Below are 121,896 nucleotides of genomic sequence, written 5' to 3' on the forward strand. Positions count from 1 at the left end.
TGCCCGTAGGTGTGAGTGTGTGCGTGTGTGGTCGTCTGTCTTTGTGTGTCAGCCCTGCGATTGACTGGCGACCAGTCCAGGGTGTACCCCGCCTCTCGCCCATAGTCAGCTGGGATAGGCTCCAGCTCCCCTGTGACTCTGACGGATTAAGAAAATGAATGAATGAATGAATGGTGATGCCTGGTAGCTAAATAGTTACAGAGGGCCACACATAATTGTAACATCCCTGGTTCATTTCAGTCTGAATTGAAGGTCACAACACCCAATATGCAAGATATGTTATTTACACACACTTGGTGATGCTGACAATAAAACCACCAATGACATATAGTAATTGTAGCAACCCTGTCATTATTTCTATAGCGAACAAGTCACTGCAGTTCCCATACTGAGGCAGAGTGCTGTCTCATCACTTATCTAACAGTGTAACTCTCAAAGCATGGAGACAGCAGGTAGTTACAGAGGGTTGAGAGAACAGGCCTTAATAAACCCACTGGCTTTACTTTTGTGAGGAGATGTAAGTGGTTGCTGTGACAGCATGGTGTCACAAGGTGAAGAAATTTCTTGGGAGTGTTGGATGAAAAGCACCAAACCTGGTATTTACCCTTGTCTCAACAAAGTTTCTTCATCCTTATCATTCATCATTCAGCGTCTTTGAGCACCCGGAAAAGCGCTATACAAATTCAATGTATTATTATTATTATTATTATTATTATTATTATTATTATTATTATTATTATTATTATCCTTGTTGTAATGAGTGGCTGGAGAGAGCTGTGAGAATGTATCACCTGAATGTACTGGATTTTACCTGAGCTGTAAGGAAATGACCGGCGAAAGAAGAAGTGGAAAGACCCTGCAGCTCTGTGCATTATGGTACTTATCAGATGCTCTATGATTTGTAGTGGAGCAGCACATGGGGAACACAGCCCTCATGCTGAATATCACCTTACTGTAAACTACATGATAAATGCACAGCAGAGCAGAGGGGAGGGGGCGGGGGCACCACTTTATTCAGAACAGGTGGCCATGCGTGCTAAGACCGAAATGACAAGCATCTGGAGTAGTGTGCTCACGCCAACACGCACACATACACACACACACGCACACACACACACACACACTTTCTCCTGAAATCTCAAGTTTGACGTTATTGTCAGTAAGCCTTTTTCTGTCTTATAAGATGCTGTTTCTTTTTGTCCATCCAGCAGATATGGAATGAAGTCTCACTGTGCTATATAGTCTGAGCAAAGTAATTTTCCCCTTCACTCTCATTGAGTTAAAGCTGTCTGTAAACAAGCAGTAAGTGCTAATATAACATTAATCCAACTCTGACTTGTCATTAAGATCTGATCTGAGTACTTCTGTCTTCAGCTTGTACAATTTATACTGTGCAGTGCAAGTGTTTTAAGCAGCGTCTGATCAACCAGTTTATTCTGCAGCATAACAATGAGCCCAAACAAACAGGTTCTTAGAGTATTAAAGAACTACCCTCAGCCACAAGAAGAACAAGGAGTCCTGCAACAGATGGTGTGACCCACCACAGAGCCCTGATCTCAACATCAGGATCAGTCTGGGTTTACATGAAGAGACAGAAGACACTGAGACAGCCTAAATCCACAGAACTGTGGCAAGTTCTCCAAGATGCTTGGAACAACTTACCTGCCAAGTACCTTGAAGAACTGTGTGTAAGAGTGCTGAGGGGAACCGGTGCTGTTTTAAAGGCAAAGGCTGGGTTGATGGGTCAAAGGATTATAAGGTGTAGTTTGTAACATAGTGGAAGATGTTTCAGCTAAACAACCAGATCAGATCATTTTCCTGGGAGCTCATTATGGCAATGAAAATAATGAATGTAGAAACATATTTTAAATCAGACAAGGTTGCTGAGTTAATAGGATACTCTACTAAAAACCTGGCAAAAGCAAAAGCAGCACTCATTTAGCACAGGCACATCTCTCAGCAGTCTGTCCTTAGACAAATAAAAATGGTCAACTAAGGCCAGAGTACTGCAAGATTTTTGTGCTTTTGGAACGCAGCTATCCTCCTCTGAAACAATTTGTGTTCACCAAAGCTTACCTCTCAAGGGGCTAGCCAAAGCCTCTCTGTGGTGTCTTCCTTGGGACATTTGCATTTATCTTTTTGGTCTTATATTTTTTGTGTGGTAAGGTGTGCTCATATAAGCCGTTGATCGAGTGACTGACATCCCCTACAGTGAGCCCAGCTGCCATGCTCCCATGTTGCAGTCACCTATGGTTGTTGGAGATCTGAGAGCTCTTATCTCTTGCAGCTAGAGCATGACACTACAGGCTAAGGGCACAGATTCATGCCAAGTCGCTTTCTCTATTCCCACCTCTCCGAGCCTGTATGAGTGTGTGTGTGTGTTTATAAAGTTCAGATCGAATGAGTGGCATGCCTGTCTCGCACGAAGGACCTCTGAGTGCCAGTTTCACGCTAAAGCCCATTCCAACGTCAATCCACTCTGTCAGTCAATTTGCTTAATGGACCTCCACACCTTTCATGTTGAGCTGTTTGTCTGGCTCTTGCCCAGCCAGCTCTGTTCTTCCATGGCCCAGAGAAACAGACAGTCAGCAGAAAAAGCACACATATAAACAGCAGAGGAGGAAAAGCTCTGAGAATAGTTTGCATGATGAGAGTCTACCTTTACCATTTTTGTCATCATATGGCATTTGTATTTGCAATTATATTATGCACCAGATACTGAAAATCAACCTCTGGTCACATCAATGGGCCATTTCACACCGCATGAATTCATACCAATATTGTGTTATTCCTCCATAGCAGGAATAAGTGAATACGTACATAGACAAGCAGAGACAAATAAACCATCAGCTTTGTGAATGCATGTCCAAAGCCTTGATATCCGGCTGCCGTCCTGAGCATCCAATCGGGTCTCTGATCCAGGCTGAAGTCGGGCCAAGAGTAATTCTCCGTGGCTGCTCTGAAGGAGCCAGGCCGTGACTAACATGAACCACCGTCACCATCGCTGAGCTGCCAGCCAGGAAATAAATACAGCTGGAGAGGACTGTGGACCAACACGCCTTTCAGTTATGCTTGGTCCCAGGTGAACCTGCACAGAAAAGAAATCTTGTAGAGAAACACACACACACACTTGGCTGGCTTTTACAAAAGGTGACAAGACCTCAAGATTCTGTCACTCAGCAACTGTATGTTCACATAATTATAAAAAAAAAATCTATGTTAGTAAAGGAGACATGAGAGCTGATGATTTACTACTCCGTGCTGACCAAACCGAGCTGCAAGAGTATCATTCAAAGAAAGCAAAGACTGTTGTCAGGTACTCTGATGTTCCAAATTTCCCACATCTCTTTGCTGTAAACCTGATTTAAAGCAGAAATTATGTAAAAAAGTTTTTCCAAAGACACAACTGGATTGATTTAGTTGTCATTCTGTATAATGTCTCCTGTCTTCTTCCATTTTTACCTGAAAGCCTGCATTTTAAACAGGAGGGTATCGTTCAAAGACGTGGCCTTTTAGCAGTCATGGAAAGCCTAGCAAAGGAACGTTATTGAGTTCCACAATGGGAAACGTAGAATCCAGCATTTTTAACTACAAATCAGGATATCTCAGCCTCTATTGATCACATTTAGTCATGTTTCCATCCAAATTTACCACAGATTTCCAGAAAATCAGCAAAAGAAAATCCTAATTAATACATGTTTTCTTCTTTACTGTAATGCAAATCATGGGAGCTTGGCCAACTGAGATAAGCAGTTGGTGGCAGTAATTCTTCATTTGGCCATCATTTGTGCCATTAAACCTTTGCAGAAGAAGAGGACGTAACAAGATGATGTAATTAAAAGAGCACCATTTAAAACCTCAAGCTAATTAAATCAATGTAAAAAATGGCTTCCTTCCAAAAGAGCACATCAAAGTTGATAACCCCATTGAATTTCTTCCTGCCCATCATGAGAAAAAGTAAGAATGATTATATAATTAATGGATATTTATAAAACCAACAACATGTGTAAAAGTTAAGGACAGATGTTAACGTTCTACAGGACATTTACAATATATAATCTATGGCAGCATTTGTTGCCAAGTTGGGAACAAGCTCCTCTGATCCACGGCCCATTTGAGCTGCTTGGTGGAACCGTGCTGCCCAGGCCTGTGTAACTGTAGTGGTGTGACCCATGTCCCACTCTCTGTGGGCAGAGCAGAGGCATTCCAGCAGCTGTCACGCTCCCATCCTTAAGTAAACCCTGCTGGCGTAATCATCCGAGGGAAGCAGCCAGAGGAGTTGCTAAAACACTGGAATCACGCACTCACTTAACAGTGCCCGCATTGAACAAGGCTCAGCGAGCGAGGAGGCCCAGAGCAGATCTGCAACACCTGCAACACCTGCCCTGTTTAATGCATCGTTCACATCATGAGGGAGAGACGGCAGATATGAGATTCCAGCTTCAAGACGTTGTTCATGTCAGACTTAGGCCAAAAAATATCTTTGAACTCAGTTCTCTGGTTGTAATTATAGCAAGCTGGGTGTGGTGCTGGGACCAGACCTCTCTGATTTTACATATTTTGAAATAACCTACTGTATATGTAGAAGGAAATCTGCTGTTTAGGACAGGACGTTATACGTTATACATTTAAAATAGCACCAACAAAAGGGAGAGTTTGCCACACATATATGGTGACTCGTAATTATAAGACAACAAATGCAAACTGGGATCTCTCTTGGTCTACTCTGGGTCTCCTACCTGTTGGACATGCCTCCAATGGAAGGTGTCCAGGAGGCATCGTAGACTGAGCTGTCACTTCAAGAGAGAAATGCAGTACTGCACAGTATGCAGACACATTCACATGCTGTATGTGTGCACAATGAGCTGAAATGTGTAAATCCCTGACTTTTACTATGAGTTAGAGAAAAAAAACCCATGCATAGCAGATACTGCTGATATACTGTGAGCAGTTAAGATGCCAATAGAAATGATGTTATCTGGAGGCACAGTGAATACACACACTTCATTTGGCTGCTAGACAGCGGTGGGTTGTCAAGAAAAGGGCAGAAAGGGCCACTGAAGTATCTGCCCATGTTATTTACCACAGCAGGACTGCTGTGTTATCCTCGTTCCATACAGTCTTGTCTAACTCACACTTTCTCCCTCTCTCTCCACTGCACACACAGACATATACACACACACACACACAGAGCAGAGCTTGTAAGCGTCCTCCTCAATTAGGTGTGTTTAACTTCAACAGTGCGCCAGCGTCGGCTAAGCCACAGCTCCCCCGAGACCAAGCCGCCAATCTCACTGAGTCAACACATGTATACATACAGTACCCTGACTGAGACAGACACACACACACACAATCTCACACACATTTTGCTGACAACTGTAATTGGTCTGCTTGGTAGTTGCTTCTTCAGCCAGACAGCGCCCCCTCTGGAGGCCTCGCTGTACATACACAGTGCTGATACACAGCCCATGTCATCAGCCTCACCTGTCTGAGCTGTGTTTATGTGATGAATTAGTATGACTGTGTGTGTGTGTGCAGGTGGCTACACTACACTCATTCATACAAAGACACCTGGTTGTCTTGGAGAGCATGTTTCTTTGTGTGTATGTGTATGTGTGTGTGAGTATGTGTTTTGACAGCTGGGTGTAAGCAGGCAGCACGCTGTCCTCAGACGTCCCACAGAAACCATAACCCTTTGACCTGGCACCTAAGTTGCCACCACACGCGACCAGCTGCACACTGCATCTCAACTCAGCTGCAGCTACATTAACTCAATACCAGACTCACGTCCTGGCAAATATATGACACACAGTTAACAAGTAAACATGAGCTGGATTCAAGGAGTGTGGTATTACTTAACACAGCAGCAGTGCAGGAGTGGCCTGCTGGGGTCGTATGATAGATTTCTATGTTCTCATCATGTAAATGACTTTGAGAAGTCTCTAAAAGTGAACGCTGACACTCTGATGCTGTGAGGAAAATCTGCGGATCCCATACATTACTGCTTTAGAAGGTGTGGCATGTGGATGTTGGTGTGTGAGTGTTATGGGTATTCTGCTGATTGTGTTCAATTCTGACTGGCATGTCATCACCTGTGACAGCTGAGTGGCCAACAATTATCTTATCCTCTGGTTGGAGACAGCAGAAAATTCAAAATATCAGAACATCACAGTAACAATGTGAACCCAATGTGAAATACTAAGATACATGAATATCATCAAGATACTACAGAATAGAAACTGGAAGGAGCTACAGGTTTCAAAAGTATTTATTGCAACAATAAATTAGCATTTGAAAGTGAGTTCCACAGCATAGGAGCAATAATGACTATAATCGTGAAACAACTGGTTTTTGGCCACTTGGGGACAGTTAAAACAGGTTGTTAACACAACATTCACATATCATCACCTTTTAAGTTTGTATGGTGAGCTTATTTACACATCCAGCAGTTTTGGAGAAATCATTTGGAGTTGTATTTTGGGCAATTTGCGAATTTAAGATTCACTGTCCTTTAGTTCTATTTTTGCTCACTAACAACTCCTGAGGGAATTATCAGGCTCTTTAGCTGCTAAATGCTCCACTATGTTCACCGGCTAGGCTGCTGTGTCTGCCTACTGTTTGGTAGGCAGACACAGCAGCCTTTTCTCTGTAAACAGCTGCTGAGAGTTTGGGGCCAGATCTCTAAATGAGCTGAAACTCAATATGAATTCCCATAAACCCAAGAGGAGCCGCAGATGCAAGTGATAATTCTCTGTTGGTTCATCACTTCAAGGCTTCAGTGTTGATTTTGATGCTAAGCACCAAAGTTTGAGCTGTTTTTTTTTTTTTTTGATTGTCCATTTTAATTTGCACAGTACTTCACTTCATGACCAAATACTAGCAAAACTAATGACAGACTGTTCATCCTCAGCTGTGCTCTGTAATTAATCTATATTTAGTGCCAGTTGTTACCATGCTAACATGCAAAACCAACAACAAATTAACTGCTCTTAAAAATCTTGAAAGGGTATAATTCTATTAGTAACTGCTATAGAAGATATTCGTTTTATTTTAGAGCATATGATTAAACCCCAGGAATAGGTTTGAATAGGTATGTTTGTTTGTTTGTTTGTTTGTTTGTTTTCCAGAAAGACTGATAAAGGAAACACTTGACAAATGTTTGATTGGAGTTACACAGGGTAATGGAAAAGAGCAGCTCAGTACTCATTTTAGCTCTCCTACAGTAAAGATGCTGGCAGAGTCAGAGCTATAGAAAGTTCAGAAAAACTATCTTGTTGCAGTCAGGAACAAAACAGTGTGTCATAGTTGCAGATTTAATCCAACATTGACATTTAATCCAACATTAAATCAATTTAAGCTGCAAAATGTACAAACAGCTCTTACTTTTGTAGCCCTGCACGCCCAAAAGAATTGATTCTATTGTGCAGTTTTAAAGGACCTAAAATAATCAGAACATTTTTGAAGATTTATGAGTTGACTAGTGGGTCAGTATGACTGTGTTACTCTCATAAAGCCAGGCAGTTTTGTCTACAGGATCACTGAATAAACTGTACAGAGGGCATTCTGTTCTGTACTGGATATTAGTCTTTTTTTCACACAGTTGATTTTTTTTTTTTACATGATTCATATTAATGTCAAATTGTGAACGTTCCTACATACCTGGCCTGAAATAGTGATGATTTTTTTTTTTTTTTTGCCAACAGTTTATTTTTTCAGGTTTTAATGTTGCATAAGGGTTTCCCATTTTTTTCCAAAGAAAAGAGTGACTGTTCGTAATAATTCAACATCTTTCAGTAACGTTTTGACCACAGGGCTGCAGTGTGCCTGGACCCTGTTGGGAAACACTCTGCTCTGGAGAATGCTCACTGAATCAAGTGTGTGTTCACAGTCCTGTTGTGTGTGAGAAAGACCACAGGGTTTAAACCCATGTACAGTAGTTTTTATAACTCCTGGAGGGCACAGCCAGATCTGTCTGTGTGTGTGTTTACACGTGTCGTACTGCATGTACGTCTGCATGTGCATGTATCTGTGTATGCGTCTGCCAGGTCCTAAGAATGTATGTATTGTTTATCACATTCTTGGTGTGTGTAGGGAAACAGACAGAGAAACCTAAACCTAACAGGGCTGTACACTCACTGCTCTCCACAGCCCGTCCACAGGCTGTCCCAGACAGAAAATTGGGAGGGTTGGGGTCCAAATTACACTTGGTGAGAGAAGAGAACGCTGCGTTTGTTTCCTGCACTGTGTGTTCACCGTGTGTACAGTGGCGGGAGTGTGTGTTGTGGAGTGTAATGGCTGTGTGGCATATGTTTTTCTCTGGCTTGGCCCACTGTGGGCGAGAGCAGCCTCACTGTGACAGGCTCTTTAAGGGGTATTATCGATTCTATCTAAACCAAATGGTGTCAGTGTTCGGTAGAATATAAACACAAGAAACACTAGCACTGTGTGTGTCTGTGTGTAAAGTCCACAATGCTCTCCATCTTCCCCCTGGGAGAAATGTGTGGAATATGGGTTAAATATAATACAAACCTATGTAATGTAATGCTCGGTCATGACTGGCTAAGGACAATAACATTTGCGTCTACAGTTCTGGTAGTTGTTGTTTTTATCAGACACTTTTATCCAGAGAAACTGCAGAGAGCAGCTGTAAGAAACCCTGACCCCTCTATGTTCTCTTTAAACAATGAAAGGTACAAATGGGGATAATGGCACACACCTTAGTACTGTGTCTCCTTACACTCAGTTGTACATGCAAAAAGTGACAAAAACTACTTCAGAGTTTGAGGAAGTACTTTAAGCCCTGACTATTTCTCACCTCATCATACCTGCATACCATGCTGTGGGAACTGAGTGTGTGTTTGTCAGGCCCCTCAGTTCCACTGTTGGAGAGGTGTAGAGGAAGGGAGTGACAGATACTTGATGTGACAAGCAAGTCAGTTGAAGCATCTACAGTATGGTTGATGGCTACAGTAAAGAAACGAACCCAACCTAACTAATAATCAGTCTAAATGAACACAAAATGTTCATCATGCACTTTTGCACACCTACAGCATAAATTTGTCTGTACCACACTTTAGCTCCTGCACAGTATGTTTAATCAGTAAACTGATAATGGCACTGATTATTATAATTATTATTATTTTGTTTTTTATTATTGCTGTTGTTGTGTGAGAAGAGTGTGTAACTTTGTGCTGGAGTGGAAGCACAGTTTTTAATAATGCAAATGAGGATGCAACACAGCGATTTCCTGCTGAACTCTTCTCCACCAGCAAACATCCCTTTCTTCACAGCCTGTAAGTTTCATTTGTTGGATCAAAATGTTCTCCTCTGCACCCTGACTTTGATGACGCTGCTGCGACTTGTAGCAATGATTATGACTTTCTGTCCTGCTACATAAATATCTATGTATAAAATAACTTGTAATCATCTCTGGCACTGTAAGAATTGAGTAAATATGCAAATTTTCAAATGGTGTGCAGAAAGTAACAGAAAAAAGAAATAATTGTGCTGCAATAAAAGGTTCGTCATAATTTTCTGTAAAAAAAAGTACAGTCGTCTCAGAGAATGAGGAGAGTAGGAGGAGAGTAAGGTTATACTTATGGGGGGGTGAAAATGGGTAAAATACATTGTACATTTTTGGTGTACATTTTCAAATTCACCACATATTCAGCTTGGTTAGACGTGTGTACAATGGGAGGGGGTGTGTGTCCACGCTCTGCAAAAGTAAACACAGTGGTGTGTTCGACCGATCGCTGCCGTTTAGAGGCTCTACTAAGTGGCACCTGGCCACTGCCAAAACAAACAAAACTCTGTGTGTGTGTGTGTGTGTGTCTGTGTGTGATGCACGTGTGTCTGTGTGCACACATGTGGGCGAGTGTGTTGCTGCTAAGTGCCACTGTGTGTCAGCCAAAACAAACAGGCTTAATGAGAAGCAGCTCCTGGGACAGAGAGAGGGATGGAGGAGACGGGGCCAGGCCAAACACACTGACCCCGCTGTCTCTCTCATATGGACTTAAAGGATACACTGTTCCCGTCTGTCCTCCTCCTATAGCACGACCATCACCTTCATCAGCCTCACCCCTCTCTCTCTCCTCCGCACTCCTTCCTGTCCCCGACTCTCACCCTTCTATTCACCGCTGAGGTGTGAGGGCGTAGGGGGTGAGAGGAGGAGGGTGTGTGTGTGCGTGTGTGTGTTGGGTGGGTACATTTGTAACTGTGTGTGGGAAACACAGGGCAGCTCTGCTGAACGAGGTCGTCTGCAGATGCACAGCCACAGTGTGTCACATCCTTTTTCATACTCATATTTCACATTTAAGGGTTAACAAAATACAGTTGTTGCACAAAATAAACATCTGTCATTCTTTGTTGATGGGGGATGATAGGGTTGTTGATCACTGTACTGTATTCCAAGGTAAGGTGGAGACCTTGTGATGTTGGAACTCCCTGGTTTCCATAGAGGTTTCGCCGGGGAAAAGTGCAACGATAGCTTCGGTTTGAAGTGCAAACTAATTAGCAGATCTTCATTCACAAATCCAGGTAAACAGTAGAACTATGCTGCTCATGTATTTAACTGCATCTGATGTTTATTTGGACAAATATGCAAATTTGCTGGATTGTATATGAAATTTAGCCTATTAATAAATAGGATTGACATACATTTTCTTAACAGAAATTTCATTGGTAAAAATATGACATAAAATTGTAGATGTGAGCTGAACATCTAATTTCCTGTTGACAAAGTTATTAAAGCCAAATGTTTAACTGAATATACAGTCCCCACAAAGTGAGTTCTAGTTTCATCAACGGACCAATTTAAAAGTTAAACAATGTTTCTGTGTGTGTTTGTGTAGATGTGTGTGTATATGTGTTTGTGTTTGTGTATGTGTGTGTGTACAGGCTGAGTCTGTTTTGTTATGTGAGAGACTGGAAGAGGAGACAGGAGATTAAGGTCTAAAGTCCCTCAGTCTCCAGGAATATCCTGATGCTGAGATGGGACTGGGTAGGAGTCTGTCGCTCAACACAGATGTTCTGGGATTTGGTAGATGTTAGGACGTCCCCTCTATGTTTGCAAGGAGACATTGTTATCTCTGTGAAGGTGGAGGTGGATCACTCAAAGTACCAAACAGACAGATTCTGAACCTACTTTTATTTGACCGTGTTGTTTTTTTTTGTTTGTTTGTTTGTTGCAGGGCTCACACAACTAATGCATCAATAACAACCTCTTAATCATCATTATCAGAGAAACTCTTGACGCCAAAGTGAAAGTAATAAAACGTTATCTGCAGTTGTTCATATGGTTTACCACAATCATTTTGTTCAGCTTGTTCATATAAACCAAATATATTTCTGATCAGGTCAAACACTTTTCAAATAAACGTAATTATAGTGCTAAAAAAGTGTGAGTATATGCAAAAATGACTTGACATTTCACCAGAGCTGTAGGGGCTTAGAGCTGAAAGACGTAGACATGGTTGCCTTTTAAATCACAAAATTTGCTGCTGTTAGAACTGCCTTACCTGAGAGTTTATTGCCTAAACTGGAAATTTTCTGGAAAGTTTTGAAAATACTGTGAACTGACTTGAGACTGTTGTGACAGACTCGTGATTTAACTTTGACTCGGCCTCAAGAACTTGAGACTTGAGTTTCCCTCTGACAGACTTGAGACTTGGCTTGACTTGGCTTCAGGGACTGTAGAGACTTAACTTGATCTTAAACTTAAGAACTGTGCTTGGACTGGGACTCAAGGACTTCAGACATTACTTGGACTTTCTCCAAATCTGTCCATTTAATACAGGTTTTCTCTGAAGATCAGCAAACTCTCTTTACCCAACCAGTGAAAACCTTTCAATTTCATTGTCTCCTTCTCTTCCATCTCCTCACCATACAGCTCAGCAGATACTGTTGAGGAGCCCTTGAGCAGGGCACTCGTCTCTTTGCTATTCTTTGGTGTTCCTGGCAGCTACCTGTAGCTGTATAAATGTGAAGCAGAGTGGTATTAAGAAGGCATAAAATCTGAAAACCTTTCCTGGCCTCAAAACAGGAACCTCAAACACATCCTGACACCCAGGCTTCAGAGCGTGTATGTCGGTGTGTGTGTGTGTATGTGTATGTGTGTGTGTGTATGTGCTGCATCACTCACACTGACCCCTGCTTGTCAGGTCATATCCTGTCCATATCTCTTTTTTTTTTTTCGCTGGTTGCTGCTAGCTGTTTGCTTTGGCGGCTGCAGGTCTATTGGGGTTCAGGTGTGAAGAACGCAACAGAGTGTGTTCGCATGTTTGTGTCTGAGTGTGTGTGCATGCTTGAAAACCTTTGTGTATGCATGTACAGTAAGCATATGTTTGGAGATGCGTGTGTGTGTCCAGTTATTTTGGGCACAGTCGCCTTGGTCGTTTATTTTTAGTCCTGAAAGACTTTGTGTGTATGAATATGTACATGTCTATGGGGATTTGTACACACCATGCTTACGTGTGTGCGCGTGCTGTGTATGTGTGTGTGTGTTTTTTGGCAGTGGACTGGCAAGCAGGATTAGGAGGTTGTGGTGAGTTTGTGTGTTCAGGGCCACTGGTGTGAAAGAGCAGTCAGAGCTGTGCTTCCCCCTGGAGAGAGAGTTTAATTTAGAAGAACAAGGCTCCTAACACACACTTGTGCCGCTGCCGTCTCCTTGGCCCGTCTCTCCACACCTCATCCCTCCCCTCTCCAGCTCTCTCTGCCACTCTATAAAACTTTAACCATCTCTCCATCTTCTCTTCCCTTACTTCTTAACCTTTTCATCTCTTTTCCTCCTTCCTCTCCAACACTCTCCAAAACAACTCTGACTCACTGTACAATCCAGCATCAGATGGTGGTGTTTCCACTGACGGGTCCAAACCTCTCAGCTTCTTTCTCAGCTATTATCATGTTTTTAGATATGGAGCTCGCTGTGAGTTTGGTTGAAACTTGTGTGTTGATCCAAATACAAAGAATAATAATGGTTAATTATAATCAGGATCTTATTTTTGTGCTTCATCATTTCTCTCCGTAGTCACAATATCACCTTCACTCTCAAGTTAACTGCTGAGATTGAAGAACATCACAAAAAGGTTTTAAAGATTTAAAAGGTTTAACAGGTACATTAGACAGGTTTTAAACAAACCCAGTACAGTAAAATTATCACTGATATTCACTTATAACCCTGCTATACTGCTGGCTTGTTTGTAACCTGTACGATCGTCTGATCTGTTTCTTCCCCTGTTTGACTTTGTCGTTGCGATGTCGCAACAACAAACTTCAGAGTCTTACAGCTGTTATACAGGGTGTAAATTTAATTTAATCATGACTCAGATCTGGGTTTCAGTTATTATCATGTAAAGTTTTCTGACAAAGTAGTAGTTTTGCTTCTGTGGGTTTTGTTGTTGCTCTTCTCACTGGTTTGAAATATTCAAGGCTTATTTGAAAAAAACAAAAACAATCACAAACAGTTCTGTTTTTGAGCCTTAAACACAAACTCAAAATCTCTCTTAAGATAACTAAGAAAGTTTTGTTCACAACTTTAACATTGTTTATTAAGTCTTGAATATTTCATGTTATGGAGAATTAATCCACTGGGCCTTCAGACCCACAGATGACGCAAAGATATTAGCGTGTAATTAGTGTGTAACATGACACATTTTGCACACATTATATCCTGGATGTAGGTAACAATGTTACTTATCCTTTAATTATAAGAAAATACAACTTTACCATTTCTCATGTGGAATACCAGTCTCTAATCCTCCACACACTTCCAGTGATTATCACTGACATATATCCCAGAGCTTAACTGTCCCTGCTGTTGAATGAATATCAACGAACCAACTCTCATAAAAGCTAATTGTTCTGAAATAAAAGCATCACATATAAAGTCAGAGGTAGCTCTTTCCAAGCTCTTTAACATCATCTGCATGACACTAGAAGCATCACAGCAGGTTCATTAAGGTGCCACGTAGTTGCTCTTTGCACCAGTGTTGGGTCTCTGTACAGTTTAGACCTGCTCTATATGAAAAGTGCCCTGAGATAACTTCTGTTATTATTTGATGCCATATAAATGAAATTGACTTGACTTGCGCCACCTTTTTCACCACCAGTCATTACTGTGGATGTTTGTGCTCTGCTCTTCCCAGAAATCACTCGTCAATCAGACAGCGTGGTCAGCACTATGACGTCTTTCACCTTGGATTTTCTGTGGGTGGCACGCTTTTTCTGACAGCTGATGACTTGCTAACTGCGCAGTTTGTTTACAGTTTAATTCAAATAAACTAAAGCTGAATGACACATCACGCCTTAAAGACCCCCCGATTTTCCCAACTCTGAGGTTTAATGACAGCTAATTTAAAAGATTTCATCAGCTATCCCGAGTCAAAATAACTTCTGTGTTACATTCGCTACTGACACAGTGTTTTTAACCAAACACAGATATGTGAGTTGAGGGATCACGTTTAATTCTTTATATAAGTGTGTTTTTCCTTTATGCTGCTGTGCATATGGAGCAGCAGGTCTGGCTGTTGTCTGCTGTGTTCAGCAGCAGTTGTTCTTGGCAGGATATTATTCCAAGGGAGAGCGCTCTCCTGTAGTTGGAGGATAAATCCAGGTAAACCGTTGGTATGCCGTGCGATAAATCTCTGTGGCGTAGCGCTGCCAGAGGGCACACATGCACACAGCCAGAGCTCACAGTTCACAACAACACCGGAGACTACCAGTGCTATCAGGTAGTTTGGTCTGAGAGGACGATTTCCTCACTTCATATGTGAGAGTGTTTAGTTATTCTGTCCCTTCATAATGACTGTTTTTGTTTCTGAGGTGATAAATGTGCTTTGGACCACCCTTCAGCTGTTGTCAGGCTCACTCCTCACCTAGCTGATTTATGCAATGAAGAGGTGCCCTGAAGGGAGTCAGTGTAGTATGTGTGTGTGTGTGTATGGTCTGAGTAATGCTTAGCAGTTATCTGTTCTAAATCAAAAGTGAAAATACAGGGAAAACACTTAGAAAACAGTTTGATTGTCTAAAAAAAAATTTATTTATTTTTTTACCTCATAAGCAGGTGTCAGGGGTCAGGTTTAGTTACCTAAGAGTTCAACAGGTTTCTGAATGCTCCTTCACAGTCAGATACACACATCAGATAAACGGTGGGTGCCACATGCCCAAAACATCTGTGTTAATGCAAACTCACTTACTTTAATGTATAATGGAATAAGTGGACTGTTGGACAAGGGTGACATCTTGTGGGTAGACGTGATTGGAGGTGAACTGTTAAGTAGAGGTGACTGTGGTAGCAGTTCTGAAGCTGGTCAACTAGGCATTACAGTTATCCAAATGTAGTGAAATATCATTTTCAGCATCCTCTGCCTGAGGAAAGTGACCTGGATACCTGCATGAATATTTAGGTGGAAGACAGAAGGAAATGACTGACAACATTTACTGATGAACGAGCACTATTTTCCCTGCTAGTGAGTTTTGCCCAGTTCTGCTCCATGTCAGACCACAAAGTTTGCTGTCAACAGTTTTCATTTGGAAGTGTTTTCTACAAAAAGTGAGGTAAACCAACGGTAGCTTTTGGTATAAACTGAGATGAGTGGACGGTGAACATCCCCCTTTAACTTTTAAAATATTCCATTCACTATTTGATCGAAATTAACTCATTAACGCAAACTCTATCACTCTGTCAAACATGCTGGTTATTCCTAATGTAAAATGCATGAGTGCACAGAAAGCATGTTAGTACTTAGGTGTAATTATTAATTAATAATATATAATATAATTACTAATAATGTTTGTGGTCAGTGCAGAACATCTTTTACTAGATGGTCAAACATGGCAATATAAGTGTACTAGAATATCTAGAAACTTAAATCTTATTGAGCCTGGAGAGCCATTAAATAATAATAATGAATGTTTTCAAGCACTGCCTGAAGTGTAAAGAGCTTGAGATAAGATAAGATTAGCTACTTAAGTAAATCAGAAATTAGAATTAGTGCAATGGTGAAAGTGATGTGGAGATAAAATACAACGTCTTATTATTAATTCAGTCTATTTCTATATCATTCTGATGGCAACAGAAAGGGTGAATTAGTCAGAGGTTAATTCTCCTAACCACCTGCGAACACTAGGTGGCGGCAATGTGCAGTTGTTATTTAAACGCCTTTAATGGCAGAAGAAGAAACAAACGGAACCGGAACACTTGCACAAACGATTCACTATTCCACTCGGAATTGTTTACTGGTGACACATTGGGAACAGCTGTTCTAATCAGCGAGTAGCTAGCTACGAGCCAACTGACCGGTTACCTTAAAGTTAATCTAATTATATATCACTGTTTGCCACCTTTTATATTTTTCCGGGTAGGTTCTGTTTTTATCTGGACTCAGATGTTACTGTTGATGCAATGTTTCTCTAGAACAAGTTATGATAACTGGCTAACAGTAGCTAGCAAATATGTGGGTCTCTTGACTGACGTTTAACTTAGCAATGATTCATCCTGGACGTTTAGCAGTTGAATTAGATCTTTTGTACCTGGACGAAGTTATCCTAGAAAATACTGTTTACATGCGTTATTGCTGTTAAACATTTGATGCCACTAACGTTACTTTCAGGGTTCTTAGTGAGGGCAGCACGCTAGCTTAAAGGTAAGCAGTCAATGAGAAAAACACTACTTAACTAAATGTGACCACGGTACAAGACTGTAGACTTCTAATGAGCTGTCACGAGTCTGCACGATACTCGTCTCCCATTCAACATCGCCTGCTTTAATTGTTCAGATGTTGTAATTCCTGTGTGTGCATCTCTTAACCCTCTCAGGCAGACTGAGGACTGTCACTATGGAGCCCGCCTGCCGTAAAGACAAGCCAAAGCTGAACTCTACCCCGACCAGAGGCGACAGAGCCAAGCAGAAATCTGCACAGCAAGAGCTCAAACAGAGACAGAGAGCAGAGGTGACACAGTTCATCACCGCTACACTACTACTCCAATAATCTCTAGGAGGCAGTTATTTTAGTGGTGTGCCAGCTGTATTATGATTCATATTGCTTACTGTGTCTGCTTTCCTGCCTTGTTTATTTACAGATTTATGCTTTGAACAAGGTGATGACAGAGTTGGAGCAGCAGCAGTTCGAGGCCTTTTGTAAACAGATGCAGTCACAGGGAGAGTAAGAGTCCTGCCTGCTCCAACTTCCTCTATCATCTGGACCAGGACCTTTGACCGTCCAAAACACCACGTACACACACTGTTACACACACACTTTACACAGATATTTGGGTAGATGATTTGTGGTGCTGTTGTACTTCCCATGTAGACGTTAAAATATACAAATTGTTTTCTAATGTGAATCGGACAGTCTTACGTTTCACTGACTCGAGTTCCTGGCTCAAATGAACAGAAAGCAGGTCACTGACATTTCTGTCCCTTGAATATCAGCCTATTCTGTTTTTTCAGTAGTGTCACATGTACATGTTTCAAGTTGCCCAGGTCAAATGCACAGACTAACTTCACCACTGTGTTGATAACTGAATAACGGGCCTTTTAGAAGCACACTGCTGCCAGGCAGCCTCCCTCTGTAGAGCCAATCAATGATGATTTTGGCAACACAGTTTTACATATATAATCTTAATATCTAAGTTACCTAAGTAATTTGCTTCACACAAAACATAAAAGGCTGTTTTTTTTTTTTTTTGCATTTTGATGCTTACACTCATCTAATACTACAAACCACAAACGTCAGAATTGCAACATGTCATCATAATTTCTGCTTTCATAAAACAGCTACCTGTCACATACTCTCCCAAGAATAGCAATTTGAGGCGTCATGGGTAACTAAGGTTTTACTCTGAGGTGGGAGTGTTTGCAATCCCAGGTTCACTTTAAGTGTTATTCCTAGAAATGATTCTATGATGCTTGAGAAATATAACCAATATGTTTGACTTGATAGATGCTCGACTCTCTGCACCAGCAGTGTTACTCTACATCTCATGCACTCATTTGGCTTCTTTATGACTCCACACACAAGTAAACTTTCAGTGTGTGGAAAGGTGTAATCAATCAATCTGCTCTCATGTCAAAAATACATCATAAGCTTTTTGCAGGAGCAAGTTTCATGTAGAAAAATTCAGTGTGCATCAGTCTTTATCCATTACAACCACATGTGGTGAACGGTGAGTGAAAAGTTTTCATTCTGTTACCTTTGAGGCTACAGTTTGTAATTATAATGCATTTTAGCTAAATCACATTTTTGTCGGCTCTTGACCTAAACGATGCAGTGGTAGACTGTTTAACAGTGGCCATTGATAAAGACAAATATTACATTAACCTGACAAAATACTGGTCCTGGTACATAGCTAATGTTGATAGACTGCAGTTCATAGCCACTGATTCTGTGAACTAATGGTAGAGCAAAGGCTAATTCAGTGATTCTTAAACATTGCTTAATGTAGCTTTAATCTAAACTGTGTCCTTAATATGTCAGTGTTAATGGTGCTCGCTTTGAACACTATCAGTGTCAGTGACATGCAATGCCAACTGGCCTCTATATCAATTTTTACTGCATTTTATTGTCACAGGCACAAGTTTGCAATCTAACTTCTGTTTATGGCTGATGGCAGCAGAATGTTTATATTGTTAAACACAGTATGTCAGCCTCTTTCTTGAGTTATACAATTTTGATTTAATGAAAATAAAAATGAGTTTTTTAATTTGTAGTGTCTGTGTGTTATATGGATACTGAAGTAAAACAGATGAGGTTATATTCCTAACTGTACCTCTTTGTATGTCTTGGGCCCTGTTAATCAAGTGTGGCTTAACTAATCAGGCTAACAAGCTCAAATTAGGCATAATTGTCATTCAGCAAATTTGCATCTTTGAACACAGTCTGGGGTTTAATTTGTTAATCCTGCATGAAGTTATCTTGAATAACAGAGATTTGAGAGTTGCAGTCATGATCAGCCTTCATATGACGAGTACAGACCATGTGATTATTGTTTGACATAGGCTTGTAGGGTAGTTTAATTAACTCTTTCATATAATAAAATATATTATGTGAATTACGCCAACAGATTGCAGATGTTTCTTAATAACCAGTGTTTTTTTTTTTTTTTAAATCATCATGTCTCAACAATTTGTATCTGACAATGGGTTCATATGTGGACCTTTAGCCTAAAGTCTCTATCACAGGGGTCTTCAACGTTTTTCAGGCCAAGAACCCCGAAAAAAACCCCCTACCCCCTATATTTTATAAAATTGTGTTTTATATTAAACTGAGCCTAGTGCCATGTATAAACATCCCTTGTTATTGTGCATTCAGTACTAAGCTATTCAAACAATACACAGGTTCATTTATGAATGTTTTTATTTTAAACGTGCAAGGTACAGTGAGTAGGGTGGCTGTGACACTGCCATTTATAAACATAGGTATCTCCTTTTCAAATAATATTGCTGCGTGCGTCTTTGTGTCTGGTATCTTAGTTAGCTGCAGGGCTGAATAGGCTCTAGGCCAATTGCGTTGTGCCAAATGATCGGCACAGCAGCGAAAGGGGCTGGTCCTCCTCTTAGTGTGCAGGAGGCTTGGACGGACAGGTCTAGTTTCATACAGTGAGTGAACCGGTTCCCAGTTTGAGAGAGCTCCTGTGTGTCGCTAAATGTGTGCATTTCTTACTGAAAGATAACATCTTCTGCCTCCATTTATGCATTCGCTAATATGTTCAATTCATGTTAACGTTATATATATATATATATATATATATATATATATATATATATATATATATATATATATATATATATATATATATATATTCCATGTCTAATAAACCAAACATTTCACGACCCCCCACAGTACCTCCGCGGACGGCTTTGATCATTCGATGACGTCACGAATTAACAACGGCGCTGAAGCAATAAAGCACGGTCATTCGATGATGTCATGATGAGGTTGTACAGGAGCTGATAAATTCAGCACTGCAGTCTGGACACCGCCAGAAGGACACCGCCTACAATACCGAACACCAAAGAGGAGAAGCAGGACATCGCCAGCGGGACACGGCCCACAACACGACCAAAGAGGAGCATCAGGACAAACCGCCTACAACACCGAAAACCCCAGGACCAGCGAGCAGAACATCGCTGCTTGCTGACCCCAGGATCATCTGGACCAGGACAAAAGAGGAACAGCAGGACACTGCCAGCAGGACATTGCCCACAACACGAGCAAAGAGGAGCAGCAGGACACCACAGACCCCAGGACCAAAAAGGAGCAGCAGGCGCAGTAAAATAAGCATTTGTATTTGTGTTTTGTTTATAATGTATCTGACATTTATGTTTCTTTTTCCAGAGAAAAGGCTCATGGGAAATAGGACACCGCCTTAAACACCAAAGACCCCAGGACCAGCGAGCAGCAGGACACCGCCAGAAGGAAATTGCCCACAACTCAACCAAAGAGGGGCAGCATGACACTGCCAGCATGACACCGCAGACCCCAGGACCAAAGAGGCTCATTGGAAATAGGACACCGCCTACAACAACGAAGGCTCCAGGACCAGCGAGCAGCAGGACACCGCCTACAACACCGAAGACTAGGTGGTGTCCTGGTCCTTGTAGGCGGTGTCCTGGCCCAGATGATCCTGGGGTCAGTGAGCAGCTGGGGTCAGCGTGTATCTGGACACACCGACTACAACACCGAAAAGGATCAGCGAGCAGCAGAACACCACGACACGACCAAAGGGGAGCGGCGGAAAACCGCAGATCCCAAGACCAGAGGAGCAGCAGGCACAGTAAAATAAGTATTTGTATTATATTTATGACATATCTGACATTTATGTTTCTTTTTCCAGAGAAAAAGCTCATGGGAAATAGGACACCGCCTACAACGCCAAAGGCCCCAGGACCAGCGAGCAGCAGGACACCGCAGACCCCAGGACCAAAGGGGCTCATGGGAAATCCTGGTTATTGTAGGCAGTGTCCTGGTCCAGATGATCCTGGGGTCAGCGGACAAAAGAGGAGCAGCAGGAAACTGCAGCAGGAAACTGCCAGGAGGACACAGCCCACAACACGAGCAAAGAGGAGCAGCAGTACACCGCAGACCCCAGGACCAAAGAGGAGCAGCAGGCAAAGTAAAATAAGTATTTTATTTATATTGTATTTATAATGTATTTTATTTATGACATATCAGACATTCATGTTTCTTTTTCCAAAGAAAAGGCTCATGGGAAATAGGACACGACATTTCCTACAACACCAAAGGCCCCAGGACCAGCGAGCAGCAGGAAACCGCAGACCCCAGGGGACCCCAGGGGTCTTTGAGGTCTTCAACGCCTGCAACACTGAAAACCCACCGAAGACCAAAGAGGAGCAGCAGAACACTGCCAACAGGACACTGCCCACAACACAACCAAAGAGGAGCAGCAGGAAACCGCCAGCAGGACACGGCAGACCCCAGGACCAAAGAGGCTCATGGGAAATAGGATACTGCTGCTCCTCTTTGGTTGTGTTATGAGCAGTGTCCTGCTGGTGGTGTCCTTGTAGGCAGTGTCCTGGTCCTTGTAGGCAGTGTCCCGGTCCAGACAGGGGGCCCTGGGGCCTTCAGTGTTGTAGGCGGTGTCCTATTTCCCATGAGCCTCTTTGGTCCTGGGGTCTGCAGTGTCCTGCTGGCAGTGTCCTGCTGCGCCTCTTTGGTTGTGTTCTGGACAGTGTTGTGCTGCTCCTCTTTGGTTGTGTTGTGGGCTGTGTCCTGCTGGCAGTGTCCTGCTGCTCCTCTTTTGTCCTGGTCCAGTTGATCCTGGGGTCTGCGAGCAGCGGTGTTCTGCTACTCACTGATCTTTTTCGGTGTTGTAGGCGGTGTGTCCAGCTACACGCTGACCCCAGCTGCTCGCTGACCCCAGGATAATCTGGACCAGGATACCGCCTACAAGGACCAGAACACCACCTAGTTTTCGGTGTTGTAGGCGGTGTCCTATTTCCCATGAGCCTCTTTGGTCTTGGGTATGCGGTTTCCTGCTGGCAGTGTCCTGCTGCTCCTCTTTGGTTGTGTTGTGGGCTGTGTCCTGCTGGCAGCGTCCTGCTGCTCCTCTTTTGTCCTGGTCCAGATGATTCTGGGGTCAGCGAGCAGTGATGTTCTGCTGCTCACTGATCCTTTTTGGTGTTGTAGGAGGTGTGTCCAGCTACACACTGAACCCAGCTGCTCGCTGACCCCAGGATCATCTGGACCATGACACCGCCTACAAGGACCAAGACACCACCCAGTCTTCGGTGTTGTAGGCGGTGTCCTATTTCCTATGAGCCTCTTTGGTCCTGTGTTCTGCAGTGTCCTGCTGGCGGTGTCCTGCTGCTCCTCCTTGGTTGTGTTCTGGGCAGTGTCCTGCTGCTCCTCTTTGGTTGTGTTGTGGGCTGTGTCCTGCTGGCAGTGTCCTGCTGCTCCTCTTTTGTCCTGGTCCAGATGATCCTGGGGTCAGCAAACATTGGTGTTCTGCTGCTCGCTGATCCTTTTCGGTGTTGTAGGCGGTGTGTCCAGGTACACGCTGACCCCAGGTGCTCGCTGACCCCAGGATCATCTGGATCAGGACACTGCTTACAAGGACCAGGACACCACCTAGTCCTCGGTGTTGTAGGCGGTGTCCTATTTCCCGTGAGCCTATTTAGTCCTGGGGTCTGCGGTGTCCTTCTGGCGGTGTCCTGCTGCTCCTCTTTGTTTGAGTTGTGGGCAGTGTCCTGCTGCTCCTCTTTTGTTGTTTTGTGGACTTTATCCTGCTGGCTGTGTCCTGTTGCTCCTCTTTTGTCCTGGTCCAGATGATCCTGGGGTCAGCGAGCAGTGTTGTTCTGCTGCTCGCTGATCCTTTTTGGTGTTGTAGGCGGTGTGTCCAGCTACACGCTGACCCCAGCTGCTCGTTGACCCCAAAATCATCTGGAACAGAACACCACCTACAAGGACCAGGACACCACTTAGTCTTCGGTGTTCTTGGCGGTGTCCTATTTCCCATGAGCCTCTTTAGTCCTGGGTTCTGCGGTGTCCTGCTGCTCCTCTTTGGTTGTGTTGTGGGCTGTGTCCTTCTGCTCCTCTTTGGTCGTGTTGTGGACTGTGTCCTGCTGGCAGTGTCCTGCTGCTCCTCTTTTGTCCTTGTCCAGATGATACTGGGGTCAACGAGCAGCGGTGCTCTGCTGCTCACTGATTCTTTTCGGTGTTGTAGGCGGTGTGTCCAGCTACACGCTGACCCCAGCTGCTCGCTGACCATAGGATCATCTGGACCAGGACAGGTGTTCTATTTCCCATGAGCCTCTTTGGTCCTGGGGTCTGCGGTGTCCTTCTGGTAGTGTCCTGCTGGTCCTCTTTGGTTGTGTTGTGGGCAGTGTCCTCCTGTTCCTCTTTGGTTGTGTTGTGTGAAGACTGGGTGGTGTCCTGGTCCTTGTGGGCAGTGTCCTGGTCCAGATGATCCTGAGGTCAGTGATCATCTGGACCAGGACAAAAGAGGAGCAGCAGGACACTGCCAGCAGGACACAGCCCACAACATGACCAAAGGTGGCAGGACACTGCAGACCCCAGGACCAAAGAGGAGCAGCAGAGAAAAGGCTGATGGGAAATAAGACACCGCTTACAACACCAAAAGAACCCAGGACCAGCTAGCACCACCTACAGCTGCTCGCTGTCATATCTAACATTTATGTTTCTTTTTCCAGAGAAAAGGCTCATGGGAAATAGGGCACCTCCTACAACACCAAAGGCCCCAGGACCAGCGAGCAGCAGGACACCGCAGAGCCCAGGGGATCCCAGGGGTCTTTGGGGTCTGCAGCAGGACACCGTCCACAACACAACCAAAGAGGAAGCAGCAGGACACTGCCAGCAGGACACTGCCCACAACACAACCAAAGAGGAGCAGCAGGACACCGCAGACCCCAGGACCAAAGAGGCTCATGGGAAATCTTGGTCCTTGTAGGCGGTATCCTGGTCCAGATGATCCTGGGGTCAGCGAGCAGCTGGGGTCAGCGAGTAGCTGGACACACCGCCTTCAACAACGAAAACCCCAGGAGGTGGTGTCCTGGTCCTTGTAGGCAGTGTCCTGGTCCAAATGATCCTGGGGTAAGCGAGTAGCTGGACACACCGCCTACAACACCGAAAAGGATCAGAGAGGACCAAAGAGGAGCAGCAGGTACAATAAAATAAGTATTTGTATTTGTATTTTATTTATGACATATCTAACATTTATGTTTCATTTTCCAGAGAAAAGGCTCATGCTGGTAGGACACACCGCAGGACACCGCCAGCAGCGGTGTCCTGCTGGCAGTGTCCTACTGCTCCTCTTTTGTCCTGGTCCAGATGATCCTGGGGTCAGCGAACAGTGGTTTTCTGCTGCTCACTGATCCTGGGGTTTTGTGTTTTGTAGGCGGTGTGTCCAGCTACTCGCTGACCCCAGGATCATCTGGACCAGGACACTGCCTACAAGGACCAGGACACCACCTAGTCTTCAGTGTCCTGCTAGCGGGACACAGCCCACAACACAACCAAAAAGGAGCAGCAGGACACCACCAGCAGGACACCGCAGACCCCAGGACCAAAGAGGTTCATGGGAAATAGGACACCGCCTACAACACAGAAGGCCCCAGGACCAGGACTGCTGCTCTTCTTTAGTCGTGTTGTGGGCGGCTGCAGCTGGGGTCAGCGTGTAGCTGGACACACTGCCTACAACGCCGAAAACCCCAGGACCAGCGAGCAGCAGAAGACCGCTGTTCACTGACCCCAGGATCATCTGGACCAGGACAAAAGAGGAGCAGCAGGACACACTGCCAGCAGGACACAGCCCACAACACGAGCAAAGAGAAGTGGCAGGACACCGCAGACCCCAGGACCAAAGAGGAGCAGCAGGCGCAGTAAAATAAGTATTTGTATTTGTATTTTATTTATGACATAACTGACATTTATGTTTCTTTTTTCAGAGAAAAGGCTCATGGGTAATAGGACACCGCCTATAACACCAAAGGCCCCAGGACCAGCGAGCAGAAGGACACCGCAGACCTGAGTGGACCCCAGGGGTCTTTGGGGTCTGCAGTAGGACACCACTAGCAGGACACCGTCCACAACACAATCAAAGAGGAAGCAGCAGGACACCACTAGCAAGACACCGCAGACCCCAGGACCAAAGAGGCTCATGGGAAATCCTGGTCTTTGTAGGCGGTGTCCTGGTCCAGATGATCCTGGGGTCAGCGAGTAGCTGGGGTCAGCGAGTAGCTGGACACACAGCTTACAACACCGAAAACCACAGGACCAGCGAGCAGCCGGAGACCGCTGTTCGCTTTATGTGGTGTCCTTGTCCTTGTAGGCAGTGTCTTGGTCCAGATGATCCTGGAGTCAGCTATTAGCTCGACACACTGCCTACAACACCGAAAAGGATCAGCGAGCAGCAGAGCACCCCTTAGGACCAAAGAGGAGCAGCAGGCGCAGTAAAATAAGTATTTGTATTTTATTTATGACATATCTGACATTTATGTTTCATTTTCCAGAGAAAAGGCTCATGGGAAATACGACACCGCCTACAACAGCAAAGGCCCCAGGATCAGCGAGCAGCAGGACACCCCAGGGGTCTTTGGGGTCTGCAGCAGGACACTGCCAGCAGGACACTGTCCACAACACAACCAAAGAGGAGCAGCAGTGCACCGCTAGCATTACACTGCCCACAACACAACCAAAGAGGAGAAGCAGGACACCGCTAGCAGGACACCGCAGACCCCAGGATCAAAGAGGCTCATGGGAAATCCTGGTCCTTGTAGGCAGTGTCCTGGTCCAGATGATCCTGGGGTCAGCGACCAGCTGGACACACCGCCTACAACACCGAAAACTCCAGGACCAGCGAGCAGCAGAACACACCTACTCGCTGTAGGTGGTGTCCTAGTCCTTGTAGGCAGTTTCCTCGTCCAGATGATCCTGGGGTTAGCGAGGAGCTGGGGTCAGTGTGTAGCTGGACACACCGCCTACAACACCGAAAACCCCAGGACCAGCGAGCAGCAGAAGACCACTGTTTGCTGACCCCAGGATCATCTGGACCATGGCAAAAGAGGAGCAGCAGGACACTGCCAGCAGGACACAGCTCACAACATGACCAAAGAGGAGCGGCAGGACACCGCAGACCCCAGGACCAAAGAGGAGCAGCAGGCGCAGTAAAATAAGTATTTGTATTTTATGTATGACATAGCTGACATTTATGTTGCTTTTTCCAGAGAAAAGGCTCATGGGTAATAGGACATCGCCTACAACACCAAAGGCCCCAGGACCAGCGAGCAGCAGGACACCGCAGACTCGAGGGGACCCCAGGGGTCTTTGGGGTCTGCAGCAGGACACCACCAGCAGGACACTGCCCACAACACAACCAAAGAGGAGCATCAGGACACCGCAGACCCCAGGATCAAAGAGGCTCATGGGAAATCCTGGTCCTTGTAGACAGTGTCCTGGTCCAGATGATCCTGGGGTCAGCGAGCAGCTGGGGTCAGCGTGTAGCTGGACACACCGCCTACAACACCGAAAACCACAGGACCAGCGAGCAGCAGGAGACCGCTGTTCGCTGACCCCAGGATCATCTGGACCAGAACAAAAGAGGAGCAGCAGGCGCAGTAAAATAAGTATTTGTATTTGTATTTTATTTATGACATATCTGACATTTATGTTTCTTTTTCCAGAGAAAAGGCTCATGGGAAATAGGACACCGCCTACAACACCAAAGGCCCCAGGACCAGCGAGCAGCAGGACACCGCAGACCCCAAGGAACCCCAGGGGTCTTTGGGGTCTACGGCAGGACACCGCCAGCAGGACACTGCCCACAACACAACCAAAGAGGAGCAGCAAGACACCGCCAGCAGGACACCGCAGACCCCAGGATCAAAGAGGCCCATGGGAAATCCTGGTCCTTGTAGGCAGTGTCCTGGTCCAGATGATCCTGGGTTCAGTGACCAGCTGGACACACCGCCTACAACACCAAAAAAAACCAGGACCAGCGAGCAGCAGAACACAGCTGCTCGCTGTAGGTGGTGTCCTAGTCCTTGTAGGCAGTGTCCTGGTCCAGATGATCCTGGGGTCAGCAAGTAGCTGGACACACCCCCTACAACACCGAAAACCCCAGGACCAGCTAGCAGCAGAAGACCACTGTTTTCTTTGTCATTCCCACAATTTTCTTCCTCCGAAGCCCAATAACTTATCAAGTACATAGAGTCACTTATAGAGGTTGAGAGGTGGTAGTGGAGGTAGTGGTTATAGTGAACCATAAAGTGAGCGAGCTGAATGTTCTAAAGCAGGGGTCTTCAACCTTTTTCAGGCCAAGGACCCCAAATAGAGAGATCGAGCAGGGACCCCTTACCCCCCTATATTTTATAAAATTAGGTAGAGGGTCAGCCTGTGGGGAGTAGCAGTGTTGGTAGACTTTTAATGTTTAAACCCTTGCAGTGTTAGAAGTGTCTTCTAGTGGGCACCAGGTGAGCAAATAGTGTCAGTATAAGCAGGTTGCGATAGAATCTCCCCACAGTGAGTACTCTACCCTTGTTTTAAACTTTTATTGTTGTATTCAGTTGGTACTATTTAGGTTATTCAAATATTGTAGAATAAAGGCTATCATTTGTATTTACCTGAGTGCTTTCGTTCTTTCAGGCCTGTTAGTTCTCAATATTTCCCATCTTAATTATAATTATTTAAATAAATTTATTATTTGTTTGAATGCATGTCTGCCGCTCATCCTTATTGAACTTTTCAGTTATTTTTTGTCACCACTCAGTAAGTTATATTACTTTGAGGTTTATGATTTTAACTCCTCAGACCTCTCTACACTCTGAGTTGGGTCACATTAGTATTTTACACTAATTACAAAACAATCCCTGTTTGAACGGCTTGACAGAAAAAAGCAAATGTAACTTTATGGCTTCAAAGTTAGGGGTTAACTTAATCACAGACGTGTTCTGTTATGAAGAGAGGCATTCCCAACACCAAACCCCATTCAAAAATACTGAGGAATGAAGTATTGACATTAGCGTTGTTTTGTTTATTCACAGAGGAAGAGACACCTAATACTTTTACCAGTGAACAGCACCCATTAAAGAATAGATTTACATTTTTTTCTGTTTGTCTGTTTCACATTATTTTATAATTGTTTTCATTCAGTTTTCACTAGTTTGACTATAAGTATAGTTTGACTATACTCCTTATTACTGGAGTCAGAATGGATAATAGATCATACATTAGGTTTATGAGTGCATCACAACAATGTATATGTTTATTATTGACATTGCATTTGCATTTTAAAGTAGGAATCCTTATTAAATAATGCTGGTAAAGCAAACAACAGTACAGTATTTGAAAATAAGGCAAATACAACTTCCTTTTCTTTCAAAAAAAACCAACTTTAATTTACTGGTTTTGGATAGAGATGCACTTCTTCCAGTTGTTTTTGGTTAATTGATTAACTGTTACTGTGACAACTAATAATTTCCCTGTCAAAATCATGTGTTGAAATTGCTTGTTTTATCTGACCGACAGTCCAAAACACAAAAATATTTAGTTTACAATCAAATATAACAAAAACACAGCAAATCCTCACACTTGAAAAGCTTTAACCAGCAGATGTTCTGAATCTTTGCTTGAAAAATAAAACAAATGATCAGTTATCAAAATACCTGTAGATTAATTTTATGTTGGTTAAATCAAACAAGCAAATTTAATACATCAGTTTAAGCTGTGAGACATTTTTTCAACAAAGCAGATAAATGAGAAAACAAATAGCAACAGGTCTTTCAATGTACATATACACATGTGAAGACAAATATAAACATGTCTTTTAATTATGTTCCAACTCATACAGCTTGGAGAACCAGCTGGACCTCAGTGAGACAAAGAACTGGTCTAGATAACAGCCTGTATTGCAGGTCATATAAACTACAGACCTTTAACTCAGCACCTGATTATTCTCTCTTACAGCCAGAGGCAGTTCAAACACTGTACATGAGAGTGCTGCATCTCCTGTATCGCTTCAGACCTGAGTGTCACTCTATGGTAAGTGCTGCGTTTGACTGGAGAAAAAAAAACTACCAGTTTGCATCCAGGCATGTTTACCACTATGATAAGGAACTGTTCTCTTCAAGTTTGTCTGGTATCATCATGTCTCTTTCAACACATTACATAATGTAATGGTAAATGTCACTGAGCCTCATACACTTCCATCTTATCCTTGCTTTTAGTTGAGAGGTTGATTTGCTTTTTGTTTTCCAACAGGTTCCACTTCTGGAGAACATTCAGTATCCAGTATATCATGAGGGGGTCCTTTGATAATGGTTCTGCTGTTCCTTTGAAGAAAAACAGAAGACTCTGACTGTTCTCAGTGCCATCATGAGCTTTCTTCACTTCAGGAAGCAGAGGATGGACATGATCTTGGAGAAACAGGCCAAATTTGTAAGTTATATCGGTCAACACAGGCCAGATTATAGCCTACTGCAACTACCATGTCAGTTACCACAGACTTGTTTTACTTACTGCTGATAAGTTAGGAACCATCCATCCTGGTGTGTGTCACATCTTTAACGGGGAATTTCTCTCTTGTCAGAGGGTGGACATGGACAGGCTGCGGGCTTACACCAGAGACCACATCTAAGTCTTAAATGTACAAAAAGTTCATCCTTTCACATCAAAAAAAGAAAAGTTAGATTTACAAGCAATAAAAATTCAAAACCAAACCCACCACAAAGTCCTGCTTTTTCCAACACAGCCAGGTGAGACTGGATGTGAGTCAGAGTCCTTTCATAGTTTGCCAGCCGCCATAGAAACAGAAAAACAACAAACAGGAAGGTGACTGCAACAAGCTGGGAGATAAGGAAGAGCCATCGCTCACCAGAGTGTTGAACGTTACATGTTTTGCAATGATAAAAAAAATACAATCTCTCCTGACACAAAAAGCTGAAAGAAACAGCTTTGCAATGTGGTATGAGGAATGCAACAAAGATACACACAGTGTGTCTCAGTGAGTAACACTGAATGTGAACACAACTACTGTGTACAAGAAAACTTCACAGGGCTCCTTTAATTTCAGATCGTTCACGTTGGGATCTCACAGCTCATTTTTCCTGTTAATCAGTAACTTCTGGTTTATTTCTGATCAAATCAAACTGAATTTTACTTTGGAAAAATGGGTTGTTTGGTTTCACTGACAGGAATCTCAGTGATCACTAAAAACTCTAAAGTGTTCACCTGTGCTGAACTCTTTAGAATATAATAGGGCTTTAGGAGGGTCCACCCACCCAAACCCAAACCCTCTGACAATGTTCCATCCAAACTGATTCTTCCTACTCTTCATATTCCCATGTTCACTGCACTGTTCTTCACTCTTGCATCATTTATTCATCTTTTCTGTACTTATCAACTAGTTGAAAGATTTCCCAGGGACCTGACAGCTAAATGAATGTGTGTTCCACTGGTTTCAGGCTCCAGAGCTCAGGAGATGTGAACGTTTGCCTTGTAAATCACTCACATAAATGAAAGTTGTGAGAGTCACAAACGAACACAATCAGACCAACTGTGCACTCCTGACCTCTAGTGGCTGGACTCAGTGGAACATGCTCTCATGTAACTCACCTTCTAATACATCTTTTAACTTCCTCATCACTTAATACATTTACCTTAGAATCTGAGACATTCATTTCAAGGAAAATGGAAAATTTATCAAACCAATAAAATTCCTCAGCTGCACGGCCGCTCAAACGTTTTACAACACCCCCAATTTTCCTGTTTTAAGACAAATTTAAGATCAAGCCCAGTGAATAACCTTAAATGGTGCAAAGATAAGTGGTAAAGTGCCCGAGATGCAAAAAAATAAAATAAGTTTAGCTCACAAAAAATGAAAAATCACAAAAAAATATTACTGACATAATACTACCTACTTAATACTGACATATGAACTGTGGGAAGAACATGTTGGGATGGAATATTGTCTGTAGACCCTCCTAAAGCCCTTTACTTCTGTCAGGGACGTTGTGCCAATTTGTTCTCAATAGACAGAATTATTCAAATTAGAAATATTTTCTATGGTTTCAATACTGAGCTAAATATTTTTGTATGTTCTAAATTTACTAAATTTTATTTTTCACATTGGGGAAGAAGTTTTTACATTTTAATTTTCTGTTTGTTTGACTTGTTGAGTCAGATCTAATTAAGAGAAGGAGGATAAACATCACTTACTAGTAATATTATTATATTATTACTTTTAGATGTATTAAATAAATTTACCTAAGAAAGCATTAAATTATGCAGACACATCTACTATCTACATACTAAGATCCAATACGTTTTTTTTGTCTTTCTTTTTTTTTTAAGGAAATTTAAGAAGAAAATGAAAGTTTGAATGAAGGAGTTGGAAAAAGAGTCAGTGTAAATACTTACCATTACTTTTTGGTTTTTTAAAGGTTTTAAAGAAAGTGTTATTAAATATTAAAATATTAATTAATATTAATAGTGTGTGTGTGTGTGTGTGTGTGTGTGTGTGTGTGTGTGTGTGTGTGTGTGTGTGTGTGTGTGTGTGTGTGTGTGTGTGTGTGGGAGCCTCACAGATCTTCTCCTCCTAAAGTGTTCACCTGTGCTGAACTCTTTAGAATATAATAGGGCTTTAGGAGGGTCCACCCACCCAAACCCAAACCCTCTGACAATGTTCCATCCAAACTGATTCTTCCTACTCTTCATATTCCCATGTTCACTGCACTGTTCTTCACTCTTGCAACATTTATTCATCTTTTCTGTACTTATCAACTAGTTGAAAGATTTCCCAGGGACCTGACAGCTAAATGAATGTGTGTTCCACTGGTTTCAGGCTCAAGAGCTCAGGAGATGTGAACGTTTGCCTTGTAAATCACTCACATAAATGAAAGTTGTGAGACTCACAAACGAACACAATCAGACCAACTGTGCACTCCTGACCTCTAGTGGCTGGACTCAGTGGAACATGCTCTCATGTAACTCACCTTCTAATACATCTTTTATCTTCCTCATCACTTAATACATTTACCTTAGAATCTGAGACATTCATTTCAAGGAAAATGGGAAATTTATCAAACCAATAAAATTCTTCAGCTACACGGCCGCTCAAATGTTTTACAACACCCCCAATTTTCCTGTTTTAAGACAAATTTAAGATCAAGCCCAGTGAATAACCTTAAATGGAGCAAAGATACGTGGTAAAGTGCCCGAGATGCAAAAAAATAAAATAAGTTTAGCTCACAAAAAATGAAAAATCACAAAAAAATATTACTGACATAATACTACCTACTTAATACTGACATATGAACTGTGGGAAGAACATGTTGGGATGGAATATTGTCTGTAGACCCTCCTAAAGCCCTTTACTTCTGTCAGGGACGTTGTGCCAATTTGTTCTCAATAGACAGAATTATTCAAATTAGAAATATTTTCTATGGTTGTATGTTCTAAATTTACTAAAATTTATTTTTCACATTGGGGAAGAACTTTTAATATTATTATATTATTACTTTTAGATATATTAAATAAATTTACCGAATAAAGCATTAAATTATGCAGACACATCTACTATCTACGTGCCAATTTGTTCTTAATAGACAGAATTATTCAATTTAGAAATATTTTCTATGGTTTCAATACTGAGCTAAATATTTTTGTATGTTCTAAATTTACTGAAATGTATTTTTTTTGTCTTTTTTTTTAAGGAAATTTAAGAAGAAAATGAAAGTTTGAATGAAGGAGTTGGAAAAAGAGTCAGTGTAAATACTTACCATTACTTTTTAGTTTTTTAAAGGTTTTAAAGAAAGTGATATTCAATATTAATAAGACTTAAAACTTATCTGTGTGTGTGTGTGTGTGTGTGTGTGTGTGTGTGTGTGTGTGTGTGTGTGTGTGTGTGTGTGTGTGTGTGTGTGTGTGTGTGTGTGTGTGTGTGTGTGAGCTCTGGCCTGTTTCTTGCAGGAGCCTCACATCTCCGGGTTGTATGGAGAGTCAGTCATCCACGCCATGAACATCTCCACAACTGCATTAAAAGCAGAGGGAGGGAGACCACCGGGCTGGGGGCTGGGCAAGAGGGGCACAGGCTCCGGGAGGGGCTGGATCATTTTACAGAGACAGAGACAGGAGGATAGGAAGGTCAGACTGGATCAGCTACACCCTTTACACTGCTGCAGTGGACTGGGACAAATGTCTTTGCTGACCACTGAGCTAGGATCAAATGCTTCTGACCAACACAAAGACAGGAGGCAGCTGAAGACCAACATTCATCTATACATTTGGACGACTCACCTCCGGCTGGACACTGTCCGGTATGGCCTGTGGAGCAGAGGTGGGGGGCAGGGGGCGGGGGCTCTCACGGACTCTCCTCTCTGGAGGCTCGCCGAGGGCTCTGGAGCTGCTGTCCTGCTCCCTACGTCTCTTCCTGCTGACCTGTTAGACAGATGGACAGAGGGACAAAGTCAAGGATCAGCTCAAACTGCTTCACTTCAAGTCCTCTCAGACTGCTGCAGTCTGTGCTTCTGGACTCGGTTTACCACCTCAGCCAAACAATGACCTGCTACAGCCCACTCCACAAAGTCCCCACTCACAGCAACAACGAAGGAAATCACACACGAAACACTGCAGCACACACCTCCGCTCCACACTCCCACCATCACCAGTTCTCATCAACATACTGCCACTCCCACTGCTCTCTGAACAGCAGCCACACATCAAACTTACTGATCGCTGAGTGTAAAGTACCGACCCAGGCCCAACCGAACGCACGCTCAGAACCACAATTCAGGATCATCTGGGCAGCGCATGAAGACCTGCAGGAGGACAAACAATCAGAGGCTCAGCTGTCTGCAGTACACTGAAGACAGCTGTGGGATGTGGGCACTTCCACACACACACTTCAGTCTTCAGGGCTGGAGACTTCCTGGGAGCAGCTGTTGGACTCTCCCAGGATGGGACACGGAGACAATCTGCCTCCCACCCTGTCTCCAGCACAGGCTGCTTCATACTTACATCTAATCCTTTATCACATGACAAAGGCCTACACATCAGCTGAGCATCACCTGGGGGGATGGAGGTGGGAGGCATAGCCACACCGCTACTGTTTACACTCTAATGTCTCCACTGACTCTTTTCAGACTCAACGCAAACTCACACACACAAGATGTTCTCAACAGTTTCAGTGTCGACACACACAAACATGACTCCACAGTTTTCTATCACATCTCACATATCAACATTTTATCATATGTAGCCGCTGGAATCACTGAGCTTCATGACAATTACAACTCATTTTAAAACATTAGTTATTAAAGCACTAAAGAGAATATTAGAAATCAGATCAAATCAGCACGAGCTCCTAACAAATCTAACAGGATACACATTCTGACCCCGACAGCCAAACAAAGGAGTCTTACCCTGCTGGGGCCGCTGCTCATCTGGGTCCTGGAGGGCTCTCTGCAGTAGCTGTGGTCACCGAGGTGAGAAGGCAGATCAGACATCTGGAAGCATTAACACAGAGGTTAGGATGGAGCTCTGCTGAACTCTACACAGCTATATTTGACTCAACACTCAGTCAGCTCACTGATGTTTCCCTTCATTAGAAAAACTTTTCTACTCTGTGTGGAAATGTCACTTTCTTTTCTCTTTCCTTTGTCATTTATCTATTTATTTATTTATTAATTGCTCTAACATCACGTTCAAACTAGACACTACACAAACAACAACACAAACAGTCATCATTTATACACTGACAAATCAAATAATTAATGTGGAAACGACTGGATGTTTAAAAGCAGCAGTTTGCTGAAGGTGGAAGATGAAGGCAAACCTGTTCACACTGAATCTGTTTGCTTTAAAATATTCAAATCAACCTGAACATTTCACATTTAGTATGTTACTGTACAAACTGGACTCTGCATTAAAGTCAGTCTCTGAGGCTACAGAACGTTCGACGCCTCGACTAAATTCAGTCGAGGCGTCGAATATAAACAGCTTGAACACAGTGGTTTCTATCAGATTGAACTCCTTATATTCTCACTTTTTCTGTGATGAAGCTGGGAGTCAGATGAACTGAAGTCAGCCTGCGTCTTTGTTTCGGGGGTCACTTGCTGGGTTTTGCTCAAATCGTCGAGTGTAACTTTCTCGTCCAAAGTCTCAGACTGAAATGGAGGATTCGGAACCAGGTTTTTAAATATATATACGTTCCTTAGCAACCGGCTTCATACGTCAGCACCAGCTACCTGATTCTACCTGGACCCGTTTAATTTATTTGATCGAAATCTGATCTATTTTCTGACACGGTGGAAAATATGTCGCTATTATTCGCCCCATCAGTCTTTGAGTAACTTTATTAAGTTGTAGTTTGGGCCCAGTTCATGTTCACACATACTTTTCTGATTATCGGCCTTTTAGTTTATTTTGTGTGAATTTAAAGAAGAAACAGGCTGAGAAAACACCGAAATATGTGTTTATGTAGAATAAAAGATTTTGCAATTATTCCCTCCAAAGTTCCTTCAGTAAGATGAATATATTGCATTAATATTTCAACACATATATTAGTAATTTATTGACCCAATGTATAGACTTTATTTTCCATATTCTCTATAAGCCAGTCCATTGATTCGTTTTAGGTCAGTTGAAGCTTAGATACGTTGCTGGAGCAGAACCTGACACATGAATGTGGTTAATATGATTAAAGTCAGTCAACAAATTATTATGATTTAAACGTTTTAACTCAGTTTTCTATGTTTCATTTCTATAGAAAATGTTTGGTTTGGGTCACTTGTTGTTTATTGTTTATTGACTTTAAACACACCTACCAACTACAATAATGCCTTTTCCAGTAGCAGCGAATGGGATAAACTCAAATGGGGAAAATGACATATCCAAAGCGTTTAGGAAAAATGATTAGAACAACAACTAATGCTGTAGTTGAACTAATGACAGATTTTGCCTTTAACAATAAGTAACGGACATTTAATTAAGTCCAAATCACAGACATTACCAAGAATTAAAGTTTTATGAATGTAAAACCACCACTCTCTCTGCCTGGCTCTGTCTCCACATCTCTGTTAGTGTCCTGAAGTCCTCAGTTCTCCATCCAAAAGTTTCAGCATCCTGAATTTAGCTCTACAGTTGGTATGACTGAGCCTCATGTGATTAAACTGTGAACACTAGATGGCGCCAGACTGCCCCAGTACAGAGTACCCGTTTGAGATAAGGCCAGCTGAATGTAAGATCTAAAAACCTGACTGTACAGTTACAAACTCCTACTAAACACATCAGTATATGCAGCATATTTATCTTTAAGATGTTTTTTTTTTTATGTTTTTTTAATTGACATTTTAAATTCATCCACTCACCCTGATGCCTGCCTGACATAACATGGATTTCTTTCCTTTCTTTTCCAGGTAACAGGTGGACTAACTCACTGAACTTCACTTATTTCTTCTATAAATGTAAGTATTTTACTCAGTGTTTGAATCATGATAACAACTAACTGTGCTTTAAAGGAATCAAACAGATTTAATAACAGATAATGTTTCATGTTAATTGTGACGGCACATGAACACAGCCTCTGTGTGGAACAAACAGGATGTGAAAATCCAAATATATTTAGCATTAAAACTAAGTGAGTTGCTGAAGCTTGGTTGTTCAATATTCAGTAGGCTGTGTGGTCAGCCATGTTTCTAAATGAAATCTGTTCCAGTCCCTTTCTTCTGCTTTCCCAGTGACTGATAAGTGGCTTCTTTGCTCAGTGACTGTTACTCACTTTATACCTGAGATGCTCTGATGGTAACTTTCAAAGCAGAACTCAAAAAAGCAAACATTTATCACAGATATCAACGATATCAACAGTTGGGGACTTTCTAAAAAAAAAAAAAAAGCAGGTGCACACAGGAAAAGTAGAAAATGTCAAATAATTTGTTAGACTGAGGAGCACAAGTCTTGTGGGTGATGGGAAAATCATATGCAAGGTGAAAACCTCTTTCTGAGTGGACAGTGAGTGAGGAATGCTCTCCAGGATGTTGGCAGACATGTTTCCTTGTCAACATTCAAGAGAAGACTTGATGAGCATAAGCTCAGAGGATTCAGCACAACATGCAAACCCCTGGTAAAGCTCAGAAACAGAAAGGCCAGGCTGCAGTTCACAGACACAGAGAGAAAGCAGCTCTGAACAGAGTTGTGTGGACGGATGAAAGAAAAATCAGCCTCTATCAAAATGATGGAAAGAGGAAAGTGTGGAGAAAGAAAGGAAGAGCTCATGATCCAAAGCCACCAGCTCCTCTGTCAAACATGGTGGTGCTTCTGTTATGGCTTGGACATGTATGGCTGCCAGTGGGACTGGGACACTGTGAATGCAGAGGTCTACAGGAGCATTCTGTGCTCAGATTCAGCCAAATGCATCAAAGCTCACTGGATTATTTCATCACTCAGCAGGACAATGATCCTAAACATAAAGCCAAAGAAAGCAAAGAGCTTTTCAAGGTGAAGAGCTGGAACATCCTCGACTGGCTGAGTCAGTCATCTGATCTCAGTCTGACTGAGCAGTTCCCCATCCAAAGTAAAGCTGAGATTTGGTTCTTTTATGTATGATGTTTGATGTGAACATTAACTGAAGTTCCTGACCTGTGTCTATATGATGTTGTGCATTTTACTGCTTCCATGTGATTGGCTGATTGGATAATGGCATGTATAAGCAGGTGTACAGGTGTTCCTAATAAAGTGCTCGGTGAGATTAATTACTTCCCACCACTGCCATCAGGAGAACCATATAATTGGTAAAAACTGTAAGTATCCCCCAGCTAACATCTGCACAAACCACAACCACACACCACAGTAATCTGTGCTAACAGTAACAGTCGAATGATCTGGAAATCAAAGGTTAACACACTCACTTCATTAAATCTTCACATGAAAGTTCAGCGTGACAAAACAGACAGTACCATAGACATCAATTTCATCATTTTAATTCCCATTCCAATGATAAACCACTTGATTTGGTTACGACGCCCCATCCACAAAACAAGTCATTTAGTTTAGTCCCAGCATAAGTCAGTGTGCAGAGGTAGTAGTTAACAGATTGTGATTAATGACTGTGTTGCAAACAGTTACTTTAAGGTTAGTAAAGCCAAGCAGCCACCATGAGACAGATGATTAATGAATGCAGTTTTCACAGCAGCAGCTGTATGTTTCCACAGCATTAACAGCTAAATGCAGGATATACTGCACAGCCGCTTCAGGATGTTTTCTTTCTGCACACTTTGTGTTTAAGATTCAGTTTTAAATTGACAAAATATCCATTTTTCACCATCAGTCTTTATTAAAAATTAAAAACTGAAATCTCCCATTCAAAAGTATTCAGACCTTTGATTCAGTACTTTGTTGAAGCAGCATTTACAGCTTTGAGTTCTTGGATTTGGACAGTTTATCCCAGTCTTCCTGACAGACCCTCTCAAGCTTTATCTGATTGGATGGGGGGTGTCTGTGAGCTGCCATCTTCAGGTCTCTGCACATATGTTGTATGGGGTTTAAGTCTGGGTTTTGGTTGGGCCACTCAGTCAGAGACAGTTAGAGACTTGTCCTGAAGCCACTCAGGACAAGTCTCTAACTTGGCTTTGGATGCTTGTCATGCTGTAGGGTGAACTGTTGTCTTAGTCTCAGGGTCAAGCACCTCTTTGTATCTGACAAGTCTCCCTGTCCCTGCCACTGAGAAGCCCCCCACACAGCATGATGCTGCTGCCACCAGGTCACTGTGCTCTTGGAAACACTCAAAGCTTAACCACAAAAGTTCCTTTGACTTCATGGTTTGGTTTTTGTCCTTACATGCAGAGTGAATTGTAGGGACTTATATCTACAGGTGTTGTCCAGTCAATTCAGTTTTCCACAGGTGGACTCCGGTCGAGTTGTAGACATATCTCAAGGATAATTAAGGTAAACAGGATGCACCTGGCCCTAGTTTGGAGTGTCACAGTAAAGGGTCTGAATACTTTTGTAAATGAGAGATTTCAGTTTTTGATTTTTGGTGAATTAAATAAAAAAAAAAGTTTAAAGACATATTTTCATTTTGCTGTTATTGATTATTGATTGTTGACTGATGGGCAAAAATGGGAATTTCGTTCATTTAAAATGAAACCTGCAAAACAATGAAGTGTGCAACAAGTGAAGGAGTGTGAACACTTTCTGAAGCCACTCTAAGGAGGTGTAAGCTACAGTAGAGCTACAGTAGATGCATAAGGTAAAGCTGGTCCTCCTGAAACCTTGAACCCTACTCTGTCAGTCTGGTGCCCTTATATTACACTCGTTCTCTGTCCCAACCCAAACCCCCCACCATCCTCCTTTACATACTTCCTCAGTATTTCTTTCTGCTTTGTTCCCTTCTCCTCTCACTCTTTTTTTTTTCCTCCCGATCAGACATCAACAGTAACAGAGCTCCCAGTGACCCGCACTCCAAACCAACCATCCCAGAACTTGGTGTCTTGTCCGCCGTGTTCAAAGGAGATGAAACGCATTCCTGGACCGTACCCAGAAAACGTGTGGCTGACCTGGAGTTCATACAGAGAGAGAAAACCACTGTGATCTGTACAGTCGGGGGAGTGTGTGGACCCTGCAGGGTGTCCTCACATGTCTGAATGTACAGAGCACTCTCCTGTCTGTGTACCTGTTTCCATGAGCAGTCGTCACAGTCGGGGTCAAGAGTCACCAGATCAGGTTTGAACTCCTCTATAACCTCGTGATTCTCATCCAGCAGACACACGGTCATTTGGTAAGTGCAGCCACAGTCTGTCCTCCCACAGTACCTGCAGGATGAGCCACACATTAACCGGTCACTCTCAACACTTACAGAAGGCATCTACATGCATGTCAGTCCACCTCTGTCTCACCAGTCTTCCACTGTGACGGCAGGCTGAGTGTCCAGCTGTTCACCGGAGTAACCCTCCGCTAACAGGTCGATCACCTGCCTCTTCAGACACAGCCTAGGACACACATTTTCCCACACACTGTGAGGATTTTGCATTGGACTGATGAAAACTGTCAACTCACTCTGACATGACATGAAAATGACAAGCCACATAAACACATATATACATATATAGGCTACATAAACCATATTAAATATAAATTATATTGAACAGAAGAGAAATTATGTAATATACAGGGATATGTAACATTCAAAAGATGGATGATATGGATTTGCTGTTTGTTTTTAGCATTTAGATTTTAGTTGCATGACTGCACATGAAGTGGTAAGTACTCACTCAAATGAGGTTGCAAAGTACTTGGTCACTCCATCATTGCAGAAGTCATGGCCACAGTCTCCTGGCATTTCCTCCACCTTCCACTGGCTCCCGCCATTCTCCGTCAGCTCCCAGAATTCCAGCTGCTCTGGGAGGGAAATGCACAATCTCAAGCATCTCAAGTATTCCCAAAAATCTCAAAAGATTTGTGTAGGAATGAGCACAGATTTAGTTCTGTGTTCAGGAAGTGTAGCAAGAAAAGAGCTGAAAAGTAAGTTTTAGACCATTAAAAAAAACTCTGTGCACTTCATTACATCTTACCTTCCCCACTGGGATTCTTCAGCAGGTTTCTGGCCATGATTGCAGCTTATACAGAGAAGGCAGGACCTGTGCAGGCAAAACAGGAAAGAGGATCAATATGTCTCTCAGCTGCAGTTTCTATCAGCCTGTATCAACAATGACAGGCACAGTGTTGGGTCCAGTGGGGTTGAAGAGGTTAAAAATAAAAACAGGCCATATGAGGGAGGACCCTGAGTCTCAACCCAGGCCGGGTCACCTCCGCAGATTCCAAACCCAAACACTATAATACCCTGTCTGCTGACTCACAGCACAGCAGATGGGGCAAAAGCCTCCCTCTGTCCATCCTGAATAGACGGTATCACAGAGGATCAACCAGTCATCAGACAGACATCAGCCCACAGGAAAACACAGGAAAAACCTGGGGTAGCACATTGCCATAGAAACAGTGGTGTGTAGTGTACATAGTTATAAACCAGGTCAGAGGGCCTAAAAACATTGTCTAATTTATGTGTTGTCATCAGTTTTGTGTCTAATGTTCACGTTCTTCAGGGTCAGTCATAACACGAGCAATAATTATTATTTTAGAAAGTAGAAATAGCAGTTTTGAATAAAGGAATACTCTATCTGAGACATAGAAAACAGATTTGTGTGTTAAACGCTGATCAGATGCATATTCGTTCAGCATTTTACTGCTCGCTAAGGCTCCAAACACAAACAGCTGAGTCATCTGGCTCTGCAGACTCTTACGCCAGAGGCACAAAAGATGCAGTACATGCTCTACTGTAAATCACACACTCAGCTCTGTCTAAACACATATGACAGCAGAATGTGCTACTCACAGCCAGGGGAAAGCAAGTGCAGTCTTCTGTTTTCTCTGACTCTTTCTCGGACCGACACTTGGGCTCCTCTCTGCAGGATGGCACCCTCGTTACAGAGGCTTTTATAGCCATGCAGAGCATGCACACATGCGCACACACACACACACACATGCTCACACAGTAAAAGAGAGTGGGAGGGAGGGAGAGAGAGAGGAGGAGAGACAAAAAACACCCGATCTGCAGGTTGGGAGGGAGCATCCAACCAGCGGAACTCAGCAGAACGACACATGCACATGCTCAGCACAAATGTAGGTTACAGGAAACACATCAATACCAACAGTGAGAAAACATTCAGTACTCTACTTAATAAAAGGTCAGAGTTTATTCTGCACACACTAACAAAACACATGTTAACAAACTCTGTTACAAAAGAAACAGCACAGGGAGCAGCAAAATTTCTAGAGGTTTATACATATATAGATACACTGTATATACAGATGAATCTGTTATACAACTATACTGAGGGGAACTGCAGAGTCAGGTTATATTTTCCTGTAGGTTCATTACATTCAATTCTTTCCACATCACATATGGTCATCTGATCAATGATTAATTTCCAGATATTGATCAGAGCAGCTTTAAGATCCACTCAGTAAGTACTTTGGTCTTTTTTTCTTGTCTATTTGCAGATCCAGGTGAGGTAAAAACAGGTAAATGAGCAGCACATCTGCAATTCACACTCGTTGAATTTGCTGCAGCTTAACTTGTGATTTTGCAAATGTTTTGGATTGGTGTTGCTAGTGTTTATTTGCAAAGGAAGTTGTGGATAGTGTGAGGGCGGCCGAGAAGTACCAAACGATGAGTTATGGCAGACTGGAGCTATCCAAATATTTGACAAAAGACAAGAGTCTTGTTCAAACATTTTACAGTAAATGAAAAGATGACTATCTGGCCAACCAGGAAGAAAAAAACAAGACAAAAAGAAAAAACAACAACTCACTTCTCAAAAATTAAGAAAGCAACACGCAAATAATATCAAATAACATATTATCAAATAGAAAGCCACTCGAACTTACTTTAAAGTACAGCTCATTTCCCCAAAAGGAGAGAAAACACCCCTCCCACTCTACCACACTTGGTCTCTTCCCTCAGGAACCCCCCTATTTAACCAAATGGATCACTCCAGATCAAGTTTGGTTGATCCTGGTTCCTGGAGGAAGAAGTGCACCAAAGGAGACAGGTGAACACAATTTAATCAAGAAGTCAAATAAACAACTACAATGTCTCTTCCTTCTTTCAACCCCCCTCTCCAAATGTGCATATTAAACACATCACTATCAGCAGTTACACACTTGGACAATAAACATTTTGATAACATCTGCATGAGAAGGAGGCCGCTGAAGCATGCATGTGTGTAGTGCATGTGCCTTACTTTAGGACAAAAAGTCTCTCTGTAAGGAGTGGCTTCAAGAAATGTGTTAAGAAATGGCAGGAAATTGTTGGTTCAGTCTTTTACATGTATCTCCAAATATGTTACTTTTGATCGACATAGTGAGCAGCTGTGTACAGCTTTTGATGTGAATTTTTAAAATGTTGGGTTTTGACATTAAATACACCAACTCAGATCACTTACATTTTACAAGACAGTTTTGAAATTTTATTTCCAGCTTCTCCTGTGCCTTCCTCTTTCTGACATTATTCTTTGGTTCCCGCTGTCAGGGTTGGCGTTGGTGGAGTCTAAGATCAGACTCCTGGTGAGAATTATGGATGGAAATGTGTGAGTGTCACTGGCTCATGTTAATCTACAGCCCTTCCCTGGACCCAGGAAGGCCAACAACAAGTGAGGATGTGATTACATGGTTCTATTTGAACTCATTCCTGTTTGTTGTTCTTCTGCTGAATGTACTCTTTTGCAGTGAGAAAGTATTAAAGTTTGCTTCTTATTTTGGTAGTTAGATGTTGTACAACTCACTGGCCTGTATTTCTGTCTGTTTCAGAGAGAAGGTGTGCACAGTGTGACTGATTGGATTTGTCTTTAACGCACTCCAAAACCAAAGCCTGCAGCAAGCCATCAAATCTCACACCACCTGACCGCATGAGCCAACCAGGCCCAAAGAAAAATGGCCTCAGTCTGAGATCATCCAAGAGGAGAAAGGTTGACAAGGTTTGCCAAACAGTTTCCTGCTTTTTTAATGATAAAATCTACTAGTGTCTGGTGTGAAAATGTCTTAAATGTTAGTGTTTCATTTTAAAGGTACAGTTCACCCTTATGTGAATCAGGCTTATTTGCTATCTTGCTGAGCGTTAGACAAAAAGACCACAGCCAAAAAATGTCTCTTTATTATATATTTGTTTAATATGCACAAAAAAATAAGTTGACAAATGACAAGTTGTGGTTTTACAGTGGGTCTTTTATGTGTTGGACTGTTTCTTGGCCTGAGTAGATGCCTGGCAACTACACAGTGACAACAAGACTTCAGGAAGTTACTTTGCTCAGCCAAGAAATAGTCTGGCACATAATCCCAGTAGAAGCCCAGTGTAACAGTTTTAGACTTTCTGATTGTTTATTTATAACTCTTTGTGGGGATAACCTTTGGACACAGCCAGACTAGCTGTTTCCTCCTGTGTCCAGTCTTTATGTTTGCTGTAGCTTCATATTTAACACACAGATGTAAGACTGATATTAATCTTATTATGTAACTCTGCGCAAATAAGCACATTTTCCCAAAACTAATCCTTCATTATGCCTTGTACCTGTGTTAAGAGGCCTCATTATCACTGTTCAGCAGCGTCATCTAAGAAGTCAAACCTGATGTGGGACACATGCAGCACACATCTTGAGATGCATAGAAGCTGTGTCATGGGGTAGACTCAGAGCTGGATTTATGTCATAGCTTTTTTACCACAAGAGGGCAGTGAAGCTTTCTGTCCTCAAACCTTGGTTCATATTACTTATCTTTACTTTCAGTAATCTCTGTAAAGGGAGGAAAATAAGGATTTTGAATGCTTGCATTTGTCACCTTAATGTGCAGAGTTGGAGACAAGATAACAGTGGTGAGGTTCTGATTAGTCATTTTGTGATGTTTTAATGGGGATGATCATTCATGCACTTTAAAAATGTGTGTTTTGTTTTTTCTGCTGTTGATGCTGATAAATTTCTTGTTCTCAGAACATAATGCATTTGTAACTTGACCTCTGTGAGCTCTTTGCAGAGAGATACTTTTGAGTCATCTGCTCTCTTTGATTGACTGTGGTTAATGGTAATTGCTCTGGTGCCTTTCTGAATGGAGAGTACAGTACTAAGTATGCTTAAGATGTGAGTACCACAAAAATCAAACTCAATCAGACGCCATTAGACTAAGTAACTGCCCTATACTGTGCTCATGGTAAGATGGATCTCATGCATCAGTGTGTCTGTAGTATGGTTTTGCATCATTCAGTCGCCCATAACAGGGGGAAAATGGAAATTTCTTCATAAAACAGTTTCATTTGAAATAAATTTCCACCCTCATTGTTGGTTTTGCGATTTTTTTTTTTTGTCTTCACTAAACATAACTTGTCTAACATTCAGTAATCCCACAACCCAGAGCAGTGAACAGGATTCCCCCGTTAATTGTATGACTTGACGTGCAAAAACTTATGTTACATGTTACTGCTGTTTGCATCCCAATCTGGTCAAACTAAGATGTAGTTTGTAATAACGTGTATGTTGTTGCTAAGGAACAGTATTTCCTGTGCCCTCACTCGGAGGTCTCTTTGTGAATATTATTACATATCCCCATCCCTTGCAGACCATATTTATTGCTGTTCACTCCTCAATTTGGGAGGGATGTATATGCTCACTGTGGGTTTGTCTAATTAATCATGGACAACATTAGGAGTTCATTCAGTGGTGTATCCACCGGAGGTCCAGTCTAGGGGCTCCCTTGTAGTTGTGGCCCCTCTTACTCCCACCCTGTGCGCTCTATGTGGGGCAGAGGCTCAGGGCATGGCCCCCTGTCTTTCTGTTGAGCCTCCGTCTGCTGACAGTGAGTTTATATGATGTGTCACTGTGATTGAGAGAGGTTCTTGTCCCAGCTGATCTCAGATTTGCAGTTGGCACTGCAGGGATAATAGGAGGCGTTATGGGACTTGTAGTTTTTTTTTCTTTTCTCTGTACTCATCTCAAATATGATGTGTGGCATCACAACTAGTTTTAAAGCCAGTCATGGTCAAATATGTACTTTACACAAGTGTGATGTGAAAACTTGAAATCTTTGATATCTCTGATAGCACCTGAAGGCATCAGAAGACAGACACTGTATAGCAGTAGCATATAGTCTATGAGCGGTAGTAGCATGTACCACCTGCAGGGGGAAGTCAAGGGCCACTGAATGACTTTGGCTGAGTGAAGGGATGTAGTCTCCAAACCTAAGATAAGAAAATGTGCTCATGTTAATGTGTTGGTTCCACTCTAATGTCTGATACCTGCCATTTGTAATTCCTCAAACATTTTTTAATTTTTTATTTTTTTTTTACACACTGTGAAAAACCAGCAAAGTTTCTGGAGAAATCTGGATTCTAAAGTTTTTCTCTCGTGGTAGCTTGATCTTTGTGATTAGTTTTTCTTTTAAATAACGGCTCTGGTCTATTGCCCACAACGGCAATCTGTGTTTTCTCACAGCTAGTACATCCATCAGCATTTTGGATGGGTATACAAAATTAGGTTTTATTTTGGGCAACACCACCAACAGTTCATAACACAATGAATACATTACATACATTGCAACACACAAAAAAAAAACACCTCCCAATATGGGAGAGGAATAATTCAAGTTAAACATCGCAGTTTCACCAGGATTGTCCTGCAGACAGTACAGTACAACATTCAACAATCAATAGGAAAACACTGTGCCATAAATAACAAGTGTATAGATCGTACAAAAGCAGGAATTTCAAAAGATATTAAACATTGGGATTGCAAACGTGGCTTACAATACACTTTTTAGGAATAAAGGAATACTGTAGCATTAGTGCCTTTGTTGGAGGTGCAGTTGTTTTCCTGTATTGCGTACTGTCCGAGGAGCATTTTGCAAAGAAATATTTTTCCACAGGGCTGAGCTTCTAAGGATGAAGTCCATGTTGTTCCTTTTTCTGCAGAAGGTCCATAAATCTTGCTCTGATTGTATGTCCGAAAGAGCAGTGCATATTCAGCTATGTGACACTTGTAGTCTTTCCTGCTTTGGCATTTTAGTGCAGCACCAGATATTTTGTGTTCCAGTGATACAGCACCCATAATCGTCCCTTCATAAATGGGTCGCCTGCTTATCGTGAGCAAATTTTGTTCTGTGTTTGGGAATGTAACGATAATTCCAGTTCTTTGGAACAGCTGCAAGGGAGGCGCCGTCTTGGATCTAGGCTTCAGAGGACGCCTGGGGTTTGAGCTTGGCCTTCTCCATAGTTGTACCGTACGGATCTGACCTTTTAAAGAAGCCCATCTGAAAGAAAACAGGGAGAGAGGAAGATCAGACACAGATAAATCTGATAAAGTATTGACTTTAAAGGGGGGAATATCTGTATTAAATGAGGATCATGAAGATTTCTCTACAGTTTGCTGTTTTGCCAAAGTTGAGAATTTAGAAAAAAAGTCATTTCCGGAGTTGACCCATCAGAGCACAGCTGGGTTATGATATAAAAAGCTGATTTCAGTTGTTCATGCTCTGTGTATCTGTATGTCAAAGTGCAAATGAATGGACACACTACATGTACATGGTAGTTAACTATTTTGTGTTACTGATACCAACACATGCTGCAGTTTGTTTTATTTTATTTGTTAGGAATTGCTTTGGAGCCAGCAAAATGACAGATACCTTCAAACACTACGTGGCCAACTTAGCAAATAGCTTCTGGTTAACTGTGACCAGCTAAATAAAGAGTAGGATGGCAGCTCTGTACCCAACCTATTAGTCATCTAGCAACTATAGAGGGACCTCAAAATAACACTGGAAATGTTCACTTAATATTTTATCATAATTTACTAAAAAAAGGAAGAAGAAAGTTAACTTCAAACATCTTTAATCCTCAAACAGACACATGGATTAATAATGAGATAATGAGCCCCTGCACGACATTACATACAGGCCCTTGGCCCTGTGCCTAATGGGCCTGTTCACCATGCCTGATCATTTTACTGAACATATGTATGGGTATAAAATAACAAGAATGGTCAGTGAGACCAAATAGTTGTCAAAAACTTTTGACATTTTATTTTGGTCCCTATAGTAACATCAGCTGACCCACATTTAAACTAAATTGTGGTGAGCTAATACAACTTTAACATATGCCAGTCAGTCTGAAACCGTGGTAACAGTGTCAGCAGGGTTATTCATTAGATCATTACCTTGTACAGTAGATATATGAGCAGGGAGAGTAACAGCAGCCCTGCTAGAACAGCCAGGATGATGATCCACACGGGAACAGAGAACAGATTGTCCGGCTTGTTCCACATCACAGATATCACCACCTGAACAAAAGGAAACCACAGCATTCAAATAAGCCTCCACAGATTTCTACCACATTATGGCATTATGTGACATTCACGTATAAATAAGACGAAGTTTACATGGTTGTGAAATTGTAAAATCCCATAAAAGAATCAGATGAGGTTACCTTTTTGGATCCCGACGGCTTGAATTTGGGAGGAATAGAGTAAGGCATCCTGTCCACTTTGTACTGAGCAGAACACTCCAGAACATACTGTTTATGGGCCCTCTGTTGGAAAAACAGGCGTTTTAATGAGGCAGCTGGTAGCTGACATTCTGTAGCAGTATTGGGTATTTTTTGGGTTTATCCCACAAAGTTGCAACTAAATACTGATCCTCCAGATTCTAAAGTTATTATATGCTTTGGTATATTCTCTATAGAATAAGCATGTAGTGTGAAGTTGGGACACACACATCAATAACTGTTGCTCGATGACCTCCAACAGAGGGCAGTATAAGAACAGAGATTGTCTGACATAATGATGGCTCTCTCATCCAGTCTACACCTTACTGTTGACCAGTGTTTCCTGTACTAACAGTGTACAGTACCAGTCAAAAGTTTGGACACACCTTCTCATTCAGTAGTTTCAGTCGAAGTAGCCACTTTTTGCTTTGATGACAGCTTTGGACACTGTTGGAATTCTCTCAAGTGGTTTTCAGTTTTGACTGGTACTGTACATCTGACCTGTGGTCTCACCTCGATGAAGGTCTCAGCCCAGAGTCTGGAGCGTACCGTCAGGATAACACTGGCTCCTCTCTCCAGGAGCCCAACGTTACACTGCAGCTTCCAACACTCCACTGTAGAGCAGGTCTGTGGAGGGACAGAGCCAAACACAGTTAATGTAGCATTCAACACTCTCTCTTTTCGTCAGTGATTGGATTGGCTGATATTCGCCTCAAAGTCTCACAACAAAATGATTAGTTCCAGCTTCTCCTGCAGGAATAACAGACACATGAAAGAATTATTCCCATACAATTGAACCCTTTAATGGTCTTTTCAGCTGCGTGGTGGGTATTTGGGACTGGGGTTTTCAGAGTCAGACCTTTCCAAAGTCAGCAGCAGAAAAATCCTGTGTAGCAGGTGTCACTTTTGTGAGGGTGTTTTCATAACTGATGACATTTCTTTGAATTTGTTTATTTTCAGGGGGCTGACTGAACTGAAAGATGTAAATTAACAGAGCGGAGGTGGAGGTGGGAAGACGATCCATTGCCCAAAAACACTGTGACGCTGTGCTGATGTCCCACCACAGATACAAGCAGGTCGGATCTCTTTCTACAAACAATTTTTATTTGGTCATTTTCCCATTTCAGCTCTAACATGGTTATGCCAAATGTTTTATTTCTCATGATTTACACATTGCTCTTATCAATAGTAAGTGACATGTCTAAAAATGTCTGTTCTTTGACTTTAAAGTATTAGAGAAAATACTGCAGATTGTTGTGTTTGTCTGATCTGACCTAAGAAGTCCAGAGGGAGGCAAGGCTGTGACAGTAGACAATTTATTGTCAGCATCAATGTGAAATCACTCTACGGGCCTATTTAAAGGGCAAATCCATCCTGGATCTTCATTACAATAATACATTTTACAGAGAGAAAACCCCGTGTAGTGTATTTTGCATTCAGAAATACCTGCATCTGTTTTAACTTTCACTTGATAAAGGTTTTTGCACCTGTGTTCTAAACATCAGGCGCCCTCTGGCACAAAGGAAGTCATCACTTTCATCAGACTAGACAGAGGCAAAACTGTACATTCACATGAACTGGAACTGTCCTTGGTTCAGTAGTAAGTTCCAGTTCATGTGCTGTTCTCCACCCCTTCCAGAAATCCCCAGTTAGTTTGGGCAGCACTGAGACATCTATTCATAGGATCCTCTGTTAATGGTGTGGGTGGTGCTCATTTTGTTATCTCTTCAGCCATGGTGGATGTCACTAGCCTGGTTTCATCATTTTGTATCACGTCATTCATTCTGCTTAAAATGCCAAACAAATCAGACATGTGGGCATTAATTTAAAGATCTGAAACCAAAAGATATCACTCCATTAATATATTCAGTGGTTTCAGAGAAACAAATCTATATAACATGTTTTGGAAGGTTTGTTTTGTCTGTAGTAGACTTCGGGCTTTCCGGCAGAATCTGTCAGAGGTCTATCAGCTTACTGTAGATGTCTCCTTAGGTTGATACTGATTTATAACTCATTTCACTACTTAATTAATCATTCAGCCCTCAAACAGTGGAGGACGGATGTTTGGAAACATCTTTATGTGGTTGGATTCTCTAATTTAAAGATGGTTCATCTGAATGCCATAAGAGATGAGCTGTCAGTGGCATTACAGTCAGTGACGCAGGCCACACCAAAGCAACCCCGTAAATCACAAACCTAATTAACTGCATCTCAGAAACAATTATGGCAAGCAGCAGGAGATGTTGACCAGAGCTCATTATATCTATTCCCATTTCCTCTGCTGAAAGAAATAATCTCATTATAATTTAAATCTTTTTCAGAGGGCAGAACAACCTGGTTGGACTATTTTAGTTTAAATGCACAACATAAGTGCACAAAGCCACTCAGCAGAGCCACACACACAGTCGCATAAAAAACCCAGTGGCACTGAACACTCAACACAAGAGCCAGTGACTTTAGGAGCCTCTGTTGTGGTGTGTTTGGACTGAAAAGCTCTGCAGACTCACGTCATCATGATTCCCTCCACACGCTGAGTCAAGGAGGAAAGAGAAAGAGAAAAACAAACACCTCCTGGGGTTTTTATGAGATACATGGAGTCAACTGATCTATCCTGATGAAGAACAAATGTTCTCAGGAGGTTAGGAGAGAAAAGGCTGATCCACCCAGAAGTAGTTATTTTGGGTCTTTACACTGCTAAAGTGCATAGGTTTGCCATCAGATGAGAAAACCAATATAAAAACATGGCAGCTGATGAGCTGATGAGTTGCTGGAGAGGTTACACCACCGTCATCCATCAACACTTTGCAGCTTTTCCAGCAGCTTTAGCTACTTTCCATTGAAAATTTCATGCTTTGACAAAAAGCAGTCCAGCCATGTGAGCAGAGAATGCTGTAGGAGTGCAATGCTAAATCAGTGAAACTGATTTTGTCTTTGTAGTCCATAGAGATGTAGTTTGTATATTTGTGTCCATCCATACACAAGGCGCAGCGTTAAAACAGTATAAAGATAAACTTCTTTAAAACTGTATGTTCTATCTATTCCACAGTTTCTCACCAGGTTTCCTTGTTCAGCCAGAGGATCTCTGTACACCTCCCTCCTCTGCACGTGGTGCTCAGTGTTGGATTTCAGTGACGTGGGACCCTCTGGTGCTGGAGGCTGGAGCTGCATACACAGAGACATTAACAGAGTCATTAACAAAAACAATCTAATGTTCAGGGACAAGAATAGAACAAGGTTAGTCACCATTTGCGTGTGTGTGTGTGTCTGGGTGTGGGTGTGGGTGTGGGTTTGAGTGTGTGTCCTCACCTTGAGTTTCAGTGCATTAAAGGTTGTTTTGGAGGAGCAGCTGAGCGGCCCCTCACTGACCACCTCCACAGGGTAGAGCAGCTCGTGGCCGTGAGCCCTCAGAGGACATCTCACCTCTAACGTTGACTGGCTGATCACACTGGGACCATTATTCACCAGCTGAAAGTGAGAGAGAGAGTTTGAACTAAGATACTGTTTCTGCTTAAACCTGCTTAAGAAACACAAAGGACCTTTAGGGGTTAAATCAATAGATAGCCGGGGTTGCGAGCTTGGTTTATTGCTCAGCATCAAAGTGTAGAGTATGAAATGGTCTTTGCTAGAGATAAAGTCTATCTAATCATCTCTGTTTAGCTCCACATGTATTGTGTTTCTCAACACTGACATTTGGCTCCTACTCTCTACTTACTGTATATGACTGCGATGAGTAAAATAAAGAGCTGTTACAGCAGAGATAGCTCTGTTGACCTTTGCATATGGCAAAGAAAACATGAAAGATAACCTGTTGATGTAACTATTTGATCCATAATAAATCTAGCAAAGGCCTAAATGAAATATAGATATGGAGTGAGAGAAATAAAAAAGGCCCTTCCCTGTTCTCCAAGAAAAAATTGGACTACCTTTCTTTAAGCAAAAATAAAAATTACACTATACTCCCCCCTTTCTGACACTCCCTCTCACATTGATAATTAAGTACAGTGTTTTAATAATTGTGGAAATTTTACACAACCTTTCCATAAAAAAAACAACAAACAGACGTGGAAGAACAGTAAGAATTGTACAAATACATAAATTCTCAATGCATGTAGGTTTTGTAAGAAATTACAGCTCACCTCATAGACCTGCTGAAGCTCAGGGCCAACGTCCTGCTCTTCCCTCAGACTCTGACTTACAGTCCAGTTGGGGGCAGGAAAGACGACTTTGTCTGGCCGAGAAACGCTGCAGCAGACACAAACACAGAGTTTAGCAGTGAGCAGAATTACAGTGATAAGAATGATTATATAACAGTAATGTAATGATGTAGTGTGGAGTCTGCAATGAAGCCTCACCCCTGAAGAATCACATCGGCCATCGCAGCCACCTCCACCTCACACAGCACCACCTCACTCTCAGAGTTGTTTACATTTTTACTACAGAAGACGCAACAGAAAGACATAACCTTAGATGTTTCAGAAACATTTGACCATTTTCTGATGTAAGGGTTTAAGACTACAGTCCAAAATTTAAGAGTTCAGTAATTCTGGATTTCATTTTAACAGATTTTAACAGAACATGACTAATATTGATCCCTAAAATGGCAAACGCTAATTTAATACTTGTCAACTTGCAGTCTGAAACTGAACATAAAAGCATTTAAAAAACAAAAGTTAAAAGAAATTCTAGCTGTGACCTACCTTCGTATTTGGAGCTCAAACTGAACAGTGTTGTGAGTATCCTTCAGTCTGGGCACAGTGAACCGGAGGCCGGCCCACAGCTAGGAAGTGACCCACAGAAAATGTAAACAATTAATCCCAGAAACATGAAAAATTCATAATAAAAAAATAGAATACTTTTCTGCTTTCTGTCCACACTTTTCAGCAGATCTAAAAAATTTATATATTTATATATATTATATACTTATATTTATATAAGTCCATCTGATTCTTTTGCTGATGATGAAAAGTTGACAAACTGTTTTTATTCTTTAAGGTGCCAGGGACAAATTATTTTTTTTCCACAAAAAAAAAAGATAGTGAATAGTCATAAACAGAACCTGGACTCTTATTCCAGGCTTAGTTATTCCCCTGCTTTTGGAAATGGGAGATTCATTTTTACATAAAAGTTTGACTGATGTTTTGTATGTTTAATCAGATCAATATGAAAATATTTTGAGTTTGCTTATGTATGAATCACACTATGCAAGAACAATTTAACTTGACTTATTTGTACTGAGACACAAAACCTGAGAAAGGCCAAAAGAAACATGTGGGCTTTGTTGGCTCTTACACTGGTACCAGGCTTCATGGGGTTTCCCAGATCACACACGAGATAGCGAGTCTGGTTTTCTGCCTCATAGCTGCATGTCAGCTGAGTCAAACTCTGGAAAGGACACAAAAACATCAAATACTGTCAACTCTTTACCTCTGATATTAACATTACTACATACAATAACACATTACGTAAAACATTTTGCCCATCTTTTTTAACAAGACATCTCGATAAGATGGTGGACTAACAACTTTTATAACAAGGATCAAAATGTGTTTTCTGCCACAACAGTGCTTCTCCTCTGCTCAGATCCCCGTTTTCCACATCAGTTAATGTACAGCACTGCAATAAAATGCTACTTTACTGGGAAACCAAACAAAAATAAATTAATAAGCAAACATGCTGTACATTGTTATGAAAGCCAGAGAATAATGATATTTCAGTAATTAGGAAATAATAATAGTAATAATAATAATTGCCGGTATTCACACATACAACAAAAAGCCATAGCTAAGGGTATAGTTACAGAGACAGTTGTCCTCCTCACCACATTGTTGCGTGCTATCCCACTGTAGTCGGCCTCTGGGGGAAGTACCACGTAGAGCTCAGCCTCGTATGCCCCTCCCTCTCCTTCATTCCTTGCATTGAAGGTCAGACTCAAGGAGTTTTCATCGCCCAGGTAAACCTCTGTTCTGTCACTGGACAAGGAGAAGCACAACGTCATCACCTTGGCTTGGCTATGAAACTTACAGACAGCACTGTCCTACACTGTCCTAAACCCACATTCATAGATTTTATTTATTTATTTTTTGCCACTTGGGGACAGTATGTTGATGAATGTATTTCACCTGGTTAAGCTGAGTAATTACACATTTGGCAGATGTATTTTCCAGCAATGCCTGAGAGAAATATTTGACTCTTTAGCTGCTAAATGCTCTACTATGTTACTGTACTGTACCATGCTTGTCACTAACTTTATCTGTCGCCCCAGAGGTTTTCAGAGCTGTATTGCTGAAAACAAGTGCCTGCTGCAGCTGGAAACAAACACCGATGGGAGCAACGAAATTAAAAGCAGAAAAACTGCAGACCTTACAGCCATTCATTGTTCCAGAGGATCAGCCCTACTGAGTTTGGTGATACCTTTTCCTCTATGGCAACCATGAGATTGGCATTTGTGGTTTTCAACAAAATGTCTGAAGATCTATTGGATGGATTGGAATGAAATCCAGTACAGACCATCATGCCCCCTTCAGGATGAACTGTAAAAATTTTTCATCTGGTGCCATCATCAAGTCAAATTTCCAACATGTCTAATGTTTTACGACCAATAGCAGCAAAACTAATGACGTTCCCATTAGCCTCACATGTACTTTGAGTAGCACCATTTAGCAAATGGAAGCTTGCTAACAGTGTCTTTTCTCTTTTTTTTAAAAAAGTGGTATTTCCCATGACATTTTTTATTGTTGGTAATGAAAAATCCATTTACCTATGGCAATCAAATTGGCAAAAAACAGCAGCTTCCATTTACAACTTCTATATGCTGGCACAGTTTAATACGTGCTATCTCTATTGCTGCATCAATTTTAAGTGAGTTGGTGCAGAGAATGAGCCAAAATGCCCAAGAAGCAATTGCAAAACATGATGAAAAGCAGGGACGTGAAGTTTTCCAGACAATGCATCTCTGTATTAGATAGTCCCCAAAGGCCATTTTCTCCTGCATATCTGCCCATGACTGACCTGAGTAATGACCCAAATCTGATCACTGTGATTTGTCTCAGGAAACCAACCCCCACCTTGTTCTGAGTGTTTACAGTGACGCCCCTGTGTGCAAACACACTTTCAGTGTAGTGATAAATCGTCTTGACACCCGCCAGTTCCAGCCCTCCCCCAATATCTACCCTTCGTGGCTGTAAATTCATGTTTCTATAGAGCAGGAAGGGGAGAAAGGAGTCTGGTTGAGGGTCAAAATCAGGGTTCTTCTTTCATTCCCTGTTTCCTCCTTCCCTCCCCCTCTCTTCAGAGGTTCTGGACACAGTGACCCCACGCTAGGTAAGACAACCGCCAGATGATTTTAATTAGGCTCGGGCAAGTTTAGCAACTGCAGAGGAAGCAACACTGATAACTTAACACCAACACTGAGCAGATGCTGAGAACGGACAGAAGTCTGCAGCGTATAGTTGAGATGTTAAACTACAGGAAAATATAACAGTGAATCATAAAGCTCATGAAAGTGTAATTGAAGCCAGAGGACAAAACCGAAACACCAGTGACAGACCACTGGGCTGTGAATGTTAAACATCCACTGTTTGTGAATTCTTGGCGAGCAAGAGAAAAATGCTGCGTCTTATAGTATGTCAGTGAAAGGAAAATCTGTTTAGTGAAAGTGCTGAATCATTTGGTCCTGTGGCAACTACAAATGCAGCTCTCTGAGTTTTCATGGGAAACTTTTCGCACTGAGTGTATTTCTGCAGCTAAGAGAAATCACATGGCCGCGTAATAAAAAACAGAGCTAGCTGGCTCGGAGGAGAGAGTCTGAGCGAGTGTGTTCGCTTTGTGAATGGACTGAGACGCTGCCAAATATTTGGCTGACGTCCATTCACAAACAAGGATACATGATTAATTAACAACAATAAGTGAGTGTGCCAAGAGCCAGGAATCTTTCCTTCATATCTATACTCCAGTGTAAGCATGTTATGAGCTGTAAACAGCATCGGATCATTGCTGAGGCACAGAATCATGTTTATTCCTTGGTCTATCATTCCTAAACTTCTACTCTTTGATTATTTTTCACCAAAATCTCTGTCTTACCTGAGGGTAACCATAGCAACAATACTACTTAACTCACTGAAGAAACTAACAGCAGTTTTCATCTCTCTCACCTGCCCAGCAATCAGGAGCAGACAAAGTTAGCAACTAACTAGAGAATTTAGTGGAGAATTTTGCAACTACAGAGCCAGATATTTACCTCAGGAGTTGGTGGAGACCAAAACAGGGCTAAAAGGAGTGTGAACATTGGACTTACATTTGTTGAGTGGTTAGAAAAATGACTTCTGATGAATGCTAAGGTTGCTCTGTGTCTACTGAATGTGTAAATATACATTAGCCATATCAATCTTATGTCAATATTACATTTACAGCTTGTTCTGCTTCCCTCAAGTGGCCAAAAAACTCAACTAATACTGCTTTCAACAATGTGGCTGTCATGTGGCAACTTTTTTGTGTCTGTTTCCTAGAAGTGTTTACTTTGCTCAGCCAAGATGGCAAGATGGCTCATGCTAACTATGCTTTCTTCTTATTTTCCCTTCACAGTAACCAGAAACATAAAATGCATCACTTGAAATGCATCAGACGAACGACCCACCAGACACATCGTCTGTGGCAGATTAACACTGCATAGCCGGAGGGCTGAAGTTTTGTTTGTTGAATCAGGTAAAGTAATACAAAGGTGACTTCCTCTCACCCATTAACAGCCAGTTTGAGGTCAGGGACACAGATGTTGTCCTCTCCACAATCGAGTTGAATCTGGGCCTGAAAGAGAAAGAAGAATAGAGATAAATGGGGGAGGAGGGAGGAGCGAGGGATGGATATGATGGTTGAAAGACACAGAGGAACCAAGGGAACAGAGTCCAAAGCTATGGAGAGAATAAAGCTTTGGAGGAAGAGGATGTTTACAGAAGCCACTATGCCAGATTCATGATTTAATGAAAGGATAAAAGAGGATATAGACTATACATATCCTCCATATATGCACAAAACTGTAACAATATTTGTAACAACCAGATGCCAAGGAATTGTGTTAAGGCAGTATCCTTTCATGTTTTCAGGATTGAAGTAGTATGTGCTTTACATGTGGGAAAGAAGAAAGGGGAGAATACAGAAACATAGTGAAGGTTTAGGAGGATGAAAGGATGATGAATTCCATCTAAACAAGTATTACATTTTTGTGGAAAGGACTCAATAAAAGAGCGAAAACCTTGCATTTAAAAGACAACTGGGCTTAATCTGCTCTTCTGTCTTACATGACAGACGACTTGGCAAAAACCGCAGTTAAAGATAAATGTGATTTGATTTGACGGTATTGTCTTTTCCAGTATGTCCCTTGAACTTTTTGCTTTATTCTCTCTTTTTTGTCTCCCCCATTTCTCCTATGTAGCTCCATACTGTCACTGTTGCCATGGCCCCATCTCTCCAACATATGGGAAACATTAGATTCCAGAAGAATGCTATGGAGGGCCACAGAGAGCAAAGAATCATCCTGGCAATGGTTAACAGCGTCTCAGTGGAGATTTCTCATTCAAGTCCCTGCTTTTACATTCACTCGAGAGGCTATCGGTCATTTAACACCAAACAGACAGGGTCACACACGCTCTGTAATAGACTTACTAAGATCTAGTGATGAGTCCCAGCTTATCTTCCCTTCCTTCTAACGACTTTTCATCTCTTTTTCACTTTTATCTCATTATCTTCCCATATCTTTGATCCATGTGACCCATATCTCCCTCCAGCTCTTAAATGAATAGACCATGATGCTTACCTCACAATTATACCTACATCTCAATGATACCTAGTAGACCAATGACTATTCCACTGCATGCTAAGACTATGTTCAGTGATTTTTGGGATGCTACCAGACAAAGAATGAAAATGAAGAGGTAGGTAAGGTAAGGTAAGGTAGAAGGAGGTGAGTTATCCAGCTCTTGCTATATGCACATGCAGTTCAACTGTTTAAGGGATTAACTTTTGTGGTATTTTTGTTTTAGGTAACTGAAAATTGCAAGTCAGTGCTGTCTGAAAAATGAACATCAGCCTTCATGTAGTCATCTGCTACCTCGGGCTCTAGGGGTCATCACCAAACGAGGTCCTTGACCTGATTTGACTTGTTTTTGTCCTTTGACCTGAGTACTACCTCTTCCCCAAGATGAAGAAGGAGCTCAGTGGTCACGATTCTGACAGTGATGATGACTTCATCGCTGCTGTGGACCACTTTCTAGAGGTCAAAGAGGGGGACTATGTTGTAAAATAAACATGCAAGATTTTCTGAATTTCATTTCATGTCCAATTTCATTCCATAGGCCAAAAACATATCATTCCCCCCTCATAACAAAATACCATCAGCAAATTATTCTGTCATTCTAGTCTGAATTATAGCCGAAAACACCGGTGATGTTCTATGATAGAAATCAGCTACTGTCAGAGGGCTTAGTAACACAGTTTGTTCCAACACTGTCTCTGTACAGACAGAGGGTTTGTAATTCTGATCTAAAACTTTTGACCAGTGGTGTAGCTTTAACTGCTGGTGTGGTCAGAACTGTGGCCTATTACATTGTGACCACGCCCAGCAATGATTTAACATGAAATGCACTATAGTGAATACATCACTTCCAAAATATATAGTTTTAATGACTTGATGGCTGCAAAACCAGGATTTTCAGCGATGACTCATTTCATTTCCCTCCATCCTTCACTCTTCTGAAATGTATGTAACTCTTGCTGGACCCTGCCCAGTAGAAGGCAGTGAAATCCATTCCATTTAAATACATGCATTCAGCTGGGGAGACAGAGCAGCAAGGCTGAACACCACAACTATGGTGTCAGTCAACGTAGTGTATGCTACATTGTCAGCATGGAGCTTAGCTCTACTCGACATGTAAACTCAAATATTAGAACAAGGGGTTTTCACACTGTGAGGCCCGCATCCCAGGGGGGAGGAGAGGGAGTAAGATGAAGCCATGACTGTATATAAAATATATGTATATATTTATATACAGTCTATGCATGATGCAAAGATACTGCATGAGATAAAAGCGACAGGCGCATGTTCTAAAAACAACAGGAAGTTAGTTGTTGTAGTCTGGTTCACTGATAAGGTGCGTTTATCAACATGTTGCAGCAGAAACAGTTGCTATGACAACCCTCAGTGCCAGATTGTCACAGATTGCACCAAAGCCATACATCTTAACTCTTAGTTCATGACTCAGATGTTAACACAAGCATGATAACACAAGCTCACCAAAGACTTTATTTTCTGAAACAACTTCAAAAAGTGGGGGTGTCAGGCCCAGGGATGTTATGTTTTTAATCAAGCAGCTGTGGAGAGCATCACTGTCTGGTTTGAAAGTCTGACCGCAGAGGAGAAACGGCAGCTGAATGGTGTAGTGTGTACAGCAGTCAGGATCATGGGACAAGAGGTGACATCTTTGTCTGAAATCTATGAGACCAGATCCACTCATCCAGCAAACTGCCTTTTTAACTCTCTGCCCTCTTACAAAAGACTGAGGAGCATTAGGATTAGAACAACCAGATTCCAGACCAGCACATATCCCAGCGCTGTCCGCCTTCTTAACACCTTAGAACTTGCACTTTAGACCAGTTTGTTTTGTTTTTGTTATTTTGATATTTTATTATTTTGTTGTGGACTGGTATTGGGAACTGTAGTTTCAAAAATTAAAATTAAAGCACTATGATTCCATAAATAAAAGTAAGGCAAATAATAATAATAATAATAATTGCTAAATCCTTTAATAGGAGCTTTTGTGTTACACTATTAATACAATTTTTTTTATATTACTCAGACTCAGAACATGGTTCTCGTAATCCTGGAACACTGATACCTCAATGTAAAATATATACTGAGCCAGCTCTATTAAATTGTGCTGGGTGTTAGGAGGATGAAAAGCCTGTTAATTCCTCTCTCAAAAGGAGAAGGTTTCTGGGCTGAAATATTGAGTGTACTCTTGAAAAAAATAGATAGTTACAAGCACATGACATCCACACTCACACAGCCACATCACATACTCACTTTACCTTATATCACTCACATAAACATGTGCACGTTTTCAGGATCTGGCTCTTGCCTTGGTGGAGGAGACCACTGACAACATACATAAACAAACCACAACCAGATGTCTGAGAGCGGAGCACCGCCCCACCCAAACGGGGATGTCAGTCCTCTCTCTGTGTTTTTGCAGAGCCATGACTCACCAGTCCTTCATAAACCCTCTAACTCTTCATATAGGAAAAAACACCAATGGAGACCAGAGTGCTGTAATCAGCTCTTGCTCTATTGGGCCTGACCCTCAACCTCTAACCACATGGGGTTCAGCATTATAGAGGGCCCTTATATTTGATGTCAGTTTTAAAATGGCAGCCTGTAACCTCCGTCTTTGCCTTTCAAATAAATTTGCTGCATGCAAAATGTAAACAGTAGGAACTGTGCTGTGGTAGGGAAAGTAGAGTTAAACATATATAGTACAGAGAACCTCTGTGTGTATAAGAACCACTTGTACTTGATTTTAGATTGTTTAGTAAAGTTTTGAACATTTTCATCGTGCCATCTGTTATGCTCTCTTTCTGCTGGTAATCGTTGTGGTGACCATCTGTTTAGTTCATAAAAAGCGAGGCGTGTGGCCATTTGAGTGGTGCAGTCTAGATGTTTAGTGTGGTCATGTAATATATAGATACACTTTGTGACTCTAAACAGAGATACACTTCATATCCTTGGAGATTTCAACTTCTAAGGAGAACTGAAACAGAGCAGTGCTTCAAGGATTTCCAGGCTGGAAATTTCGGGCAGATTTCTGACATGCACTTATTCCACATCATGTTCAAACAGCATACTCTGTAAGTGCAGTATGATGTAACTGGATGTACTGTATGGCCTTTATGTGGCTATGGTTTCATGAGTTAATGCGTATTATTACATAATCCTTACCTTCTGCTCTATAACCTGTTCTGTGTGATAATTCAGGATTGGTCTGAGGCCATGCTGGGCCACTGTGGCATGAGGATCCAGACTGAAGTTGAGGCTGATGTAAATGGGAGAAAGTTTATCCCGAAACTCCTCTTCACCCTGCAGCAAAGATAAAACTGTCTGAGTCATTAATGATAATGACACAAATCCACATGTTGTCTCCTTGGATTTGATAAACCTTCACTTCTGGTGTACTAATGTGCTGTTTTGTTCAGTATTCAGTGCGACAATATGACACAGATGGTTAGAAATGTGTCGTCAATGTAGAAATTTTCAGTCTTTTGGTGAAAATTATTGTGAAATCTTGTTCTAAGTAAATGTGCTAGAAAAACATCATCAAACTAAATGAAATCAAAAGCAGATGTTACAGTAACTATTGGCTTAAGTGGAAGATTTAGTCTACTTTAGGTCTCTCTGAGATGTGAAATAAATTCTGTTAGACCATGGCCTGTTTAAAGAAAGAGTACCAGAAAGAAACGGTGTGTGGACAGATAAGTGTGGACAGACAGGTGAGTGGACGGTTGGCAGTTTCTACTCCATCCATCTCTTATCCTGTCAAAGAGCAGAGTGCTCTGATCATTATGCCCTTACAGTGAACATCGACACATATGACTTCAGTGTTTGTGTCAGACATTGACTTTGATCAGGTCACCACTGAGTGACGAGAAGATTGGTACTGTAGTAGTTTCACCACAAATAGCACATCAAACAGAAACTTCAAACTGTCTATTAGGAAATGACTTTAACCTCGGTCCTACCAATGAGTTAATTGCATTCACCTGGTGCCGCAGGTGCAAAGCAGTCTGTGATTAGACGGCTCGAATGAAAGCCAGCAGGGCTCTGGCACAGGATTAAGACCCGGAAAATTTGTAAATTTGGAAGACATAAAAGGCACAGACTTGAGATGGCTGGCCTGAGAAATAGTTAGTGCACAATACTTTTATGTTTCTAAATGATCTGTCTTTGTTTTCATCTTCAGGTGACAGCATTAAATATGACTGAAATTAAAGTTAAAAAAAATAACCTGGGTCTTATCATCATATTTGGCCATGATTGCTCATGTGCATAGTTTCTACAGTGACATGAGCAGTCATGTGGAAACAGCTGTATGGTGGACTCTAAGCAGATACAAGCTAGCATTAAAAACAGTCCAGCCTTAGAGGTACCCACGTGAGTTTTCTTGCAACCAACACGTTTACATTAAGTTTCTCATCAAAGCACAGTGTGTATCAATGACCCCTAACAAGCATGTTAAGTGTACTTGTTTTCTTATAAAACATTTCCTTAGCTGATTTTGTGTGTTAAAACCATCACCATCGTGTGCATAAGTGTTTGCTAGCTTCAGTGTTCTTCTTCCCTACACTTCATGGCTCATGCCTTTCATGTGCATGTGTGTTCTTTCTTCTTAATTCTTAACTCTTTCCATTGTTCACTTAGTGTTTTTAGCCACACTGACAGCAATGGTTGGTCAGTCCACTACTTTTGGTCCAAACACACGTCTCCACCAACGTTTGGTGCAGACATTCATGGTCCCCACAGAATGAACCCAACCTACCCTAACCTTCCTCTAGTGCCACCATGAGGTTTACTTATTGGTTTATAGTGACACCTCTCAATGATTTTTGGATGGACTGCCTTGAAATTTTGGATGAGACATTCATGTTCCCCTCAGGATGATTTCTAATAATGACTGTGATCTCCTAACTTTCATCTTGCTCCATCACCAGATCAAAATTTGGAGGTGTCCAATACTTTCGTTAAAGATCAAACACCTGAAAAATGGCAAACCCATCAGCCTCAGCCGTACTTTGTGCTTAGTGTTAAACTAAGATAGTGACAATGGTAAACATTATACCTGATTACACCTGAGACCTGCAAAACATCAGCATGTTACTATTGCCTTTGTGATAATATTAGCATGCTGATGTTAGCATTAAGATCAAAGCACCACTGTGCTAGCAGCTCTAACAGAGATAAACAGCTCTAACAGAGCTGCTAGCAGCTTGTTTAATTATTTATTCTTGTCTACCTCATAGAAATATACCAAAAAAGCATGAGGCGTTGAGGTTTAAGCACTGAGGTGGAAACACATCTAGTGTGACTGACCCGTAGATAGATCATGGCGTCATGGCACAAGCGTTCTCCATTGGCGAGGCTGATGGCCTTCACCAGACTGGGCTGCTGACTGTCCAGGAACACAGTCCTCCTTATGGATTCCTTCTGGTTTTGCTTCTTACTGTCCAACTGAACCTCGACCACAAAGCCTTGAAAATACACACATATGAAGACACATACACAGGGTAAAAGTAAGAAAGTGAATATCAAATCAGTACATCTGCCTGTTACAAGCACAAATTCATGTAAATATATGCTTAAGCACACAAACACATATCTGCACAGATACACTATATGTATGCCTCACCACACACAAACACAGAGTGGTAAACTTCATTATGTCAAAGTGCCTTTATGTGCTATTTTGTTCCCTATACGGTATACAGAGATACACACGGGGTATGCTGTGGCCCACATGACAACAACTATGCAGAGAACACAGACAATACACACCCGCACACTTAAAATAAACACACACACTTTTCTAAACTGCCGGAGCCCACCAAGTTACCCTGTATTTACATGATTATTCTTTTATCTTGATCTTAACTGCCAAATTGACCACAGTGAGGTCCAGCATACTTGTGGCTATACAAAGAAAGCAAGGTAATAGGGACCATCTGTGTGTATGTGTGCGTGTGTGTGTGTGTGCCTCACCTAGATGAGAGGGGAGGTGCTTCCCATTAGCCTGCAGGCAGAAAGTGATGCTGACACTGGAGGTTGAACACAGACAAAAAGAAGGAAAAAAAAAACACTTAAAATACATGCACACTGAGCTTACAGAGATGTGTTTACATTGATTTGGGGTACTTCTATGTATTATGCAAAGTTATAATCCTCAAGATTTTCATCAGTTCAGACCCTATTTTTGATTCTGCTTATGGCTGTAATGCCCACTCAATGTATTTACATTCAGAAATTATCTTTCCATATTGTAGTTTTTACTTGGTAGTCTGCCATTCCTGCTCTCGATTCAGATTGCTTGCCCAAGCAGGAGGGAGCCACAGGGAAACAATGCATACGTGTAATCCAGTATTACTGTTTGATGTCTGATTTCAGCCTCATTATTCACTCTCTATACATCATGTCCTGCTAATGCGGAACTTTGTACTTATATATACTTTGTACTTGTACATTAAAAGTCCTGACTTACGAAACACTGGGAAAATCCTGCTGTTCGAGGCATCTTTGCTGTTCTATCAAATCACACTCGCTGCTGCCATGGTAACCATGACTGTCACCAAATCAGGACTGAAAATCTTAAGGATTACGACTTGTCATATAAATGCTCACATGAATTGAGGGTAAGCCCTGATTCATGTCAAGACAGTTACAACCCTTTTACAACCTTTTCAAATCTCTCTGTACCTTTTCAGCTTTCCCTATGAATACTCCACCTTTCTCCCACTTCCACTTCTCTGTTCCTTTTGTCTCCTTTTTGTTTCCAAGGCAGCAAAAACACCAAAAAACACAGAAAAATACTTACTTGTATCAAGCTACCGGGCCGATAATAAAACTCCAGCCAGTTTGGCAAACGCCTGTCACAGTAGTCTAAAAATGTTCCATATTTAATACTATGGTTAAACTGAGCTGGTGGAAAGAGCGTCATCGTGAATAAAAGCGGGGTGTGTTTTCCCTTTTTATTCACTGGATCTGAAATACTGAGAGTGTAGTTCAGAGCAGCTTGGACAGGAAGCTGGTAAACATGAAGTAATTTGACATTCTCGTGAGGAAATGTTTAGAAAGCTGAAATTGAACTAAGATGTGAGTTACATAACATTAGCGAGACTTTCCATGTTCTGTTATTCAGTCTGAGAGCTCATTACCTACTCTTAAATTCTCAAATGTATAATCTTCCTATTAATGTACAAGTGGAGCCGAACTTTACCAAGACACATCAATGGTTTCATTTCTAGTGATCAGCCTGCAGGTCTTCTCCTCCTGGTTGAACATGGTCGGCTGCACTGTGAGAGATGCACTGGCGCTCACTATTGGCCGAGCCCTGATCAAAGACACGAACAATACAAGTCTTTATGATTATCTATTTATTTAGTGTCATTACACTGCTGAGAGCGTTAACATACCTGTATAGCACTGCTTTATCTACTCCAAAAGCGCCGACAATCAGATCTGCATGGAGGAAAAGTGAGTCAAGATATCAAATCAGAAGACAGAGAGAGTGCTAATGAAGGTCTAGTGGTGGATTGTTTTCTGCTGTACCTGGGTAGCCATTATGATCCAGATCTCTGTTGCCTCGCAAAGCAAAGCCAAAACTGGCTGGGAAAGAGCTGGAAGCCCACTGGCCAGAGAGAGTCTGAGTGGGCATGTCCATCAGTCCTCCAGCATGACCGTTATAAATGAGAACCAATCCCTGCTGGTTGTCTCCTCCATAGGGGCAGCCAATGGCCATGTCTGATTGCAAACAGTAGTAACACTGTGTGTTATACAACCTGCATATGTACATTACATCCACAGCATCTTACAGTGAGTGCAACATAATCTGCTTATATTCCCAAATCAGCAAAACAATCATTGGACTGGACGAGAGTCAAGTTTTTTCATGGGCCAGTAAAGAAGTTACTGATAATTATTTTGTGGTGATTTGCTTTGTTTTGTAGTGTTTACCCCATAAGACTTGGCTGAATTATGGTGCTGACTCCGCCGGTAACTCAGTTGCTGCTGCCAAATTGCTTTTCAGATTTGGAATAGTATCTGAGCTTGTTTTAAATGAGTGCTAAAACATTAACTCAGACCATTTTGATCAGCAAAACACTTACTATTTCTGGCTTCTCAAATGTGAGGATTGGCTTTTCTGTGCTTTTTGTGAGAGTGAACTGAATATTTTAAAGTTTTAAATCCAACAAAACAAGCAATCTGAAGATGTCATAGTGGATTCAAGGAACCTGTGATGCCATTTTTCAACATCGCCTAACACTTTTGCCTCATTATTACCCCTTGAGGTTGTTAATAATAATAGAATTGTAATATTTTTGTCCAAACAGTACAGACCTCAGTTTACTTTCATGCTTCACAGAGAAAAGCAGCAAATCCTCAAATTAACAAGGATGAAAAGTAAATATTGATGTAGCAGCTCCAGTTTAAACCATCATTACTCATTTAGACACTCCACTGAGACTAGACTGATGAAACTTTAAATATAGCAGGTTAGCCTCAAGATGTGGGTCGTATAAGTGTGAAATGAATCCCACGGAACTTCATATAAAGTTAAATATATATTAAAATATGCAAAGAAAATCACTGCTGTCAAATTAATGTTATTAATTTTAATATTTAACTTATGCTGTTTGTAACAGAGGTACCATTGAATCCATCTTGGTTGAGATCACCCAGCGGAGCCAATGAGGTGCCAAACCGGCTGAAGGCCTGTGGACCAAGGAGGTGGTTCTGGCTTGGCTCCAGCTGCAAAAGGCCCCTCTGGAGGTACACATACACCTTGCCCAGCTCCTCCAGACGCCCATTGGACCCTCGACGCATGAACATTGGAGCTCCCACGACCAAGTCATCCAGACTAGAGAAGCAAGGAAAGACAGGAGAAGAATGATGTGAGTAAGGATGGAAGGAGAGGAATAATCTAAACTGGACTTAAGGGCCCAAGTGTCTTATTTGGCAATTTACCCTAAATTAACTTCCCCTAAATTAACTTCCCCTTTTTGTACTCTAGGAAAAATATATTTTCCAATGAGTTATTTTACTTGCCACAGCTAACGCTCCCTGTAAAACATCAAAATATTTTTGATTGCTCAACTTGAACTCGGGAGAAATGTGTTTACTGAATGTTATAATTACTGGTAAGCATTTTCAACTGAAACTTTAAAAAACAAAACCAAAAAAAAGTTCTCATGGTGTGATTCTACCAGGGTTGGAGAAGTGAAATTACACAAATGAAAGCATTACAGAGAGGAACTACACAGAATGAAAGTACAAAACAGTTTAACAGAATGATGGGAAATTTCCATGACACACTGCAGAGTGATAGGGTGAGCGAACAAATGTCCAAATGACCAAAATATCTCACTGTTGACCTCTGTTTCAGTGACCTCACACGTTATTTTTGGCCTCTACATTTCTCTCCATTTTCTCTCACCCATTTCAGCTCCTTTCCCCTATTTTTTTTGCCAGCATCTGTGTCACTGTCACGCCACTCACTCACCCGTCGTTGTTGATGTCGGTGGCTGCCACTGCATAGCCAAAGTAAGACCCCATCTGGAAAGTATTACAAACAAGACCCAGTTAGCCTGTAATCACACCATGGTGTGTAGATTACTTTTTTTCCCTTTCATTTTCTTTCTCCATGTCCTTTTTCCCTTTTTTTACCTTCCACCAACACCCCCAGAAGCTTTCCTCTTCAATCTCTCAATCCCACAATCCCCTGGGGTCTCCTCTTCTCCCTTTTCATGGAGCTCAGTGTCAGAGCTTCTGTAAGTTCGAGGAGAGGCAGGGGGTCTAGGGATGGAGACTTGAACTCCTTTAATACTCTCTCTGAGAAAATGCTCATGGGGCTTGGGTTTTTCCGGTTTAATTTCATACCATCTATGATAAATTAGGGTCATGTTACATCCTTGGGTGACTCTCACTTCAAAGTGATTTGTAGTTTGGCTACACAGAAGTGAGTTTGGAGACCCTTGTGAAAAACAAAACTGAATGTTGGCGTTGTCTTCCTGTGTCGCACAGGCAAAACAGCCCATAACAACATACATCAAACTGAGGCTCAGGACAAAGTTCAAACCCACCATGATACCCCATAGGAGCACTGCTCTGCCATATACATTCACATTCAGACATGATCAACACTCTCTGAGGAGATGAACCAGCTGAATGTTCATCTGAGGTTTGATCACAAAGCAAAGACCCACAGATCAGTTTTCACAGTCATCAACCATCACTGATCATATTCCTTTGATTCTTCTTTCAAATGTGAGTTAAATGTTTTTCAAAGTAGTAGCAGTACTACTTAATAAGTTCTATCTGAAGGACTCCAGAAATAAATCTGTTGCAAACATGTCTGAAGGACATCTGCAACCTTTTTTTTAAAGCTGCTGATACTAATATTCGTTATACTAACAATGATTCACGCAACATACTCAACAAAAAATGTCAAACAGCTAACATTAGCAGCCAAAGACATTTCCTTCAAGAGTTGGTGGAGACCAAAACTGAGCTAAAATGAGAGTAAATGTTGGACCTAAATTTGTCAGTTGACCAAAAACACATAGATGCTAATGTTCCTCTGTGTCTGCTGGAGGCAGCTGTTTATGTTCACCCTATTTGCTTCATAAAAGTGAAAATATGTCTGATTTGTGTTTACAGCTATTTTTGCCGCTCCTGACTGGCAAAAAAAAGTATAAGCAGCTTTAAATTTACCTAACTGTGCTTAGAGAAACCACTGTAACATTATTTAAGGTAATGCCAAAGCAGTAAAAGTTCAATATTCAAAACTGAGACATTAACTCAACAGTTCATTATACAACTTGTCCAACTGGTCCATGTCCAGAATTTCATACTACTATATCAACTACCTCTATAAAGCATACAGTATAGATTATAATAATGAAACTTTATTTAAGAATTATTATACAATAATATTTTTTGTAATATCAGTAAATGGACTAGAAAACATTTTTTTTTATTGGCAATCAAGTTATAGATAAAAATTGAAATCTCTGTTTTGGCTTCTTCCCTGAAGTAAATACCTGACCTATCAAGATACTTCATCATATTAGTGCAACAATTTCAAATCCAATATACCCAGAGCAGTTCACTTCACTGATGTGCTACTTTGCCGCCAGTGGTCAATGCTTTGTTCTGTATTGTCTCATTGATCTATATAATCATATCACCCAGAACTAGAATAAAATATGAATATATAAACAAATATATAAAGTGTCTTGAAAAGACACTTTGTTTAATGACATAACAAAAGTTTGAAGTTTTACCAAATCAACAGGACCCTCTGGTGTGTTTTCACAGCTGACTTTAGCAGCACAGTCCAAGCACCCACAGAGGGACCAGCATTTACCCACAGAGAACAGAGTCAGTTAGTCACCTCAGATCACACTATGACTTAACAGTTTACTCAGCCCCACCCAGCCTGAGTTTGACACCTCTGCATGGTCACTGATGACCTCCCACACTGAACACACACAGCCACACACACACTAAGACACATGCTTTCCCACGTGTGCGTGATCACATGCTCTTACATTTTGCAATATATACACTATGAAGTCTTGCTGAATTATACAGTAAAGTAACAGACTAGTCAGTTCACTTCCCTGTGATGTAATTAAAGGAGGTAGGTGCAGTATTTGTTCAAGTTTATCTTAATAACAAATACTGCACTATACTCACATGCCCATATGTACAAATTCACTATGAGTGATGGCCACTCGTTTTGTGTAAAAATGGATTCCAGAGTTCAGCCAAGTTAATAGTTACAGTATGACTGTTTTTGTGGAAATGCCGAAAAATTAAGAAAAAAAAATTTTTTCCAAACACAAAAAAGTGAAGATGAAGATATATATATATATAACTCATGTTACAAAGAATGTGACTTCATTGTCACACATCCTACTGTCTCACTGTAACTTTGAAAGGTTACCACTTTATCTAACTTACTTTCCGGTGAACTTTAAAAAGCCTTTTCACACACAACAAGTGTAGATCTTATCTGTTGCAGTTTTTTTTCCAATGGAAGTTGAGTTGGTGGTCAATAGGAAACATTTCACACATTAAAATGATGACTAATTTGTTTACTCAAAGAAAGTTTCCAAAAGATGCAGCTGAGTTAAAATAAACAAATAAAAATAAAACGTGTTCTACGAAACTAATGGCCAGGCTAAAGCACAGAAAATCTCCAGGAAGATGAGCACATACCTGCTCCCCTGTCAAGTTGAGCAGAGGCTTCAGATTCCTTCCATTTAATATGGACACCTATTTTGAGACACACAGAAGTCGTTATTGATTACAAATTGTTCATAATGCCAAAATACTTAATGATACTGGGTTATTCAACTACAGTTTATTTAGTTTTGTTCTTTTAGACAGTGAATATGTTTATAGGGATATTATCTTTACTTTTGTAGACATTTTAACAAGGAGTAAAATTAAAACGTGGGGACTCCTTACTAAACCATACAGCATGAGTCCTTTTGGAACTCCAGTGATGAAATCTGCGACAAAGAAAACAACATGCAAAAGGTTAGCAGAGGTAGCAGAGGTAAAAACTGCAAAGTTGGATAAAGTTTGTGACCAGCTGCCAAAAAAAAAAACACTTTTCTTTTTTTAATTCTTTGGGTTTCTAAATGCTCTTGCTTCCTGAAAGATTTAATAACTTCTCTCCGTTACAACCCAATCACATGTGCTGAGACTGAGCAGTTAACTATTAGACTTGTGGGGAAGTCAACAAACTCTGTACTCAGCCATGCATTCTGGCTTTCAGTACTGTAAATATGACCCTCACCTTCCTCATCATCCCCACTGAACTCCCCACCAGCCACTGAGTAACCTGCAGGAGAGATGAAAAGTAAAGATAGAGCAGGCGAAGAGAAAAACAACATTACAATTTACCACCTGAGTTTGTTTGGGCTTGGATGTGGTTCTAAGGGTAATTATTAGAAGCATAAAATCAAGTAGGACTAATATGTTTTTTTGTTTGTTCGTTTGTAGTATCGGTGACTAGAACAAACCTACAAGCTTTAAGTGCAACAGTCATTGGTGGTGTCATGTAGTGATGAGAAAATAGAAGAAAAATCTGCCGGTTAGATTTTGGCAAAAGTTCAGCGGGGGTCATTAACTTCTCAGACATTATCCTCTGGGAACCATGAATATCCATGTCAAATTTCATGGTGTTCTGCTGTTGAGCTATGTTGCCTGGGCCAAATTGTCAGACAGACAGTCAGAAAAATCAAGCAACTTGGATCATGATTTATAAAAACATACAGCAGCAGTATGTGTTAATAATCTGATTAATCTAATCTGATTTTAGTAAGTCTATGTGTTTCATGTACGTCCTCACCCAGGTAACTGTCATCATAGCTCCCCTGCACCTGCTGGGTCTGAATCTGCCCCGCAACTGACAGCAGAAAATAAGATGGATAGTAGGCCTTAACAATCTCTTCTGTGGTGGCAGAGATCAGCTGACCTACAGGATGGAAAGGTGACAACAGGTTAAAGGTCAGAGGTTAAAATAAGACATGTGACTCTTAAACTCTGGCTCCTGAGTTGTTCCACTGTAGTTCATTGACTGACAAAGTTGGTGGATTGATTTCCTGGATCCTTCAAAAGGAAAATCCATTGGAAGATATCTCCTAAAAAGCCATGCTGTTCCACATTCCAGTGAGCTCACCTTGCCAGTAAAAGCTGCCTGGTCCTCCAAGCACAACTCTCCCACCCTGTAACACACACAACAGTAGCCAGAGCTGAGGAATCTGAGTGTCACCATCTTCAAACAAACTCTGCAAGTCTGATGTACACAGTGTAATCTCCACTGCTTACATCAGCCAAAACAGAGAAACTCTGACTATGTGATTATGTAGAAACCAGCAAAAACTCCAACAAATATTTCTCTTACCTTGGTAAAGTCAGCACTAAATCCCCCCTGACAGTAGCCCTGTCCAGCAGGTCCATGTCTTTCTGCAGTGAACAGCACCAAAACATGGGAAACACCAATAAATTTTCAGTTTCATGAAAACCAAAACATAAAATATTACTTTCTTTTGAAGGCAACATTCTCCAGTGTAAGATTTGTCACATATCTTAACTTTTCATTGTCCCAAAGCTAAGTTCCAAATGAAAATGGAGCTTGTAGCTTTAGCTTTACCTGGTAAATGTTTTGGCTATCTGGTTCTGCTGATGAGTTTAAAGAGCTGGACTAAATTGCATACAGAAGCATTCATAAGACATTCAGGTAGCAGTAGTCTGAATATTCACACACACTGGCCTTAGCGGCTTGGTGGTAGCTGTGTATTTCTGTGTCAATAATGAAGCTTTAAATCCCCTGGAGGTTAACTATATCTGCAGTGACTCACCTGTTCGGCAAGGGGCGTATTCCACAAAAGTTTTGAGGCCGTCTACAGAGAGGTAGCAGGTTCCTGTAACATCAGCAAAGGGCGTTTCGTGTTCAGTCCTCCAATAATACCTGGGAGCACAAGCCTGGAAAGAACAGAGCGACAGCTCAGTGACAAAAGAAACTGATCGTGTTTTCTTGCTTGGAAGTTTAAATTTGCATTGAATTCTTTGCTTGAACGTCGATGGTGCAATCATAGCTTAGCAAGGGTAACTAGACAGAAAATATGTCCAGGTTTTCAAGTCTTCTCACCATGCTGAAGCAGTCTGATGGAAAACCAGCAGCATATGTGGCCCCTTGCTGCATGCAGCAAGAGGCTGCATTACATTATCCAACTACACTTTGTTGGTTGGATCATGTACCCTGCTTAGGAATGGCATGTCCACCTCATGGGAGTCAGTCTCAACTGATTACTATACACTAGCTAACTTTTATGGTTATAAAGGTGGCACATATTGTTGGAAAGTGCTCACAATTAAGGGTAGCCTTCAAATGTGCAGTAGTAACAGTAACAGCACCAACTAGTTCTACCCTGCAACTGTGCTGTCCCTTTACTTCCGTGTCTTCTACATGAATTATCAACTCGTGAGGGTGCTGACTTTTTTCTGTGACTTATAAGGCTTTGCTTTTTTTGGTATTCTGTTGAGTTAGCACACTCATGTGCAAACCTGAGATGCTTTTGCAGGGTTATTTTTAGCAATCAGTGCGATTCAGACTCTATTTGAGGATAAATTGCCAGAGAAAGAAAGCTAATGAAAAGCTCAACACAGACTATTAAACATTTTCTAGACAGTGTCAATATTTTTAGTAGTAAAACCTATGGTTAGAGAGTTATCAGACTGCCATGTGAGTTTAGTTTTGTGTTGCATTTTCCAAGCACACAGGGAGCCAGTGTATTTCTACAATCTGGCCTCTACTGTGCATTGTGTTACCCCACATGGTGCCCCATAGCCCTGCTAGCGTGATACCAAATAAAGTCTGTTGTTTGAGTATAATGTGCACTAAACCAAATCAAGAGTAAATGTGTTTAAGAAATGCAGGTAAATTATCCAAACTGACCAATAATCATGGGACCATTCTTACCAGGACGCTGTTGCCATGGGAACGTACAGTAGCTCCAAACCACTGATGGGACTTGAACTCAACCTGAGTGTTCACATCATTAACATTAAAATATCGATCACCTGGAGGAAGATAGAAGAAAAAAATATGTAAGAAGCATGTTCACCCAGAGTCGTAAGTGGCACTGATTAGTTCTCTGGAAGAAAATTCAGTGATGTCAGGAGTTGCTGTTTTAACTAAGTCAAAGATCCCCCTGTCATCGGTGTTTGATTTTGGCTTCATTTGAGAGTGTTCCCCACATGTTCTTGGCTTTTTACATGGATATTTTATGGCCTTGTTCCCGGGGTCTGTAGTCTTAATCCATCCTCCATGCTATGGCAGACATCAAACAGCTCAAAGTGACTTGGACCTTGTTGTTACTGTAACCCAAACGGCTGTACTTCATTGTCAGGATCTGTTTTAAGAAGAGGCCCTGGCAGTACGAAGGCAAGCAGCAGTGATGGGGAAGGGGGTTGGGGGGTGGATTGTGTGTGTGTGTGTGTGTGTGTGTGTGTGTGTGTGTGTGTGTGTGTGTGTGTGTGTGTGTGTGTGTGTGTGTGTGTGTGTGTGTGGGTGCCTGCCAAATTACAAAAAGTTTTAATTTTGCAACTTCAGCAACATTACACCTCCCTGATTTTTACTTTCAAAAACATACTGTTAATAATTAATTTGGAAAAATAAGACAGTAATATTTTAGCTATGATTACTATTCCTGGTCCACGAAAAACTAATTCTTGAGCCAGGTAGGTGAGCCAGGTTGCCTTTATGTCCTATGGAACACTGTAAAAACAAGATTCGGACTTGGAAAAACTCTTCACATCCTTATCCAAGTACTAAATAAAGTTTGTGATGTTGGAGTTTGCTGTCAATGCTAATTTCTTGTACATGTACAGGTTTTTGTCACACCTACAGTGAGAGAAAAAAGCTTTCTTTAAACATTTGTGCCATTCAGCCTCCTTGAAAAGTAATTTAACAAAACCTGACGCCTTCAATTTGCCTGAAAGAGAAAGCCTGTTTTTTAGTCCTTGTTTCAGCACTAAAAATGTACATCATACTAAAATGTGCCTGCATCTGTGTAAGCTTAAGTGTGGTATATTTTTTTGATATATGTGCCTGCTGTCTGCAGCAGAGTGGTGACATTAAACTCTGCTGGCTGCAGCTCGGTGCGCCTGTTTGGTTAATGGAGTCTGGCCTGTGTCCTCAAACACACCATGAATCCTGAGGCCTGTAATGGGAAATGCAAGACTACTGAATGCAAAAGCATGTGTGTGCAGACATATTTGTGTATGTGAACCTGCTATAAGTGTGGTTCTGCATGCTTTTTTTCTACAATGTATCATGTTTCATAGACAGTTTGTGTTTGTAAACATTTTGTAGTTGTGTATTTATGCAGGCAGAGTTTGCACAGTCGCAGCTCTGAGTCTGGGTGAACCGCCATTCGATATCAGCATGTGACCGCGTACGATAAGTTCGACCCTGTGATCCTCAAACAGTGGTCCTTATCGCTTCCTGCATTTGTGATGTGGGTGATTATTTTCCTGGCATTGCCGGGGGGCAGCGCAGGTCCTCTGGGGTTCTTGTCCCCGTAGTGACTCTGCCCTAATTAAAGAGCGCTCACAACATTGGGCCTGAGTCCAGCAGGAAATCAAAACACTTTGAAAACACTGTGAACACAGTCTATGCCCCAAAATGGAGACCTTACCAGGGAGCAGAGTGTAAGAAAGCCTCAGCCAGCATTAAAACACAGGAGAGACATCAAAGGCTGATTTCAATCAAAACAGAGAAGCTTTGGATTAGGAGCTATAAGCTGGCAGGGAGCTGCACTTCTGACCTCAGGGTCAAGCACAGTGGTGCTTAACTCGAGATGCTACCTATAGCTTCTCTGAGCCACTTTTATGGCTGGTTACAGTCAACTGAGAGTTTACTACACAGTCTCCTCTCAACTGTTTAACAGTGTCGTTGAGGAAAAGGACATTTTTATATCCTGGAACAATTTGAGTTACCAACTACTGCTGTGATTATGATGTAGAGAAAATTGCTCCTTGGATTTTGAATATTGCGCTTGATTTTTCACAGATCGCATTTTTATCTGTGTGGGTACAAAAAGGCCGACCATAAATTTAGGTTTAACAAGACACCCTACCTTGCTTGTCAAAGTTGATGATACTACAGTTAGTTTGGCTCCAGGGGCACATGTACACAGCTCCTCCTTCAGTGATGCCCGGTTGGCTGGTGTTGGCTTTTGGAGCACCAATCAAAATACTGATACTAGACAAGAGAAAAGACAAAAAAAACCAACTTAAATATTGTGGTGAAGGAGAAGTACAAGATTACACCAAGAAACATCTGTAATAAAAAAAATACGATTAAAAAGTTTTGGCATAGACACAGCTGATGAAATAAATATTATTGCTGCCCATAAGGTTAAACCTTTGTCTACGATTAACAATTCAAGTTTACATATTGTCACATCAAATTAGGCATAAGCTCTGCTACCTCAGCATGAGGTCAGCAGTCAGCATTGCCATCTGCTAATGGTTGAATTTAATAACCAGTGTAGCCAGAGGAGCCTTTTGTAGAGGCCAAAAAACACTGTGTAGTTTCTACGTGATGCCAAATAAAGAATTATTCTTCAGTATCAAATCCATAGTGGTGTCAACTTCCTCAGTGTCTTGTACTGTGTAATGACTCCAACAGAAGCTTTAAATGTGTGCCACATATAAAGTGAAGGTTCCGCTCCTCACACTGTGAATAATCTAGCATTTTTCACTGTCCTCTTGGCTTTTTGTTCGGTCTCTTGGACCAACCCCTGAGTGAAATATCTGACTTTTTAGCTGCTAAATGCTCCACCATGTTCACCAGCTAGTCGCTAAGTATATGTGTCTGCTATTTGGTGCTGAGCAGGTAATGTACAGTCAGTTTTTTTTAGAACTTGTTTGAAAACAATGGCCTGCTGCTGCTTCTGGAAGCAATGCTGATGAAAATCGTGAAAATGAGTCAAAACAGTAAATCTGCAGACTGTGGAACCAAAAGAATGAGCTTAAAGACACTAAAAACTCAGTATAACTTAGGGGCATTGCAGAGCTGTGTGATAATTCTCTGAGTTTGCCACTTTTGACCCCTTTCACGTTTTGCCAAGTTATTTTATCCATTGTTAATGTAAAAATATTAGCTTTGAAGTTTGCTTGCTACAAACTGTCTAGGTTGAAACTCCTGCAACAGACTGGCAGATTGTCATAGACGGCCTCCATGAAATTTGAATGCTAGTGACAGAATGTAATTATTGAAGCTCTTTTTAGCTCAATGAATGACAATCATACTTTTGAAATCCTTGTTTGGTGATGGTTTTAGTCTTTGTTTAGGTTACACTGTCGTCAAGACATGGTACGTAGTTATTTTAGTGTTCTTACAATGAAGAGAGGCCATTTCACAAGAAATGTAGCTCTGCAGCTGCACCAAGCGCACAATTCTGTACCAAATCCATTCAAAGTTATAACCACCACCCTGTCAAGATAGCTGCCCATCTGCTGGTTAACTAGGAAGATGGTTTAAAGCATTTTTCCAGATGGTTTCAGAAGAAAATGTGTGAGTAGGCGACTAAGCTGGAAATTATCTGGAAATATTTCAGCATATTTTCACTAAATGAGAGTCTGGAAATGAATGAATGGCAAAAATGTGCCAGAGAGTGATAAAGCAAAACACATGCTACAGCTAAACATACAACATCTACATTTGTTTGCATGGATGTAAGTGTGAATATCATGCAAATGTGCACGTACAAGTGTGTGTATGTGAACGTGTATCACAAACCAACAACACTTTCATGGTTTTCAGACAGCCCTGCTAAAAAGGTCTGGCCCAGAGAGAATGGCACAACTTAAGACATTGGTGACTGATGACATTAGCAGAGATCAGACAGACTCTGTACTCCCCCCCATCCCCCAAAATGTCTGGAGAGCAAAAGAGGAATATTTACATGGCTGGATAAGCTTTCCTTATAAACCGCTCACTCCACAGCCCTCAGCCGAGTGCAGGCTTTCAATGGCTTTCTCTTTCAAAGGTACACGACGTTTAACCACCCACCACCCCCTGTGACCTCTGCACATGTGGCGTAATATATACCTAGAGTCAATTAAAGGCAGTCGTAATGAAAACTTAACATCCAACAATAGCCTCCTTAACATTATGATTGTATCAGAGGGATGATGGATGCTGAAATCAGGATTCCTTTCCTTTAACTCGCATTCAACATGAACATCTGCAAACAGAGGAAGGGCTTACAGGCATGGCTAGGTCAAAGATACAACCTGTAATTTTTACTAAAGGATTTACGAGCTCCTGAACACATTTACATGGCCACATTAATCAGAAACAAGTCATTTCCTAATGGTAGGTCTTACTCAGTTGAACTGCTCATAACCTACTTAAAACATTTGTTTTGTTTAAAATTATGTTTATGTTTTTTTTTTACTAATTTTCTACTAAATACTAAGTAGTTTCTAAAGTTGTTTAAATAGAACAATTTCAACTTTGGTAGAAGTGCTGACAACATATAGTCATATTTAACATGTGACAAGGGGTCACACACTGACATTCCTTCATTTTAAGGGGCATAAACCAAAAGGGTTGGGAACCACTGATGTATAACGATATGCTTTGCCATTACTTTCAGTAAGGAAATCCCAGCTAACCCTGTTCAGGTTTCCCAAGATTTTATCTAACTTAATACAGTAAACAGGATATGATGCTCATATGAGCCAGCTCTCCCAAATATCTGCTTTATTAGGTTAACATGTAAATACACTCACTAAACTCATCCATATGTGGGTGGCCCACAACTATCTGACAAAGTACTCAATTAGTGTGTTTTCTTTCCTGTTGTATCAACCATAAGATTATGAGTGAAACTCTATGGGAAACTGAGAGTAAAAAGTAATAAATAGCAACATAATCATTTGTGATCATTTGTGTTGGATTTCATTCAAAAGTACACTGTTAGTTTAACCTGCATTACAGCTGCACTTGACCTTTGGCATGCTTTAATGTGGAGCTCACAGACAGGTTGGTAAACATAAAGAAGTTCACTGGCATCAGGTCACAGGATTTCAGTAGTCATGTCCCATCTCCACACTTCATACTAATTCTAAGGAGGCTGTGCGTATGTAGTGTGTTCACAATGGGAAAGTGACAAAAGCTTGAAGTGTTGTCAGAGAATACATCAGGAGATCACTAACATCACAAGGATTCATCCTCATGATGAATCCTTGGTGATCACTGGGACTCATCCTCTGCTAACCATGAATATTTGTAGAAAATTTTCAAAGCAGCCCATCCAATTGCTGAGTTTTCAGTCAAGACTATACAGTACTGTTGTCCCTCAATACAATGCACAAATGTAATTTTAATTAAGTGCATTTAGTGGTAAGCCAACCAAAGGAAGATCTTACACTAAACACTAGGTAGTAAATCTTTAGTTTTCTCTTTGTGAAGTTTAATTAGCAAGTGAAGTACATGGATTTTCTGTATCCTCACTGTAAAACAGTATACTATGGCAATTACTACATCATACTGTATGCAGATGGTATGTAGTATGGAAATGGATCATGGCTTAAGTACACACAGCTCATTATTTAAGGTCAGTCCACTTTTAGTCAAAGTAAAAGCACTGATGATTATAGCAAAAACAAACATAAAATGTCTTTTTCCCCATCCAAAAAAAATCACTCAGTTCCTTATTTCTAGCCCAGTTAATGTCCTGAAACGTTTCAAGCCTCCCTCATTTTTTGCTCAGTTGTGATTATCTCAAATTGGTGAAAGTGAAGTGAATGAGCTTTGGAAAACCCCTCATCAGTGATAGCATACAAGTTACCCAGTCCAACTTGTCTCTCATTACTACCTGAATACTTGCACTGTTTTAACAGCATACATACTTTTCTTATATAAATGTAATTTTATTTACCACACCTGATATGAGGGAGGCACCAGCTCTAACACACTTGATGCCTGCCTCCTAAACTAGACTTAACTTTACTTACACTGGACATGTGTGCATGTGTGAGATGACATAGTGAGCAACAGGAGGAACTCGTAACAAGGCTCCCTACAGCCAAACAGTCCAGTAATTGTCAGAATGCATGTCAACAAGCAAAAAACAATCCCACCAGCAGAAAGAAAACATCTCCATCACACAGGGAAGTATCCTTTTCCTGCTGCATTGTTTATGCACCACAAAACATGAACCACTAGATTCACATGGAGATGTTCAACGATGCTTGTTTTCAAAATACATGAATTTGGTCAAAAACAAAGTGTGGGATTGTTCAGTGTAACAAAACTATTGCAGGCAAAAATGGGCTTAGTCTGTACAAATTGGTCTAAATCAGCATCTCAGTAATTACCCCACAACATGCCCTCTAACCGCCAGAGGCTTAGTTAAGCAAACTGAGAAAATCTTAACCAATTTCCTCACAGGAAAATATCGACATTCATTAAACCAACACTGCTTTTACTCTGTGAGCCCTCGAGGATGTTAGTGAGGGAAAACTGAGTCACAGAGAGCTGATAAGGTGTAACTGGGATTTATATGGCAAAGATCTCAGCGGTTTAACCTTTCAATGTCCGCTAAGCTGCTCTTTAGCAGGTTCTCACAGTTGATATGCACAAGATTCCTGTCGTTATCTATACAGGGCTTTCAGATGATGTAAAACATCCACCAGAGATTCTCAGCTCTTGAGAACCACAGCTGTGAACAGCTGGCTGCGAGGACAAGCCAAAATGTATTTGACTGTTTCAACAGGAGTAACACTGAATGTGATCGGTCAGGTTGTTCTGTGTTTCAGTTAGCCTTATAGCCAGTTAACTTCATGCCTAGTTAGTATCTGGTCAGCTAACCAACACAACTTGTCTTAGAGTGGTGAAAAAAAAAGTTCAACACCACTGAGGAAAAATACAGAAAATTAAAACAGCAGCAGAGAAGCTGTTGTTTTCTGTGCATTCAGGTTTCAATTTGTTAAATTTACAGCTACATACTACACAGCTAAAGTATCAATGTAGATTAATATCTAGGTGATGCTGGACCTGACTGCTGCATTACAATGGTTTTCTACTGCTACTTATGACTACAACAAAGCATCATATTTTATGAGCTTGTATGTTGTTTTGAATGTCAAATCTGCAAAGTAACACCTGTTATGAAACAAAGCAAAAGGTAGTGCTCAGTATCCATTAAAGACTCAAGTAACATACCAGTATTACAAGAGTCTACATGCACAGTCACATGATGTGACATCTGTATTTGATTTACGCAAACAAAGTCTGTGGTAACATTAATGTTGGTTGTTTGCTAATTGAGCCTGCTAGCTAGATCACAGTTAGTTCAGCTTAAACTTAGCCTAACACTACTTGTTGAACAATGGCCAGAGGCAACAACTAGTGATAATTACAGGAAGATAATAAACAGTAAAACATAGTTTAAAGTTAGTCCAAGTAGAGAAGAGTAGTAAAATCAGCAAACTGAGTCACTCAGTGATATCTGTTACACATATGTACCTAAAGTTTGCAGAACAATAATTTTAGGCACCAAAAGTTTCTTATTAGACCAAGTAAGGCTTTTTTTTTTTTTTTTGGTTTATGAATTTAAAATTTTTATAAGAGGAAGAAGATTATTTATTTAGTTTTTTTAAGTTATAGTTTCTCTTTAAATGAGACCTTCTGGGTTTTTCAGAGATTGCTGGATATTTCTTTTTTTAACAAAAATCAGATGCTTTGCTCTGGAACATGAATGTAATGGTAACAGATGAGAGGCACAAACTGGGGCTTGTCTGTGTGCAGCTAATTAATGGAGCGCCATGAAGCCATCAGTCTTAGATGATACACTTCATGCCTCATTCATATCCAGGCTACTTTGGATTATGACTATGTGTTTATGTGTGTGTGTGTGTGTGTGTGTGTGTGTGTGTGTGTGTGTGTGTGTGTGTGTGTGTGTGTGTGTGTGCGCCCAGAGGAGAGTTTTCTCAGAGAGTCAAAACAGGTGATGGCACTGTGCATGCTGTGTCTGTAAAGGAAGAAGAACGTGTGTGATCTCTGACTTTATCTCACTCAGAAGTTTCTCATCTGTCAACAAAAAACCCACAGGAAACCTCTACTGTCCCTTTAGTATATATTCACAAGAAGATTAGCATATTTCTTACTTTGCTGTAGGTTAACCACCTCCTCTCTGAATCACACACACTCTCACACACAGCTCACAGACTTCTCTGTCTGTTTCCAATCATGCTTGGGCTGGAATCCAGTGTGTGTGTGTGTGTGTGTGTGTGTGTGTGTGTGTGTGTGTGTGTGTGTGTGTGTGTGTGTGTGTGTGTGTGTAAAATGAGACAGGCTAAAAGCCCTTAGTAAATCTATAAATTATTTTAGGCTGCAGTGCAAACGCATCAGGAACCCTAAATTTACTTCATGACAAGATCCCTGTAACCTGAATATTCAGTACATAAAAAGATGTTTATAGGATTATAACAGTGTAGCCTATGCCATATTATAGACATGGTCCAATATAAACAAAAAATATTAAGTCTACTTAATAACTACTTAAGTAACTCTTTAGACACAACTAGGATACAGGAATGTTGTAGTATATAGTATGTAAGTGTAACAGTATAAAGATGCCATAAGAGAGAAATCATAGGAAGGTAACTGTGTATTCATAAATCCCCTGTAAGGCTGCATAAATACCGTGATTCCATTACAGACAAGATGTTAAGATAAAATAAGGCCAAAGCCACTTAAGAGTTCAATCACTAATTCATATAATCCCTATGAAAAGACTGTTTTAAAGTAGTGATTTGAACTGTGGAGAGTGCTATAAACTTTCTCCCACTGACCTACGGAGAACACCAAGCTTTGTGTTGATGGAGAGAGAGACTTTACCTGGATGAGTTACTGAAGAACTCCACAGAATAGCCGAAATAACTTCCCTGCGGTCCGGTGAAAACGACGCGCGTCTCAGTGTCCAAGTTAAAAGCTGCGCAAAACTGGACCAAAACCACCACTACAGGTACAACCAGCACGGTGTGATGACAACGTTTTCCCCATGACCGGGAAGGTGAAGGTCCAGGAACGGTGCCCATCTCGTCTTTTGCGCGTCTCTTCTTTCATTGAATAGCTGCGCAGCGCAAAACACAACATCCGTGCTGTTCCTTATATAGGACAGTTTGGGTCGGGATCATAAACCGGTGTCCTGAATAATCCCCTCAGCTCCAACAGGTCCAGTGTACTGATCCAAGGTATATGGTGAAATCTAAAGAAAAGCAGGACTGAGTCTAAGAGAGAGAGTGTGCGAGAGAGGGAGGGAAAGAAGCGGGGGAGGGAGGGGGGCAATCATTGCAACCTCACTTTGGGGTGGAGCTTTAAATATTGCCAGACGATCTGTTCCCCGAAGAGAAAAAGACTGCTGTAATTGTAAAACAGGACAAGACGCAGAATCAGGAATGTCACAGTAAGAACTTCCAGTGTGGGTTGAAATCTCTTATTTAGACTGATGTCAAAGTGAATAGAAGATTACAGTGGATGTTATGATCAGTACAAACTCATCATTAAGTATCACAAACACACTGTACATTCAAATAAGCTGAACATGTTATGTAATATTCTAAAAGGAGAGAAGAGAAAACCATTTGTGCTGCTTCATGTGATTTTACTCCCCGGTATGAATGAGCTGTGATGAGAAGTTTCCAGTGGACTTTTTTAATGGCAGATGTTTTAACATGTCATAGCACGAAAACCATGTAATTAATATCACAAACCATGGCTGTATTCCGTGTAGGTGAGCCAGCTGCAGTGCTTTGGTTCTGTGTAGCACTGGAATGGCTGACTGGGACAATGACTAGAGCCGAGCCATCGTTCATGTTATGTTGATTTTATCAACCTCACACTGTAAAGAAGTTTGACTTAAAGTATAATCATCCCAAAGATTAAGAGTTATGTTGTGTGCATCAACTCTTCGCCCCATCAATTACTCCAAAAGCAGCCAATCATGCTGCACGAGCAGGAGGAGACAGTGCATTTAAAGTGGCATTAATTCTGGTGAAAGCCACAAGCTGACTTGTTTAGGTCTTAAAACACAAAGTTTGGGATTTAGAGCAGACTTGACAGGGGGGCCTCAGTCAGGACTTCATAGCCAAGACTAGAAACTTAAGTGTGACTTTGTCCCTTTTCAGCCAATAACTGTGTGGAACATGTTACATTTTATGATCTACATTGAACAATTGTGCAAACAATGCCAGCAGTAATGCAATGAGCCGTTATTTATGACACTCTGACCAACCAGCTAACATTATTGTCATCTACACTGTAAAACAGTAAAGTTTCCTTGCTTTAAAAATGTGAGTTAATGGTACTAAACTTGCAATTTTATCTAAAGAGGGTTAAGTTCACCAAATTTCAGGAGAATATGTTTAATAAACTTAATTTAACAACCGTTGAGTCACACTGATAAACATCCCAGTCAGATTTGCTTTACAGTTGTTTTATATTTTCATAGTTTAAAGTCAGTTGTTCATTTGTCATAATGGACTTACAGCTTCAACTCATTATTTTAAGTCCTAAGACTCTCAGTCAGAAGAAGTCACGTTCTTATGTGGTTTGAAAATGAAGCAGAAATGATTTCATTTGAAATGAACAAAACTTATGTTTTTACATGAAGTTTCAGATAAAAGATTAGTTAATTCCACAAAATTCCTGTGTGATGTTTATCGTGCATGTTTGTGTTTTACATTTAAGAATAAGAAGGAATTAGTAAAACATCAACAGAGGTAAGCATTTCCCTGAGGAAACAGCACAGTGATGAATGTGACACAGGACATTCAGATTCCTGCTGAAAATGAATGTCTGTCCAAAACAACAACAGCACAGACCTATATGAGAAGTCTTGGTCCGAATGGCCTACAGATCAAACTACCTTGGGTCTCTTTTGCTGTACATCTTCTCTGGATGCTTACTGTCGGGAAAAGTTTTTGTTCCGCTCTAACGTGCTCTACATGTCATGACAGATTTCAGTGTGACTAAACCTGGAAAACCCACAGACATCCATCTTCAGCTCAGTCTCTCATCACTGTTGGAACTAAAGTTGCTATCATGGCAAACTGACAGACAGACAAGCACACAGGGCATTTGTAGGTGCCCTCATGCTCATTTGTGTGTGTGTGTGTGTGTGTGTGTGTGTGTGTGTGTGTGTGTGTGTGTGTGTGTACAGACTGTAGGAAAAGAGGACCTTGAATTTGAAGAACTGTGAGTCATGATGTTACCTGCCAAAGGCAACAGAACTTGGACAAAGAAACATTTCACTCTGTAAAAACACATTTTCTCATGGCACAGAGGAAGTGCACTATACTTCATAGAGGCTGATAATACAACAGTATTGTCCCCCTCATAAAGTTACAAATGCCAGATGATGTTGAAATGTGCTGGATGTTGGATGCTACTTTATCCAGGAGTTTATGTCATGAAGAGGTTTAAACGTAAACATTTTCAACAGATATATATGGATCCGACTGCATGATTTGACAAGTGAATATACACAGCACAGAAGTTGTTTCCAGCCCCACAGCCCACAGTAAAATCTAAACCACCAAATCAATTCCTTGATTACAAGACTTATTCTCACTAGGTCCATCAGTCAAAAGCTTCAGGTCATAGATCGTTAAATTTGGAGCTGGTGCAGCCAGGTGTTTGTTACCATATGCAGTGTAAATTGAACAGGACTGTATTCTTGTTAAAAGGAAAGAAATCTATGACCTTTATTGTCCTCTATTGGCAGTAAGAATGAACTGCAACGTGACATGAAAACATTTAACAACCCTTCTGTACAAGTTTGTAGTACAGGCCCAGTTTTTAAGGTGGTCCACAGCTGCACTCACAGACAATAAAGTCACATTTTTATAATGTAAAGCTGCAAACAAGCTTATTAGAGTAAATACAGAAAGTCAGAGGCCTGGTTATGAAGTAACAGTGCCTGTCATGGTGTCAAACACTGGACAATTAACACTGCTCCGTTACTGTTTCTCAGACTTGAGAATTTTGCACTGATGAAAACCTTTCACCTTTTCAACCTATTATCAGCAGTGCACGTAAGCATGATAAAGGGAAGGGCGTTACATGGTCTTACTCTGAAGCAAGGGTGTGAAGGGTGTTTTTTTCCCTTTACACAGGAAACCACATTTTTACACATTTAGAAAATACGCCTTTATACACACTAAAATTCGGTTATATTATTTTAAAAGGTGTTTTTTGTTACAGCTCTTTTAGTTACTGTATGGTAATAAAAGTAAAAGAACAGCCTTCTGAAACCTCCTGTTGGTGAGTTCAAGTGCTCATGGGAAACTCTGAGTTTGTTCCTAAACAGAAACATTTTTCAGGCAAAATAAGAAAACATATGGTCATTATTCTAAAAGAGCATTTTATGTGTCATTCTTTTGGTTTGCTTTCACTGCTCTCATTGTTTCCAGCAGCAGCAGCAGCAGACAGAGTTACCTCAGCAGTTACCTGAGCAAAAGACAAATTAGTGACTAGCCATCTAGGTGAGCATTTAGCAGCTAAAGGCAGATGTATTTTCTCTTGGGAGCTGGTGGACACTAGAACAGAGATAAACATAGAGTGAATCTTGGACTTAAATAAATCAGGTGTCCAGAAATATGACTCTATGTGAATAGGAATAGTGTAGGATGTGTAAATATGCAAATGTTTGCTAACATGATTCTAGGTCAAAATCAGATTTTTATTTTGGTAGAGTTCAGGTTTTAAACTGGAAATAGAGCCTCACCTCAGGGGAAGCTTCAGCGTAAATACTCATAGGGATGGCACCTGTAACCTCACAGAGGGTCAAACAGTGGAGCTGAGAATGAAGTCTGTGCAGTGTTGGCTTTATAATTTTACCTCAGTGTGAACATTGGCCCACAAACCAAAGGCAGTTATCGCATTAAAGAAAGGTCAGTCAGACTTGAAGCCCATGTGAAAGGCAGTGGTATACTATCTGAGGCATGGACTCCCTTCCTCAGACTTTTTTTTTTTTTACCTTATATTCAAAGAAATAAAAGCGAAGAAAGTGAACATGGGTGACCTTTACTGATTTGGCTCAAGATTGTGGAAAAAGAGCATATTCCAAGCTAAAAGGAGCATGCTGAAACTGCAAAAGCTCAAAGACCTCCTGTGCTAGTTACATCTGCAGGCTAATTGGAAAAGCCTGAGAAAAGAAGCACGCTGGAACACCTATTTCAGCATTTCTGCAATTATTTTCCTATGTGGATGCTTGTAAAGTTTAAAGGGTTTCATTTTCCACTGGTCAACTCGCCAGCCGTGTGGGGGATTTTATTTATGTCTTTTCACAGCCAAAATTACCCCTCAACCCCCACCCCCACCCACACACACACACTCTCACACACTCACACTCAGACAGAGTTGTCTCCAATATGTCAGAGTAAAGGTGACAAGAGACATAACACACACCTACTAGGAGTGTCTGTACGTTGTCTCAAACACTGAAAGATGGAGGAAAGCACACTCTTCCTTCTACACACACACACACACACACATATGCACCAGCCCACCTACACACACAGGAAGCCACAGGATTACCACAATTAAAACAACAACATGGCTGCTAATGTGGGAGTTTTGGGTGGTTTTGCTGAATATTTGCTAAAGTCACCATTTAGGTATTTACAAACCCTGACATGACTCGCCTCAGGAGGATCAGAGTCTGACATGACTTTATGCAACTATATGTCCTAAGACTGTGTGTGTGTGTTTGTGTGTGCGTGCGTGTGTGTGTGTGTGTGTTATCATCCTTTATATGGAGTACTGAAAGGACACTAGGTCAAAGTGCTGTGCTATCAGATTTAAAGGTGACCTGAGTTCACAAAATTCTTTAGACGAATTTCATGCAACTCTCTATCGCCTGTGAATCTGTCACATATCAACCAGTGTGCAGTTCTAAACTTTAGTGTATGTATATGTATATTTTTATATTAAGACATTGTTCGTTATGGGTGCAAAATATAGAACAGTTGTGTGGGAGCTACACTCTAAAATCTGACAAGTTGACTTTACTAAAAAAAATATAGGAAACCGATTGCCTTGAAAAAGGTAAGTAACTATAACTAATAGTTTTAAGTTTGGTTACTTTACATATTCTTGTTCTGTGTACTTAAGATTTGTTGTATGTACTTAATTTTGTGAAGTAATTTTAACTTAGTTTGGTTAGGTTGTTTCAACTTAGAAACAGCAAGTAACATTAACTTGTTATTTACTTAGCTATATCAAGTTAGTCCAACCTACATGAACAGTACTGTTTACTTAGTAGAATCTAGGAAACCGATTGCCTTATATGAATAAAGTAAGCACAACAAAGGATGATAAGTTCACAAGGCTCTGTTTATTTTAAACAAAAATCTATTATAACAAGCCTCTTCACAAAAGGCCAATGCCAGTGAAACAAATAAAATTCTATAATTCAAATAAATCATACTTTTAGCCTTACCACAAGGAAGCTCTAGTCGACTTTCAGGCTAAATAAAGCATCAGTATGCTTTGAACTGTAACAGGAAGGCACTGTAGCGTAACATTTGACTCCAATTTGTAAAAAAGTTGTAAACCCTCTTGTATTGAAACTTACTTAGCCTTACTTGGGGCAATATGTCACAAATCCACAAAATGTCAAAATAACAATACATTGCAACAATATATTACTATTACATCTCTGCTCCACTAATAGTGAGTATTTAAACTTGGGCTTTTATTTTCTAAACTTAGTGACTAACTAACAAGTTAGTGTTGGTTGATTAAAACAAAAAATACCCCATATATTTAACACAATACAATTAGGTAATAATAAAAAATGTAGGTAACCACAAACCTAACTGTACAAACTGAAATAATAGTAATAATAGAAGTACCCCAAATCATCTGTCTGTAATCAAGTGTCTATGCTTCAGCATCTTTAACTGTTAGTTGTAGATGCGTGCAGCTTTGAGCCTCTACAACAAAAGTGCATTTTTCAAGCTCTGAAGTTTTGGCCTGAGGTTACCTACACCCAGACTGAGCATCACCCTTTGAATGAAGTCAAAGGTGTTTTTTAGACTTTTTGGATAATCAAGATGAAGGGCATAGATTAGTCCAAATATAAGGCAAACAGCTTGATCGTGGCTTTCAATGTCATCCATGACAACTGTACCTTCCAGAATAATGCCAATGCTGGATGGTTCAAGGTGTAGAGCACTTGGGCGTGGCTGCTCACTGACTTCAGGAATGACAGTCAATATTCCCACAGGAACATGGCTGAAATCTGCCATGGAATCTGAATCCTGTGGATATTAAGAAAAGTAAAAAAAAAAATACAAATCAGGTGAAAACCTTGGCTTCCTAGTGCACGTATAAGACCAAAGAACACACCATATTTTGGAATACTTACAAAACAAACTTGGTAGAATTCTCTTCCATCATCCCCGAGGAAAACCGACAGACAGCGCAGGACAGCAGTCCTCTTGGCAATCACATCATTTGTCTAACAGTAGGAGAAAAACAGTAAAACTAAATAAAAGCATTGTCTGAAGAAACTGTATCACATTTTTCCAAAGTAAGTGATAATTGTTCATTGAGAGCGCTTGTGAGAGCACTTATTTATTGTCTTGCTAAGATATAATGTTGATATCCTTTTTGCCTTTGTACAATTAATATGAGGCAAAAGTGGCTGGTTTTGCCTAAAATGATTACTGTAAATGAGTAAGAGGAATTGTGTGATTGTGTGCATGTTCAACTGAACAGAATTTCCTGTCCCTTAGACAAAAAGAGAAGGAATGCTTACCCTGTTTTCAACCTGGACAAGGATCTCTGAGAGTGTATTGCCAATGATTCCCTTCTTAGCCTTGAAGATCTCCAGGAAACGTGGGGTGTGGCGGTCCAAGGACTCAAAGAAGTCTTGCTCTAGATCCCTACTTGCCACTCTGGTGAACTCTGCAAAAACCTTTATGGACAAAACAAGAGAAACACAATATCTTATTAAAAAAAAGTGAAAAGAAAACCACAAAATTGGTTGACAAATTGTATGGGGTGGCCCATTTGTATTTTCTACATTTTCCTCTTTGCTTACCTGTTGTTTCCTAAAAAGAGCTGGCCAGCGTTCCAACATCTGCTTTACAGATGGCTGCTCTTCCACAATTTCTTTACGTCTCAATGAGAAGGTCTGGCTCATCAGGCGATTCACATAGAGTAGATTTGGCGACCTTTTCTTCATTTCATTTTCCAGGTTCTGTCGAGAGCTTTCAAGTGTCAGTCCATCCTCACCCAGTGGAAAATTAGGCAGAAAGTTTGTCTCACTTCTCCTGGGTCTCTTTAGATTTTTTGCTGGTGGCTCTCCACCTGGGTTCTGTCGGGTTTTTTTGTTACCGTTGACAGACACATCTACCATTCCACATTGGCGGAGTTTGGCACGGAGATTACCCATTTTGAATTTTAAGCTGTTCTTCCATCCATTGCAAGCCCTGGTGGATCCTGGTTCTTTAAGGCAAGGGTGCTTACTGATCAGTGCCTCAGCAACAATACAGAAGTGTTCATCTTGGGGATAAGCTGAGTATTTATACATCTCCTCTGCTAGCTTCTGCAAAATGTCATGCTTCATGTCTCGTGACACTGACATGCGTGTTCCATCTCTCATGTAAATGAGGTTTCCCTGTCTCAGTCTATATTCAATATCCACAGAGAAATATGGCACCTCAAATGTGGATGGCCATGGGTCACGTGAGGTTTCCGTGTTGTGTGGCAGAATTTCGGTGTCAGATGAACTTGCTGTAGACCAGTCACAGGCTGAAGATAAAGGGCTGACTGAAGACAATGTCACGGTTACATTTTCAAGTGAGACGATCTTCAGTGTTGGTCTTGTGGGTAATTCGGTTAAATCTGAGACGTTGCAAAAAGCATTGTTGAACTCCGGGTCTTCATAGTGAAGCATGAAGTCATATTGCAGATTGAGCCGTTTTTTCAGCTCACTTATGAGTTCTTCCAAACTATTGGGCCTTTCTTGGAAACTGACCTTGCGAATGTCGTTTTCACCAACCACTACTCTCACTGGCCAGGATTGGTCCATGATTCTGAAAGGGGGAAAAAAACTTCAGCACAAAATGTAACGTTTCAGGGTAACAAACAGCTGGCCTTTCACTCTGTAGGCAGAGAGGGGAACAATGTCATTGAGGTCCTTTAACTGGGTTACAAGCAGGCTTGAGCTACTTTTGCAGACTTCGTAAGATCTGAGGTGTTCATGATACCATGCAAACATCTGTCTGCAAATGAACATAACATTGGTATCCACAATCAAAATCTGATGAATCTGCCTGAACTCTGGAAGACCTGCACATGAACCAACAGACACCAACATGTCACTTGCATACTTAATCCCATCTATGAAGACAGATCTTGCTGCAAGGACTGTCTTTTGAGGTGAATATCTTGCCAACAAATATTGCTGCACACCGTCTGGAAGGGAAGAAACAAGGATGCTCTTTGCTTTATCCAGTTCTAATGCCGGTTTAAAAAATGAAGCAGACTCTAAGTGGTAGGCCATCATCTTCTGATGTCTATCAGCTAAAGTCAGAGGAACATTTCTGAAGTTGTAGGCTTCACGAATGACACGCTTGAAAAATTTGTGCTTCCCCTCAAACCTCATTGTCCACACATCCGCAAGTGGTCCATATACTTGAATCAGATGGGGATAATGCTCCAGGTAATGGTGTTTTGGACGGAGCCTGTAATGAGGGAATGCCCTTTGAAGCAAAGACCTATGCTCTGACACCTTGAAATCCAGATAGTGGAGCACCTCCTCGGTAAATCTTGAAGACATGGCCAATTCAACCACATCTTTCAAGCACAGCAGAACTTCCCATGTTTCATCTCCCTCTGGGATATGATGACCAATCAACAGGGGAATCAGTCTGATCAAGCTCCAATTTTCATGACCATTTCCTCCAATGGTCCCTCTTGCTTGAAATGTTTTTGGTATTGCCTGAGGCTGGTTAGTCTTGTCTGAATGTGCATAGGGAAAATCCTTTATAGCACAATTGAGCATCTCAAGTGTAAGGAACTTCCTTTTTATCAAGTCCTGAATGCAAATGCACAGCTCAGAAGGAACGATACCTTCAAGCAAATCATGGAGGATATCAGGGGGAAAACCGCCCACAACATGAAAGTGCTCCAAATGTTCGCTGAGCGGACAGGTGTCTTTCACACCATATTGCTTTGCCATGTTGGCATCTTGCTTAACTTCCAACACCTGTTGATCATGTTCTTGTTTTGTTCTCAAGCAAAAATGTCCAGAACTAACTTCTTTCTCTTGTATTTCCTGCCTTGTAGCCATGCAAAAGCGGCAAATTTTATCAGAGACAAAGCTTTCGTGGAATCCCCCCAATGAATGAGCTGCCAAATTATCTGCTGCAACATACATAACAGTTCCTCTCACACTTGATCCCAGTTTCTCCACATATACGCCATGCTTTTCAAGAAGAACTAGATCATGAAGGAGTGGCCGAAGAACTTCAGAATACCCACATGCTTTGACAGTATTTGTCTTACAAAGAAGAGCCAGCTGTATTGAGTAGAGGGAAGAGCGAAATCTTGGTGCAAGATTTGCAAGTACCCAATACACTGCACATATTTTGTGCTTCTTTTTGGAGGTTCCGAGTGGATTTGCAACTTCAAAGTCATCTATGTAGAGACCCAAAGCAATGGTAAAATTTTCTTCCACCAGTAAAGCATTTTCTTTGAAACATGAACCATCCCTGAATGTGTTATATCCTTGCATATAACTGCTATTAACTTGGAGAGCCTTGTCCAAGATTTCCTCTTTGTTTAACAAAACCTGGAGCATTTGAAGAACAGGTATGTAAACAACTGACTGCTTCTCTTCACTCATAACAAATTCAACAGGTTCCACGACTTTAAATTCTTTTATTGTGTATGATGCTCTTTTGCAAGACGTGGATAGGGAACCTCCAACCTGAGTGTGTTTCAGAATAACATTGCTCTCTGAGATTGCATTTACAATTTCTCTTGCAATGGACACATCTGCATCAGGATAGTAGTTCAGGAGTATTCGTTGAACAGCAGAAAAAAGCAAAGGCTTTGAAAGGTCCATTATCTGCTGTATCTGCTGTATTAAATCTTGTACAGCGCTTTCAGATATACTGAGTACAGTTCGCATTCTGAGGAAGAGGGCTGCCAAATTGTGCTCAAGCTGATGCTCCAATTCCTCAGTATTACCTGCTACCAACTCCTCTTCATGCAAATCAGTTTCATCTTGAATGACACTTTCCACTTCAGTTCCAGAAACTTCAATCAAAGGTTGTGTGTGTTTTAAAATCCCTGGCTTGAACTGCAACTGGCTATGCATCTGTCTGCCATCATGGTTTTTGCTTTTGTGGGCATTAAATGTTGTATAGACGCTCGTTTCAAAATCACAATTCTTGTAGGGACACTGGACTTTCTGGCACATTCGGATATGTGTACGCAAATGTGAAAAAAACTCCTTTTCTGCACATGGCTCTGCGAAATCACAAAGTTGACACTGGAATACATGTTTTCTGGCATCAATAAGATGATCATTGATCAGTGAGTGTGCTCTTGATAAATGTACCTTCAGTGCGTTAAAGGACTTAAATGTGCAGGGGCACTGCTTATGAAGACATGGTAAAGGTAATGCTCTTGTGTAGCCACCATGTTTAAGTCTATAATGTTTAAGAAGCTGCCCTCGCTTTTCACAGGTGAAGTTGCAAAACTTACACGTCCACTGCATCAGTGTTGATTGTCTGTCTTCAATCTGCAAAAAAAAAAAAAAAAACAGTCACAAACATGGCTTTAAATGCATAGATATGACAAGAGGAGGAGGTTGTGCTTACACTAGATCCTACTTTAAACCAAGTGCACTCACACCTGACCTAGTCTGTTTTGGTTTTTCAACTTCAAATATCATCAATACTATGGTATCAAGAATTTACAATTACTATGCTTTATAATATGTACAGAACATTCACAAAATTGGTTAAGCATCTGACAAAACAAAAAAAAGTTAATTGTATTAAAAACTTAACCTAAACTTACATAAAAAGTTTTATTTCTATATGCAGAAATCATTTCTAAAGCTTCACGTCTCTCTTGAAAATGAGTTTAATGTCTCAACAAGATAATCTGTATTTTATTTTATTTTTTTCAAGGCTTTTTTGTTAATGTTGTTTACATTTCAATTTATTCTATGTCATTTTTAATTAGGACTCGTATCGATCTCGTCATAGGTACTGTCACTTAACTGTTTAATCTCAATCATTCATTCACGCTTCTGGAAACGTTATGACAACTCCGCCCTCTATCCCCCCCACAGCAGTCTGACTGTACAGCCGCAGAATGGCAGCTCCAAACACGTACCATGATTAGCTTTGGTGAAGCAAGAGACCCCATATAGACCCAATAGCAACAGAGTGAAAGCGTTTGGTTATTAGCCATGTGCTACAAATAACCTATTCTCGGGGCATAGTCATACTACAGGCTACTAATAAAATCACATGTAATCGTATTACAGCATACAGGTATTATAGCTTACGCGGCGACGAAGTTTACACCAACTTCGGACCTGCATTTTATCAGTCTTCCCGCAGCTTGGTTACTCCCGATCCATAACACTGTCTTAGTGTCTCCTTGTAAACTGTCCTACAGCACGACTCCACTTAAAGTGAATGCTGCCTCTACCTGACCGAATGAAATGAAGACTAGCATCGTGAAAGCACCATAAACGCCATTAGCATCGAGAGCATCGAGAGTACCATAAGCACCGTGAAAACGGCAGAGAAAAACTACGCGACAGTTTCACACATACCCAGTGTAAATAACATGATGCACACAGATATGCCAAACTCTCATTGCATGTCTATAATTAGCCCATCATCCCGCTTCCACAGGGTGCTAGCTTGAAAAACAGGTCTGAGTTAGCATTCGGTTAACTTCTCGCTTTTCTTATACTCAAGACTTTCCTGACACAAAACAAAGTTACAGAAACAAATCGAAGAAACAAGGTGAAACACTATTTTCTGCTTACAGTATACATGCTTACAGGCTACAAGTAAAATAGCTAATGTGTCTCTGTGTGTCCTACCGTGCAGGAGAAACCTTGCGAAACGACGGTGGAGGAGGGAAAGTGAACGTTATATTAAACTGTTACGAAAGTTCCCCACAAGGAGGCACCTAACCCCATGATACTACTCTTTGTCAATTATGACGCTAATAAATTATTTGCAGTCATTTACAGACATAAACACTAAACGCTGTCAAAAACAACTTATCGAAGTCTTAGTTTAGGCCTATGTTAACGTTAACATTAGTCTGCAAATAGTCTTATCACCTTCTACATGCAAAACTGGCTTGTTACAATAATGTGTAAAAATTAAAATCATAGATGACACACGACGATATTGAAGTGTAATGACTCACCTTGAGAGGAGGTCTGCTTCTTCCAACGATCAGTTTCAAAAAGTTTCTGGAATCTTCCCGCTATGCTTTACTGCGCATGTGCACTGCTGAACTAAAGCCTTCACAAAAAGTTTCAAGTCCAGTTTACACAAGAGAACTTAGTTTTATGCCTCTCTCAGGCTAAGCGAGCATGTTACTCACATTCCTTGAGTTAAATCGACAGGATAGTGAGACTTAAGTAAGGTAAACAAATGTAAATTAAGTAAGCATAGATATTACCTTTTAGAGTGTAATAGTATTTAAAGAAAGCAGAATGTGTTGTGGGTTGCTGGACTGTCCTTCAGCTGAAGGACATCCTGTGTGGGTAAGTACCCACACTGCTAAAATGTCATTGAGTAACGCTTTGACACACAAACAGCTAGAGGGATTTTTTTGTGTATCTGACCCTGACCTCTAATCTTCCTGAGCAAGGTTGAAGAGGAAAAAGAATATTGTTACAGGAAGAAAAGATCTCCCTTCTTCTTTTTCCACAGATAGTAACACGTTCCTTTATGGTTTTTTAGTGGTGTTTCTGTAACGTTTTTGCTATCGCAGTGCAAGTGTATGATCTTTGTAGACATTCAAAATTTGTGAACATACAGTTCTGATTGGTTTGCATTATCATTTAGCGTCTCATTTCCATCGGCCTAATGCAGAATGAACTGCAGGCTGAGGAATGTGACCGAGCAGTGGTTGAAACTCCATAGCTCTCCTGAGACCCTTGTCCAAGTTTATCTATCATCTGCCTTGTCAACACAACACTGTTTCTTAATGGACCCGAGCTAATACAGCAGTTGCCCTGTATAACCTACACGCCCATTCCCCAGAGCCTTGAAGAAAAACTCACACAACAAACAAGCAGAGAAGCACGAGGCCTCTGAGTGGTGTTCTTGCGCAGACAGAGGCCCCTCATTGAGAAAAAGACAAGTAACAATGCATTATATTCATATTGGAGTGGAGCCCGGAGTCCTCCACTGTGAATATCACCTTTCAATATTAACCTCTCAGTGACGGACCAGCTCTATTAATAACAGAATCTCAGTAACTGTTGGATTTCTATCAGAAGGGGAGAGCTGTGTGTGGTTGCCTGTGTCCTGATCTTTCAGTGTGTATTCCCACAGGTTGCCTGAATAATATTCCAATGAAAAGTGTCGACAGTAATCTACAGCGATGTCTGGTTTCTTTATCGGTCTCTCAGTCACTGGCAAAGTGTCACAGTGACAGAAAGAGTGAAAGTTTTTCTTAGGGGAGGTGAGGATGACGTATGCTCTGAGAGGAAATGCAACATAATTACTACATAATTATATCTTTGATAAGAAGTACCAAGGGAATTTAAAAGCCTAAATCAATCCTATCAACTGGCAACCTTGTCTACAGCCACCTGAAAGGATTCCCTGTAAGTAAAAAAATTATGTTCAGGAACGTGTTTTAGTGAAGGACAACGTTTTCTCTGCTTCACTGGCAAAAAACAACTGCCATAAATCAGAGGCCAAGAAAGTTGTAAACCATTTATTATCCAGATGTTGTTTCATAAGAGAATCATGAAGACACCACTAGTTTTGCTACTTAAACTGATCTTATGTCCTTCTTCCAGGAACCAGGGGTGAAGAGGAGCCTAATCCAAGTCAGGCCAGTGTACACTGAGTCCCTGTGTCACTGTGGTGACTTCATTTAGCAGGAATGGTGCAGAATGATGTTTACTACAATACTAGAGACTGTGACGGAGTCATGCAGCAGTTCATTCTCATCTGGAACAGAAGACACCCCAGGCAAGCTTTTGTTCTAACATTTATTCTTCCCTCCAAGCCATCAGCTCCTACTATTGCATGAAAGTTACTGATTACCTTAAAATTAACCTTTGCAAAGACTCTTCCCACATTGGCCACCTGACCTCACAAGAGACAAGATGATTGGTAAAAGGTCACCTTCACCCCCCCCCCCCCCCCCCCCCCCCTTGAAATTTTCTGTTGAATCCACGGGTGAAAAAGAATATTTAAATCTGTGTCGAAAAGTTACGGTTTTAAAGTTCAGTCTTGACCTTTGAAATAGCATTTACTAATGACAATCAAGAATTTTTGTAAAGCTTTGCAAAGCAGCAGCTAGACTATGTCTGTCCTACCGCTCTATTGAATGGACCAGAAAAGCAAGTTTTATCTCCATTGACCAATATGTAGCCTTATTAGCAGGATAGCTCTGCAGATGCCAATGTCAGTCTGTCACCTGGTCCACCACTTTGGTCCGGACTCTCAAACAACTACTGGATGGGCTACCATTAAATCTGGTACAAAAATCCATGCTGCCAAGAGAATGAATCCTAAAGACTTTACTGATCCTTTGACTTTTAATTTAGCAAAGTTGGCCTTTGTGGTTTTGAGTGAAATGTACTGACAACTATTGGATGGATTGTTGTTAAATTTGGCTCAGACATTCATGTTCCCCCAAGGATGATTTATGAAAATCCATTAACTTTTCATCCAGCACCATGATCAGATCAAAATTTTAATGTTACATACTTGGGTTTATGACTTGTCTCTAATACAATGGGTTCACCTCTCTCACCTCAATAGCTGGTTGAATCCCTGCTTCTTTCTTCAGGATGATGGCTAACACTCGTGCTTCACAAGTCATGACTGGCTGAGCTTCGTGGTGAGGGCCCTCGGTGCATTCTACAGGTGCACCTATGCTAACAAATGTTAGCATGCTAGTGCATAAATTTATGCACTTTTTTTTCTTTGGCAGTTAGTGCATCAAGCTTTACTCAAATCAATAATCTGTGTCCTTGGACACAAAGTTTATGTCCTTTCTCTGTGATGTATAGGAATGCTCTGTGACATTCACTTCTCTCAGTTATCACTGTCTGAACACCCTGCATTCTGTATGAAATGAGCATTCACTTAAAAGCATAAAGCACCACAGGAATGGTAACTGCCTCATCTTGGTCTTGTTTTTCAGACTAAATATGTGGTCCTGTCCTGTATCAGTCCTTTACATGGCAGTTTCAGCTAAGTGATTTGCTGGTGCAGGGGCATGTTGACAGCCCCAGCAGTTGGCCCTAAACATTACCACACCAAACTCAAGTCTAAACACAATCAGCAAACCACAGCAGTCTGTCTGTAGATCTATGAAACACCCATGTTATCCTTTAATTCCCTATTTTGGTGTTACCTCACTAGCCTGCTGGCTTGCTGTGTGTTGTATGGTGATATGCAGAAACTTAGTTTACTTTCTCATTTCCACACAGCAGAACTGTCATGTCAAACTAGGGTAAGTGAGCCCCAGCTCAGTAGGTTTTCATACAACACAGACCTCTCTTCCCTAAACTTCTCACAGTCAGTCAGTCAACATATCTCAGTTTCCAGGTCTTGACAGTATTTTCACATTCCATTCTGGTGAATCATCGAAGTCCTTTCTCAAGCTCAGGGCTGTTTATCTGCAGTCTTGAAGTAACAATTTCCTTTATTTACAAAATGCAAATCCTATTCGCCTAACGGTATCCACTTCTCTTTGACTGGAAATTCCCTAATCAACTGAAAACATGGCACAAAGTTTCTATATTACAATTTAATACCAGAACAACATCTTCTTCTGTTTCACTTTACTTTTACTTTATTGGGAAGTTTTACATGAGATTAAAACATTGTTATAAAATGCTTTTTTGCTTCACAGTGTTTTGTAGAAAGACATTGAAAATACAAAAAAAAAGCAGAATACTGTAACTTTTCCAAATGTCTCTTACAAAATGTTCTTTAGCTCAGTCACTTCTGTTCCACAAGCTGCAGCATCATAGCATGTGAGTAACCACGTGGGACTTGTGCTCATCTGTTTGTACAGCTCCTGCACCCAAAACATATGGGTTCACTCCCTCAGTGTGAGTGGGTGTGTGGGTGTGTGTGCGTGAGTCACCATGACTGTTCAGAGGACGAAGAAAGTATTAGAGACTGAGGAATGAGTATTGCCTCACTCTGCCTGAAGAGGCTGAATGAGTTTTTCCGAGAAGATCCCAGAGTGATTTTCTAGATCTGCGTGCTGGTTCCAGCTCTCCTCCCTGATCCCCTTCACCATGCCTTCCTGCTGCGAGAAACATTAAACACATGTAAGATCTTAAGGAAGCAAACTAACACTCAGATGCTTTGTCAATGCTACAATGAACTTTTACCGTGATTTCCTGCTTAACAGCTGGACAGTCAGAGAATCTAGGGTCATGTTCACAAAGTGTCTTATCTCACCAGTAGGAGCTCTCCTCAGTGATTCCTAACTATGAGTTTCCTCTCAACAGGGCAACTTTTATTGATATTGTTAATAAATGACCAGTCTGTATTAGTGAATGTGAAATAAATAGTAATTCATAAATAGGAGTTTGTAAAGGAGCAGGAAGATTGGATTAGATTAGATTCAATATTAAGTCATCAACAATATAAATAAATTTCACATATGAAACAAAGTAAAATATTATCTTGTTTCATTTTATTTGCTGATTATTTAATGTTCATTTAATTAACTGTCAAACAAATGCAGATTGTTTCAATTTGCTTGTGAGCTTTTCCAAAACACTGGTACAACTGGGCACATCACCTGCAGCATTTGACTGACTGTGAGCAGGTCTCAGCGATTTATATGTCTTCTTGACTGCCTCTAACTTATAACAGATTCAGGGAGATACTTTTAGTTATTACAAGACCAAAGACTTAGTAGTTGACAGGCGTTTTTCAGCCAGAAAGAAGCTTCTCTGAGCCTTAAAATGTTTTCTGAATAGGGCCCCAGATGTTTAAGAATATTTTAACTTGAAACATTTTCTTTTTTCAGATCCATTTTATCTGCAGTAGAAATCTCTGGCATGGGTTGAAAAATGTGATGTGCTGTGATGAAGGGTACATGACTAGTATACACCTAAAAGCCTGAAACAGAAACGACCAATCCCCATAATGAACTGGCCTGAAGAGGAAAAAGGTCCACAGCCGAAAGACGGAGCAGACTTTACAGGAAATCTGTCTCTATCTCTGAAGTACCACAGGAAGTGAGATATGCTTTACAAGAAAACATACAAACCTTTTGAGTGTCAGCAAGCACCAGGATGATGTCTCCCTGTTCAAACTGGAGCAGGCCATCTTCAGATGCTGCGTGGCTCTCTAGCGCCACCCCCTGGTGTAAAACACAGAGTACATCCATTAAAGAGAAATAGGTAAATGCTTTTTGGCTGTATTTGAGAGATTCCATTTAAAATACAGCAGTTTGTCTAGACACAGAGAGATATTACTTCAGTACAAAGTAGTTCCAGTGAAAACCTTTCTCAGTGTTTCAGTGTTGTTTTCTTAAATACCATGAACAACCACAAAAAATTCCATTCACCTCCTTTGTATTTGACTAGAGGCAGAAATCTCAGAGACTGTTATCTCAAAACCTTGACAAATTAAACAAAAGCTGTCTACATGGCTAGATGCAACTGAAGCTAAACGATCAAGTTTTTTTTTTTTTTTTGGTGAACCAGCCTCTTAACTCAAAGTTCAGTGGCTGTCCTGGTTCAGACATTGTAACTGAATTTTAGCCACTTGGGGGAAATGGAAACAAGTACAAGAAACAAGTGTAAACATATCACCACCATTTAAATTGATATGATGAGCAACTACTCATGTAGAAATGTTTCTCTACCAACTCCTGAGGGAAATATCTGGCTCTTTAGCTGTTAAAGGCTCCACTCTGTTCCCCAGCTTGTCTCTGACTGTGTCTGTCTGCTGTTTTTAGCTGTTTTTTGATCAGGTAGTGTACCAGGGATTTCTGGAGCTTTCTCTGCTTTCTCTGAAACCAGCTGCCCACTGAGGCCGAAAAAGACTATGAGAATAGGGAAAGTGAACCAAAACATTTAAAGTGTCAAGGGGACAACTAAGCAATGAGCTGAAATGTACTATGAAGCTCAGTAAAGCCGAGGGAAGGTGGTGATAACTGTCTGTAGCTTTATCACTGGACAGAACCATGTCACATTGATTTCATGTTGTCATTTGATGCATTCTTATAAAAAAGATGAATTAGAGCCACTTTAAAGCATAGTTAGGCACCTTGTACAGGACGCCAGGTGGACTGTGGGAGCTGGAGTCATCTCTTGATTCAGCTGTCTCCTGGCTGACTAATGTTTCCTCCGTCTCCTCTGTCTCCTCCTGCTCCTCAGCAGGCAGCAGGGGGCGTTTGTCTGTGGAGTGGAAGGAGAGGCGAGGAGCAGGAACTGGTTGTTTGGACTTGGCCACCCCTGATGGTGGCTCACATACATCCTCCTGCTCTGGACTCTGTGGGGCATCACTATCTGCAGAATCAGAGGGATTGGACACTTCCTGACTTGCTGCCTCTGACTTTGGGACTCCCACCCCAGAGTCATCTGATTGGTTTGCAGCAAGCTCTGCTTCTTCTTCTGCTTCAGCTTCAGCTGCTGCCTCTGCTGCCTCCTTCACAGCCTCCTCCGCGGCCTCCTCCACCTCCTCTGGACTCTGACCCCCTGTGCCCATGTTGCTGCTCTCATTGTTGCATACTGACTGCCTCTTGGGTGTGTTGGTGCCGCTGGAGCTGAGATCGGAGTCTGACGAGTTGACATCTTTGGATGAGACGCTGCTCTCTTCTGGTTGGCTGGTTTCTTCAGAGATGCTTTCAGTTCGTTGGGCAGGGGAAGGGGGCACACCGTCTTTTCCGTTTTGGGTGGAGGAATGGATGGAGACATGGTCAGCTGGGAAGGCAGTATTGCAAGGGATAGGGTTGGAGATAACCAGGGACTTCCTCTTCTTTGACTTGGTGGTCATACTATTTGAAGAAAAAGTACAATATGTTAGTTTTGCTAACATATTTTCTAACAGAAGAGCCAGAAAAGAGTTTGTTTTCATTAGTGTTCCAACACAGAGATTAGAAATGGCAGCATTAGGTATGTGTGTTATTTACTTACGTGACAAGGAGTCACTTGTTATGAACAATGTAGCCACAGATGAGGAAATGTTTGCAGCACAATGTCTTACCTGTTCAGACCCTTGACGATGAAAGCTTTTCCCGAGTGTTGAGTCTCCAGTTTCTTCATCACATTGTAAAGCTCACGGTTAAGCTGCGAAACAAAGTGGAACATAAACAAACAATTCTACTTGCAACACAAATACCTCATTAAAACTGTAGTCACAATTGGTTGTCATGGCATGGTTTTTACACCATCATCAACATTATTAGCATGAGAGTGATGAAATAAAATGGCCGGTCCTCTCTTACCACACTCATTTCCTTATAGAAGACGTCTCTCAGGTTTGATATGTTTTGGAACACTGTCACGTAGCAACCTATACGACTGCAGCGACAAAGAAAACAGCTCCATTTAACTACACAACCTACTTCAGTAAGTTAATGCAAAGTTCAGTTATGTTGTCCTACATTAGTAGAACAGCTACACAATGAACAGTGTTGAACCCTAGAATACGCAGTTACACATCAGATCTGAGTTTCAATTTTCTTTTCAAAACTTTCATTTAAGAATAATGTCAAACATGTCAATATTTTTTTGCACCATAACCAGGCCAATAAAGGGCTGTTGAGACCAGTAATTATTCTGATATTTGAGAGTTGAATGATTTATCAGTGAATAATAAACAAAAATAAATTACAATCTTCATGTGGATCTCTTAGATATGTAAAAGAACTGTGAACAAAAAACATGAGTAACACATTTTACAGTGTAACAGAAACTCTGTGCGGTCTGGTGGACAAACTATGTGAAGGAGAAAATTATTCTACATTACATTTACCCTAGCTTGGCATTTCTGTACAGCAGCTTCCTGTTCCTTATTGGCCCAATATAGACATATACAGATATACTGTGCTTGCCATAAGCTCATATTTGACTGATCAGCTTGACCAATTTATCCATCTGTTTTGCACCCAATTGCCATATTATTCATGCACAGGTTGAGTTAGTTTTTAATTAAAATCACACAGAGGATCCTTCTGATATACAACAAAGATGAAAACACAGGTCTGCAGTTTGTTCAGACAGACCTGTGTATTTCAACACCACTGACACTGATAAAAGTGACACTGTATGTCATTCCCACCTCTCTCTCCTCACGTTCTGTTATCTCGCCTGTCTTTTATCTAATACCGGCATTAAAGCCCTCCAAAATAATGAAAACAAACAGGCCAGTGGTGTGAAAAGCTTTTAAATGTTTAAATTTAAAAGTAAATAACCTACGTTTGTGATTTCAGATTTAGTCTCATTTGGCACCATATTCAAAATATGTTAAAAAACTCTGACATTTTTATAATGCCACTTAAATTACTTATTTGCACATCTCCACACACCTTTCACCTTTCAAGTTCTAATCAATCCATATATGTCTTAAATATGTAACAAGAGACTTGCACATGAGCTTTTAACCTGTTTGTTTGTGCATGGATATTGTACCTTTACTTGTCATGGTCTAAAACTCCACAGATTGAAACATACCTCTGATGGAGAACAGGCAGCTCCTCCCTCAGCTCATTATTTATTTCTTCAAAGACATTCTGGGCCTTGTTAAACTCTTCTTCTGCCTGTTACAGAGGATTTGAAAGTGTTTAAAAAAAAAACAACTTAGAGCTGCATTTCTGTGTGTACTGTAATAGTAATGCTACCTTTGCTATTTTGGCTTCATCCTTTTTCTTGGCACTCTGTAGCGCCTCCAGGTGGTGACGTGCTGAGTCGTAGTCCACCAGCTTGCGACCGCGTTTAGCAACTCGTTCCTGAAAAACAGATTGTAGTTCTACTAAGTAAAATGTTCATCTTCAGCCAGCAACAGGATGGATCACATCACGTATTATCAAAAATCAGACTCGTGTGCAGCGTTGCAGGAACTGCTTCAAGCTTAAAAGTGTCGCGTTACCTTGACCTCAGGGAACTGGGTTGTATAGTTTTCCATTGTGCGAACAATCTGGTCACTCAGTTTCTCTTCATAGTCGTTCCACAGCAAGTCTTCACTCTAAGTGAATTGAAGTTTAAAAAAAAAATAAAACAAATTCAATATCTCATATTCTGCTCTACTGTACACTACCTGCTCAGCACCAACAGCAAACACAAACGTAGCTGGTAAACACACTGGAGAATTTAGCAATTAAAGAAACAAAAGTGATCCTCACTATCCTCAGGAGATGGTGGAGACCAAAATGGAGCTTAAAATTACAATGTCTACTGGACTCCAGTGACCAGAAACATAATCCTAGGAGAATGCTAATGTTGCTGTTGGATCTGCAGTAACATAATAAAATGTAATAAATATAATAGGCTGTTTGCTAATGTCAGCCATTACATTACTTGTTCATACCTGTTCAGTGAAACCAAGTTTCCTGAAAACAAACCTGTCATGGTGAAATGAACTGATTTTATCAAAACATCTGGCTGTGTGAACTGGCTCTCCGGTTATTGTTGTAGCACATATTTACTTCTGTAATGACAGCAAGGTCCTCCACTCCGTTCCAGTCTGACTCGTAGATATCTCGCAACGTCTGGGACAGCCGCTTGGACGTCTCATGCACGGCTGTGGAAAAGAGCAGGAAATTGCAGCAGTAAAAATAAAATCTTATAATGTAATCATGACTCCACATGGATCAACTTATCATCTAGCATCAGCAGCACAGGGAGCCTTGTGGTGGTGGTATTGTTTTCAGGGTTTGTGGCCCTGTCACACCCACACCAAGAAGGTCAGAACAACACTGGTTTCCTGGCTGGAGCTCACAATGCAGGAGCAATAGCTGACCACACTAGAAACGGATGCACATGAATCACATATGCAGTGCTGTGTCTGCAGTTTTTCAATGCAGGATTTTATTTGTTCTTCTATAACATGGCAACGCAGACAGAATTGCAAAAGTCAGACACACGGTCCAAGAATAGAAGAAATTCACTTCCTTATTATTCACTTTCTCTCCTCCTCACAAAAGTGTTGTGTTCTGTTAAAACTGTGTTGTGCGTCTGTACCTGCTGTGCATGCAGTGAAAACCTACCTTTCACAGCTGCATAGTAGGCTTTGACGTCTTTAAACAACCTGCCTCCATCGGTCTGTGTGCAGAAGCGAAAAAACGAAGCAGAAAACAAAAAGAAGTTAAATTCAGCACCCAGTCACAGTATTGCTGTGAGGATCTGTGTAGATTATGCTTCATCACTTCCTTCACATCGCAAAGAAATTAAGTCAGCATGTTTCTGTTGAGATGCAGACTGCTTTCGTTAACTTTTTATGCACCAGGTTTCAACCTGCATATAATCCAAAATCCAATACAATCTAACCACGATGCTGATTTCAAATTAAGCTACAATCAAAACATTTCTTGTGGTGATGGCAGTGGTGAAGTGAAAGCAGGGTTGTGTCAGTTATGTAGACATCCTTCCTGTTGCTCCTTGTCAGTTTCCCTCCAATATTTGCTGTAGTTTTTTTTGCCTTAGACACTGAATGAACCTTGAACAATGTAAAAGTGAACGTGTAATGTTTACCCAACAGCAAGTTGTGGCCACAAGTGAGTAAAAGGATCATGATAACTGCTAAGTACTAATATCATGTAACAGTAGCACAAGTAGAGAAGAGCCATAAAGTAAGTGCACGAATTCAGTCATTTCCATTGCACAGCAAATATGAGTCTGAAGTTGGTTAACATTAGCACATAAGCTAACGGTCATACCTACCCAAGAAAGGCTGTAAGAACAAAACCTGAGTACATTACACTGAGTAAGGCTATATTTTCTAAATATTTTATATTTTATTTTCAAAAGGAAGATTGTGTTTTTTCCTCTTTCAAGAAGTTATACAGTCTTGCTTTACGTCCTCTCAAAGAGTAAAATTGGGTCAAGTGATTAGTTCATAAGGACGTAAATACCTTTTAAAATGGATGGTTTCTTAAATATGAGAATAGATTGTGTAATTCCTTCTAATATCAAGGGTAATGTTTGTGTACACATCGAGAGGAGAGACTTCAAGCAGTTTTCATGCAGAATTGATAAGAAAATAAGAGAGAGCTGTATCTTGTTTCAAGAATTTCCTGTTTTCAAGGGCAAGCTGACTGGCTGACTTGTGGGATGGCATCTCAATGCAACAACAAAGTCAAATCACTTTTTTTCAGACTTAGCAGTAATCCATTTAACTGGAGGTCTTTGGTAAGGGGGATAAAATGAGCTGTTTAACAATAAAACCAGACTTTACTAGATCTTTATTTGAGCCTCTTTATCGGAGTGAAGAGCAAAGAGTGAAGAGGCCTTCTTTTATTGAAAAGGTAAAGTGCTGGTGTACCACCTGTTGTTTGTTGAGGTTCTGGAAGCATAGCTCAAACTGTTCATCCTTGGTCTCCATTGTTTTGCCAAGTTTCTGAAGGACCTGAGAAGGGACGAGAGAGTAAGACAGAGTAAGTTTCAACACTTAGATGTACATTAATTATTAGTGAAGCCAGACTAATAAGTTGGCCTGGCTGATCCACATTTATGGCACTACTGATATATCTACAATAAGTTCATGTGGAATCACCTAACTAATCACACGTGTCTGACTATTACAGGGCGCTTCACAGATCACTGCATGCAGCTGTCTGAAAGACTGAGTGACACATTTCATGACCTTCAGCTTTAAATCTGCAACAAAGACTCTCATTATTGTGTCTATCCTTCATTTTCCATGGTTAAAAAAAATCCCCAAAATAGCCTTCAATCTTTCAGCTTCAGATTACATGAAAACACCAGACAGACACTGCAGTCGCTGTTTTGAGGTGGATCAACCAAGGCAACCACAAACTGAGTGAGAAAGGCTCAGTGAGTGAGAGGAAGTGAACAGTCAGGAAGTGGCAGCTTTTGTATTTGTGTGCATTACTCAACAACATCATGCTATTCTGATAGGGACAGTGCAGATACTGTTTCATTATGTTATTATTAAATGCTTCAGGCTGGCAACCCGGTAATGCTTCAAAATGTGGACAGTTTATAACACAGCAAACAATATGTAGAGCATGTGGCTTATTGTCTTGTATGCTCAACGGTCTGCGTTGGCACTTTCTCTTTTCCTTTTAGTCTGAATCACAGGCTCCTAGGTCCAGTTTGGCTTGACATGATTTGATTCTCTCACCTTGGACTATTTCATTTTTGAGTTACAACTCTGGACAGACAGATAACAGTAAAGCTGTTTGGGCGGGTAACAGTGGACGCACGCCAACATATTTAAGAGCAAAACAACAATTTTCTCATTAGCCAACTTCTAATAAGAATAATAGTGAAATTGAATTATTTTTCCTCTAAAACTCTCCTAAGGACCCTGCTGGTCCCTGTTAGGGAGCATTTGTCGTACATCTCAGGCTGCACCTCCTTCATTTGTGTTCCACAGAACCTGTCATTACATTACTTATGCAGAAAGGTCTAATTAATTTTACAGCAGGGCTCCTACTGAGTTTGTACCAGCACAAGATAAAGCTGGTTGAGAAAACAAGTTCGATAAATCTGTCTCGTGGTTTACCGAACTGATGACAGTGCATGTACATTATTGTCTACGAGTTACATGGACCCAGTGAAACTTCAAAAAGAGTTGGTTTCCTGGCTCACCTTCTCCTGAGCTCGATTCAAGGACTTCTGGACCCGTTTGGCGAGGAATCCAGCTCCAGCCTGGAGGTTTGGGCCCACCTTGTTCTCTGCCATCGTCAGTGTTCTCCGTTCGTCGTCTCTGGGCGTAAACGACCTCCTCCGCTCCGCTTCCTCTGCAGAAACTGCCTCGCCGACCGAACTGCGACTTCAGCTCAAGGCGATAGAGGTGGAGCAAATGTCAAGACACAGACACCCACACGGTCTCTCTCTCTCTCTCTCTCTCTCTCTCTCTCTCTCTCTCTCTCTCTCTCTCACACACACACACACGCGCACACACACACACAGGGGCGATGATCAGCCCAGCTGGGCGTGAGGTCCTTCACATCATCATCATCAGCAGCAGCAGTCTGCTCTTGTTCAAACTTGTTAAAGGAATTATTGAGAACTGTTTCTGCGTGTCTCAATCTGCTGAACAAACACCGTGTGCGCTGTTACAGAGCTGCGCTCCGCTCCCTCTGGCCTCCGGTAAAGGTGGAAGTCGTTTAGTGACACTCACCTGAAAGTTATGTGTGCAGATTGCGTTTCTGTGATGATGCGTCCCTGATTCAGCAACATGACGTAGACAGGTGGCTGAGGTGCTGCTTTCACGTCTGCCTGAAAAACTCAGAGATTTTACATTATTTTTATTTATTTATTTTTGGAGTTCACAGGTTACAACTGCAGGGTTGTACAGAAGCGTTATATGTCCGCCGTAGGTTCTCAATCTTCATCAGCTTGTTGTAAAATATCCGCATTGCTTCATCTAAGTCAGAAGCTTATCTGACATGAATTATTAATAACTGATGAGCTAGTTTCTTAACTGATACTGATATCACATTGCCTCATCAGCCTGCTGGCGAGCTGAGCTGCCCTGTTTGCCGGGTTGGCCACTGTTGACACATCTGCTTCTCATAATAGTTACATGACTAATAGTGATGAGTCGTTCCGAACGAAACGGCTCTTAGAGCCGGCTCTTATATGGCTTATACAATAAGCCATAAAAATAATAAACATTTGATGTAATGTATGTTTTGTACGTTTACACATAATTTTATATTATTTTGGTAATAAATTAATTTAAGTAACAAAAAAAAAACTGAGGAGCCGCTTGGGAGCCGAAAGACACGGCTCCTTTTAGTGAGCCGGAATTCCCATCACTAATGACTAACAGTTCCACCTTAATGTGTGGACTCCACAACAAGGAAACAACACGCTCTAATAGTAATACAGTATGAATCAGCTACACTGATTGAACCTGTGTCCTTAAACCACAGGTCCCAGCGTCCTGATATAATTAATTATATTGTCCAGAAAATCAAAATAAATGCAAATGTGACTTTTGGTGTAGAAAATGTAGCTTTGAAGGAAAAAAATCTAAGACCTCCAGTTTACTAAAAGAAATAATACAAAAATGTGACACAGATGTAGGCCCATACAGGCTCATCTCACTGACATCCACTGATGTCGGAGGGTTTACCAGAGCCATGTCCTCCATACTGTTTCTGAGGAGCATTATTACAAAGAAGATTGTGACTTTGTTTTGACAAAATATGCTCTAAATTTACTCTTTTTCAACACACACACACGCAAATAAAAGGTATTTATTTCTTAGATCTGAAACAGCATTTCAACACGTAAGGAGATAAAATTAACACAAAACATAACTGACAACAGATAAATTAGATAAATAAAATAAATGAATTATTTTTATTTTTAATTTTTTAATTATTTATTTAATAGTTTAAAGGGAAAATGTAATGTTAAAAGCTGCTACAATCAATAATTTTCTAACAATAGTGTATCAAATGATAATGTAAAACAGTATGATAACATGGAAGGGATCACTCCTAGCCATGAAACTCATCACCTGAGTCTGCAGCTGTATGAAAGTGCAGTACTATTACTTTATGACCTATTTTTAGAGCTGTTGTTAACAGTGAACAGAAAACTGAAAACGGAATTGAGGGGAAATTGTGAGTAAGTAATTTTGATTTATAACTTTTCCCACCACTGTTATATATAGTACATACAGCTGATAAGTGGGCTGAGAAATACTGAAATGATCATGGGAATACAGTGAGATATAAATGGCCTCGTCATTGAGAGGAAACCCCCCTTGAGTACGAGTTAAAAGTTGTTTAGGGACACACAGTGCACCACTTTCACCGGCAGATGGAGCCAAATAACCGACTGTTTGCTCATGGACCAGGACTCTGATCAGTCGAGGGATCATAGGAATAGAAAACTGAATCTCTTAGCTGCCACATTATCAGTCAGTGACTTTACACGCTGTTGCCAACACTATTAAACTGTAATACGTCCATGCTTTTCTTTGATACACTTTCTCAATTTAGGATTAGCTGTCTTCCGGAGGTGCCTGTAGGCCCCCTTTCTTCGGTTATTTTTGGCCCACCTTCTATGAGATCTTTATTTGATGTGATGCAAACACGCGTCTAACTCTAAAATACTTTGGTTTTAATATAAATATTCTGACGGGAACAATAGTTTTGCGCTTTTACGGCATGTAAAGCGGCAACCCTGTGACGTTTTTGCAGGTAGGTGCGTTTTGAAGCACGAGATTGAACGTGTGGGCGGAGTTCTTCCCGTTGGCAATCATCAGCAGCGTAGAAGACGGTGAACACGGTGACTCAGATCGAGCGCACCCACAGTGGCAAGATAAGAAATAGTAAGATATTTGGCGCCGGTGGCAGACTAGCTGCTGACAGCGGGCACAGAGTAACCGGGGACAGAGCCGCGGCTCGGCTGTTTTCTAGTATTTTTCTCTTGGAGAAAAGACAGAGGGACATTCGTACATGTACTAAGAGAGAGTCGGCGCGGTGTAGTTTTTGTTATTTCCCTCATTTTCCAGTCAGCCGTCTGTCGAAGCTTGTCCTGCGCGGGCAGACGGAAATACCTTGAAAATGCCTCCTGTCGAAAATGACACCGGGAAGAATGAACTCAAAACTCGGATACAGCAGCTCATTGACTCCAACCAGGTGGTGGTTTTCAGCAAAAGCTACTGTCCGTTTTGTGTGAAGGTAAGGTACTTGTTTTGTCGCAGAGGGAGACCTCGCTTACGCCGGCCGGAAACTTCCATCTTCTCCCGCGAAGTGGACGGGCTTAGTCTAATTGCTGGCTTGCCCTTGCTGCGTTAATGCGGCAAACGACTTCGGTTTCTTTGCGTTTGAATGTTTAGTTTTAGTTTAGTCAAGTTTATGACTACAAAGTTAGCAAAACCACACAAAACTACTAATGTCAAACCGTTAAATAATGTTAAGTCGACATTTGAAGTGTTAAGTAAACCGCCTGGTTAACCGCTTAATGTGGACGCATGGAGGCAGGTTGCATAATTTTCAGCTCACTGCTAGCTTAACATCTCACAATTAAAGTTCAGTTAAAACATTTTCTGTCGCGACATGCATCCTGTTTACAAAACAGCTTTTGTTTCTTTGAGGTTCCCACTTAATTTGTATTGATCCCACTGTAATTTGATTTGTTTTAGCTCAGTCTTGTCGAATCAAAGTTGTGTGTTAAGACTCTTTTAAGTAATGAATGTGGAGTCTTTCAGTTTTCTGCGCACAAAGCACCTTAAAGTGAATCTTTGCTGCTAATACGAAAAGCAGAAAATGTACCATATGACTAATGAAGTCAACATATATTTTTTCATGTCGTGTCCTCTTAGGTAAAAGACCTGTTCACAGAGCTGAAAGTCGAATGTAACGTGGTGGAGTTGGACCTCATAGGTAAGTTGAAGAAGTTTAATTAAGTTTGCATTGGAAGCTTTTCACAATAAAATTGAAGGATTGAGATGGACTAAACACCATAAATAAACCCATTAAACAAATCATAGAAGAATAGTGGGGAATAAAAGAGTTTTATTTGGTTGTGCCTCAGAAAATGTGTTTCCAAATTCAGTAGCAGATTTGAGGTATGGTTTCTGTCTCCTGTCTGTAAATGCTATTGCTCAAATAAATTTTTTAAACCTGTTGTGAATGAGTGAATAAAAGTTTATTCAAAGGCATGTTCATACACAAAGCACATGCAGGATACTGTCAGAGGAACAGTAGTCAGAGATATACTAATCATTCACAGTGTTTCTTTCACATTTAAAAAAAAAAAGTGATATTTACATATTTGGTGTATTATGTGATCCTTTTGTCTGTTTTGTATTTCATACTTAATTTAATGTGAAATATATGAAATACATTTTCATAAATGAGTTTGAATCCACACAGTTTTTGTCAATACATTTGAAAATTGTCCCCCATGATGTTTGTGTCTCCCCAAACTGTGCTGTGGTCTTCCTTTGCAGCAGCATAAAACGTGCTGAGTCACTCACTGAGGATATCTTGGCCTCGTGCCATATCTCAGTAAACTCCAACCCCTCTGCTCTGTCCTGATGAGTTATTTCTGTCACAGTCTCAGCTGTTATGTTAGGGATGTTGATTATCATCATTTAGGACCTCGAGCAAAGATTAAACGTTAGCTAACCATAGCATCCATACTGGTTTGTGTTGTTAGTTGTTGTTCTGACCTAACTATGAGTCAAACAGACCGCACACAGGCTTTTTAAAAAAATGGGTTTCTGTTTGAGTACAGCCTGTTTGTGATTGCTGCAAATGGTTGTGGTATAAGAAAAATATAAGACTCGGGTGGAATGAATGAAACCTTTCATGGCATAGCGTGCTCCCTCCTCATTGTAGTTTTTCATATATTTGTATATTGTGAGGTACCTGATAAACTCTAAAACTAGAACATAATGCAGAGCTTGTACAATTACCATATGAAAAGTAGGTGTGTAGAAGGATTGAGTAGTTTTCAACAAACTTCTCTCCCTTTGAACTCTTCTGTCCAGAGGATGGACCCAACTACCAGGAGATGCTGCTCGAGATGACTGGACAGAAAACTGTTCCTAATGTCTTCATCAACAAAACGCACGTTGGCGGCTGCGACAAAACAATGCAGGTGAGGTTTTATTTTTCTAATACCCAAAACGACCAGTTGAGTGTCAAGAGTAGTTCAGATAGTGGTGCTCATGTTTGAACACCTGTTAATAATAGCAGCTGTTCTGAGAAAGATGTCTGGAAAACTTTAGTTTTTTTTTTTTTTTTTTTAAGTATTTCTTACTCTGTTTAAAATTGCTTACACATATTGTAGCCACATGATTAAGTGCTGTGCTGTATTGATCAGTTTTGTGTTTGTGTTTATGTCAGGCTCACAAAGATGGCAGCCTGCAGCAGTTACTGAGTGGTAACAATGAATCTTATGACTATGACATGATTGTCATCGGAGGAGGATCTGGAGGACTGGCCTGCTCAAAGGTGACAGGATAAGTTGCAACACATTCACGTTGTTACCTGTTAAAACTTTATTGTAGTGTCTGTTGCTCTGTTGTGCAAGTTTGTGGTTGGTACTTTGTCAGAGAATCAGAGTGAAACCTCATGCTGATGTTGTAATGCTGTAATGAATAACCACAGTTATATTTGAGCCATTTGAACTATTTCCACTTTCATGCAGATTGCAGAAAAACATTGGTAAATGTATGTAATGTTGCAGTAACATTAGCTCTGTCGACAATAGGAAGCTGCTACTATGGGGAAGAAAGTCATGGTGCTGGACTATGTTGTACCCACACCAAAAGGAACCACCTGGGGTAAGATACTTCCTTGTCAGGATACCTAGTTAGATACACATGATGCAGTGTTTTAATTGAATCTAACTGCTAACTGATCATTTGCATGTGTCGGTAATGTACTCTGCTGTGGCGATCAGGTCTTGGTGGAACCTGCGTGAACGTGGGCTGCATTCCCAAGAAGCTGATGCACCAGACGGCCCTGTTGGGCACAGCCATGCAGGACGCACGCAAGTTCGGCTGGGAGTTTGATGAAACAGGTGAGGGGTCAGAGCACCAGTTCAGGAAGTCATGAAAGGTCACGGGCCTGCCCTTGTGATTTGGGGTCACACCTCATTAGTAGTCACTTCTGGTTGTCATTCAGCTGATTTGTCTGTCTGTCCTCAGTGAAACACAACTGGGAGACGATGAAGACGGCGGTGAACAACTACATCGGCTCACTGAACTGGGGCTACAGGGTGGCACTGAGAGACAAGAATGTCAACTATGTCAATGCCTATGCAGAGTTCATTGAACCACATAAAATCAAGGTAAAAAAGTACTTTTGATATCAAGGCACTGTTTGCGTGTGTGTGTGTGTGTACAGATATTTAACTGGCACTGCAGGCTTTGTTTGTTTCTGTAATCACAATATGCAGTTCTTTGTGTTTACATAGATTAAAGTTGTCTGCATTAGTTGGCTAAGTTATCATCCAAAATCTCATCACTAATCTTGATAAGCCGTCTGCTTTGAAACAATACCTAGCCTGTCATCGTCACCTGTTTTTGTTTGGTTGTCTTGAATATGGGTTTCTAGACATTTAGCCTCTCATATTGGCTGTCTTTTAAGCATTGCTGTTGTGGTTGGCTTTTCTTCTTGTACTCACATCACCACCTGCACCCAAAGCACTTAGATGTTTAAAAAACATCCAGAAACATCACTGACACAGTCTCTGCTTGATGAATCAGTCAGAATTTCTCTCAGCTCTTATCCCCTCGTATCAAAGGTGTCTCAGAGCTTCTGTTTGTGTTTTCTGACAGGCAACAAACAAACGAGGGAAGGAGACATTTTACACCGCGGCTAAGTTTGTCTTAGCTACAGGCGAGAGGCCACGCTACCTGGGCATTCCTGGAGACAAAGAGTACTGCATCACCAGGTGAGGGCACAATGCCTGATACATGGTGGATATGACACCACCAGTCCTATTTATAAAATTGCTGTGTTACTGGAAGCCTCATCCAAAACCCAATTTTTTTGATCAAAGGCTGTCTGATCTGGTATGATCTCTGAAAACGCAAGCACACCCTTTAATGATCTCTGGGCTCTTGTGTCCTCCCCAGGTGGCTGTGCCTCAGGGCATCTATTAATCTCCCAGCTGTCTAATGTTATGTAAGGTTATCCTCAGGTGTTTTATGTGATTATGCTGCTGGGTTGGCAACCTACAAATGGTCTCATGCTGCTCATTTTGTCCTACAAAGCAAAGGTAGTTGTTTGACATAAGATGTAAACCAAGCTGTCGCCTCTGTATGGACAGTGTTGGTTTGTATATCAAGGCATTTAGTGTGGAGAGGCTTCCTGTGCTCTTAAAAAGCAGACAATTGATAAGTTATGGTTGCTAGTTAAACAGCACTGCAGCTTTATGTTTTACTCCCCTCTGTTTGACATCCTCTGTGTCTGTCTGTTATTTCTCAAGTGACGACCTCTTCTCGTTGCCTTACTGCCCGGGAAAGACCCTCGTGATCGGGGCGTCGTACGTGGCTCTGGAGTGCGGTGGCTTCTTGGCAGGCTTGGGTCTCGATGTCACCGTTATGGTGCGGTCCATTCTGCTGAGGGGTTTTGACCAGGAAATGGCCAATCGTGCCGGAGAACACATGGAGGAGCATGGTGTTAAGTTCCTCCGCAAATATGTCCCTGTAAAGGTGAGTGGTAACTAGACTGCTGTGTGTGTGTGTGTGTGTGTGTGTGTGTGTGTGTGTGTGTGTGTGTGTGTGTGTGTGTGTGTGTGTGTGTGTGTAAGCGAAAGTGCTGCCTCAATGACAATATTGTCTTTCAAAGTAAAACATGCTTGTTTCGATATGGCTATGTGCAGTGGAAACTTCGTATTTGGAGATAAGCATTACCCCTCACAATCACAGTCAGTTTTAAAAGCTCTATCATTTTAAGAAACATGGATTTTAAGATTTCATTTACTTAAAGTCTCCATTTGTAAAGCAACAGACAGTCCGGATGGTCGGCAGACTTTGATCTGTGTGTAATCAGATGTATTTTCTTAACATATTGCAACATAAATCTTATCTGTCAGCCAGACATTTGACAGAAGTGCCAAGATTTTTTTTTTCTTTCCTGCTGACTCACCCCTGTCTGTATGTGTCAGGTAGAGGAGCTGGAAGCAGGCACTCCTGGGAGGCTGAAGGTGACAGCCAAATCCACAGAAACCGATGAGATCATCGAGGGAGAGTACAACACTGTATGTACTGATGTGTCGCTTCATTCTTCCTTTAGCTCCCACCTGTTCCTCCCGTTGTTCCTGTTCAGTCATAAATAAATTAGACCTTATTGGTATGATTTCTTCATTTTACAAGTTGTATAAAATATATAAATAAACCAATGCTTTGTGCAATAATAGAAGAAATGAGTAAAACTCAGCTCATCATTATGAAATGTTATTTTATGTTCAGTTTTATTAGCAAGCTCAACGACTGCTGCCAGATTTAGCCAGTTAGCTCCTGTTAGCTTGAGCAGCAACAGTGTCAAAGTAATTCTGAATCAACCAGCTAGAGTCTGCTGAAAATAAACACAGCACACAGACACTTAAACTGGACCTCTTTAGCTTTTAAGCCTTAGCTTAACAAGGCTGCTAATGCTACCTGCGTAGAGTCGACTCACAAGCCAGTCCAGCTCGTGGGTTTAGATAATTACCCTGCAACAAAACACAGGGACAGTGCTATCAATATAAACTAGCTCCTGTTGGTTTGAACGACCACAGATAAACAAATAAAAGGGAGTTGTTAGTTTCTGTGTTTGTGCACTGTATGTATTTACAGCAGGTTTTGTTTTTGTCTTTATTGATATCTGGCCAAATGTAGATGTGATTTTTCTGTATTATCTGTAAATGGCACATTGTTACTCCATCTGACTAAGGACTGAAGAAAGGAAATAATAATTTCCAGCCAAATAAGATAAATAAAATGATGCAATACCGTTTTCTTTTCCACCATCAGCTTCACTGACTGAGGTCTTTGTTTAAACTAAACAAGCCATTTCTTTGCTCTTCAGGTGTTGATAGCAGTGGGCCGAGATGCTTGCACAGACAAGATTGGTCTGGACAAGACCGGGGTCAAAGTCAACTCCAAGTAGGTTTATTATCTCGCTGTATGCTTCTGTATGTATATTCATCCCCGTCACATGTGGAGGCCTGTGCCTTTAAGACTTGTCGTACAGTCACAGTGATTCAGCAGTTATTGGCGTCCCATGGCTCTGTGCAGGGGTGGTGTGTGAGTGCGCTGGGGGATTTGATCAGGAGAGAGGAGGGGTGTCTTGTTAGTACGATGAGAAAGCCCTTGCACAGTGTATCATTAGGTTTCTAATGGAGGAAAATAAATGATCTAAATGTAAGAGCTCTACATCCTGATGTCTTTATGTTCCATTTTCTAACTTGATTAAACTCATCTTGGCTTAGTGTGCCCCATCGATAGATTTCTTGTCATGCTTTTATTTCCTGCTCATTTATAATCTCAGAGCTCTGGTTAAAAAGCTAAAATAATTAAAGTTGTGTGTTTTGCCATTTGTCCTAATTGTTCTTATTATGGTCATTGTGAATGTTGCCTTTTCTTTTGAGGATGTTGTCGGTCCACTATTTTGTGAATGACTGAATGGTGAGGCCAACAGGGATTAAGACAGCATGAGGCCAGCTTAAAAGAGCGCTCTGAGTCATATGCCCCAGTCTTATGACCGTAGTAGTGTTCAGATGAAGCCGACACACACCCTCAGGGCCCCTGAGTTCAGGGGCCATCAGCAGGTTTGCTTGTTCCGCTGCTGTACAGAGTAGAATATAAACATGGCTTATATAACTACTGCTACAGCTGTATCTCTCCATGCTACCCAACGTGAACTTAGACCCACTTAATTTGATCTCTGCCTTGTGATAGACAGTCCCCTGCTGCTGTTGTTCCTCTGTCTAAATATATATCTAAATACATATGTGTGTGTGTGTTTATGTTTGCATTTGCATGTTACTAGCAGTCAGAATGGTATAATTAAATATGGGTTAAAATTTTCCATTTTCCAATCCATAATACTTAAATGAAGAATGGTTCGTTCTTCCTCGCTGATCTCTTCGTGCCGTCCTCTAGGAATGGAAAAATTCCAGTGAACGATGAAGAGCAGACCAATGTGCCCCACATCTATGCCATTGGAGATATTCTGGAAGGCAAGTGGGAGCTGACACCTGTCGCCATCCAGGCTGGCAAGCTGTTAGCACGACGCCTCTTTGGGGGATCAACACTCAAGGTACACAGGCATTAAGAGACAGTTGTCCTATAGACCCACTGAAACCTCAGTGTAAAATCTTCCACTAATCAATTATCACCTGATTATTGTGTGACTTGTGACACAATTACCACTTAATTATTGTGTGACATGTGACAGAAGGAGGTTTTATTTCCCATAACAGCAAACAGTAATTTATTGTCTGTGTTTGTGCAGTGTGACTACATCAATGTTCCCACAACTGTTTTCACCCCACTGGAGTACGGCTCCTGCGGTCTGTCCGAGGAGAGAGCCATTGAGCTCTACGGGGAGGACAACATCGAGGTAACACACACCCACACACACACACAGAGTCATCTGAATAATTAATAGAGATCTGTTTCATCGTAATGTGAATCATGTTACCAGCCAGAGTAAAGTGCATCTCTAAAAGGAGAGTTCTGCTTTGTAATTTGGTTTCTGAAAATCAGTGAAGACATATAAACATCAGTAGACTTAGCTAGAACCATATTCTGTCTAATTTAAGCGACCACAAAAACTTGTCTTTAAATGCTGCTGAGTCACTGGGCCATGTTGGGAAACTTGTAATATTTTTGTCCATGTGACCTGACGTGCACTGCCTCTGACTAATTAAAGAACTCGTCCAGTCCAGAGTCCAGATTAGTTGTGTCTGAGGTTTCCTCCAAGTCCCTGCCTTCACAGGATGACTGTAAATGTGTGACTGTTACAGTTTACTGACCTTAACTTTCTCTTGTTTATGCACGCAGGCTGGTCAGTGTGCCAGCGACAAAATAACATGACACATTCATTTTTACAGTAATATGAACCTCTTAGTACACCCAGGTTGACTTTGACTGCAGATTTATTTGAACTCCAAGATTTTACAGTGTTTCACTGTGTTTCCTGTCCCTTGTGTTCAGGTGTACCACAGTCTGTTCTGGCCTCTGGAGTTCACTGTGCCTGGCAGGGACAACAACAAATGCTACTCCAAGATCATCTGCAATAAACTGGACAATGTAAGACTATTAATACTGTAAAAGAGTTAAATTATGCAACTTTAATTTTTTGCTGTGTCACATGAATAATCATGTTTTTATTTTGTAGGAACGAGTCATTGGGTTTCACTACCTGGGCCCCAATGCCGGGGAGGTGACGCAGGGCTTCGGTGCAGCCATGAAATGTAGAGTCACCAAGGAGCAGCTGGACGGCACCATTGGCATTCACCCAACCTGTGCTGAGGTAAGGACACAAATCGGCTATTATAAAGCAGAATCAAAGTCAGAGATAGACTTTAACTGTGGTGTAGACGAATAATCAGACTTCAAATAGATGTTTAAGACTTTCTTTAATCTAAAAAAATATCTCTAGCTAAGCAAATACATGGAATGGCTCAGTTTGTTTCACTCGAGCTGAAAGTTTTTGCCCTCTGGAAAAGTTTTACAGTTTCAAAAACATTTTGCTGTGAAATTTTGTCAAAGTTTTTTGTAACAGTAGGGAACTCGCTGTGTTTTCTTTTTTCTTTTTCTTTTTGTTTTTTTTCCTCATTTGGTGGCACAGACTGTTAACATGGAAACAGTGCTCTTAGTTAACACTTGGCCTAGGGGTAGGGCGGCAAGCCTTTTAACCTTATAAAAAGTCAGTCTTTATTTTTGTCAAACTGTTTAACTTGAATTAGACTGATGTAAGAGTGATGCTACAGAGCAGTCTAAAATCGCTTTGATTAACTTAACCAGCCCATCGCTTATCAAACAGTTCACGGTATAACTGAACATGACTTTTTTTTTTTTTGTTTTTTGTTCCTCTTTTGTTTTTTGTTTTTTACAGTTTGTGGCAACAGTATTCTGTTGATTAACCAGAGAGAACACAACAGGAAGTGACAAAATGCTTTACAGGAGACAAAACGCATAACAAACATGCTGAACTCCAACAGAGAGCTGTGCATTGCAGTAAAAACAGTAAAATCAGTAAAATCAAAAGATCTTATTGACTCTGCACATTAATTAGCTTTGCCAAGGTCGTGAATCATTTGCTTCCTGCTGAAATATTTCTTGCTCACTCACTTGACTGTGCTTTCAGTCTAATTCTGTGTGAGTGATCTGGCTGTGCCAGACACACATTGATCAGACCACATTAAACCGGGCAGCCACAGGCAACAGCTTAAAGTATTAACATGTCTTTTTTTTTTCTTTTTTTGTAAATCATCTGGTGAAAGGGTTTTATTAATCTTTTTAGTTTGTTGCAGATTTTAAGTTGAATTGATTTTTAAATGTCTTTTTTTCCACTGTGGTGCATGTTGTGCATTAATTAGCTTAATTGATCCTAAAAGCTGAAGATCTTAGTATTCTTCATTCATTATGTTAATGTACTTTAGAGCACCCCCATTTTTCTAGTTCTTATTTAAATTTAAGTAGCCCACGTCTAGTGAACAACCTTAAATGGAACAAAGATGAGAAGTCTGTCTGTACAAAGGCAGTGATGGAACAAACTGTTACTACACCCTCTGATGTATTATTAAAACAGTGCTGTACCACAGGAAGTAGCTCTGTATGTTTCTATCAGAACAGTGAGACAAAGACAAGTAACAGAGGAGACAGACTGGTTGTTCAGGGCTTCATCCTACAGCAGGATAAGTTGAGTTTTGTATTTATGAGTTGTTTAATTCCAGGAAGCCTGAAGAAAAAAAAAAAGAAACGTTACTTGTGTGTCTCCCTAGGTCTTTACCACCTTGGAGGTGACCAAGCGCTCCGGTGGAGACATCACCCAGGCCGGCTGCTGAGGTTAAACCCTGCTCGTTTAGCGGGCTGCTCTCATATTAGACTTTCCCCCTGACTCGTCTCATCTTAGTTCCCACTCAGCCTTTAAGCTCAGCATCACCTCCGGTCGCTGACTTTACAGGGCAGTTGTTTCTCAGGACAAACCTAACACCATTATCAGCACAGCGTCTGAGTCAGTGAAAGCACTCTTTAGGCCTGCTGGGAACTAAGAGGTGAGCGGAAGAAGCTAGAGCTGAGAATGTGTGAGCCTCCAGCTCTGGCCCGGGGTGGTTTCATATAAGAGCAGCCTGCTGAACAGCGGGGTTACTCTGCTGATATTTCCTCTGGGCTCCACCGGCGTGTTTTTCTCAGAGGAGCACCAACACACACACACACACACAGTATGAGTATGTGTGTGTTTGGGCTGTTTGTGACGTCCTGGCCCGTAACCCAAAATAATGAGGTGGGCGAGGATCGATGTCCCTCTGCAGAAGCAGCTGATGGTGGCCCAAACCCTTCGTCCAACCCCCAAATTAAAACACTTGTCATTCACTTCTCAGTGTGCGTGTGGTGTACAGACTCAAATCCACTTCCGTAGGATAGATGTAAATTAGCGCACACAGGGTTTGTAAAGATGCACAGCCCCAAACTCTGCTCCGGCTTGTGATGGAAACTTATTTAAAGTGTGTGTGTGCGTGTGCATGTGTATGCGTGTGCCTGTGTGTGTGTGTGTGTGTGCCTGTGTGTGTGTGTGTGTGTGTGTGTGTGTGTGTGTGTGTGTGTGTGTGTGCCTGTGCCTGTGTGTGCCTGTGTGTGTGTGTGTGTGTTAAATGCCATCATATCTCATCTGTTGAGCCTTCATTGTTTCACACATTCCTCTTTCCAGGTCTTTGAGATAAAACTCTTTGAGGTGTATACATGTTGCTGTTCATACTCATGTCTTTTCTGTGTGGAGGCACCAGGGTTTTCTGCCTTAAAGAGAACTCCACTCTACCAAAGTGTTTATCTAAACAAGTCTGCATCAAGATCGACACCTTTCAGACCTCTGGTGCGCTGCATCTCAACACTTTCAGATAGAACTGAACGCAAAATACAACCTGAGTTGTGCTGAATGTTGTGTGTTTCAACAAAAACATTTTCTCAAGTTTTTACTCTAATAATTTAAAGCTTGTTTGTTGCATCTTGCTGTTTGCCTCTATGTTATGTGTATGTAAAAGATATATTCAGTCTTCTAGAGGACAGTATTCTGACTGCTGTCATTGAGTGACATTGGTCATCTTTATAAATGACTTGTTTGTTGGTGTCAAACCACTGTAGACTACTTCTCTCTCAAGATTTAATAAAGGCAGACTTCACCTTCAGTTTTGTCAGACCTTCGTACTTTAAAGCAGTTTCAGATTGTCCTGAAGCTGCAACTATAACAGGCTCTAACAGGCTTAGATTTCATAAAATAACTTTAGGCTTAAGGGTTTTACATGCTGTCGTACAGAAGGTTTCTACAGAGTAAAGAAAAAGGAAAAAAAAGACTGAAGTTATTCTTGCTGGTTTAGATAATGATACTAGTAAAACAAATGGTTGACCAG

General features: G+C 41.1%; 7 protein-coding genes and 1 long non-coding RNA gene across 11 annotated transcripts; 3 read left to right on the forward strand and 5 right to left on the reverse strand.

Moving 5' to 3' along the window:
• Nucleotides 1–16,228: 16,228 nt before the first annotated feature.
• Nucleotides 16,229–18,699, forward strand: LOC121178647 (small vasohibin binding protein). 2 transcript variants are annotated; one of them, XM_041032895.1, is made up of 3 exons: nucleotides 16,229–16,355; nucleotides 16,813–16,946; nucleotides 17,077–18,699. In XM_041032895.1, the coding sequence occupies exons 2-3, from the start codon at nucleotides 16,833–16,835 to the stop codon at nucleotides 17,161–17,163; spliced, it is 201 nt and encodes a 66-aa protein (XP_040888829.1). In that variant the 5' UTR covers nucleotides 16,229–16,355; nucleotides 16,813–16,832; the 3' UTR covers nucleotides 17,164–18,699. The 2 variants fall into 2 exon arrangements, with proteins under 2 accessions (XP_040888829.1, XP_040888831.1); XM_041032897.1 differs by having other exon boundaries at nucleotides 16,235–16,355; nucleotides 16,817–16,946.
• Nucleotides 18,700–25,696: 6,997 nt separating this feature from the next.
• On the forward strand, nucleotides 25,697–27,537 carry LOC121179629. The gene is made up of 2 exons (XM_041034566.1): nucleotides 25,697–25,863; nucleotides 26,657–27,537. Exons 1-2 carry the CDS (start codon nucleotides 25,731–25,733, stop codon nucleotides 27,181–27,183), a joined length of 660 nt encoding a protein of 219 aa, XP_040890500.1. The 5' UTR covers nucleotides 25,697–25,730; the 3' UTR covers nucleotides 27,184–27,537.
• An 860-nt stretch (nucleotides 27,538–28,397) lies between these two features.
• LOC121179632 lies at nucleotides 28,398–30,229 on the reverse strand. Its single transcript, XR_005893882.1, has 3 exons — nucleotides 29,695–30,229; nucleotides 29,490–29,609; nucleotides 28,398–29,386 (listed from the first exon to the last, which is right to left on the reverse strand). It is a non-coding gene; the product is annotated as an uncharacterized LOC121179632 (long non-coding RNA).
• A 6,256-nt stretch (nucleotides 30,230–36,485) lies between these two features.
• Nucleotides 36,486–41,428, reverse strand: fbxo2 (F-box protein 2). Of its 2 annotated transcripts, none has more exons than XM_041033068.1 (6): nucleotides 41,353–41,428; nucleotides 40,535–40,600; nucleotides 40,235–40,361; nucleotides 39,860–39,952; nucleotides 39,637–39,775; nucleotides 36,486–39,520 (listed from the first exon to the last, which is right to left on the reverse strand). In XM_041033068.1, exons 2-6 carry the CDS (start codon nucleotides 40,569–40,571, stop codon nucleotides 39,386–39,388), a joined length of 531 nt encoding a protein of 176 aa, XP_040889002.1. In that variant the 5' UTR covers nucleotides 40,572–40,600; nucleotides 41,353–41,428; the 3' UTR covers nucleotides 36,486–39,385. The 2 variants fall into 2 exon arrangements, with proteins under 2 accessions (XP_040889002.1, XP_040889003.1); XM_041033069.1 differs by having other exon boundaries at nucleotides 40,235–40,356; nucleotides 41,353–41,413.
• Nucleotides 41,429–46,005: 4,577 nt separating this feature from the next.
• Nucleotides 46,006–82,635, reverse strand: LOC121179604 (integrin alpha-5-like). Its single transcript, XM_041034531.1, has 30 exons — nucleotides 82,281–82,635; nucleotides 75,502–75,626; nucleotides 73,341–73,441; nucleotides 72,220–72,343; nucleotides 71,763–71,824; nucleotides 71,538–71,583; nucleotides 71,208–71,333; nucleotides 70,653–70,697; nucleotides 70,319–70,362; nucleotides 70,067–70,123; nucleotides 67,344–67,396; nucleotides 66,493–66,701; nucleotides 65,393–65,584; nucleotides 65,257–65,302; nucleotides 65,061–65,174; nucleotides 63,830–63,885; nucleotides 63,164–63,321; nucleotides 61,019–61,156; nucleotides 56,768–56,835; nucleotides 53,855–54,005; nucleotides 53,326–53,418; nucleotides 52,734–52,813; nucleotides 52,389–52,469; nucleotides 52,173–52,278; nucleotides 51,343–51,501; nucleotides 51,091–51,198; nucleotides 48,550–48,663; nucleotides 47,980–48,081; nucleotides 47,711–47,833; nucleotides 46,006–46,808 (listed from the first exon to the last, which is right to left on the reverse strand). The coding sequence occupies exons 1-30, from the start codon at nucleotides 82,478–82,480 to the stop codon at nucleotides 46,725–46,727; spliced, it is 3,165 nt and encodes a 1,054-aa protein (XP_040890465.1). The 5' UTR covers nucleotides 82,481–82,635; the 3' UTR covers nucleotides 46,006–46,724.
• A 5,716-nt stretch (nucleotides 82,636–88,351) lies between these two features.
• Nucleotides 88,352–95,110, reverse strand: LOC121178924. The gene is made up of 7 exons (XM_041033427.1): nucleotides 94,869–95,110; nucleotides 93,171–93,207; nucleotides 89,494–90,490; nucleotides 89,209–89,367; nucleotides 88,816–88,908; nucleotides 88,538–88,708; nucleotides 88,352–88,381 (listed from the first exon to the last, which is right to left on the reverse strand). Exons 3-7 carry the CDS (start codon nucleotides 90,484–90,486, stop codon nucleotides 88,352–88,354), a joined length of 1,446 nt encoding a protein of 481 aa, XP_040889361.1. The 5' UTR covers nucleotides 90,487–90,490; nucleotides 93,171–93,207; nucleotides 94,869–95,110.
• A 3,364-nt stretch (nucleotides 95,111–98,474) lies between these two features.
• Nucleotides 98,475–107,723, reverse strand: bin2b (bridging integrator 2b). Of its 2 annotated transcripts, none has more exons than XM_041034768.1 (12): nucleotides 107,443–107,723; nucleotides 106,154–106,234; nucleotides 104,877–104,931; nucleotides 104,316–104,410; nucleotides 103,760–103,855; nucleotides 103,512–103,619; nucleotides 103,345–103,430; nucleotides 102,117–102,192; nucleotides 101,876–101,958; nucleotides 100,937–101,666; nucleotides 99,933–100,025; nucleotides 98,475–98,954 (listed from the first exon to the last, which is right to left on the reverse strand). In XM_041034768.1, exons 1-12 carry the CDS (start codon nucleotides 107,533–107,535, stop codon nucleotides 98,844–98,846), a joined length of 1,707 nt encoding a protein of 568 aa, XP_040890702.1. In that variant the 5' UTR covers nucleotides 107,536–107,723; the 3' UTR covers nucleotides 98,475–98,843. The 2 variants fall into 2 exon arrangements, with proteins under 2 accessions (XP_040890702.1, XP_040890701.1); XM_041034767.1 differs by having other exon boundaries at nucleotides 98,475–98,957.
• A 2,428-nt stretch (nucleotides 107,724–110,151) lies between these two features.
• On the forward strand, nucleotides 110,152–121,674 carry txnrd3 (thioredoxin reductase 3). Its single transcript, XM_041034035.1, has 16 exons — nucleotides 110,152–110,498; nucleotides 111,143–111,203; nucleotides 112,316–112,425; nucleotides 112,674–112,781; nucleotides 113,041–113,113; nucleotides 113,233–113,352; nucleotides 113,480–113,622; nucleotides 114,113–114,228; nucleotides 114,766–114,991; nucleotides 115,447–115,539; nucleotides 116,349–116,425; nucleotides 117,425–117,581; nucleotides 117,777–117,884; nucleotides 118,481–118,576; nucleotides 118,665–118,799; nucleotides 120,274–121,674. Exons 1-16 carry the CDS (start codon nucleotides 110,382–110,384, stop codon nucleotides 120,334–120,336), a joined length of 1,803 nt encoding a protein of 600 aa, XP_040889969.1. The 5' UTR covers nucleotides 110,152–110,381; the 3' UTR covers nucleotides 120,337–121,674.
• The last annotated feature ends 222 nt before the right edge of the window (nucleotides 121,675–121,896 follow it).

Source organism: Toxotes jaculatrix, chromosome 3 (genome assembly GCF_017976425.1).
Source record: "Toxotes jaculatrix isolate fToxJac2 chromosome 3, fToxJac2.pri, whole genome shotgun sequence".
NCBI lineage: Eukaryota > Metazoa > Chordata > Actinopteri > Toxotidae > Toxotes > Toxotes jaculatrix.

Coding starts and splice junctions, on each gene's coding strand:
- LOC121178647 (XM_041032895.1), top strand. CDS start 16,833: ATGGAGCCCGCCTGCCGTAAAGACAAGCCAAAGCTGAACTCTACCCCG. Junction 16,947..17,076: donor AACAGAGACAGAGAGCAGAG/GTGACACAGTTC, acceptor GTTTATTTACAG/ATTTATGCTTTGAACAAGGT.
- LOC121179629 (XM_041034566.1), top strand. CDS start 25,731: ATGGGAAATCCTGGTCCTTGTAGGCAGTGTCCTGGTCCAGATGATCCT. Junction 25,864..26,656: donor AACACACCTACTCGCTGTAG/GTGGTGTCCTAG, acceptor TTCTTTTTCCAG/AGAAAAGGCTCATGGGAAAT.
- fbxo2 (XM_041033068.1), bottom strand. CDS start 40,571: ATGGCCAGAAACCTGCTGAAGAATCCCAGTGGGGAAG. Junction 40,362..40,534: donor GAAGAATCCCAGTGGGGAAG/GTAAGATGTAAT, acceptor TTTCCCTCCCAG/AGCAGCTGGAATTCTGGGAG. Junction 39,521..39,636: donor ACGACTGCTCATGGAAACAG/GTACACAGACAG, acceptor TATGAACTCCAG/GTCAGCCACACGTTTTCTGG.
- LOC121179604 (XM_041034531.1), bottom strand. CDS start 82,480: ATGGGCACCGTTCCTGGACCTTCACCTTCCCGGTCATGGGGAAAACGT. Junction 71,584..71,762: donor TTAGTGCTGACTTTACCAAG/GTAAGAGAAATA, acceptor TGTGTGTTACAG/GGTGGGAGAGTTGTGCTTGG. Junction 52,279..52,388: donor GCCGATGTGATTCTTCAGGG/GTGAGGCTTCAT, acceptor TGTCTGCTGCAG/CGTTTCTCGGCCAGACAAAG.
- LOC121178924 (XM_041033427.1), bottom strand. CDS start 90,486: ATGGACCAATCCTGGCCAGTGAGAGTAGTGGTTGGTGAAAACGACATT. Junction 88,709..88,815: donor AATTCTACCAAGTTTGTTTT/GTAAGTATTCCA, acceptor TAATATCCACAG/GATTCAGATTCCATGGCAGA. Junction 88,382..88,537: donor TTGAAAGCCACGATCAAGCT/GTTTGCCTTATA, acceptor CTTTTGTTGTAG/AGGCTCAAAGCTGCACGCAT.
- bin2b (XM_041034767.1), bottom strand. CDS start 107,535: ATGGCAGAGAACAAGGTGGGCCCAAACCTCCAGGCTGGAGCTGGATTC. Junction 103,856..104,315: donor ACCTTGCTGTCATTACAGAA/GTAAATATGTGC, acceptor CAATTCACTTAG/AGTGAAGACTTGCTGTGGAA. Junction 98,958..99,932: donor TGCTTGCTGACACTCAAAAG/GTTTGTATGTTT, acceptor TGTTTCTCGCAG/CAGGAAGGCATGGTGAAGGG.
- txnrd3 (XM_041034035.1), top strand. CDS start 110,382: ATGCCTCCTGTCGAAAATGACACCGGGAAGAATGAACTCAAAACTCGG. Junction 115,540..116,348: donor TCGAGGGAGAGTACAACACT/GTATGTACTGAT, acceptor TTTGCTCTTCAG/GTGTTGATAGCAGTGGGCCG. Junction 117,582..117,776: donor TTGGGGGATCAACACTCAAG/GTACACAGGCAT, acceptor GTGTTTGTGCAG/TGTGACTACATCAATGTTCC.